Raw genomic sequence first — 140,849 nt, forward strand, 5'->3', positions numbered from 1 at the left:
CCAAACACAGATCCCAGCCGCTGGACGTTTCTGAATGTAGGTATGCCTTTTACCAAATATGGTTCTCTGTCTGTACGTGTGTGGGTGTACATCTGTGTGAAGCTCTGACTGTGTGTGTGTACAGTATATCGCTGTATCGCTGTGCGTATGTGTGTATGTGTGGGTGGCTCTATATTTCCGCTCGATTCTGTGACTATGCGTGCGTGGGTATATATTTTTACGTGTGTGATTATGTGACTGCATGTACGTAAGTGTAAATCACTGCATCCAGCACTGATTGCAAGCTTATGGGTGCATGTATCAGTGTGACTGCATGCGTGGGCATACAGTACATCACGGTGGATCTAACCCCCTGGCTCTGTGAGTGTGAGTGTATTTCTGTATGGCTGAATGTTACTGAGCGTGTGGGAGATAGCGATGTGTCTCTGCATATGAGTGGGTGTCCGGGTCTGTGTGTTTTGTTGAATAACTGCATACATGTGGGAGTGTCCTTTGCTTTGCTGCCTTGGCGTGCATTGCTGGGATTTCTCTGCTAAGAGGTTTTTTTTTTTTTTTTAAACTCTGGGAGTTCTCTGGTTACTGTGGAAACAGACCTTGAAGGCAGGTCTATTTTCATGAGGGGAGGGTAAGAGAGAGCGAAAGAAAGAGAGAGCAAGGTAGGGAGAGAGGGAATGAGGCAACCAGAGACTGTCACCTTTCAGTTACTGTGACAACGCGCCTGCAATTCTTTTTACATCATACTGGTGAGAAAACAAAAAACAAGACAAAGGCACTTTTCCTGAGATGGCCACAGCATTCTGCGTTTGTTCCCTTGCCCCACACTGTTAACTGGACGTGCCCTGGACACGCCCTGGGACAGAGAACCTGTTCCCATCGCTTTAATTCATGGGCAGCAGGATTGTGCTTCGTAGTCAGAAACATCAGGCTGCTGCAGTTGCAACCGGTGCCGTCTGTGCTGTGAAATGAAATCAGGAACATGCTGATGCCACTATTCAGAAGCTGAGCGTGGTACTGAATATCTTATGCTTTCAAAGGTGTGGTAACAAGAGGACAACAACCTCAATGAGAAGTACTATATCTGGCAATCCAGTGGCTATAAGATACATACACTGTAGATGACAATATTTTAGTGAGCCTAGCAAGAACCAAGCAGACCAATTCTATTAATACATGATCGTGCTTGATTATGCTAACATGTGTGTATGCGTCGTATCTGCTTACATGGTATCTGCCTATTATCAACAATATTATTTTACTCTGTCTACCATGTAAGGGCATTGCACAATGCAAAATGTCAGGTTACTGAAAGGTAACATCATCACATTACTCATACAGAACAAAATCTCTCAGTTTGTTTACCCACTTTCTATAACTACAAGAAAGTGTAACAGAGGAAAGGAATTCAGGTTTAGTCTTTTCCCCCCGTCCACAATCCCTAAGCTGATCAGTGGTTGTCGAGTGCTATCAGATCTAGACGGATACTGTAGTACGTGCAGCCTTGCTCCTGACCAATTCCGAAGGCCAGACTGATGAATAACTCCCACCCTATTATCTGCTATTGCACAGTTGAGGCCTCTGAGTTTTCCTTCAGCCCACATTATAGGTGAGAGCAGGCAACATGATGCTTAAAACAAACAGCGTGGACAATTATTATGGCCTAATTAGCTTCCAGCCTAATAAAACGAACCTCCTTCAACACACAAACGCACTTCTATGAGCACACATGCACACATGCGCACACACACACATGCGTGTGCATACAGTACATATGCACGTACAGAAAATCCGCTGACTCTCTTTTCTTTGTGTGGTCCAAATCCAAAGGCATATTTGTTCTCATCATATCACAGTTACTATCAGCTTGGCAATATTTGTCTGTCTTTTGATGGTGAATGTATGTGTGTTTGTTTGAGAGTATGGTTTATGGGACATTTAGAATGTCTAGACATGTGAGACTAAGCTAAATAGCAGGAAATTAAACCATAGACAATATTTCAGCTTGTGATTTTTGTCATGGCACTCAAAAAGTAGCTACAACTCAGATTTGAAACGAGTCAGTTGACACTGTAACCACCACTTCAACTTGACAAATAGCTTACAGAACAGAAATGATGCTATGAAATCCAAGAGGTTTGATGTCTGATGGATTTTTACTTCTACATAGCCACAGGGAGGTCGTATTTATTCCATGGGATACTGTACACAGCATGCCAAGTGTGTCCTCCACAAATGTACAAGCTCTTTTTAATTATGTCTGACTGTGCAGCCAAAAAAAATAGTAACAAGAGTGATAATCTTCCATGGCCTGCATCTACATTGGGGTAAAATGTACCAAAATGTTTCTGATGATCTATTTCCCAAGAATAGAAACATACATACATGTACATACAGGGAAGCACCACACCTCAGTGATCCCAGCAACTCAAGTTGACAGTTCACATCCAACACTGATATAAACAAAACAGTTAAAAATCCCAAGAAAAACTGACCAATGGTGATTGTATTTTGATTCCTATCCAGGGTGCTCTGTAGAATTGTTTGTAGCTACATGGATAATCATTAGTTTTCTCTGTTGGTAGACATAGGAGTCGAGACTTTCTGTCACTCTTGACTCAGAAATCCATTCCTGAAATTCTACCAAAGAGAATGCAGTGCATTTAAATAATATACGATACTGTACCACCATAAAATCTCAAGTAGTTATTTTCTGAAGTACTGACGCATTTAAATTACAAATGAAAACCAGTGATCACACCGGGCAGCCAAGGCCACAAGTTGTACTGTACTGTACTCACTTGGGGGAATCCATGCAATAACAAAATTACTAGATAAGGAGATCCAAAAGAAAAAAACTAATTGTGAATGTGAACCTATGGCAAACATTTCTTTAGCAACTAATGTGCACAAAAAATACAATCAGATACATATTTACTTCTGTGGTACCACTGGCTAATGGTACTCTGCTCTGCTCGGTTTACATGATACATTACGTTGCAGATGAGAAAAATGTTTCTGTTTGAACTGTGCTATTGTCAAAAGACCAAGAACATTGCATCATCATCAACAAACACTACCATTCCTTTTTTTGCTGAGAGACATAGATTTGTGGGAGAGAATATGCATGCAAAACTCATCAGAATGAAATCTGTAACTTCACAAAGAAACAATATCCCCATGTGGAATATAAAACAAACTGACAAAGAAGCTTTTTGCTATAAAAAGACAATCAGTGCGGGTCTGCTGATTACTGTGGATTCTTGCTGTGCAAAATCTAATAAGGTTGCCGGCCAGAAAAAAAGGCAAAGAGCTCCGATGCAATGCAAATACAGCTCTGGAAAAATATAATCGACCAAACCCATATTTTCTGAAGAAGATTTTTGGGGTAATTCACCAATTACTGTTTGGTCAGCCCTTCCTAAGTGAAGACATTGTTATTTTTACTATTTATTTATGCATATAAACTTGCTTATTGTACAGTGTTCATTTTCAGTATTTTCACCAGTTCCCATTTCCTGCAAATAAATGTTCTAAATGACAATATTTTGGCCAATAGTTCATGAAAGAACATAAAAACAGATTTTACACAGACACATGTGAAACTGAAAATTTGACGTGGTCTCTTTTTTTTCCAGTGTCTTATGCTGATTTCAGTTGGTTAAGATTCTTACTTTGCAATTATAAATATTAGCATATAATTAACTGCAACCAATTATTTTTTCCAGAGCTATACAGTATATAAGCTACTCTGTTTAATTCCTACAGAAGGTACCATTGTCTTCTGAACAGGCTCTTAATGTTTGTCTTCTAGCCAGGAACATCTACCTCTCCCTTGTTGACCATTCTCCCAGAATGCTCCACTAGGGGCAGGGTTATGTGTCTCTCATCATCATATGCAGCCTCTTCTGCACTATACCCCCCCAGCGCCCACACCATCTGATACTAAATACTCCCAGCAGGTAACTAAGAAGCGACACAAACACCCCTGTGTGTGAACTCACTAGACTGACTGACTCCCAATTAAAAGCAGCAAGACACATTTTGATAGCTTGTGCTTTGCTCTAGTTAAGCTCTCCAAAAATGTAAATAGCACAACTCCCTCAATATGATCATCCCCTGCTGGATCTTTAGAAGACAGAACAATCTCCTACTGTGCTAGAGAGACAGCTGTTTATTGGTTCCTGCCCACCGCTTTCCGATTGATCATTGATTCTTTTTTTTTAATGATGGAATTACAGTGAGCTGCTCTCTAGTATGGAGAGATGTATGGAGCATCTGCATATTGATTTAGTCTTTCTTCCTACATGCATCTCATTTCTTCATCTTCATTTTATCATGTATCTGACTTATCTCCTTTCTTGCGTACTGGTTAATTCACATAGACGTCATCAACTCTCAAGTACTGCACCATATTCATTCACCGAAGGTCCTTTATTTAGAGATTCAGTCTGAAATTAGTGACTGTGATGCAACTGTGAATCATGAACTCCCACCTGCCTGCATACCCAGCACCAATAAAATTTTGACTTTAAAAACTCCTACAATGGAACATATGCAGTTAAAAGGTAAAATAAAATGCAGATAGTTTTAATGAGACGCAGTTATAGTACCAGTAAAACCAGTAAAAAAAAAAAGCTATGTTTTAAAAAAAATATGTGACTATGCTTAGCCACTGAATAAAGAGGGAAATGTTACACTATATGACACTAACGAGGACTGAACACAAATTCATAAAATGTTGGAGTTCCTCCATTTTCACTGAGATCCTGTGAGGTAACTGGTATGCATAGACCAAACAGATTTCATTGACTTGGCTCCCACACACAGCACCAGCCCAGCTGACATGTGTGGTAATGTTGAGTTATTGACAGTTATTAGACAGCAGAAAGCTGTTAATGATTCTCAAGACACTGGTGTTCAGCCAGCAATAATTGCTCTGGTAATATGCTGGGCTCTTTCCTGTCTAGTGCTGATGGGAGCCACTATTGAATCTTGCTAATAACTCTTTAAGTGCACCTGACCTGCTCATCCTGCCTCCTTCCCATAAATCTTCTCCCAATACAATAAATAAAAATCGGTTTGGTAACTTACAAATTAGCATATGCTACCCAGCAAGTGACAGACATTCTAGATGGATAATGTGGTGGATCAGTCCATTTCAGGATTAAGGTTAACACTGGCCTTTTGCAGTTTCATCCTGTAGTGCTCAAGCAATCACATAGCATTCTGATTGCCTGGGATAAGCCGCAGTACAAAACAATCTGAAAAGAGGCAATATGTCTTGTGTTAATGGACATAGATGCTGGACTGCAATGCACAAATTTGAGCTTGGAAGAAACTATCGTGTTCTTAAACCGCAAAAAGCAGAAATTTACATCTACTGCTGTAAGTGGAGTCAAGCCACAGTAGATATTAAAACCCTCTATTTTGAGTTTTTTTCCCCCACAAGAAAATAAAAAAGCTGGCTTTCTGTTGAAAATCTGATAACGAGAGTGAAGATTCTATAACAGACAGCACAAAGTTCATATACATTACTTCACAAAAGTAGAATATACCCAGGAATATGAGCCAGGAATTCTAATTATCAGTAGGGTTCCCCAGATCTCACATGTCCAGTCAGATCCTGTCTTACAGTGTAATTATGCTCCAGCTTGAAGCTTCAGTTCTGGCCAGCACTTTCTGGCTGCACCAAGGACACTGGGACAAATCCAACACTGGACAATTTCCCTCTAGACAGGGAAGCATAAAAGCACCATTCTGGCAGCACAACTGTATTCCTGCCATATCCTGGCACCCAAAATACCCCCATGCCAGGCCAAAGAGCCCTGACAGGATAGGGAGGAATTATGAGTATAGCAGCTTAGTTGCAGACATTCATGTACTGTGCACTGGTTTGTTAGTCTGCTTTCCCTCTCGAGGGCAATAAGTTTCATAATGCACTTAACACAATAAGAAGTTATTACTGTGAGTCAACATTGCCCTGAAAACAGGCTTCAGTTTCAAAAGCATACTCTACACAAAATATGCATGGATCGATGACAGTATGTATATGACTAATGTGTATGTGCATATGTGTGTGCAGAATAGATCTATTGATATTGCATTGTATGAGTGTATAGAATTAAAATTCATAAATTCTTCATCTGCAAATATACTACATGGTCAAAAGTATGTGGACATCTGACATTCAACATCTCATCCAAAATTATGGGCATTAATATGGATTTGGTCCACCCTTTGCTACTATAACAACCTCCACTCTTCTGGGAAGACTTTATACTAGATGTTGGAGCATTGCTGCAGGGATTTACTTCCATTCAGCCAAAAAAGCATTATTGAGGTCAACCACTGATTGGGCGATCAGGCCTGGCTTGCTGTTTGCTTTCCAACTGATCCCAAAGGTGTTGGATGGGGTTGAAGTCAGGGCTCTGTGCAGGCCAGTCAAGTTCTTTCACACCATTTTCAACACAACCATTTCTATATAAACCTCCCTGTGTGCACTGTCATGCTGAAACAGGAAAGGGCCTTCCCCAATCTGTTGGGGAAGCACAGTATTGTCTAGAATGTGGTTGTATGCTGTAGCATTAAGATTTGCCTTCACTGGAACAAAGGGCCCTTGCCCAAACCCTGAAATACAGCCCCAGACCAAGGGGTGTCCAGATATGGTTGGTCATATAGTGTTTATTACCATAACTGGGTATATCATGTGTCTGGGTGTTCACTGTGATAAACGCATACATTTTTCTTTTCTTACACATAATTCAGGCCACTGACATTATGTGGATGATGTTTTAATTTTCCTGATAAAATACAAAAATCTTATGGGAAATTAATGAGATTAAGCTTTCCAGTTGCAATGATATTTTCCACTGAGTTGATTCTGTTTTAGCCCAGTCTTCTCTAGCACAGATGTTTAACGCAGACTGGATGCAGCTCTTTGGTCTCCAGCTCTTCCTCTTCATCTCTTCCTCCCACTCCTTATTACGTACTTCAAACACAATCTATGGGCTGGACTTAAATGCCACTTTCCAGAACTGGATGCAGTTGTATCATATATGTCAGATTGCCTGAATGTGCTTGTTAATATTTGCTGCCGCTACAGTTGAATAACAGCTGTGGCAACCATGTGAATTGAGTGCTGTTGTAACACACTGTCCTTGCACATGTAGGGTAAAAAGTAATCTAGGGCATGATAAACTATAACAAACAATATTTTTTCTAAGGAAATACTCAATGTCTATTTAGAAATGCATTGTAGTCAATTAAAATACAGTATGCTGTCGTAAAACAAATTTTAAAATACATTTGTAGGATTTTACTGGTAAGAATAATCTTCTATTTTAAAAAAAACTGCATTCAGTGTGTGTATTATATGTAAAAACACATTTCTGTTATTTAGGCTATCTGGCTGTAAAGGGACCACTTAGGGAAACAACGAAGAGACTGAAGTACAGTGGGATGGGTAATAATCAGCACGTGCTCTTTGGCATGTTGGAGCACTGTATGGCACTTGGGACCTAAATTACATTTACAATTACAATTAAAGACTCAATTCATGTTTTTGCACCATACAAATTAAGAATCTCAATTATTACCCTCTAATAGTAAGTACTGCATAAATTAAGTATATTTGCAAGTCTATATTAATGTGCATGTAGCCTACGTGTTCATGTAGGTTATCTGCTGGGCAATAATGAAAACATTATACAACCAAAACGTGGGCATCAGAGGACGTCAAAGTCGCATGGATCGTGACTTCGACTTTTACACCCACATAAACAAAGCAAAGACCACCCTCTACTATAATCACAATTTACTGACTCGCTCTCTGCAACATATCCTGGTTAATCACCGGAATTAACGCAGTTCGTCATTGCCTCCACGGCCCCAATATACTAAATCAAGCCTGTGCTCGTTCATTCCCGGCAAAATTATGCTGAGCATTGCACCCGCATTACAAAGAACGACCTAATTCATAGCTACCCGCACATCCTTTGCGTTGGGATCTGTGTATTGCTGTGGTCAGGTTTATTGTTGACCTAAACAGTGATGGTCCAGACCATCATTTGCAACTTCATGGTATCTTGTCACGATCATAATACCACCCCACAGAATGACACAAACAAGAGGTTATGAAGCCCATTGAAGACGGTGGTGGTTAGTATGAATGCAATAATGCAAGCAGTGACCGAAGTTGCTCAGTGTGAAATGAACTTCTAAGATCACTTATTGAATTAAAGGCTACAACACGAATCACACTTTAATACAATGTCGTCACTCTTGGTTGTCCATCTATCTTCTTTCTCAGAGGCATTTCGCTAAATTTCATTCATAAAGAGCGGGCGAGGGAATGCTACCCTCACCTGTCTTGTTACGATGTTCTTTCATGCATGCCGTTATCCCTCCAACACTGTCACACAAAATAAAGCTTCGCTTTACCTCTTAAACTGTACGATGAGTACATAGCAATTCCAGCATGCTCAAACATAATAGAATAAAATACCGCTATGTACGTGAATGAATGAGCTAATGGATTATTCAATTTAAGTCGAAATGTTTCTTGCCTACCTGAGCTTTAACAATACTTTTCCTTGTCTTGTATTTAGGATTTATATAGGCAAAAAGATCAATTTAAAGAGCAGGAATCCACCTAAAGCATTGTACAGTATTGGTGTTGTGTTGATGTAGTCCTCTCTTCACTGCAGTTTCTCTTTCTTTCTCTCTCCCCTCTCTCTCACTCTTTTTTCTGATTTAAACCCCTTGATACCAGAGATAGGAGGTGCTTTCCTTTTTATTTTTTTCCGTCTCTCAACTAGCTTCCCCCACATCGAGTACTGACGCAAGCAACCGGGCACTTCCAGCAACCAAACGTTGATCACCCCTCCTTTTTGAAACTAAAAATATTCATACAGATTCCCACCATGTAGCCACTGTAACTAAGCCTTTATGATCCGCCTCCGTTCCCCACCCCTTCTTTGTTTCTGCGTGTCTTTCTCAGCATATGTCATCAAACGTAAACTGAATCGCCTTTGCCCATATCTCACTAGGATGAACTCGCACTTGGCATCGCTGTCATAACCTATTTTAAAAACCTATTCACATCCCATGGTGTCTTGATGCATGTATTTAGACACATTATGTGAACAAGATTATTCAGACGCATCGATGTCATAACCATCTGTTATAAAATTCTGCCGTTTTAGATTTTTTATGATAAAACGTTGGTGGGGGTTAACTCTTCTTGTGTGCTGTGGCTAGCCTTAAATTTAGACTTAATGACATTTGCATGATTTCCTTTTTTGAGATAGCCTATCGACGGGAAATGAATTTATAACATGCAGTAAAATACAAAGAAGTTCTAATTTAAACCTACATTGAGTTTACTGTCGATTTGTCTGCATTAGATAGAATAGGATTCCATAGTGGTTACCGCATCTGACAGCTATGTTGACAAAATGATTAATGTTTCAGAATTCCCCGTTCCCATTACCTAAAGGCTTATTACTGTAGAGTCTCTTCTTCCTTCAAAAATGACTTTTGTCTCTTTACTAGGAATTCGAACCGTTTAGAGCATACTGCTACTGTAGGTGTTTTGGAATCTTAAAATGGCTGCTTGGTACAGGGACTGAGGACGATGCGTTAAAAATAGTTATTCGGGAAAAAAACAAAACAAAACAGACAAGTGCTGCATAGCTTGTGCTGTTGAGTTAACGCCAGTTACTGAAGGTGATAGATTACACAAGATTAAAGGTCAAGATTAACGGTGATGCTGCAGTGTATTTACTTTAGATATTTCAGACCGGACCACAAAAAGAGTAGGCCTACTAAATGCGCTCAACTGATACATTTTGCGTGATTTTGTCTCCACCTAGCGACGAAATCTCGCAATAAATAAGAAAGACTACACCCCGAACGCACAGGCGTGGACGCGCGTATTGGTTCCCAAAACATGGGCGAGTGTTGGGAAACTATCGATGGGTTGAGCGCAGCCTAGGTAGACATAAAAATAAGGAAAACAGGATTACATTATGTGTGCTGTTTATTATCGCTTTCGATTAATGTCTAAAGGGATTTTATCCCTGGCTGCGCACATTTATTTAGACTGTCTGTATACAGCATCTATATTAAAATGAGTAACATATTTTTATTGAAACCATCCTGCTTTCTGCGCGCTTGGTATGATCCTCAACGTTTATGGAGCATCAATCTGTCTTGCCAAAGGAGTGTTTTAATATCTATGAGCAAGTCGGTGTGTCAGAACCATAGTCTGTATAAAAATCAGAATATATAGAATTACTCATGAACGTTTAAATATAATTTTTTAAACGGATTCTTACGTCCTTAAAACGTAGGCATCTCGATGGACGTAAAATTTGACATGTTTTAAAACAATAATGAATGGAGTCTTAAACTAAATACAACTCTGGAAAAAATTGAAACCGCCCCATTTGTTTGGAATTACTCCACCAAATACTGAGGAAACCAGGAAGGGGCAAATACTTTTTCACTGCACTGTATATCTTCATACAGGGTCGTGCACAGACATTTTGGGGGGCTGGGGCTCAATTGAAAAAAAGGGCACTCTCCACCCCCCATGCACCATCCCCACTATTTTCATCCTGATATTGCCACACGACACCACGTTCATAATCACACACTATGTTCATAACATGGGCCCTGTTTTGGGTCTTCTGAAACATAATTCCTTAAAGTAATACATCATTCATTTTTGGACCCAATAAACTTATCCAGACATGTTCATGCTCTACAGATAGTATCCCCCACAGCATTACAACAGCATTTCACACAGACATCACATACAGTTTAGTCTTCAATTTTTTTAACCTTTATTCCAGGAACAGGAATAACTAAACACAAAACACTTTACTGACTTGCATAGTAACCTGGAAGCAAACCTGTTTGGCTCAGTAAGAATACAACTTATATTAAAAAGTAGACCAGTGTTGTTTTTTGTCTTTGTTTAGATTTTATAAACTTCTGGTTTTTCAAAATGAAAGCAAGTTCATGAAACTGCACTGTTCTGACCCGGAGCACAAAAAGATTAGGCTAAAATTGAATGGTGACTGAGACATTGCATTGCAAGCCACCTACAGACATTATGCGAACGTGATTCAATATCATTCACTTTGTGCAGTCAAAATTAATTTTATAATATTTTAAGGCAAAAAACTACAAGTGTAACTTTCAATTTTTAGATTAGATAAGCTGTGCCACACTTACTCTGATCAAAACAAGAGATCTCTAAATTATCTTAAATAAGTCTAATTTAAGTCTCCTGAACATGGGACCATGAGATCAGAGAAAGAGCTCAAAGAAAACTCATGGACCTAGGATCTCATGATTCTTCTCAAATATGTCTCAGTTTTCTCATAGTGACCTCATGAGAAACAACCGCATCTCAATTCAATATCCATTCCTCTTACTGAAGTCTCAAATTCATCCTCTCATTATCTCATCTTTTCTCCTAAGGGGGTTTTAGGAGCAACAATTCAGATTGAAGTGATCTCAAAAAGATGTACAATTGAGATCTTACTACTTTCTTAAGAGTTAAAGAAAAGACTATCCTGAGCAAAAGATTTTTCCTCTGGGCCACACAGCATGACCACAAACATGCTCGCACGGCACGCATTCACTCACACACACACACACACACACTGAACAGACTAATTTGTTACATGTGTTAAGTCTATGCTTCGCATATGGCAGATAAATCTCCAATTTCCCAGTGTATTTTGCCTTTCATTTAGGTGTATTTGCCCATAATACCGGTGACGCCAGACCCCATTTCACGTTCTGAGTAATCAATAACAGGCAAAAGCAAGCTACTGCATTTTTTTTTTTTTTTTTGGCATTTTTAAAATTAACAGTGTGCCACTACCACCCATTTGAAACAAATGGACTACTGTCCGTGGAATTACTAAAGAAAAGGGGACACTTACAACATCACTAATCTTAGCGACATGCTTCAAACATTACCTATTTGTAAGTTGTCTTGCTTGACAAAGCGGCTATTGTCATTAATTATCGTTAACCATAATTAGTTAGACTAGCTTGCTTGTCTAGTAACCTATAGGATAACATAACCTAGTCTAAAGTTGGCAAATCCGATATAAACCAGTTTATTCTATTTTGAGCACTGTAAGCGTAATGTGATTTTGTTTCATGACAGTGCAAAAGCGTACACAGTAGGACATTCACAGTATTGTTACCTGTTATGTACGGATGTCAGTACAGCAGCATGCATCCATAACAAGTGGGTAGCTAACTGTGTCGATAGCAGCGCCCGGTACTGCAGCTGAGGCGTCGCGATTTACGCATGACGCCAGAACTGCGGACCCGTGCATATATATATATATATATATATATATATATATATATATATGCACGGGTATATATATATATATATATATATATATATATATATATATATATATATATATATATATTATTAATATAATATACTTATTAATAATATATAATATATTATAATTATATTTTGGTTGGTGGTATTTATAATTTGTATTTTACAAATTATAAATACCACCGACCAAAAGGGCACCCGTCGAGTGAGAGGGCAAAAGGGCAGGGGCTCAGGCCCCCCTTGAGGTCTATCTGTGCACGTGCCTGTCTTCATAGTTCGATATTGGACGACGTGACATTTCATGAATATGTGCCGTAAGAAGTATGCAAAGGATATGACTTCCACTACAAATCATATTAAATATCCAATGCTACAAAAATAAATACGTAAAATATATTGATAGATTTGAAGGAAAAATATACAGTCATGCGGTTTTCATGATTATTATTCTTCCACAGCCATATTTACGTTTACATTGATTTGTTTTTCAGATGCTCTTATCTAGAGAAGCTTACAGCTTACAAATTTGTGCATACATTAAAGTAAAATGAACATCAGGATCATAAAAAATGAGTAACACAATTGAAAAAAAATGTTATCGTATGAAACAATGTTCTACTAAACACAGTGCCCCACATAAGCATCTGAAAGGGATTTAATAATATGAGTCACAAGTAAACATATTCTAACATCAGTCGCATAAATTGCAAGTACTCATGGAGTGGCAATAAATCTGAGTCTTAGCTGTAACTAAAAAAGAGCCAACCACTAAGCATGGAACCAAGATGCTTTTTAAAGAAGTGGGTTTTTAGTCTTTTTTGAAAGAAAGCAAAAGAAAGATCTGACCACTGTTGGCAGTTAGTTCCTTTTCAGGGTTGAAGAACAGGGAGATCTGGGAGGGGTGTAGGCAGAACCAGACAAACCCAATAAGCGACATACTTTATTTATTAACCTTTATTATACAGGGTAGGTTGACTGAGCATGCATGCTCTTTTGCAGCAATGTGCTGTTAATGGCTCCCAAGTAGCCTAACTTGGATGTGTTTGGCTCGCAGAAGGAAACCAGAGCACCCAGAGAAAACACACGCAGGCGCGGGGAGAACATGCACACAGGAAGGCCCTGTCCAGGATATATTTTATTCATAATGCTGGTTTGAGGGTAGGGTGGGACAAATTAAATCCTGCTTTGGGCCCCTCGAAGGCTAAGGCCGAAACTTGGCACAGGGTTTGATAATATCATGTAGGGGCCACTGTTCACAATGGGTAGGCCAGAACCAGAGTCATGTCTGACAAGCAGTGGAGGGAGATGAGCAGAGGTATGGTGTTAATAATTTGCTAGGTTGTAAACAAGTCAAGAAACAGCAATCCAGGTCTTGCAGAAGATCCCTCATGGTACTTGCAGTGAGACCAGGAAGTATAAAGTTACAGGAGTCCAGATTTGTTTCATGCCAACTTCTACATTTTTAATTATGTATTTACGCTGCTCATTCTTTACGCAGGGTCTCAAGAACGAGTTTATTAAGCTTATGTGTGCCATTAGCTTGTCGGAAGGCAGTTGGGACACAAACATCACTCTTGGAGGACTAATTCATGGAAGAGATAGCCTACATGTCGGATGTTTGGGGGAGGTAGTCCTGAAGAGAGAAGGATTTTGAATTTTGAATATTAAGGATGCAAAGCTGGAGGGCGGTGGAGGCAAAGGCTGGGTTGGGAAGTCTTGTGTTTTGCACTGGCAGTGGGAAGCAGCTGTGACAGCTAATGAGAAGGCATCAGCTTTGCTCTGTTAGCATTCAGTCTATCAAACACAACCCAGGATTAGGAGATGCAGGCGTGGAGGTAGGAGGGCAGATGACACCCAGAGATGATGAAAGCATGTAATGGATACTATCAGAAAGAGAGTTACTCATTATACATTGAAGTAGCGTTTTGATGATAGGATACACAAGGAAATCTTTCACATCTTATGGTTTTAATAACACCTGCTTGACAAAAAAAGAACACTTTGCAGAAGGAGACCTCAATACTCTTGGTTTTAAACCATTAGATGAGCCAGCATAAATAAGAAAATTTCTCAAACTGAAATTTAAATGGATAGTCGAGTGCATTTTGTTGTATTTGATTACGTTGTCCCAGGCCGGGACGCTTGTATTTCAAACAACTAAGCGTAACTGATTTACTGGTAATAATGATTTTGGGACTGCCAATAGTCCTTTTGCTATGAGGCTTTTAAAGGTGAAATGGCCTTTAAATTCCAATGTCACGTTGCTTTTCTGAAATATTCTCTGAAATGTAAAAACAGGTTCTCATTATATAACATAAAACTGTATTTTAATCGGGACCGTCATTATATACTGTACAGTGTATACTGGATAGATACCCTTAACAAATGCACGTCCCTCTATTGGCTAGATCGATGTATGACAACTCGTCCTGATAGAGAGGAGGGGGGTGGGGGAGTGTATTCGAACGCTGTGGTTGTGACATCAGGCAGCAGCAGCACCACAGAGCGCAAGAAGCAGTCATTCTAGCATCGCTTGTGCATGGGTTTTCTCAGGCTCCGCGCGCTTTTATAATCTACTCTAGAAATGAGGTAAGCTTCCCAACACTATTTATTGCATGCAAATGTATTGTGTTTGCAAAGTAAAACTAAATGTGCGCTAGTACGCTACTTAGATACACATGGTGCTGAGCTGTCCTTCGATACGACGTGAAAATCACAATGGAGGTTTGGTGTGCTTTCACAATCTCCGCTGAGGTTGGTCCTGATGCGAATATTAAATAGGATGCGAGTGTGACGGAGCCGGTATGAACATGACGAGTTAAAAAAATACTTTTAATATTTTTTTTCTTATTTAATGTAACGCATGTTGTGTTTCTAACGTTGGGTCTTTTTAATTCGGATTCGAATAATCGTCCTAAACAATAAATAGTAAAGGTATGACATTGCACTGCGAGATGTGCAAGGTCGATAGCGAAAACATTGAGCTTTTTATGATATGCTCCTAAAATGGTATGGTTGAATATAATTTAAATTGGAACACTTGAATATCAGTAGTTTTTGCACGTTTGCATTGCTTAGAAATGTTTAAATATAATGGTATCTTTGATGGATGTAGGTTGTAAATTATTGATATGAATTGGAAAATAGAAGAGACTCGGTTATTGTGCTTTCGCCTTAGTCGTTAGCCTATTTGCATTGAATTCAATTCATATGAATTTATACACATAGCCTGCATTTAGTGTGCATTGTATGTCCTCACTGACAAGTTAGAAGTTATACTCTATAGGGATATGATGGAGTACCTTAAAGAGGTGATGGGGTTGTTGGAATGTATGTTATGGGAAAACATTCTGATTGAGACTCAGCAAAACAGTTTGCATACTGTCACTGATTTTCTCAGACACATAATAGCAAGCTGATAAATCAAGATAATGACTGTAACAGGTGAAATTGCCCTGTGCTTTATTTATGATTTTTGATTTATTAATTGCACTCCTCTCTGTTTTGAGTCTGATTTATGGGAGAAAAAAACAATGTGGAACACAGTAAGCATTTGACAGTCATGGACCCATAGCTGTCCTGCTATACTTTCTGGTTTCACAAAGGTACTAATCAAGGTGATCTCAGTGTGGATTATTGAGACCCCACATACACACAGATGCTCACTCAAATCCACCTATAACGAGTCTCTCAGGAACTGACCTCCCATTGGGCTATCAGGCTTTGATGATTATTTGAGTGGCTCATATCGTTGTAGTGGAGGATGGGACTATGGCCTCAATCAGGAAGGCCGTGGACCTCTCTGGGTATGAAATGTCACTGGGACCCCCTGGTACATGATTCAATACTCATTAACCAAGAGTCTTAGCAGGAGTGCAGTCTTTTTTCCAGTTAATGTTTTCCCTGCCCTGCCTATGTATTCTAAAATACCATCAACACTGTCTCACAAAAACTATTAAACTCGGGGCAATCCTGACAGTCAGGTGGGCATCAGGCTTCTGAGGGCTTTTCATAGTCAGTACCATGAGATACTAAGGTCCTACTTTGAGTGTGACATGCTTCTGTGTTGGCAGACCAGGCTCCAGGCTCGGGGCAGTAGAGAGACAAGGCGGGTAAATTATATTGTGTTGTGGATTGATTAGGCTATGGAAAAAAGCCCCTCCGCCCCCCACCCGCCCCACCAAAAAAATTGACAGCATTATCAGCCCACATTTTACATTATGCAATGGGATGTTTTAGCAGGGGTGCGGATGAGTAACAAGACACAGTATCAGATTCTGCAGGGCTTTGGTGAGGGGGAGCCAGTCAAAATGCATCCCATGGTTAGATAGCGATGTGAGGAACTGGCACTCCCTTGTTAGGCAAGGAGACTGAGAAAATTAGCTTCTAACTGATAAAGATTAAGATGCTCTCTTTCAACCTGTTCACTTTGACAATTTCTCCAGGGAGTCGGGTAGAAAGCAACAGACAGATTTGAAGCGCTCGCATCCTGTGAAGAAACGGATCACCAGTCAGGGCCCAACAAAACTCTTGTGTGAAACAGTGTCTCTGCTGAGACCGAGGGAGCTCTGTCTGGCAGTCGGTCAGACTGAATGAAACTACTGTGGAAACACAAAGGCATATTGGCCTGCTACAATACCACAGTTCTCCAGTGTTTGCAGCATGATTTAAAACGAGGAAGCTGTCCGCAGAGGGGATTGTTCTGGTGTCAATACCAAAAGGGCTGAGCAGCAAAAGCCATGCGGACCAACGGCCAATATTTATGACCGGCTTCTGAGCTGAGGTGGTGCCATATATAATTCACTGTGCCCCGTGCTCTTGCAAAAGTGCTGCTCACTAAGACCTCCTGCTCCTGTCATCTCACACGCATAATCCGACCGTCATGTAAAATTGTTTGGTGCATAGTGTATACACTTTCTTTTGGCTGCTCCCTGTGGATTTTGTCTACTTTACATGCTTCACCTCTGCAGCGTGATTCATTCTCAAGCCCTGGAAGAGGCTGAAAAACCTCATGTAAACTGCAAACAAAGGGAAGATATATCCCGCATTTGCTGTCTGAAAGAGTGGAGATTAAGGGCCTTAAAGGACCTCTGAAAACACAGCCCACTCTGTTACCTTGTCTCTGCTTCTGCGGAGGCCGTCTTTCAGGCGCCACTTCTTAGTACCTTGCCAAAGTCACAGACAGAATTACACCGAGCGAATGTGCTCACAGGCACGCTCAAGCCAGAGAATACAATGCAAAGATATACTGTGTTTCAGTGGAAAAGACTTTCCATGCTTGCAGCTGCTGTATGTGGTATTATGATAAGTAAATATAAGAAAGGGGCAAACGTGTGGAGTAGGAGAAATCCAGGTTATGTTTTGGCTTGGTGTTAGTGGGAGCTATCAGGCATTTCTAATAAGTGGGGCTTGGCTGTCCTTTGGGGTTCAAAAAACAAAGAAGGTGTAGAAGACGGGGATGGAGTGGAGTGGAGGAAATGGGAAACAACAACACCACTGAGTTCCAGTAAACACTTTATGTGCACAGAGGGAGAAAAAAAGAATTTTATGTGTTTAAGTTGCTCCTTGGGAAATGTACAAAAACTCCTTTCCCAGCCACAATGTCTGCTTCTACACAAGACAAGCAAGGGATAAATTCCAGCTTCACGTAAGTTGTGAAGGAAGTAATTGTCACAGCATTGGCGATATGGAAGAATGTTGTACTGGTGGGTATCCTTGTCTATTGCTGTGCAGCCTGGATGGGTGCAGCTCTGTACTCAGGCAGGTCTTTATTGGGAATCATGGTTTACATCCAATTTTCACAGCATGGAGGGAAACAATATGATGTGGTCACTTTTGGCTGATGTGCCCCCAGAGACAAAGAGCAGTTGTTGTCGGGGTTATCTGAGAACTGTGGCTGAGAGTTGAAGCTTGTCGCCAGTAGGCTTTCCTGATGAATTCCAATCGGCTCTGATAATAATACTGTATTGATTTCCACTTGATGAGCGTACATGGAAGTGCAAGTCACAGCTGTCCCGGACTGATGAACACACTCCGACTGTCCTCCCCCCAGGGATTGGCCGTCATTCCACCGATTGGTTTTGCCAAAGGGAAAAGTTATGGGCAAGGTCAAAATGCAATGCACAGCAATGCATTAATCACAAAATACATAAAATTATCCTGCTCTACAGAAATGACTGAATTTAATTAATTAATGGTGTTTAAACATCACAAAGATGTTATTACATAAGCAAGAAACTAAAATGTGATAGAATCTTCAGTGGAGGATCTATACTCAGCTTGAAGATTTAATTGATCTACAGTGCCAAAATAATTGTTTTTAAAAGCAGTTGTTCATTGTATTAGTACTCCAGATTGCCTACAGTACAATTAATTAATGGAAGTCCTGTTACTTGAGCATTGACACAATGTCAATGAATCCCACATTTAATTCCTGGGGATAACCTCAGTGATTCCATCTATTTCAAAATAATAAAGTCTGTAGTGATTGATTGGAGATACAGGAAAACTTTAAATAATTAAAACAAAGTGATTTCTGAGTAGACTTACTTACATTTAAGTCCCTAATATATGTTGATGTTTGATATTATGTTAACTAGCCTACATCACGTTAAGGATAACTGTGACTTTAAGCATTCTTACTGTAGGAAGAAGCATTCTTAATGTAGGAGCTTTCAGACAAGAGATAATAAGGATTGCAGGGATGAAACACATACAATGGGCTGACTGTCTTCTTTGTTCCTGTATTTCAATGTCACTCAATCTGCAGCGGTCGGTTAAGTTCCTGCTGGTGCGAAAGGCTTTTATTTGAGCAAATTTTCCTACAAAGGAAATTCCCCCTTTGACCACCTAGCCTTTTTGGCAGGAACACAGGCCAGACAACAGACTAAAATAATTGCATTAAGGTTTAAAAAAAAAAAAAACAATAGAGAACTGCAAGTGCTAACCTAAATATAAATGTAGTGATACACTACACACACAAGGCTGTATTCTGATTTATATTGCCTTTGCCAGTATTTACCTGTACACATGATTCATGATCACTGATTGTGTGTATGTGTTTGTGTGTGTGTGTGCGTGTTCGCTAGCTGGGTGATATAAAGATCCCCTGATTTCCCATCCTTTGCCGGTGCTGTGGCAGGTGCTGTTGCCATAGTAACCAGACTGTCTTGGATTGAATTGGTGGTGAAAAAAAATTCAGAAGGAGAAGGGAGAAAAATCCTGCCCTGCTCGGGTTTCTTTGTTCTGGCTACAGACTCAGCACATCCATTCAGCGGCTGTTTTTGTGGCACAGAGTCTGAGGTGGATGTGGCACCAGCAAGGCTAGTGTCCTCTTTCTATCCATCACATTCCTTTATCAAAAGGAGCCTGTGCATTTTTCAATTGCATTTGGCTTTTGCAGTTTTTTTTGACTGCACATTTCCTAGTTAACACCATCCCTCTGCCTTGAAACAGTGGAAAATGTCTCAGACAAACAATTTTAATTCAGCCAACAGGAAAAAAAGGCGAAAAAACACCTTATGCACCATACAGGGCCCTGGAACTCATCTGGCTTCTCATACAATAGTTCTGAGACAATCACAGTAACAACAAAGAGGAAATACCTGTCCCTTTCCCTCGTGCAATAGAGCTATGAAACATCCATCAGGGATGGTGATCTTGGTTAGCTTCTTTGTTCCACATGACTTGGTTAGCAAGCGATAACTTCATACAGCAGACATGTCACAGGCCTTTGGGCTACAGCTGACCGGAGAGCTACAGCACTGAGCTGGGTTCTGTTGCATCATCAGGCGTGACGACTATGCAGTGACAGGGCAGGGGGCCGCGGACCGAGGAGGCATTGTAATCAAACCCAGCCTCCGCATGTGATACGTTCATGTGCTGTTTTTTTTTTGTTGCATTAAGCCAAAATGGGATGTTGTGTTACATTAATGATGAAAAATAAAGGCCTGATTTGCTCTACTGATCCAAATCCCTTCACAGTACACTGAGTAAATGATAACTAATTTACTGAGCCAGCCAAGGGAATACCATTAGACTCCAGGTCATTGAACTGATGCCTGAGTGGAGAGCCAACCACATCTTCAGGCTTCCTCTCTTTTAAAGAGATTCATATTAAAACTGTGTTTGAAGATCAAAAAGCTTTGACGATAAAGATCTAAAAGCTTTGACTATAAAATACAATGGGGCATACCGATGTGTGAAGGGGTAGAGGCTGAGCCTGTGGGGATTATGCCATTACCTGAGTGTGTTACTCAAGAGACTAACATGATTGACAGGTGTCATTCTGTTTGTGGCAACTAAATCCACGCCTTATTGTCAGGAGAGTTGACAAACCTATTCGCAACCGTTTGGCAATCCCGACGGTTTCCACACCGAACCTAACAGAATGTCATTTCTTTTGTCCTCAATAAAAGGAATTCATCAAAAAGCAATGAAACGAGATTCCCCTCAGTACGCGTAGAAACATGTACTGCTAGAACTGTATATATTGCGACTCCACCCCAGAGCTTCCAACATCAGGGCTATAAGAGAGGAGGTGTGTGTCTCTGTGCCTCGGTGTGATCTAAATTGGCAAGCATGGCTGCTACATAAATCAAAGCTTCTCTCAGCATTTTTCACCAAACCGAGTGAATGGCTTTGAAAAATGACACAATAAAGGCACTGAGATTCAATATCCTTTTTAGTACTTATACTAGTTGTTTTATACCACTATGTCATAAATATATATATAAATTATTTCCTTTTCGGCTGCAGTGTATTTTCACAATTTTTATGATGCAGAAGGATTGGCTATTGCCATGGTAACTGTCTTGAACTGTATTGGTGGGCCACTGACGCTCTTTTGGCTCAGTTTGAATTATTTTCCTCCAGGGAAAGATTTTGAAACAGATTACCCGGCATGCACTGCGGTATCTCCAGAAGCACACAGAACAGAACCGAAAAGGATGAAAAACGCATTAAAAATGAGTCAATAGACAAAGGGGGGGAAAACTGCAGATGCCACCACTGCGTGTACCATAAACGCGTCAATGTGATTAATGCATTTCCACCAGCCAATTAAGAACTGGGGGATGGGAAAAACTATTGACCTGCTCCAGACCACTTATGAATGTATTCCTTTTGATCAGAAAGAAAAAAATACAAATGAGGGAAATAATAACCAGCTGTGTTTGAATCCTTGGGGATCCGCCCACATGCTTCATCCCCATCCAGCATCTCTGAAGCGCCTGTGCCTTGTTCACCAGAAACCATTGCTCCCCCTCTACTTAAACAGCTCTCTGCAATAATAAATGCATCCCAGCTCCTTCTTTGACATGACAAAGGACTCCACATAAGAGCAAGCAGAATTTACATCCATGGGCTTCGATAGATCCTCATATTGACGAAACATGCCTTTTGCATGCTATGCTTACTGTATGTACTGCTTTGCCATTTTAGATATGAATTATTTATTTTAGTGCTTTCCATTTAGCACGCAAATCTGTTCCTGTGAACGATAAGAAAGAAGGATTCGGCCGAAGTATGAAAGGTCCAAATGAACTGTTAACATGTATTTGCAATAAGATTAATCTCATTGGCTGGCAGGTGGTGTTTACATAAGCAGCCCTGATCTAAACTGTACTTTGCTGGGTCAGATTGTCCATTTGCAGAAAGCTCTTTTGGAGAGTGCAGCTTGCTCTGATGGCAAGATGACAGAGTTTAAGGGGACACATAAAACATAATCACATCGCAGCAGGAATTTATATTGAGCAAATCAATGTGCATACTGTACATTTTATTCAGACAAGAAATAATAATATAATAATAATAATAATAATAAGAAGAAGAAGAAGAAGAAGAAGAAAATTATTATTGTAGGCATAATTTATGGAAATATATGTGAATGTAACTGTAAATGTATGCATTGCAAATACTGCTTACAATAACCAGTGGAGATCCTTTATTTCAGAGCTATAAAAATTACAAGTGATAATCCTAAAAGATGCAGCTTTAAATGAAGTTATATGAACCCGCTACCCGAAAGCCACCATCTCCCGAGGTCTGGCCATTTGAAATTGCACTGAGGCTCATAATGCCTAAGTGCAGCGTGTGCTTCGCGGTAACGACATGCACAGCCCAGACTCCCCCGGCTTTGCCGCACTGTCATTGTGTGTCCCTGAAGCGCCATGCTCTGTGAGCTGACCTTTCGAGAGCTGCTGTTCTGTGGAAGCCCTCCTGTAGTAAGACCCTGTACTGCATTGTTCAGGGGTGTGCCTTTGATGTCTGGGTCCCACCTCCCCCACAGCTTGCAGGCACGAGACCTTGCACTGCCGGGCTGAACCATTTCACAAGGTCCCGCAACACGATCGCTGAGGCATGCGATCATTTTGTGCATCAAATTCATTAGAATCAGTGATTGAAATCGATAACAATGGCACAAAGACTGCTGTTCAAATAGCCTTTGTCTTACTGTAGGTGTGTGTATGTGTGTGTGTGTGTGTGTGTGTATGAGAGAGAGAGATAATGTGGAGTGCGAGAGAGAGAACGTGCGAGAGAGACAGAGTGGGGGAGGTTAATTTTCTCAGCTCCCCCTGAGACTTGCAGACGTGCACCATCTCCTGTCTGAGGAAATCCAATGGGCTAGCCCATTGTTTAATGTCAGTGTTATTATATGTTCTTTAGAGGATAATATTAACTATACTATTTATACTATTAGCTTACTAACTATTACGGGATGGATACATCATGTTTTTGTAACAAGGAAGGCATATAATTATATTATTTATATTATTTATATTATTTACCTTCCAGTGGACTGAGGGGTTCATCCACCATAATGATCCTTTAGATAAATCTGCTCATGTCAAGATCCCAGAAGAGTTCACATTTACTCTATTCTGATGTTTGCAGCATGGCATCCTGACCCGCAATTCTGAATTGGGCCAATATTGTCGAATACTTTTACCCCAATCCATTCCAGACACAAAAAAAAATTGACCTGACTGCCAGAACGAGAGTGCTTCAGACTAGAGGGCACGCTGTGCCCATACCGTTCAGCCTCACTGAAGGACGCTGACAGTCCTTTAACTTCTGTATTAATGTTTTTTTTTTCCTAGTCACTAAACTGCCAGCACATAAAGTGAGATTCAGGCTTGGCCAAGCGAACACATTGATCAAAACTGAGATTGATGTGATCCATCTGTTGTAAACACAACAGGGCAGAGGCAGATACGGTTTTGCGTGACGCAGCTTTTCTTTGCTATTAATGACAAGATCTTATTAAAGATCACCATCTCAGATGCAGTAGTATGTTACTGCTTCTGTTTTGCAGCACAGGGCAAAGTCATGCCCCCCCCCCCCCCCCCCCCCCCCCCCTTCCCCCGCTGTTTCCTTTTCTCTAATTCCGATCTCTTTAAAATTAAGATAATAAACATTGTGCTGTGAAAGCACTGCAGGCAAGTACGCGGACAACAGTAAAAACAACAAAATGATAAATGCTTGTACATATTTTATTTATATTTCTCATTAGTTAGCGCGCTGCCTTTCTCTCCCTCTGTCCGTTATTGTCGACTGCGGTCTCTCCCCATTCCTTTCTCTCACTCTGTTTATCAATCCATCTTTTTTATTTTTCCCTCTCTTTTTATCTGCTTCTGTCCCCCTTTCCGTCTGTCTGTTTTCATCCCTCTGTTCTCTTTTTCTCTCACAGGGCCTGAGCGGCGGCGATGTCCAGCTCGGTTTCTTCCTATGACCAGCTGGTCCGCCAGGTGGAGGCTCTCCGAAAGGAGAACACCCATCTGCGCCGGGAGCTGGAGGACAACTCCAACCACCTGTCCAAGCTGGAGAACGAGACCTCTGACATGAAGGTGAGGCGGGGGGGAAGGGTCGGCCTTCTTCTTCTTCTTCTTCTTCTTCTCAAACGCCCGTCATCACAACTTTATTCCTCCCCATGAAATGTTTATTGATATTGTGTGACAAAAACCAAAAATATACACATATATGGTGCAGTATTTTTTGTGATCACAAAGATATGATATTATAATGATATTATATTATAATATAAATACATAAGACATTGTAAGATCCTAATTAAATTTGCAAGACTTCAGGGAGCTCTTGTTTGTACTTAGTTTTCTTTTCTTTTTTTTGGGAGGGTTGATGGTGTTCAGCTTTGGCACGTCAAATGGGACCATGTTTTTTCACAGTACTTCCACTCAGTGTGGCTGTTGGACCCTGGCAACAGAACATCTACATTAGTCTGTGACCCAGTTCTTATAAAATAGCCCGGAACTCTCCTGCTCAGTGGTGGGCATCACTGCCCTGGTTGGCCGAGCGTTGGGCTGTTCAGAGACAGTGGGTAGTCTTTAAGGATCTCCAGATCACTGCCTTTATTTCTGTAATGAAGCCAGCAGGCGGGGAGAGATGCAGTGAAGGGGAATGCATTACCCGATGAAGCCCATAAAAATCTCCAGATACTGTCTCATTGATTTTTTTTGTTTAAAAGTCCTGTAACTCTGACTTGATGTATAGAATTGACATGGAGTCATTTCCATGTGGTCAGGGCCTGGATTCCTGTAAGAAACCGGCTTCAAGTTTCGGTCAATACATTTCTCTCGGTCACGTAATGTTTCTTCTCAGCATTAATGAGGTAAACAGGAACAGCAGAACAAAGTAGAGCAGAGATATCGTTATTAATCATTAGATCAATAAAATTATTTTCATTGCTATCATTAATCTTTTTTAAAGATGCGACTAGATGCTCCATTGTCATATGCAGAACATCAGAGAATACGGTCAAGAGCAATCGTACAATACGACCCTTAACACACACTGGGAAGAGCCGAGAAGAGACATCTGATCTGAATTAAACACAAATGCCCCAGTGTAAGAACTCCTACAATTTTTTTTTAAATGAACAAATTTGTATTTACAAGGAAATGATGTGCTCTCCAAATTTTATGTTCACATTTTATTCACATATATTGTACGTTATATTTGCACATTTTTAATAGTTTAAATTAAATGTATTCTTCAGCCCAATCTCATGAACCTAAGCTGTAGTTTAGACTTGATACAGAGGTGCCTTTATAATTTATCCCTTGCATAACAGACACATATTTTTTTCCATATATGGACATCCAATATACTGGTATTAATTTGACCTTTTTCTGACAAAGGAAATCTGTAATTATGTTTTCAGCATTTACCTAGACATGTCAATGTTTTCGAGACATAACCCATAGTGGGACATATGTGAATATAACCTAGAGAAAGTATTATCAAGCAAAAATTACAATATATTTGCATGCATTGTAAAATATGTTTTGAGTATTTATGACTGATCTGCTGATCAGCTGCAGTGAGAATGTAGAAAATTGCATTCTTTGCTGTCCTGGGGATACCGCGAATAGCCTGCCTTGGTCCCAGAGCAGATGCACAGATCGAACCTGTGTCTCTCACCCGGACTCACACGTGCCCTCCGGTTTAATGCTGTTTGTTCCAGCATCCTTCCCTCACTCACGTGCACAGATGTTGGTACAGCTGGATAATCTCCTAGCTAAGTCTTTTTATCCTGAGGCCAGTCCTCGCCATCATCAGAAAACTGGCACGCGCACTGGACAACACTCACTTGTGCTGAAGGATGGCTCTAGCTCGGCTGGCTGCTGCCCATCAAAGCCAAAATATTAACTAGAAGGAGCCCTGACTACTGGGTCATATGCTGTATGATTTTGGAAGGTCACCCTGACTAGGAGAGTCAAAAATCAGAAGTCTATAATTTTTTTGTTATATAATTTTTGCTTTGGAACTGCACTCCGGGGTCACTTAATCCCTGTGTACACCATGGCGCATTGGAGGGTTTGACGGAGTAATTTATTTGTCCAGAATCAGTCCGTCAGGACTGTGCAGTGGAGACAGACCCTGATCCTGTTTCACTCTCTTAGGAGGTGCTGAAGCAGCTGCAAAGCAAACTGGAGCAAGAGGCATGCTCTCTGGCCTCCTCAGGGAGAAGTGACGTGCTGGATCAGCTCAAAGGTAGGTGTCCAACGCAGAGCACGCCCTGTGCACCAAGAGGATGCTATTTTCTGTTGTCTGTTTTGATCGATGTAGGATGTTATTTGACCTATTACATGTTCAGGCACCGACTTGATAAAAAGACATGGAAAGGAAATTAAATATATTTCAAGTTGTGTGATGCAATATAGTTTACACGGTTGTCTAGCATAGTATGCTGCAATGTAGCTTTAAAAAAACAAAACAAAAAAAAAACATTTGTATTGTTTATTAATGGAAATAAAATTTACCTGGTCAATTTTTAGAGTTGCACATGGATTTGACCAACTATTACGAGCTGAAGTACCAGCCGCACAACCTGCGGGTGCCGCCAGAGAGCCTGGCCATCCAGGCCAGTGAGGGGGAAGATAGGCTGCCTCTTCCCTCCTCTAACATGGGCAGAACCAGGAGTCCCCTACTCATGCCGCCCCATCAGGTCCTCCCTGTCTCTGGAGAGGGCACAGCTGTACACCCAGGACCTCCACACCTCCTGGAGGGGGCTCTGGCTACCGCAGGCATCAGTGGAGAGAGACGGGTCACAAACCAGCATCTGGACGACCTCTGCAAGGAGAGGTGAGGGGTTCGAAATGTCACCCATTCCTTCAGTTCCTTAAACAGACCTTAGCAATTACCTCAAGGTTAGTTAAATAATTACTTTAGCAGAGTACCAACCTGAAAACCAGGGATTTTCAGGAAAGTGCCATAACATCCTCATTTGGGTGATAAATGTATTCAGCTTGTATACCGGACCCACTGACCTGCTGGAGTTTCCCGGTATTGTGAAAACATGTTCAGTTGCGTGTCCATGTTTTAGGACCATGCTGCTGAAAGAGACTGAAAAAGAAGAACAAGAGCGTTGCTGGTACTACTCTCAACTTCAAGGGCTGTCACAGAGACTGGCTGAACTTCCACGCATTGACACTGTAAGTACAGCCGTGATGCAAGCACGCCAGTCTGGACAATGTATCATTACAAACTGTACTCCATATACCTTTGCAAGCCAGTGAGCACAATTACGCATAATAGCTATGTAATGACTGTTAGGTATAGGTTTTCAAGGATGAATACAAAGATGTACTCATAGAACTGCACTGGCATGTATTAATTAGTGCTACATTGTGGATAATTCAATGTATTAATTCAGTTCCATAGAGGGCACAATGAATACTATTTAGAAAAGTAAGGTGTCCAAAAGAAAATATGGAGTTTGGGCTTGGCTCTGGTGCTTGGCTGTAGTGCTTGTGTGTAATCTAAGCTATTTCTATCTTCCTTCCTTCAGTTCTCCATACAGATGGATCTGATTAGACAGCAGCTGGAGTTTGAGGCCCAGCAGCTGCGCTCTGTTATGGAGGAGCGGTTTGGAACCAGCGACGAAATGGTGCAGAGGACACAGGTGCGGGGAGGGCCCATCTGCCAAATTCGTCTCTGTAATGCTGGAATTAGGGACAAAATGGCTTCTTCCGTCACCTAAATCGTTTCTGAGTAGACATATGTAAGCTGCCACTCTGCTCAGCAGTCGAATCATCCAGTAAATGGATTCCAATCACTGGGTACACTTGGGAATAAAATGCCTTGCATTGCTGGACCATTCCTGGAACATTATCCCAGAATACCAGGTGGCTTGATTGTCTAGTTCAGTAAATACTATAAGCTACTTTAAAAAAAAAAAAAGTGGCAGTGTATAGCTGAGATAAATTAAGCTGTAATAGTGTAATGGTGATATATAAAATGAGGGGTTTCAATGCTATTGCTCTGGTAGTTGCAAGACGTGGACAAAGTGTTTGCAGTTTATGTGCCTGCATGGGAGCAGCTTTCTACGGGTTTACCAGTGAAACTGACGAGGCTGAACTGAAGCTGGCCCCAGTTCTGCCTGGTACACAGTCCGTGACCGTCCACCTTACTGCAGATCCGAGTGGCCCGCCTGGAACAGCTGGAGAAGGAGCTGCAGGAGGCGCAGGAGGCAAGAGGTGCTCTGGAGAAGAGCCCTGCAACAGACATCCAGGTGAGGCAAAGGTCCCTAGGGGCTGCTGTGGCATTGGAAGACAGGAAAAGTGAGCTCAACCGATAAATAGCACATAACACAGCAAATGAGGGAATTGGATTGCGATCGATTATTGGTTTTTTAGGTGGTCCTAATGGTTGGAGGATTTTTAATCATGCAGAAGGAGATTTGAAAGTGTCTGCTGTTTTACTCCAAATTTTGTAGTCTTGCTGTTGCTGTGTTTTTCAGCCTGGGACTGTCTTACTGTGCTGGACTACTGAATGTTTTATAGGTACGCTGAAATATTGAGGCCCTGTTCCTACTAGGAGTGTTTCACAGAAGGCCCTGTGGATTGCTGGCCTCGTAGGCTGACAGATACATACCGCAAATGTAACCTGCTAGATTTAAAAAAAATGTTTGAGGCTTATGAAATGTGTAAATTTTAAATGTATGAGGCATTTAAAAGAACAAACAGACATGGCTTATTGCAGCATTAATTTCTATGGACATTTATGGTGTTGCTTGGAAAACTATAAAATCTAACAGCTTATAAATATTTACAAACTTTCACAAAACAAATTGGCCATTTATCTGTCAAACACAGTAATTTTGTTTACTACTTAAATACTTAACAACCTTGGATGAATATTGTGTAGGCTCAGCACACAAAGTTTTAAAAACTACATAAATGAAAATAATGAATGCACTGTAGGAAGTACAACTGATATTTCTCAAGCACTGTGCAGTGGTGTTATGCATTTAAAAAAAAGAAAATGTCAGTTAGCTTAAATAAATTATGATGTTCGTTTTGAATAAATCATTGTGTTCATTTCACCGTAAGCACTCTAGTGAAGTATGAAGATAACACCTAGAACAGAAATTATGAAATTCCAAGAATTACTCTGATTCATCATAACTAAAAGGATATACAATAGACTATATAGTTCAACAAAAGCAGGAAGTATTAATATTAATACACACACAAGTTTTGTATGTATTATTCATAATGAAAATATAATATTTATAATGAAAACCTTAAATGGCTCGTGGAGTTAATTTTGTGATCTACAGCTTCTTCTTATCTGATATGACACTGTGCCATCTGCCAAAATGTGTTCTCCCACCTAACTGTCCCTGGTGCAGCTGTGATAAAGCCTGCAGTTGATTTCAACCTTGAGATGACTGAGCAGTGCTGCTGTAATGTGCAGCCAGCCAGCTCACACCTACCCAGTGCGGCTGTCTGACTGCGCAGGCCGGTTGCTGCATGTTGCTATGCAGAAACTGGGCCGGGCCTCACATCAGCTCAGTTCTGATTGGCTGCGCACGGTGCAGAGATGATGGTGGACCCGAGCACTGCTGGCCTGGCAGAAACAGTGATGCTTCCCTCAAACTGAGTGGATCTCAGGACCTGCCTGTTTTGTACTGATGGTCATTTCCTGGGACCAGGAAGGAAGGTCAGGAAGCTCTGAGAATGTCCAGAAGTGAGAGGATCTCCCTTTGGCTGCTCCTTTAGGTTTGAGGTGCCATTTTAAATGTTTCTTAGTAACTGTTATATTACTAATTTAATGCTTCCCTGTTGGGACTAGTGCCCAGCTTGTAGTAGATACTAGAGAATTGTAGCTCTTTTAGCTATGTAGTTTAACAATTTGTGGCAAAACTACATTGTACAAATTTTGAAAAGAAAAAAAGCTACCTCAGTTAGTATATGAGAAACACAGTGTGAGTTAATCTGCATGCATTTAGCTTTTTATATCTGTAAAATGGACAGATTTTTAACTGCGCCTTTGCCCCGGGCAATTCTGAGCCACTTGTGTATATCATTCGAGACTGATTTCCATCTATGTTAGCCCACCCCTTTGTCTGCGAGGCAGTTTCTGGGATATCACAATCACAGCAAAACCTCCTTTGGTTACCATAGAGATGGAACAGGGGGAGGAAAGGTAGATAAATTAATGTGGTTCTTACTGGATTCGCAACGGTTGGTATTGGTATGTCAAAAAGAAATGTGTGTGTGTGTTTGGGGGGTGGGGGTGAGTGTGTGTGAATTTGCAGCTCATACACTTTGAAAAGGTTGGAAATGAGATATAGTGCCTGCAGGGTTTAGATCAGGCTATTGGTAATATTCCTATTAGCAGAACCAATTGTGATCATGGCCATGGATCTCATTTCATTCACAGCTGGTTGCATACTGTGTGCTCTTTACTACCCAGATAGTGAATATTAGGTCTGCTTTGTCCTAATTCTTCCGCTCACAAGTTGCAATTCTGCATTTGTTTTGATACAATAGGATGATTATGCATTCAGTAGAGGAGAGTGTATTAATAAATATATTTTTTAAATATTCCACAGATTTAGTGTCTTCGTCATGCCTGTTGTTTCATGCAGTTACCTGCCCTATAGTGTATAATTTTGTTTATAATGGAGAACTCTTCTTGTCTGTCAACTGATGCACATATAGAATAAATGAAAATATGGCTGTAAACACTCTGTAGAAAAAGGCTTAGCTCTAGAAGCGGTAAAAGCAAAATTGGTGGGAAAATGTGACTCCATTTATTGCCATTGAGAGTTTCAAACACAATTCATGTTTCTAAATTAAACGCTGCTCAAATTTCATTGTGCCAGAAGGGGAGGAACCTCACACCGACACATCACTGTCTCTCTCATCCCTTTCAGACTAATGGCTGTGAAAACCCTGCTGTTCCGGAACCTGAAAATACGTCAAACGCTTCTGCTTCAGAGGTGGGCGGAGATACAGGAAGCAAGGTAAGGGCAGCGTATACTGCACTTCAGCAATCCTGTTTCTGAGCACCTCAAACAGGCTTTCAGATGAGAACTTTTGCTTTGTATCATAATGTCCATCAGCTACTAATTATATAAGTATCATGATGAATGTAAAAATGTACAAATATTTTGCATGTTCTTCTGGTGCCTCCGGGAGATGCAGGTTATGGTAATTGGGGAGGGGGGGAGGGGGAGCATGAAATGGTGCTGCTGTAAAATGTTTGCGCTCAGTCAACCTACCCTGTATTTATAAAGGTTAATAAATAATACACAATAATACTGTACGCGCCTGTCTCTATCCACAAGGTTGAGATGGTGTTCTGGCTGCTGTCCATGCTAGCCACGAGGGACCGAGAGGAGATGTCCCGCACGCTGCTGGCCATGTCCAGCTCGCAGGACAGCTGCATCGCCATGCGCAAATCAGGCTGCGTCCCCCTGCTGGTGCAGATCCTGCACGACGGCGGGGGTGCGGCGGGGGGGGCCCCTGGGAGCGCCGGGTGCAGTCGCGAGGCTCGGTCCCGCGCCGGCGCCGCCCTGCACAACATGGTGTGCGCGCAGCCGGACAAGGGGCAGGCGCGGCGGGAGATGAGGGTGCTCCACGTGATGGAGCAGATCCGCTCCCACTGCGAGACCGGCTGGGACTGGATCGAGACCCACATGGCGACTCCCAAAACCACGGGTAAAGGGTGTTTGGAGATGAAACTGTGGATAAATAATCATAAATGGGGCCCACCTCACAAAAAGTGTTATTCCTATATGGCTTATACTGTATTTTTAAATCTTTTTTTAATTTTTTTATGTGGGGTCCTCAGGCTTCCCAGAGCCAGTGGAGCCTCAGATCTGTCAGGCCATGTGTGCCATCATGAAGCTCTCCTTTGAGGAAGAGTACCGACGGGCCATGAATGAACTTGGTGAGAACATACCTCAGAGAATGAGCTGTCCCTACAGTGTCCATTTTAGCTGTACTACACATCATTTTATATCCCCCAGCAAAGGCAAACCCTCTGTCAAATGTCTTTTTTTTTGCCGATTCCATAACAATGTTTACGTTTGAATTGTACATGAATGCAATCACAACGTCCTCACATACTCACAAAGTACTGTATGTCAAAAGAAATCCAATTTAAAAACATCTTTACTCTGCGGCAGGTCAGCTAAACAGAGGGGAATTAATGCTTTGTGTGAGTACTTGATATGCAGCCCCGTGTCAGAATGATGCGTGTCTGCCGCATATCCATTAGGGGGCCTGCAAGCAGTGGCAGAGCTACTTCAGCTGGACCAGGAGCTGTACGGCATGCAGAACGACCCTCTCAACATGGCCCTGAGGAGATACGCCGGCATGGCCCTCACAAACCTCACCTTTGGAGACGTAGTCAACAAGGTGGGGTCCGACATCGAAAAGCGTCCAGGGGGAGAGGCGAATAGTGCACACACAGCAGCCACAGCAGCACTGTACTGTCAGCGCCTGAGGAACAATTCACGTGAAGTTCAATTACTGTACCAAAAAAAGTATAGCAGACTTCTTCATTTTAATGTATCACCTATGGTAGAATGTATGATGTGTGCATGAGATTGTGTCAGCAGTTCCCAGCCGGAGGTACATGCACCCCTAGGGGCAAGTGCTTGTATTGCAGGGGCAATTGTGTTACGTTATTCATACAACATACAACAAAGTTATCATAGTTATATTATATTACATTGGTGTTTCATCATTCATTGCTTCCTGATAATTTGTGATTGCAAAAACATTTAATACTGACATGGGTGGCAGCTTCTTAGTTATCTGGGACTTATTTTCACAATATTTTTTGTGAGGATTTTTTTCAGAATACACTCATTTTTTTGCTGGAGAGAAGATTGTACCCTGTGATGGAAAGGGGTCTGCAGATTCATATACTTCATAACCAATATTATGACGGAACAAGACCAGGTTAAAACCTAGTATATGGCTGGACCTAACACGTGATCTGGCCAACCAATGGTGTAACTTCATCACTCACTCAGTCACTCACTCAGTCAGTCACAGACATTTGCGTTTGTAGGGCTGGCCCCGCTGTTGCGGTCCAGCCAAAAATACTTGGTTAAGACACAGTTGTTAAAGTGAGGGGATTATCTGAGTGACTCATTTTAATATCTTTTTTAGGCCACTCTGTGCTCAAAGAAAAGCTGTCTAAAGGCAATCGTAGCACAGCTTGAATCTGATAGTGAGGAACTGCATCAGGTAAGACAGCATTTTTATATTTTCTCGAGGAATTACTGTTATACTCATTATGTGCAATTATAAAAGTCTCACTGTCTTGCCAATTTGAAAACAACTGAAGTACTGGGCTCCACATACAAAACCTTTAAAAGTGTGTAGCCTTTAATTGTTAGTTTCAATTAAAGTGGTAGAATGAAGGTAATGTTTTATGTAAATTTACAACTGTACATGGAAAACCTCCTCATCTTCTGCTGAGGGAGCAAATGGTTTCTATTCCACCTGCACACAGGTAGTGTCCAGTATTCTGAGAAATCTGTCCTGGCGAGCAGATATCAACAGCAAGAAGACCCTAAGGGAAGTGGGAAGTGTGTCAGCTCTTATCACCTGTGCACTTCAGGCCACCAAGGTGAAATTTCAGTTCCCTACTATGGTCATTCTCTGTGTCACCCCATTTTGTATACAGGACAGTAAAAAGAAAAAATGGTCCCAGGTGAAATAAACTCAATATTCAAAATTTACACAGGCTTGTTAATGTTAATGTTAAGGTCAATGTTAATGTAAAATTTGTATTTTCATTTTCTAATTAACTACTACATAAACATAATGAAAGACTGTTGCATAAGGAAACTGCAATAAATTATTCTCATATATTTTAGGAGTCTACTTTGAAGAGTCTGCTGAGTGCACTGTGGAACCTGTCGGCGCACAGCACTGAGAACAAAGTGGCCATCTGCTCTGTGGATGGGGCACTTGGCTTTCTAGTCAGCACACTCACTTACAAGTGCCAGACCAACTCCCTGGCTATCATTGAGAGTGGTGGTGGCATTCTACGCAATGTTTCAAGCCTGGTGGCCACACGTGAAGATTATAGGTACTGTCAACCTTTCATGTGCACACTCAGCCAAGTGCTGCAGCCAAGTACTCTTTTTTTTAACTTCACTTCATTTATGGAAGTCAATTGTTTTTGTCCTCTAATGATTTATTTCCTGTTCCTTTTTCCCCCTGACAGGCAAGTCCTTAGAGACCACAACTGCCTACAAACCCTGCTGCAGCACCTGCGGTCACACAGCCTGACCATTGTGAGCAATGCCTGCGGTACCCTCTGGAACCTGTCAGCCCGTAGCCCCAAAGATCAAGAGCTGCTGTGGGACCTGGGAGCAGTCAGCATGCTGCGCAACCTCATTCACTCCAAGCACAAAATGATAGCAATGGGGAGCGCTGCTGCCCTCAGGAACCTCCTCTCCAATCGCCCCCTGAAATACAAGGATGCTGCTGTTATATCCCCTGGGTCCTGCCTGCCCTCACTATACATGAGGAAGCAGAAAGCCTTGGAGGCTGAGCTGGATGCCAAGAACTTGGCAGAGACCTTCCATTCGATTGAAAAGCAAAGTCCCAAGCATCCAAGCATCAACAAGCCGCTACGGCACATTGAGAGCCTGGCAAAGGATTATGCATCAGACTCTGGCTGTTTTGATGATGACGAAGCCCCCAATATTTCCAGTAGCCTGGACACGGGAAGCATCTCAATGCTTTCTATGTTTCTAAACAACTCCAACTTCCTTCAGGGCCAGCCTCGCAAGAAGGACAGTGAACCCGAGCAAGACATGGACCCAGAGAAGGAGGATGATAAAAAGTCTATACCTCCAGAAGACGAAGTTTCTGTTGCCGCGGAACAACTTGCCACAAAAATCACCAACACAGTGGCTAAGATTGACAAGCTGGTAGAGGACATCACCATGCACACTTCTTCTGAAGACAGTTTCAGCCTTAGCTCTGAAGACCATCTTTTAGATTGGCAGCATGGCTTCGATGAGCCGCATGAAACCAGAGCGAAGTCATGCTCTCCATGTCGCCTTTCAGATACCAGCAGCTTTGCACGTAGAGAGCGTCTGAGTCGAGCCCATGCCATTCTGCGCCTCAAAACAGCACACACAAGCTTGTCTACAGACAGCCTAAACAGCAGCAGCACAAGTGATGGATACTGTGGAAGTAAGGACCAGGTCCATCCCACAGCAAGATCAGCGATGGTACAAAGAAGACCTAATAAACTGGATCTTAAGGTGTCCCAGCAAGGGTATCTAAACAGTGAGTTTCACCCTGTCCTCAATGAGACAAGTCAGAAAGAGTTGCCAGAGAGGGATTCAGAGGACAGCAGAGAGGGAATGCTAGACCCAAGTAGCACAGATACAGAGAAGGGTCAAGAGCCACCTCCACCAACACCAGCTACTACATCCACAAAAGTCTCATCTGAAGATGGAATGCCCGCTATTAAGCTGTCCCCTTCCTATCAACATGTCCCATTAATACAAAGCGTTGCTAATTTTGGTGTTGCTAAGACGACCATAAATGTGCAGGCAGCACAAGCAATGAGAAGGCAAGCCTGGGTCCCAACAATTATGACTGGTGGGAGTATCACAAAATTTTCTCCAATGAGTGCTGCACGGAGCCCAATAATTGGACAGATGGAGACTCTTCAAAAGTATTCAGTGGAGAATACACCAATCTGCTTCTCGCGGTGCAGTTCTTTATCCTCGCTGTCTTCTGGTGATGGAGCTCTAGATGGGCAGAGTCAGAGTGAAAATGAGCTTGAGAGTGACTCATCTCTGGAGATTATTGAAGTGGAGGAATGTGACCTGTTAAGGAGAGAGGAGCAGGATGAAACCTTGGCTGATTTGAGTGATAGCCAGTTGATGATCACAGATTCGAAACCATTTGGAAGCAGCAGTCCCCCATCTGAACCCATTGAAATCCCTTGCTGTGCTAAACGAGAGAAGTTATTCCTCAGAGCAATCTCACCAGGCAGACATGAGGAAAGGACCCTGTCAAGTTCCTCTGAGAATTATACCCATGAGACTCCACTTGTCATGAGCCGCTGTAGCTCTGTAAGCTCACTGGGAAGCTTTGAGTCACGCTCAATAGCCAGCTCCATACAGAGTGACCCTTGCAGCGAGATGATCAGTGGGACCATCAGCCCAAGTGATCTCCCTGACAGCCCAGGACAGACAATGCCACCAAGCCGCAGTAAAACCCCATGTTGTGGTGACACAAGTGGGCAGGAGACACAGTCTACAGGAGGGGGAGGACAGTGGGAAAGCAACTTCCGTAAATTCATGGAGATTGCAGACTTCAAGGAGAGGTTTAATCTGCCTCCAGATTTGGACACAATGATCTACTTCACAGTAGAAAAGCCCACAGAGAACTTCTCATGTGCCTCTAGTCTGAGTGCCCTGCCACTTCATGAGCATTATATCCAGAAAGATGTAGAGCTCAAGCTCAGGCCCTTGCTTCACCAGATGGACAACACCCCAGCATTCACTGTGGCTCATGAACAGCCAGAGGAAGTAGGAGATGAGAATTCTTCCATCGTTGACCAGCAGGAGAGATACAGTGAAGGTAACTCAGACGATGACTTTGAAATTCTCAAAGAGTGCATAAATTCAGCAATGCCTTCAAAATTCAGAAAGGTCAGAACGTCTCTGATGCCTGAACTATCCACTCAAGCTCAAAAGTCTATACAGTTGCCAGTTTACATGATACTTCCTAATTCCAATCAGATGTGTTCTGTGGGAAAACATGGGATACAGCAGGATTTTTATCGTGACGATTCTTCCTTTACTGATTCAGCTGAAGGCACCCCTGTTAACTTCTCAAGCACTACATCCTTAAGTGATGAAACACTTCATTACCCAATAAAAGAGAGGAGGTCAAAACATTGGCGAGCTAAAAGTATGGACAGACAGGAAGTTGTTGATCTAGAAGAAAAGAGAATTGAAGAGCTTCGTGCTTTCTCAAACTTTAATAGACTTGCTAAGATTAGACAGACCGCTACAGCAGGCAACCAAATGAATGGAGCCATCAAGCATGCCATGGCTACACAAAGATTACTTAGGCAAAATAAAGAACATACAATAAAAACCTCTCAACAAAGGAGCAGAGACCAATCACCAAACCATCTAATCAAAAAACAGGCACAGAATCAGTTAAGGAAATTTCCACACTTAGAACTGCCGATCATAGAGCAAAGCACAGAAATGTTGCAGAATCAGAATGCATTCTACAGGAAACAGGGTAACTTAGCATTTCAGTCCATGCGCCACCCAACACCCACTGAGGAATCCATATATTGCTTCTATGATGATCAGATGGATAAGGAAGAGGATGGAATGTCAAGGACAGGTAGACATAAGATGAAAGATGGCAACAATAGTATACTGACTCACAGAGCAAATAACACAGACTGGGTAATGAACTCCCAAACAAGATACAAAGCTATTAACAAGATCAAGCACAATTTGATCATGGATGAAACACCTCCATGCTACTCTCTCAGCTCATCACTTAGCTCGTTGAGTGATGCTGATCTTGAAGAGCATCAAAGTAAAATTCAGCAAGTGTGGGTGAGAAATCGACATCATGTGGCCTCCAATCAGACTCAGAGTGCAGCAAAGCCCCTAAACAACTATGGTCAATATGATGAAAATGGCTCATCAAGCTCAGTCAGTCTGGACTCAGAGGATGATCTTTTGCAGAAATGCATAACATCTGCTATGCCGAAGCAAAGGAGGAAGCATACAACTAGAAAACGGAAAGCAGAGAGGAAACAGAAACTGAAAAACAACACCCAGAAGGTTACAGAAGGCTGGAATTCCGAAAAAGACCAAGAAAGTGATGCTATGGCATCTGACAAAGACTCAGACCTCAATAGTGTTGAGTGGAGAGCAATACAAGAGGGAGCTAATTCAATTGTTACAAGGCTACAGGCAGCATCCAAGTCACAAGAGCCTTCATCTGAGTCTGAATCTGTGCTTTCACTCATGTCTGGCGTATCTGCAAGTACAAACCTTTTCCAAAAACAAGAAAATGATGACAAAAATAAGATTATCAAAGAAGATAACAAAGGTAATAAGGTGTTACAGGGTAGAAACTCATCACAGTTGGATTTTTCCCAACGTAAACCCATTCCAAATTTGCCTGTGGTCTTCCGAGGTAGAACAGTAATCTACATGCCTAAGAAAGAAACCAACATCTCACAAAGGCCAGCTACAAAAAAAGTATCACCCAAGACTGAAACTCCAGTGAAGAATCCAAACCTAGCTCAGCAGAGGTCTAGAAGTTTGCACAGATTAGGAAGACCTAATGATTTCTCTGAATTTTCTTTACCTAAAAGAAGCTCAACACCACCTGCCAGGATATCAAAGAGCACATCATCAGGGTCATCTCAAAACTCTACACCTTCAAAACAACCCCAGAATAAACTGACATCCCCCTCACAAACTAGCAAGACCAGTCAGAAGAAAGACACAAAACCAAAACCAGCAATCAGCCCATGTGAAAAAAAGGGGAAGCCTTCTGCACCGATAAGTCAAAAGCCTGCAAATACAAAATCTCCTGCTCACAAAAAGACACAGAAATCACCTGTCCGAATACCCTTTATGCAGACTTCAACCAGACAGTCCATGGCTTCAAAGACTATATCACCTTTAGTTACTAACCCGCCTTCTGGTATCAGCAGGCAAAACACCCTGTTGTCAGGGAAAAGATCCATACCTCCTAACCGTCTTGAGTTGGTTCGCATGACCTCTACCCATTCAAGCACTGGTGAATCTGACCGTAATGGTTTTCTGAGACAACTGACTTTTATTAAGGAATCATCAAGCATCTCATCACATGAGATTCATTCCTCACGCTCAGTACCTACCTCTCAGAGTGCATCTCCCCGGCGAGCACGACCAGGTGCCCCTGCAGTCTTTCTCTGCTCACCTCGTTGCCAAGAGCTGAAAGCTGCTGCCCAAGGACAGAGACAAGTTCAGGGTCAGGGACAAAGGCAAGGGAAGGAACAAGGACTTCTTAGGCAGAGTCTTTCTAGAGCTAGCTCTAGTGACCGAGACCTCTCGGTGAGACGTCCTACCAGAAGAACCAGTTCTGAAAGCCCCTGCAGGGTACCTCAGAAGACTCAGGTCTCACAAACTTGGCAGCGGGAGAGAGAGACATTCAAGCGACATGCCTCATCACCCAGCATAAACATTCTGAACCGAGTCACCAGCCGATCCTCTGTCCGTTCTTCATCTTCTGACTCAAGTGGACGAACAAAGAGCGAGGAAGACAGAAAGCAGAGGCCCCACCAGCCTGCACCACAAGTCAATGGCAAAATCACCTGGAGGAGAATTCGTGATGAGGACGTACCACATATACTAAAGAGCACTCTACCATCCACTGCTTTGCCCCTGGTGCCAAATTCTGATGAGCAGAAACGAATGGTTCCAACACTTCCAGGTAAACTACCAAATATTTCACTACCGTCTCGAAAAACTAGTGACGCTACTGTTCAAACAGAGGACTTCACTAACAAAACTAACTCAAGCACCTCCCCAACTATCGAGACTGTGCCTGTCATATCTGAGGAAGCTGCTAAAGTTGCTCTCCTAAGAAAGATAAGCATGGCCTCTGGAAATAATGTACAAGATGGAGATTCCGATGGATCCTTCAAAAGTTACAGCACAGCCTCCACTTCCACCTCCCACTCAGTAGATGGGCACACTGGGGGCATTGGGCACTTCCGTCACAGCTCTCCCAGCAAGGCTGTCAGGGTCACTCCTTTCAACTATATCCCCAGTCCTATGACCTGCTGCCTGCAAGATGCACAGCTCAGAACGTCAACACTCAATGAAAAGTCCAGAGAAAAACTTGAAGCATAGCAATCTGCTACAGAGTCCATACATTTTCTTGGTATCTGAGGATCCCAACTGTGCTCCCGATTATGAAACACTCAGGTGGAACTCTCATAGAAGTAAATTACAATGATCCTTTTACCTCTGGGATTAAAACTTTCCTGTCTCATTGCATAAAGTATTCCTTTGTCCTTAAGGGTGCACGCTGTATATATATATATAAACCAGACTTGGCTGACAAATGACTTCTTCCTTTCAAGTTGGATGTATGCATGAAACAATTTTAAGACAACAGTAGAGGTTAACAAGGGGGATCTTTATGAGATATCACTGAAAACCTGAAGTTTTCTCATAACAATTGGATGTGCATTTTGTTACTTTTTATATGTGTATATGAATCATTGCCTGTTAAAAGTGTTGCTGACAGAAGGGACACAACGGACATTGTGTCTTCAGATTTCAGGATACAGTTATTCAGCCTATCACCATCATTTTGGTGGTAAAAACTGCGCAATTAATAATTGACTCACAATATGCAAATCACTGGGTCAGAACCCAGATAAGAGACTTGACAACAATATATTCAAAAAATACAACTGTGGTGTCTGAAGAAAGTGACAAGATAGGACTACTGAACTATGAAACATTTCTAAAGCAACCATTACTAATCGGTCTGAGTACAGCATTTATGATGTATACCACATTAATGCTTTGCCTTTCACCTGACTTCAGACTGTGAAAAGTAGTAGTCAGCCTTCACTTTCACACCAGTTGCAGGAATGACAAAAAACAGTCCACCTCAAACTATCTGCACTGTTGGAATAATGTGTAACCTTTTTTTCTTTAGCAGTATTCCCTTTCCCTGTATCCTACAAGCTTCCCAGCGAGCAAAAATGATTCTCTGTGCCGCTCTTGACCGCATGCCTCTTAACTATCCACCACCTGTGCACACCTCTTGGACTAAGATGTTCACGTCAGTGGCTCTCTTAAAAAAGGGTGAACAACAAATAGCATTTTCAACCACTGCTGCTGGGCAGAATTAATTACTATTTAATCCAACTGTAAATAATTGTGCTTATTGTATGACATTTAACATTAATGCATTTGCCTATAGTATTAGGTAAGCAAAGAGAAACTGATATTTAAGGAAATGGCCAGTGAAGGCAGATTGCAGAATTTGGTAAATATGTTCACATAGTTTTACTCATATAGTTTAAAGTAGCATTGTCAGCTCCCTATAATTTCATATCACATATTTGCATACTGTTTTATAATCCCACTGACTTTCTCCTGTTAAAAGCATACTCTGGTTAAGCACACACAGTCACAACAATCTAGAGTGTATGCAGTTATAAAGAACCTACAGTATTCAATTGCAGGACTCAGCATGGGAGACAGATATGTCCTGTGTGAATGTACATCGGAAATGAGCTTTCCTTAAACATGAATTCCCTGTAATCAACATCGAAATTGTGCCCAACTGCACTTGCCTTTGCATGCCAGGTGCAATACTATGGAGATATTTGTGTTTTGTCACTCATCATGGATGAAGAGCAAAAAGATTTCTGAAAAAGGTCTGCTTGTTCATCGCACATAGTGTTAGCAATCTTAGATCTTCTGCAGACTTCATTTTCAGAAATATTAAATTTGGCCCCATATTATAGACAGAGCATTGTCATACACCAACAACACATGTAACATGAAAATGCACAACTGGAAACAAGGGCATAAATATTGGGAAACTCCACAATTTTGGTCAAGCAACAGATGAGTGACAGAACACAAACATAAACAATTGTTGGTTTGTACTCAGTATGAAAAAGGCAGACCCTAAAACTGAGTCAGGTGATGAACAAAATGTGTTTACAATCTAAAGTTGTATATTTTTTCTGCTCCTTTTATATCTGTATTCAGCACACTTCCATATTTTTCCCTGTAATAAACTGAATTCCTGCATTCCGTTAAATTAATTACAAAAACACATCTTATTTCAGTATTAAAGAAATACACTGAACTTGGATTAAATTGATAAATGGAGGGCATATTACCAACAGAAAACCATTTGAGAGGCAAGTATTGGAAGAAATTACACTTCATTTTGTTCTGTAATAATTTCTGTATTTGGATTAAAATGGAAATTACAGGACATAAAGGCTGTACAGCATTTATAAAGGCAATAGTTAATGTACTTCATGAGAAAGAATCCACACAATAAATGTTTTCATGAAAAGAAGAGTGCATTTTCTTACTCCAATCCTGTATACTGTCAACATTCTATAGTTATTATTCCTCAACCCTAATCCATAACAGCAAATGCCGCATTTCATAAAGCATCAACATTCTCATGGCCACACTGTTATCCAGCACCCAGCTTTTATGAAAAGACCATTAACCAATTTTCAATGAACTAAACCTGCTAAGCAACTGTATCTGTAAAGCAAGATAAATGTACACATTAATAACTATACTAAACTCTGCTCAAAATGTATCTGGATTGCTGAGCAAAGTGAACGGGATTCAGTCAATAATATTTGGACTACCATGACATTCTCAGAAAGGATGCACCAATTATGTCCATTATCATAATTTTAACATGAAGGTAATAATTTAGAGCATAATGTCATTCATGTCATTATGGGGAACAAACCCTGGAAGGGCTGGGGCTTTGTAGGTCAAAACTGTAATGTAAAACCAGAAAATAATGCTGCAGTTAAGACAAAAAAAATGAATGGATAGACATCAAAATGCACATATTTGCTGATGCTACCAATTGCACTAGGCTGATGCTTAGTGCAATTCCATACATTTAACTTTGAGGATGAACAATATAGCAGTGAAGGCATATTTCACAAGATTGTATTTGACAGCAATTATGTATAAATATCTATATTGTTTGTTAAACCTTCTGAATATATGAAAACTGATTTAATCATCTGCACAATAAAAATATGATATGAATACTGGAATGAAAAGTAAATATCAGTTCATAACTGATTAATAAATTTTCAACATGAACACCTTCACAAAAAGAAATGGCTCAAGCAATATGGAGATTCTCATACTAATTTTAAGCCAAAATGTCACTTCAGTGTGAAACAATCAAATCACAGACAGGCCTATATGATGCATGGAAAAGAAAATCAACATTACCTGTATATTTGTCACAAATAGCTAATGTGACCACCGCCTAACTTTCGTTTTTTTTTTTTAACAGAAGGTGCATTGTTAGGGATTTACTTACACACCATCTTTGAATTGCCAATATCCATTAATTAAGGTTCACATGTGGTCTTAATGACAGTGTTTAATCTTCGCATAAGGTCATTTTTCAATCCTTTGGTCTCATAGGTGTTCTATCCTGTCCGCCAGTACCAACTACCTGAACTATTTGTGTGGCACGCATAAATATGTATACAGAATATGTGCACATTTTTGAGGAAGACTTCAGGTACAAGTGAAAAGTCTTCTTGAATAAAGGTGAATAATCTGGAGTGCAGAAAACCCACATTGTCCCCAAGAGGTATTATTCTTCATGAAGCCAGTAAAACTTCACAATGCTCTCCCCTTGACCTCTTCAACGCTGCGTTGCAAATTCTCTCCCACTGCACGAAGCTCCTCCCTCTGGCGAACCAGCTGACCACGCGCCTCCTGTAACCTGTCGTTCAGCTCCAGATACCGTCGGCTCTGCTGATACCGGGTTTCAACCTCACTGTCAGATGACCCTGTACTCACATCTGGTGGGGTGAATCAAGCAGTAAACAAAAATATTTGTATACAATTACATTTGAAGATTTTGATGCATACAGTATTCACAAAACAATGTAATTCTTAGTATAGGTAAAGTATGATTATTTTTCTTCAAGAATTCCTTATCCTACACCGAATGTAGTACCACAAACACAAGTCAATCTTATTTCAAGCAATAGTAACAGGGTAAGAAGCAATGATTTTTTTTCATAAGTTAATGCATAATTTCTTCACTATTAGCTAGCAAGTTAGCAGTGAATTTTAAATATTTCATAATTCAGGGCGAGTATGCAGGCATTGTTTAAATTTGCTTATCAAATATATTTTGAACATACTAGTAGGCCTGATAACATTACGTTAACTAGCTATGTCAAAGGATAACCGGTGGGAAGGAAATACCTTGGATGCCATTCTGCAAAATATTGAAGACTGGATCATTCGGAAATGCTCTGTTGATATCCTCGATGATCTGCTCCACTGATGGTGGGTCTGGTCTGGACGGAAGTACCACTCTCTTCTTGCTTTTGGACCCCATGTTTGTCTTCATCTGTATTTGGTCTGTACCCAGTTACATTATTGTAAAATTTCTTCTTACTGTGAGGGATGCCTGACATGATTACATTCTGGATAGATGGGACTGCAAGCGAAATCTATCACTTTGACCTCTCGCAGCACTTTTGACACAAGGGCAGAAGCGCTGTCCTAAAATTTCTTCTTACCATGAAGAGTGCCTGCCTGACCCACAAGCGTAGAAATGTGTTACCATGGCGGCACAATTATACAGAGAAATACCGTTTTGGAAAAAAGGCTGTATGATGCTCAATATGTTTATAATGCTAGCACAACACTGCACCCCCTTACAAAAAAAGAAAAAAGAAAAGAAAAACGGAAGGCTACACGTGAACTTTAGACCCACTAGTCTGACTTCCACTCCACCTTGAAATTCAGGGGAGAAACTGTAGTTAGTCCATAAGAAAACTTCAGCCATGTTTTTGGGTTAATGAAACTTACTGCACAGGCAAATGTGTTTTTTTGTTGGTATTACAAACAGACTGAGCGTATGAGCGACGGTGCTTTTGTTCATGTTAGGTTTGTCCTAAATGCGGTGACAGCGTGGCCTTTTTCCCCTCAAAGATGGTATTATAATCGATATTGTGTCGTCATGGTAACACTTTTCTACGCTTGCCGGTCAGGCACTCTTCACGGTAAGAAGACATTTTATGTGCCTACTAGTGACTGTCCCAGAATGTAAACAAGTCAGTTATTTTTCACGGTAAGAAGAAATTTTACGACAACGGCAAGAAGAAATTACGACAACGCTCGTAGCTTAACGTCATAAAACCCACAAATTCATAATTTAAACCATACACACGGGTTCTTTTGTTAATCAAAATAGCAAGCTCACTATAACTAAACATCACTAGCTTGCAAGAGACCATTCCACGAATATATATTCTAGCTGATAACCGATTATCAGACCGCTCATGACAAGAAAACAGCTGGCTGCTAGCAAATCATATTCTGCTTGCCAGCCGTCTAGCCAACTGCCTTAATACAATAGTAATGTCAATAATGTTCGTTCAACTTATCGTTATTACCTTGCAAACTATGTTAGTAAAAACAAAGCTATCGTTTTACTTATGCATCTAGAAATAGTGAACAAACTTAAATCATGAAATACCGAATGGTATGTGAAATGGTAAAACCTTACCTTCAGAAAGGCCACGCTACCTAGTCAATAAGCTACTGTCGCACCTGCTTCCACAAGACAAACGCTCAAAGCCACTTCATTCTTCTGCAATTACTAGATAATATGTTCTGTGATGCAACCTACACGAAACCGAACCGATATAAAACCTCTGGCCATGATACCATAGGCATATAGCACCACCTGTTTTACTGAAGATGTCTATGGTCTATGGCAAGTGCGCACAACAACTTTAACGCCACCTGTTGGAGTGGGGAATAATTCCATGTGAGTTGTAGACGTGGGACTTACATGCAAAACTACAAAAAGTTGATTTGGCAGCAATTTAGACTGCTTCTTCATCTTCACCATCCAGCAAAACATCATCCATTCAAAACCCTGTGCAATCACTTCGGTGCATTTAAGGTGCATAAAATTTTCACTATTGCACAAGATATATGTATACTTTTACATTTATTAACAGGAAAATATTTATAAATATAAATCTTTTTTTAATGTAAACTAAGTCACTTCTAAACAGATCTCGATATCTGACCAGGCGTGTTTGTCCTGACCGGTCCTAGCACTGCAAGTTCACTTGTAATTGGCAGCCCACTGACAGGACGTATCAGTAATTGGCTAAAATGCATTCCTTCCACAACAAAATGCAAATCGACGAGTTACTTCACAAGAAACATTGCCTCAAAAGAAGATTATAAAAAATACACCTATAGTCAGAAGATTAAGCACGTTTGTGTTTTCAGAGTAAATATAAATAAATAAAAAACTTGATATGATTAATATTGATTTATTTTGTTCTTTATAACTATTAAAATTATGCTTTGATTACACAGGGTCTTTCAGCCAAGCAGACTTGACAGGCTACTATAATTTTCAGAGGCTTTCAACCCAAATTCATTTTCGAAGCATTCATTTAAATAAACAAAGGTAACATAGGAGCAACTTCTAAAAACTAGCTGCACCCCTGAAATAAGATTAAATCTCTATAGGTGTCCCAGGGTCTTCAAATTAAAAAAAATATTAGCCTGCTATTTCTGAAACTGATTCAGATCATAATTAATAGTGAGAAAGATAATATTGCCCTGTCATTCCCTAATAATTGTACAAATCATTTGTAATATTATGGGAGATATACTAAATACCATCCTATGACTATACATACTACTATCCCATAACTATAATATACAGTGCAGTGTGTATTTGGACAATGAAACATTTTTTGTTGTACTCGAGCACATTGAATTTGAAATGAAAGAATTTATATTAAGGCTAAAGTGCATACTGTCAGCTTTAATTTGAGAGAATTTACATCCATATTGGGTGATCCACGTAGTAATTACAGAAGACTTGCGCCAGCTCCTCTCTCTGAATAAATGTGCTGTAATACATGCACACATGGTAGACCCTTCTGGAAAAAGAGGTAAAGTTAGAACAGCCATTTTCTTATTCACAGTTTTTATTAGTAGAAAAAACATACAAAAGACAATCAAAGTTTTCCTTCCACTACATTATTTCAGTGAAACTCCAAATTAAAACCATGTGCACCGCTCATATAAAATACTTGACACAATCAATTAAAATGTCTGCCATAGTCTTGTCACTGTATTCAAAACACAAACATTGAAAAATCAGCAGCATAATCTATGAAGTGAATTCCGTATTAAGTGTATATCAATTCTTTTAAGCTCAATGCTGCTTGTTTTAGTTACATGATGCAGGATATATTGTGAACAGGGAAATTCAATGATTGTGAAGATGCTTAAATTAGAAATGGCTAAAAAAAGAATAATGCCCTGAAAACCAATTTATTGCTCAGACTGTTTTTTAACCAGTGCATTTGTTAGTTTATTAAATACTTCAAAGCAAGTGATGGTGAACTAAATCTAAGCAGATTAACTCTCGGTGTATGGCTAAAAGACATTCATAAACAACAACAGTACTTATGTGAAGGTAAATATAAAGCTAGCTAAAAACATGTTGATTAAATCAGAGATTTAAAGCTAAGGCCTGGCAAAACAAACAAATACCAAACAGCCCTTTATAGATGTAAAAGCATAAAAATGTGCCTACAGAAGCAGCAAACCACCTCATGGGCCACTGTTGACAAATTTTGCTAATTTTATGTGACCTCCACAGACCTCCAAACTGTTTGCTATACTATTTGTAAACCAAAGATACTAAAGTTTAAAATTCCACGTTAGAATTGGTGCACATGGTCATCTGTGGACACTGCTGAACTGTTGAGAAAGGATTCTCATATAAATGCTTTCCCCTAATCTGAACATTGTTACACAGTAGTTAGGTTTGGTTGGTATCGCAGTCCTACTCGAACTGTTCTCTTCCATTACTGTATGTCAAAGGTTGGTACATCAGTTTGTGCAGGTGGGGAAAAAATCCAAGGGATCAAATCGAGGGCAGGAGATGTGGGTTTCCATAACTGACCAGATCACTGGGACTTCTCATGGCTGGACTCACCGGACTGCTAAAAAATAAAACAAAGGAAATGAATTATTAGAGCCAACGTCACTGTCAAAATGTCAGAGTGAGCTACAGTAAGCCACCAGGTCAGACTGACTGCCTATGGGTACTGCAGTGTGTCTGTGTGGATATACACACTTACCGAGTTAGTCTACACTGAGATCAGGCTACAAAGGAAAAGCAGAGAGTAATAAGAGAGAGAAATAATGCAGGAACATCAGTGGCTTCATTTACACACACACCAATACCCCAATTATTGGGAGCAATCAGTTTATGACAGTATTTAGATTATTGTGTACACATTGATACAAGTAATGCTCCAATAGCTGTGTTTACATGATTCTTTCGGTAATCAGCATATACTCAATAGAAACGGTGTACACGGCAGCCATGCTCGTTTTCATCCGGAATCTTAGACTTCCACCTGAAGTGAAGTTTTGATAAGCCAAGAAAATCAACCAAGATGTGACCTTACACCGATAAAGAGTATTCCCATAACTAGGGTAAGATTGGAGTATTAGTGTGCATGTAAATGCACCCATTGACTAGCCAGGTAATTTCCACACAAGGTGAGAGGAACTGTCAAATGAGCAGCCCAATAGCGGTAAAGCCATTTTGCAGATATACATGTTTGACTGAAAGATGTACTGGAAACAATACTTTCTCAGACATATGAAGAGAGACTTTGTAGCGAAAAGCTGCATGCCATTAATTATCTTTACAAACACCGGTTCAGAAGAATGGCTTTCCTCAGCAGAAAGTGTAATCCCTGTTATGTGGCTGCACTTGTACATTTCTGATCTACATCATGTTTTCTTTCAGAAAAGAGATCAGGGAGAGCATACATTCCAATCCCCTCCACCTGCTGTTCCAAGGGTATTACACTAATCAAATCTGAAAGCTTCTTTAAGTTAGTCCCTGTTCCTCATGTCTGTTTCCCCAAAACTGTCACTGAACAAAAATGGGGGATGGTACAACCTCATGAGAACAACCAATCTGTCACCGCTGAAAACTTTTTATTTCCAGAAAGAAACCTTTCTTTCAGTAAAAACTTGAAACAAAGAAAGGTTTGTTTATTTTCATGATCAAAGTCACTTTTTATGATCTTTACAGTATGTTTTCCTTTGCCCCATTGCACAACAATAAATCAAAGTATTGATGGTATTTTTGCATATTAAGCATGTATTCATGACAAAGAAAATAAACTTCTCTGAAGGAGGTACTCTGGACACTAATGTGAAGCAGTAGCCTTCTGTGGAACAATGGGCTTGACTTTACACCCATTGTTGTAATGTTTGTATTTTCTTAAAACTGGATATAATACTATTCATTTACAAAGCTTTATGATTACATGCTGCTTTAGTCCATCCATTGCATAAACTGAAAATAACCTATTTATTGTGCAAGGGGAGTGTTATACACGCAAACAAGAGAGATAACATTGATTAAGGGATTGATATGTATCCAGCTAAATCTGATTGGTAATTATCAGGGTATTTAAACTCATGTGTGCTGACCAAAGCCTAATGATAATGAGCAAAACTTAATGGTAAATTTTTTTACAAACTAAGACATCCTGCCTGGACAGATATTTTTCATCCAAAAAACAAGAAATGCCCAGGAAAAAAGGAGATATCTGGACATCTATTTAAAAGCCTATACTGTCAAAGGATAGCCTAGCTTTGAATCTGGGTGCGGAGATAATGTGCTGAGGGTGAGTGAGTTTCAGAAGGCAAACACAAATGCTGTGCAGGCAGCGCTCAAGGCCTAATGAAGCTCAAAGCAAACTGCTGGAATCGCCGCACATGAAGAAGGACAAGGCAGAGGAGAAGGAAAAGAACTACGAGTTATTTTACATACAGATGGGCTGGGTAGCTCTTTGGCTGCTGTCTCTGCAGGGAGAATTTTCTTGTTTTTCACCAGTGTGTGTAGGACTGCAGCCAGAAGTGAGAGAAAGTGGGAAAAGGCAGACACAAGCAGTCAGATAGTACCCTCCCACCACTACATGATGATCGGTTAAAGAAGAAAATCAGAAAGACATGAAAGTCTAGAGGGAAGAATACAAGCATTAGTAAAACTGGTGCATGTGACAAACCCTGGTTATTAGCTGTCCATTTTCCATATGCTAAGATGATTCACTGCATACAGATGAATATTGAAGAATAGGAAGATGTATACTGTACTTTTAAAGGCAGTCTACCACAGTTTGACCCTGAAAGCTGACTGTGAAGTGCTCTATTTATATCACACCTGACCTGGTTCTTGCCTTGCTTCTCTCTACCGGATATAAGATGTCTATGACCCCACCATGGAAGATCAATCCCTGCTGCACGAAAGCATACATCTGCTCATTAAATCCAACTGATAAGTAACCAGTCACAACATATGTTTTTTCAGGAAGTTTATTCAGTTTTGTATATACAATATTTTAGCCATTTAAAGTGTTACACTAAATACCGTACTAATAGGATTGGGACAAACCACAAGATTACTTGGATTCAAGGGACTTTGCTGAAACCTTACCATTTTGTCAGAAAATGTATGATGAACACTTGTGTGTGGGATATTGCAATCTGGTACTTCTGTCACACAACCCACAACAGAACCAGCCCTTCTGTGGCCCATTTGTGGGAAGAACATATAAATAATGTCACGACTAATGAAGTGTAGATTCAAGTAAAGGATGGTTCTCATATTGCAGGGAAATAGATCTTTGATATTCTAAAGAATTTCAAATTGTATTCTTGAGGAATATCTAAAGTACATCATAAGGGAGACCTGAAGCACTCAGTAATGCGACTGGCTCATTTGCTTTTTACCTTAGATGAGATATGGCCCTGCATTCAATTCCGAAATTGGACCGTATTTGCTAGAAAAATAAAAGTTTTTGCAGCTACTAGCACTAGGGTGCAACCATCTTGGAAAAAGCAAGGCTGTGATATCACTAGGTTGGTTCTTCTTGGTTCTTTTGAGCAAATACAGGTCATTTTCAGATTTGAATGCAGGGCCATATCTTACCTAAGATAAAAAGCAAATGAACCAGAGTCACATTAGTGAGTACTTCATGCCCCCTTTAATGTTACATGGAGCACTGTGGTTAATCTGCAAGTCATTAGGACACATGGAGGTGTAAAGATACATTTACTGGATGCAAAGTACCTCATTTTGGGTTCATATGTTATCACCATTTTCATTCTTACCACTTTCAGCGAATGCACTTACAACTGTGCAAGACCACATTTCACCTACACAGTCCACCAAGTCAAATATTACTGGGAAAACACTGAGGTTACACAAAGTTCACTCCAGCCTCAGACCAGCCTGAATGCCTGATCAATGTTTCAGAACACCAGTACTGTTCAAATTAAGAGATAAAATGCATGAGTATACAGTTTCCATATAGGTACATTTTACCCATATGATCACAGTACCTTCTCTCGTCACGCTCTCCGCTGCCGTCATGGCCTTCCCACTCAAATCGCTGACTACACTGTCCACCGCGGCCTCGTGTCTGAGGAAGAATGGCCTCACCACACGCGTGTATAACACCTGAGAGCCGTTCCATGCGACGGGCGCCATGCACCACAGCAAAAAGAGACACTGAGCAAGAGATAAAAATGAGGAAGAATGACTAAGCTGTGATACAAATCATACAGTATAACAACATCAATGCAGTTCCCCAAAGCCATTTGGTTAACTCAATCTTGAGTTAAGTAATATTTTTATATATTAAGTACATTTACCTTTCCAACATAGTAGAATGGGAACCAGTACAGGAAGATGTCAGAGAAGAATTCACCCACGCTGAAGATGCCATACACAACCCAGTAGGTCAGCCATTTGGTATCGTCATCCTTGTTGGGACTCTCAATGGCTTTGATGCTTTGCACAGAAATGACAAACAAGTTTTAAATATATGCATTACTGAGTTCCTCCTTTCTTTTTCCAATTGATGTCATAATACATTAAATTAATGAGGGCTTTATGCTTGAGAATGACCTAAGAATGACTTCGTAGAAATTTGGTCTCAGTAGCTACACTAGATCATAAGGAAACCTGGGAATCCTGCACACTTACGAGTAATACGCTGGGTATACAAAGCCAATCAAGTTGCAAAGCAGGGAGGCACCATACCCAAAGATTAAATACAGTCCTGTTACAGACACTGCACCTGCATGCAGACAGGAGACAAAGTGAGTAGTTCAACTGAACTCTTTAAACATACAGATTAGCCAACAAAAGATAAAGCAAATTGAAACAGTCATGCACAAACGGTTGGGAATGAATAGCATACACAGCACATTTATGGCCTGTCTCGGGTAGACCATGCAAATTAGAGACTAAAATATGGATTACATTTGCATCACAAATGCTCATTGAACTATGCTACATGGTAATATTGAAAAAGCTATGGTGATTCCATTTGACACTTACAGAATGTAGTAATTATTTCGCTACATAAAAACATTCATATTTTGCTAAAATATTTTTTTTTTTTGGAAATTCATTTAATCTGTCTCTTCACATTCATGGTGATATTTCAACTTGCAAGAGGTACACACAATTCCTGAAATGAAACCGATTGACAATAATGAATGTCGTTGTGAGTGTTTGTGGCCCAACTCTTGCAACCTCAATGTCGCACTTCCATGAATACACTCTTGTCCCACCAGCAGTCATCATGCCACACAATACTGTGATTCATTCCACATTATCATTTGAAATGACCAATAATTGTGTAAGACATAGCATGGGATACAATTAAAGAATAAAAATGCACTGGAGTGAGGACATGCAAAGTAAAATGAGACAGTTTTTATTGCTCAGGTGTTAGAGCAAATCTTAATTTCATACACTTTAGAGTTTAGACCTCAATTAGTTTCAGAGACATCCATCAGCAATAAAATTTCGTGACGTCACAATTCTCATAAAATCGTGCGAATAACATTAAAGAGAAAAAAAGCACTGCAATTTCCACAATTTCAGGGTTCCTACGCCTCAGGGATATAATGACTTGTTGTAAATGTTAAAAGACAGCTCTGGTAACATTGGTGATATTGTGCAGCTGGCTATACAGTGTATTTCTTAAGCTGGTGCATTGTTAACGACAACAGTGTTGAAACTGCACAGCCATATAACGCTATTGTCGTCAGCGTCATTATCATCATTACTTGGTAAAATTGTTAACTATAATATAAATACTCGTAGCCAGTAAAATATATTTTTTTCAGAGCACATAATGCTGAACTGCTCAAGTTACCACGTGACCATCAAAAACAGGTGGCCGTGACCGTGCTCAAAATGGACAAGAGATTACCAACTGCGAAGTCCACTAAACCATATGGCGGATTGGGCGGAAACAAATGTAATCGCATGGAAAAGTTGTTAATTAATGCACGATTTAACTGTCTAGCCAAAATTTTCTTGTAGGCTATATAACAAGAATAGCTTTATGTTATATAGTCTACAAGAACATTCTTTAACCAAGCTGCTGTCTGCATGGAGATTGTTGGGTGCCTTTTGGTTCTAAGAAAACAGATCGGTCGCAGTATATGACATTCACATTTTGTCATCAGTTCATGTCAAAATAAAGTAGTGATGATTTTAAATATTAAATCATAAAATATTGCTAAGTACAGGCAATAAATTAAGAAAACTAGGTAATGTTCAAGACTGCATTGACAGGACAGAAAGAAAACATTTACCTTGATCATATGACATTACACATTAGGAAACGTACCAATGGCGAGAAATTTTTTTTTAATCCCAGTTTTCTCCTCGATCTTTCCAAGGAAATCCGTTACAAAGTTCTTCTCGTTTAGAAACTTCTCCACACGCTCTTTGAGTTTAGCAAACATTGCCAGATGTCGTTAGATCTCCCTGTTAATAAACAGATTTATTTGCAACTAAAATTGGAAGGATGGAGTATCATCACACAAAATAATCCATAACATTATAACTGATATTCGAAATCTTTAATTTTGCTGACAAACCAGCCCAAGGCTTTCTACCCTTCAATCCGCTTTACTGGCAAGTCTCTGTGCGTCACTTTGCAATGGAGGAGTAAAATAAAAAGCGACTGACAGATTACAGGGACCAATCAGCTGACAAGAGACCGTAGCCTACTAGGCTACTATACAGGTAGGGTACGTTAAACAAAAAGACAAAAATGTGTGCCATCTATCCTCAAAGAAATCTGAACCGATGTACTGAACACACATATGCTGGATATATATAATGTTTGTTCAGCACTCCACTTTTAATGTTTTATTTATTTGTGCATTAACACGTACACCAGGACCATTATAAACCAAATCTGATTTTGGCATGTAACGTCTAATGGCCAGCAGGCAGCAGTGTATGCTTGATTACCCCAAACCTCATAATACTCAAGTTGATGAATGTCTTGGCGGTACAGCCTTCGGTAGTCATCAGGTATTTCCTGGTATTTCCTCTACTCTACTCCAGAAGTATGCATAATATGCCCCCGCACGGACAAGTTTTTACAGGTTGGAGACTGGAGTAGACTGGAGGTTCAGTAAGAAGCAGATACTTCTGATATTAGGTCTCGACATCGTGACATTATGGGTAAACCAAAAAATTGTTGCCAGTGTGTCATCAAATATACTTTGTTCATCTTCTGCTACTTATTCTGGGTAAGCCGTGTTATCAAATCTACGCACTAGGCTACATTATCAATGTGCTAGTGTTATGTCTATGAGATTATCAGGGGTGTAGAGCGTGACCAGTGCATGTATCCCAAATTACTGAAATCACTTTTATGCTGTATAATGTTCTGTTTAAAGCTATATGACAACTTTTGTGTGTGTGTGTGTGTGTGTGTTGGATTTATTAGACAACTTCATTAAGGATCTGAAGGTGATTTGAACCAGCAGTATCAGTGATTAAGTGCAATGATTTACTGTATTTAAATAAAGTGTGTATTTATATTTAGTACTGTCAGACAATCAAAATCGTGCCAGTTTAATTCATTTACAAGTCGTAACTGAATAGTTAAAATGTAACTGTCAGAAAAACATGAGTATCAGATCGTACACCCAGATATGTCCTGTAGCTTTGTGGGACATAAAAACACACATTTAATGTGGCTTGATTTTCCAAAAAAACACTTCCACTATCTTCATCCAGGTAACCAGTGCTGTTTTCATTGCAGTGGGTGTGTATGCCAAAATTGCGAAGGAGGGAGGTAGGTGACAATATTTCTTGACAACAGAACAAAAAATGGTATTGATATATTACAGAATACACAGGGTCTACTCCTTTTAACAAATGTGTACTGGATACATTTATGGGGAAATAAAATGCATATGTACAGTTAAATGCAATTGTATTGGGACAGTTAGACAATTTGTTGTTTTGGCACCGTACTCCAGCATACTGGATTTGAAATAAAACAATGGACATGAGGAAACTGTAGATTGTCAGCTTTAATTTGAGGGTATATTGACATCCATATTGTGTGATCCATGTAGTAATTACAGCCCATTTTAATTGGACAGTTGGCTGCTGAACTGTTTATTGGGCAGCTGTGTCATTGCTTCATTGGTTCATGCTCAAGAAAGTTCTAGAAAAGGTCTAGAGTCAATTCTAGATGCAGAATTTGCATGTGGAGGCTGTTGCTGCTGTCTCGCAACATGAGGGCCAAATAAGTGTCAATTCCAGTAAAGCAGGGCATCATGAGGCTGAAAAATTGGAATGAATCAATAATTCAGCAATAGAGTACAGTCGTCCTATTAGATGTCCTCATAGAAGGTTTTAGAGAATTGTGCACTGTAGCACCTACCAAATGCTAGCACTCAAAATATCTGTGTTGCAGTGCACAGGGAATAAGTATAACATAAAATTTTTCACCAAAATATGAAAGATGTTGCTTTCCATGACAAATATGGCACAGAAATGTGTGTGTGTGTGTGTGTGTGGCAGGTGTAGTGGACTCTCTGACAGCTGACCCTGCCCTTTTGCTCATAAGCATTGGCTCCTTAATGTTCATCATCACCTTCTTTGGGTGTTTCGGTGCACTGCGCAATGCAGTCTTGCTGTTAAAACTGGTGAGTGACACTTTTTCACTAACGGCTTTATCTCCTCAAAGAGGTGGTGTTACATATTGTCATATTGCTATCAATAATATAAGATTATGGCTCATATGAGGGGTTGATATGATGACACAACCTAAACAGCAGAGAGGCTAAATGTTTTATGTGCTGCTGATGCCATAAATTAATTGAAAATGTCATGTTCAAAATTAGGATAATCATAGTCATCTGAAACTGTTTTATTTATTTTTCATTTATCCAGCCAAACTCAAAGCTATCAAAACTCAGTAACTCTATTGAATCATGCTCTCTGCTTAATAATAAAGCAAATTGAAATTTTGTTATGCAAATATAACATTTTTATCAATGACCAAATTGGTTATTGATATTAGCCCCATACTGTAGACACTGGAATGTGTGGAGTAACAAAGCCTATGGAGAAAAAACCCAGAATCTTGAAATATGCCTGTATTTGACTTGAAATGTAAATTCATGTACTGGATATAATATACAACTTTAGGTCTCAAATATTAAATACTTGTATATTTTGCAGCTGTATTAGCAAGAACAGTATAGTAACAACAGTATACCAATTGTGTATTTACTGTACAATTACAAATCAACCATATAATTGCATTTAGAATATTGTAAGCCATGATCCATTCTGTTTTCTGTGCTAAGTACATTGAAAAGGTTGGACAGGAGCAGTACGATTCACACACACACTGCTTTGTTTGTCCAGTTTTTAGGAATTCTGGTGGCAATCCTTCTCCTGCAGGTTGCAGCTGCTGTGCTTGGGTTCCTTTTCTCAGACTTGGTAACAGTATCAACAATGAAATAAACTGCACAAAGACTGTGAAAACATAATATGGCAGCACAAATGTTTTAACCCCAGTCCATTCGTAGTGGTCCAACAATCTTTATTTTTAAATGCTGTTGACATTGTTTGCATGCTGGGTAATGATTGCTGAAGTCCTGCTTTTACAGGTTTTGCACAGGACAGAGCAGCTGATGAGGAAAGGGATTGTTCGCTACCGTGAGGACATGGACCTTGAAAACCTGATAGACTTTGTACAGAAGAAGGTGAGATTTCAACAAGCATACAGTGTTACATGGTCAGCCTGCATTTGAAAGACGTAAATGGACGAAGTAAAAGCAATGAGAGATCTTTAGTATATGGAAGTATATGGAATGAATTGGGAAATGCTCATTTTGTTAAGTGCATTGGGGTTTGCTGTTGATGAATGCTCTTGATGTTTAAATTTTTCCTCCATGCAGTTTCAGTGTTGTGGCGTGGACTCACACAAAGACTGGTCTGGCAATGTGTATTTCCAGTGCCCTGCGAGAAATCACAGTTTGGAGGGTTGTGGGGTGCCCTTCTCTTGCTGTGTACGGCACAAAAATGAGGTCAGGCCACAACAAGGTTACATTTACAAAGAAACCAGATCTAATTATTCACTTCCCTCATGTTCAAGTTCTCACCAAGTGGAAAAATGTACAAACGCTGTCGTCCTGGTCAGTAGAGTTCATGCAGGCTGGTATGCTGTGTGTTCCCAGACAATCTTCAACACCATGTGTGGATATGAAATGCAAACCTTGGATGAAGCCTCTGCAGCAAAAATCATATACACTACGGGCTGTCTAGAAAAGATTGTGTTGTGGGGGAAACAGAACCTTTACTTCATAGGAGGAATGGCAGTTGGACTTCTCGGCCTAGAGGTCAGCCTGAGTTTTCATCCTGGGATGCTATTTTCACATTTTCATCTATTGTTGTAATTCTTTTAAATAGCAACTTCATAGTGCTGCGCTCACAACGCAAATATTGAAAGAATTATATTGAGAAAGTTTCAGCAGAAGGCAACATAATTACAGAGCAGCACAATGTCAAATAAAAATATGTTCAAAGACAAGTATACAGCATTGGATGAAGAAAAAATTGTGTAAAACATGAAATATGACACTGCATTGTAAAGTTTGAGAATGAGCAGTGTAAAGAATGGGGGCATAGTCAGAGAATGAAGCACCAAGGAACACGACAACACAGAAAAAAAGATGATTTTAGACTGTCAAGATGCGAAATGTTCAGTATGCTATGTCAGCAGGGAGTGTTTCAAAATATCCTGTGCTTTTTACTGTTTGTTTTTCTCACCTTCGCTCAGATATCAATGAGTTGTCTAGCTGCTTCCCAGATGTCTCACATCCAGAGGAGAACGGAGAACGGCAGGAATGTTTACTGACGCAATGGAGGATGTGCTGGCTAGCGATTCCCTAGAGTGTAGGACGTCAACGAAAATCTCTGGGGCTTGAAAATAATTGTTTTCATCAGGTTCAATGGGGCATAAATGATTCACTTTATGCTCTGTAATGATGTGCTGCTGTTGAAGCATCGCCAACTTGAAGATAAGACATTGGTATGCCTCTATCTGTGCACATGTGCCAGGAGCTCTGTGACTGATCCCAGCTTTAATATTTGCCATTGTTTCTCCAGTACCTCGTACAAATAATGTTATCCTGTACAAGAGGACAGAAATTAGGTTTAGGGAGACTGGGACTGGATACATCAGCTTGATAAAAAATGTTTATTTTATGTGTAATTCATTTATTGTTGTTAGAAATGTATTTATCAAAGCTGTGACATTGTATTTTTATATATTTTTAACTGTTACATCAAATGAAAGTGTTCAAACTGTTTACAAATAGATATGTATTCTATGTAAAGTTCAATATTTTACCTGCTATTAATGGGCCATTTTATGTTAAGCCATTTCATACTGTCTTGCTACTCTGTGAAACAACATTTTTTTGCAAGTGGATATGGATACAAGCATTTTAACAACATGTATTGTCTAATTTGTAAGCCATATATGTAAAATGTGATTTTACACATTGATATCAATTAACAGTGAAAAATAATATAGAAAAAAAATGAAATGCATAGTCACATCAACCATATCCTCATTATTCCCCTTAATCAAACTTGATTATCCTCAAACTTTGTGGAGCTTTGTGATGAAGGCTTCCTCAGGTACACTCCACAGCCGAGACTGTTCTTAACTGACTGCAAAGTCAATTTGCTGTCATAGCAGGAGGCAAGTGTGTGAAGACTTGGTCTTCTGGACACGAAGATGGATGGGCCTGCTCTCCTCTTTCTCCTTGGTCAGCGCAGGGCTTTCGGGCGAACTTGACCTGGAAATGACTCTGTACTGGCCCCGAATGTTCTGCAGTGGGTTGTACTCCGCACTGATGTGACTTGGACAGCGGAACCGCTCCTTGATGACATGACCCAGCTGAGAGACTGCAACAAACCCGTCCTTGAAGGGTAAAATCTTTGTGACTGAGGCGTAGACATACTGGACGACAAGTAAACGCCCTACAAATGACAGCAATAAAGAAAGGGTTAATCTCTGTTCATTCTTATGCTGGAAATAAAACTAAGCAAAAATGAAAGATGAAAGGGTGTTCATGAGATAATTGATGTTCAGTGTCACAAAAATGTGAATGTGCGTAACATTTCATATTGTCTCCTGGTGATCGTATGCTTGTTTTCAAATAATAAAAATGATTACCATTGGATGCATCCCAGACTTTGATGGTCCTGTCGTGAGACCCAGTATAAATATAGCGGTCATCTTCTGAGAAAGTTGCACAAAGAATCCCTTCAAAGAAGAATCCCTGTGTATTGAAGAGAGGAAGGAGTGGAAGATGAAGGTGCAATGCATGAAGGATATGTCAATAAGTCCCATCGAACAATTACACACTCCCAAACAACACTAACCTTGTAGTCCATTGTGTAGTTCAGCTCCAGAGGTGATAAGCTCCACAGCCTTTGAATGGAATCCTGGGAGCCAATCAAAGCATGCGTTCCACGGTGATTCACTGTGATGCATGTAATCTCAGAAGAGTGGTCATCCAGGGACACTGCTGAGGCAGTCTTGAAATCATACAGCATGACCTCCCCACTCAATGTGCCATTGAGCAACCTGCCGTTAGGCAGCAAAGCCATGGATGAAATGGGGGAATGCAGCAGCGAGAGGGGCAGTTTTTCTAAGGGACCCTCAATGCAAGGGAAACTGTCCCTAACGGTGATCTCAAACAAGGAAATACCACCTTCATAAGCCACGGCCACCCTGTCCTCCAAGTGACTGACAGCCAAGCAGCGGACTGAGGGCAGGGTCTCTGGAGGGGGAATGCACAAGGTTTCGGGAGCGAATGCCAGTGGGTAGATCAGGATGGTGCCGGTTTTCAGCCCGCAAAACAGCAGCTTCTTTTGTGGAGCCAGCTCCAGGCAGCTGACTTCAGCTGAAACTGTAATGGGTTCACTGGACGCACCTGGCATATAAAGTGCACAATGGGCATATAAAGTTTCAAGTTAGAGAGAAAATGCACAACTATAAACATTTTCAATTTAATGTAATTTTGTTGTTTAATGTCATTTAATGTCAACACTGTCATTTTTATGTTAAAAAACTGGGTTCCTTCAATTTATTTATTTGGTTACTTGCTGAATTTATCAATCCTTAGTCCACTGTACCTGTGCGACAATCCCATATGACGACTTCCTTCCTGTCTCCGTGTTTGAGGAAGTACACTGCGTCACCACTGCGGGAGACCGTTACAAGAGGGCTACTGGCTGGGAAACAGTTATTTGTCTTGTGCTTGTGATTGTAGTCCAAGTGCCACAGCTTCAGGTAGTAGGTGCTGCTGGACATGGAGATAACAGTGTCCTTGTAAACCACCAGAGTGGTGACAGGAGCACCCATGCCCGTAAATGTGTCGAGGAGATCTCCAGTGGATAAACACCAAACCTGAGAGAAGTAGTTTAAATGCACACATATTAAACCTCACCTTCTTTGACCTAGATAGAATGTTACAATACTCGTAACAAACAGGAAAATACAAAGTATGAATGTGCTGCTACAATTTCCGCCAATGGTGTCCACTAGCCAAGATCAGTAAGAGCCTGATGCTATTAACTCTTAATCAGTAATTTAAGATGAATTTAAGGGCAGATTAGGTTGTGTATGAAATCTAAACCACCCAGGACACAGGAGCAGATAGTTGCTGACCCTTATAGTCTGGTCCTCGCAGCCAGTGATGAGCACTCTTCGATGGCAGGGGGCTACTGCGGTGAGGACAGTGTATTCATGCCGGAACACCTGATGCAGGCCCTTCTGCACTAAGTCCTGGACATGGAACACAGCTACTTGATTCGCGAAACCTACACAGAAACACATTATTATAGAGGTTATTTATTTGCTGCCATTCAACTTTAGAAAGCAGACAGACAGTAGAAACCTTTACTTTACAATACATTACAATCATTTGTACCATGTCATCTTTTCTTTTTTTTTTTTTTACCAAGGTGTTGCTGCTACTCATTGCACAGAAGCAGATAAAAGAGATGTTGCAATTTAAGTTCTGTTAACTTTGGTCTCATCTAGGTACTACCTGCACACAGAAGCTTTTCATCGTCAGATGTGGTGAGAAAAGAAACTTCAGCCAGAAGCTTGGTAATAGTCTGTTTTCCATGACAGGAAACCTACACAAACAAATAGATCACAACATCAGAGAGAGCTAGAGAATACAGAGATTACCGAGTCACGTTGATGAACATTAGCACACGGTAATAAAATATGTCAGTACCAGATGAAGGAAACCCTCCTTGGAGCCGATGATCAATTTGTCATGCCTGTGCAGGGTCAGCAGACATGTAGGGGTGAAGTTCTCCTGGTCCACCATCAAACAGGTCTCTTTTTGCCCCAAGCCGGTTGACCAGTCATAGAAAGTAAGGAGTCCTCCATCTGTGAGGGATGCAACTGCCCCACTCAGCACACCAAGCATGGAGGACACGCTCCCCTCAGGCAACACAATTTGGAAGAGGAGCTCAGATGTTTCAAGGTGCCATGCATTTAGCTGTTGGAAAAGTATATACCATGAGTCCCACAGAGTCTTATATAAACTGACCAGTATATCCCTATATACAGTAAGTACAGTGCATAAATACATACACATACACAGAGACAAACAATGTAAAATGAGACTTCAAGTGTGCTGAAGCCTCAGTGACTGTCACACCTGGGCTCCTGTGATGCAGTAGATGACAGCCTTCTCCTCAATCACATGGATCTGTGTGGGGGGCTGGGTACCGGGGGGACACTCTATAGAGATGGAGTACAGCTGCCTGCCACTCAGCAGACTCCACAGCCTCAGAGTACCATCGAAGGCCGAGGAGAGGTAGCGGGCTCCCCTGTCAATCACTTTCACACAGGATATCCCCGCTGGAAAAAGCACAATCACGCACATCACACTGGGAAGACCGAACACAAAAATATATAGTACCTGACTTACTAAGACCTTTAGTACATGTAAAAGCATTGAGCACACCCTAAACTAATAACACACCCAATGATTGGTGCAAAACAAATACCATGACTAATCATTGCCTGGTCAAGTTATTGGTTTTGTATGTGTTAAAAGGTATTGCATGCGATGAAGGTCTTAGTAAATTAAGCCTATATTGTGCTAATATTTTACTATAAGTCACATTATAGCTTAACATTTTCATTGCTCTTCCCCTCACCTGTGTGCCCTGTAAAGTTATGGATAACTTCTAATTCATCCAGGTTCCAGGCAATCACTTTCCCATCCTCTGAACCCACCACCAAAAGCCCCTTTTCGACACAAAGATCTACTGCTGTGATTCCTGAGGAAAGAGACATCGAGGCATGACATCAAGTGTCTGAAATGACAAGAATCAGATCTACCATACAAAAATGCAAGCTAAACCTTCAGGGGTTGAATACTGGCACTGCGTGACAAAGTCTCACTCCAGTCATTCACTTTCTCATTTGTGTCATCCAAACACACAAACACACCCCACAAGTTATGAAGTCTAGTTATTTGAAATGTTGAACAAGAAACGGCCTACACAGACCTTTCTGGAAGCCAGTGAGGGTTGTCTTCAGTGCCCCTCCTGGAGGCTGGAAGAAGCTACAACTGGGGACCAGAACAGGGTTGGGACAGGCGCTGAACCAGTCCTGACACTGGGAGCACAGGCGACCAATCAGAGTCGGGTACATCTCAGCAAAGGTGTAGAGCCGAGCGAAGATCTCAGTGTAGAAGAGGCATGGGTCTTCAAGCATTTAAAAATGCAGAATTTAATGAAGGGGATAAGAAAAGTTTAAAAAGGTTTAAAATCTCATAAATACATTGCAGAATGAATCATTGAGAGCTATGATTCAGCTTGGAAAGTGCATTCAGCTCACCCATCCGTCCATCTATGAAATCCAGTGTGGGCTTCATGAGTAACAAAGTGTCTCGTATCAGCCTGATCTCAGGACAGCCACTGGCCTCAGCGCAGAGGGACAAGTCTTCGATAACACTGGCCACACCGCAAGTCAGAGTTTTACAGCACAGCCACTCTGTACTCCCTGGGGGGGACAGATGGCTGTTTAATGCCTACCTCTGTCTCTGTGATCACATTTAGCTGCGTTCACTTTAGAATCATGGGCAACATTTGACTGAATCGTTTTGTATAAGGACAGGCTTGGAATGGGGTGAACTGTATGCCATGGAACTGTGACCTCACCAATAACTTCCTGATGCAGTTCTTCCCATTTGCCTGCATGCACTAGGTGGTAGGGGAGCTCCCTCAGCTTCCTGGTGTTGGCAACACCTTGAGCAAACCATAAGGGCTGAGGGGACACCTGAAGCCAAGGACAGCGGAAAAGAGATAGGTTACTCTGACCTTTTGATTGAGGAAGTGGTACTGTCCTGGATGACTGAGCAGGCACCAATCTATTTGTTTTCATTTGTGAGTTCATTCTTCCTTCTCTCCATTTTTTATCCTTACAACAAAGGTCTTACTTAAAATGTTGCTTATTTCAATTCAGAAATATGTAACTCCAGAGGGAATTCCATTCATTTTTCTAATTTGAAAAGACAGTGTATGTACCTTCCTGTCAGAATTAAGTTTGGTGTTAAATGTCAGCGCAGGTAGAAAGACAGGCTTGAGTTTGCCTTGGCTCCAGAGACCCAGGAAGTAATCAGAAAGGACACTGTGACTCTTTGCCTTGGACTCCGCGGACAAGTACCTCTCCTGCACCATTTCAATAAACTGCCTGGAACACAGAGAGACAAGCATGCTCCTGAGAAATGTAGAAGGAAACCACAAGGCAGAACGAAACAACTAAGTATGCTCCATTCAGTCTGTGTGGAGAAAGCAGAAATTCCATACAGCAGTCATGAGACAAAATGCAGATAATCAGCCCAACTTCACACAATCGTTTAAAAGCACTGACATAGTCAGCACCTGTGGTAGAGTCCCAGCACGGAGACGCCATGGGTCTGCCTCTCCACCAGGTACTCCCCCAGGTCATGCCTGACGCGGCTCCACAGCAGGGGGGGCAGACGGATGAAGGCAAGGGAGGGTGGCAGCCAGTACTGATAGACGTCAGCCAGGACCTCATCATCCAAGGACAGCACATCTCGCAGCTCCGCCTCCGATAGCCCATCCCTGAGGATGCCAATCAGACTTAGCAACCCAATTTGGAATTCCACAAAGGCCTGAGAAACCAAGCGCTAATTAAAAATGTATGAATGTCCGCAGAGAACTCTTTTCATAATGATGTATCATTCAACTGGCTTTTCGGTGGCTCTTCCACATACACTCTGTTCAGCATATTCAAATAACTGAATATGCAAAAACAATGAAAGCCCAGGAAGGTTTTACTCCTGTGATGAGTTTACTATGTAAATTGAACAAATTTGACTGCAAGGAAGCGTAGAAATTAAGAGAAAACAAAGACACAAATGTACGCACATAAGCATAAAACATTCAGATTACCAAGTGAGATCAGTCAAATTTGAATTCCAATAAAAGCATATCATGTGCGACATGACATGTTAAGTGTTACCTTGACGATACGATGTACCCCAGCGCAGCACTGATAAGCTGGCGCCCGTGTTTCTTCTCCAGATGCTGGAAGAGCAGAGAGACCGCTTCCTGCGTAGTGCTGCCAAGCTGGAGCTCAGACACGGGGGTGTAGGAAGCCCAACGTCGTGCTGTGTCCAGGGTGAGCTTCAGCAGCAGGGGGTGGCCGCAGTGCTGGAAGCCACGCAGAACCACGTCGCGCTGATCCGAAGTCAGCCGACGTCCTGCCGCTCTCATGTAGGCATCGATGATTTCTCGGCCTTGATCGACTCCCAGCTGCTCGACAAGGAAGAAATTTTCTGGCGCTGGAATCATACCTCTCAGGGCCTCCAGGAGAGGTGGCCCAGAATCCACAGTGGAGACTACTATTTGGACGTAAGGCGGGATCTCTTTGGGCAGCCAGTGTAGCTTGTGGGCATGGTTGGCTTCAGAAAGCTGGTCCAGGGAGTCCAGGATGATGAGGAGGGAGTCTCTCTGCTGCGACACTTGGGCAAGGAGACCATGGAAGAACCTCACCAAGTCTTCATGGTTGTTGGTGGTTTGGGTGGTGGGTAATGACAGACCGACTGCCCCACATACCTGAAAACAGACGCTCCTCAAAACGGAGTCAATTTCAGAGCTCAAAGGAGATGTTCCCAGCAGCCTCTGCACCACCACTGACTTAGGGCCCAGAACCCCCTGCATTTCCTGTGCCAGCTTGCACATCAGGGCAGTCTTGCCAATCCCTGAGGGCCCATACACAACTAGGGGCCCATGGTAGGTGTTTGTTGATTCCCACATGGTGAGACAAATCTTTCCTAGGAGGCTCTCCCTGCCACAGAAAACTGCACATTTGTTGGAACTCAACAGCAGGTGATGGCTGATCTCCTGCCACAGCCAGCCCCACTCTGCTCCGCCAGTCATGCTGGCAGGTGATGAAGATCCAACAGCCCTGCTTATCTTTGCCTTCATCTGGGAGACAAACTGCTCACACAGGCTCTGGAGGTACTTAGCGTGCACCTTGCAGCCCGGGTCTATACCAACTCTGTTGAGCTCCAGAGAGTGGACGTTGACAAGGCCTGAACACAGAGCATAGATTTGAGTCTTCAGTTTTGACAGAAGCTCCTGAGCTTCCTTATCTACCAGCCCGTCTGCAGTCACATCCACAAACTGGGCGAAGTTCCTATGGCTTTCATGCTTGTGCAAACGTGACAACTCGCGCACAAAGAGCACAGTGTAGGGGTCACTCTTCTGAAATCCCAGAAGACCCTGCTCAATCTCCCACTCAGTCACTGGAAAGGAGAAAATCATAAGAAAGGCAGCATTATTTCACTATGTTCTGTTCAGTAGTGCGTTGCATAAAAAACAGAAATCTATAATTTTTTCAGGTTCTCTGACCAGATTTGAAGAACTTATGATTTTGCTCTGTGGTAATAGCCCCATCTTTCTCTGCCTGGAGGGCGGCGGTACGTAGCAGCCGCAAGATACGCTCTTCTGTGATGCGCCAGGTAACTACGTCATTATCATGCTGCTCGTAACTCTCAGGGCGCGTATCATCATAATGGGGCAAATGAGTGGTGATTGGCTGCAGAACATAGGTGGATGGGACCGAATTATCATCTTTCCAGAACCAGTCAGTGAGGAGCCCCACTCCCTCCTGGTCCTTAGTCAGCTTGGACAGCAGCAGCTCAAACTCATTCTCGGGGATGAGTCGAGGAATTGGCCGGTAGCCATAGCGATTTCCCAGCAGAACCTAGGAGGCAGAGCATAGGATGATAGGCAGGTAAAGGATCAAAGTTATATAAATATATAATCGATAAATGTGACAGATAAGAAATAAATAGCACCTTTATTATATATACAGATGGGTGACAAATTAAAGAATAAAACCTGATTAAATGAGTAGAGAAACAAATGCAGATGCTTTCATACAGGTGTACTGCATTATACAATAAAGCAATTAACATCTTATCATGCTCTGTCGCATGTATAAAAATGCTGAGTAGGCCCCGTTGACCTCGTTTATGGATGGCAAGAGGAAAAGATCTAAGTGACTTTGAAAGAGGGTTCATCATTGGGGCATGGATGGCAGGAGATTCAGTCACAAAGACAGCTCAACTGCCAAGTGTTTCAATAAGAACAGTGACAAAAGTGAGATCTACATTTAGATCTACGGGAAAAGACATCAGTAAAAAGGGGCAGAGATAAATGCACATTCTTTGACTGTGATGCTTGTGTATTAGTGCCATAGGTAAGGAAGAGCAACTCTTACTCAGGTGACTGAGAATGTCAATGCAGGACCTGAACAGACTGTCAGAAAAAAAATGTCTGTTGACAACAACATAGAGGGATATTATAGTAGGGTTGCAGTGCATAAACCCTTCATTACAAAAATAAATGCACATCTGAGAGTCCAGTGGTACGAAAACCATAGGTACTAGTCTATAGAGATGTGGAAAAAAGTGATATGGTCAGATGAGTCACCCTTCACCATATCCTCAACAAGTAGACGAGTGCATGTGTGGCATACACTAAGAGAACAGTACTGGCCTGAATGCTTGACCCTTACAGTGAGGGGTCCGGTGGCTCTGTTATGCTATGGGGGGCATTTTCCTGGCATGGTTTGAGAAGTCAATACAAAGTTATTCTGAGTGATCACCTTTATAATATGATGAAACATTTCTAGCCTGATGGGAGTAGTCTCTTCCAGGATGACAATGCCCCCATTCACAGGGCAGGAGGGGCCATTGAATCATATGCTATGAATCATATGCTATGGCCTTCGCTCTCACCAGATCTCAACCCAATTGAACACCAATGGGAGATCTTGGATCAACGTGTTAGACAACTCTCTCCATCACCACCATCAACAAAATGCCAAATGAGGGAATATCTTTTGGAAGAATGGTGTTCCATCCCTCCAGTAGCATTCCAGAGACTTGTAGAATCAATGCCAAGGTGCATTGAAGCTGTTCTGGCAGTTGGTGGTGGCCCAACACCTTACTAAGACACTTTATGATGTTTCTTCCTTTAATTTGCCACCTGCCTGTGTATGTATATACATATACAATTTGACTCATAACAAAATTTAAAACAGAAAACCAGGTACTGACAAATACGTTTTGCCACTTTAAGTTTTTTTCAGTACACACAGTAGTTTTTAGGACAGAAATCTAAAAAAAAACTCACAGTGAAAGTAGGGCCCACAGACATCCTCTTACAAGACTGAATCTCCTGGAGACACAACTCAGTTGTCATGTGATCCACGGCAATTGTGTCACGGACACCCCATCTCATATCTACAACCTGAAAGGTAAGAACATTAACAAAACAAGCTTTGATGTCTATATGCTCACTGATAAAAAAATATAGGCATGTGACATCAATTGGATTCAAAATGTTTAAAATTACACATTAACAGTACATGAGGGTTTACACAGGCCAAAATTAATCAATATAAATTGGCAAATAATACATTTATATTTTGTATATTCTTCAAAATAAACATGTATAATAAGTATTTAGCATGTAGTAGTGTGCACACATACTGATAAGAAAATGTTTAACAACAGTCATTAGCTTTATTTTTATCAACAAACAGTATTCAGAATTATGAAAGAAAATGAACATGGAGAAAGACTGCAAACTGGACATTGGCATTTCAGTTCTGTGTACACACCTCAAAGACCAGGCCCAGACTCTGACAGAAAGACTGGAGTTCTGGATATGCTTTATCCAGTAACACATCTCTCTCTCTGCCCATATCTACAATCACACAAATACACAGATTTTAAACACGGTCTTAAAACATACCGATAGCCTCATTACTCATTTCTTCGAATAGACATGGAATAAACAAAGCAAACCAAGGAAATGAGGTATGCAAACCTTTACAGTAAAACAATCAAAAAAGAAAAACAGATACTACCCTATGTGGTAGTAATTGGTTCCAAAGTATAAGCATTTTAAGAATGGAAATATTTTCAAAGCCAAGTCCTCACCTGAAAATGTTGAGCTAATGAAGACTCGCACCACATTGGACTTCAGCTCCAGACCCTCCCTGGACTGCCCCCTCAGCAGCTCCAGGCCCAGGGCTTCTCTCATCGACACCGCAGACATTCTAACCCCACAGCTCTAGGTCTCTATTGCCTCATTACATGATTCTGCATCCGAGGTCTCTCCTGGCTCTGAGGCACCATGCAATAACACTTTGTAACAATCTTAATGACAGATATAACTACATATCGCAGCAAACAAAAAGTGCAAGAATGCATTGACATTCATTTAGAAAGAAAAATGTTATACAGCACTTTTCTAATAGCTGCCAAATTAGATGGTTGTCTTTAAGGAAGCAAAAGATTATCTTACCAGTTACATTAAACTACAAAGGGCAGTAGCTTACAGTAGAATTTGAGAAATATTGTATACAATATCAACTACAGATGCAAAAAGTTCCATTTACCTTTTATGAGTTTCTCAGGTGATCAACACGTACTAGCAGCGTCTCTTGTACAGTGCAAGCTTAAGTGGCTTGGGGGAGGCACAGCATATTTTCTTTTTGTCAGGTTATCCTCTGAGATCAAGCACTCCAAGACAACCTTTGTTTACGGCTTCACGGCTGATTCAGATGACGGCCCCACGGGGTGGTATTGTGCAGCTGAGGTTCGCCTATAATTACGTGGAAGGTGTATGACTCAGAAGGACCATTGAAAGTCAACTGTTGCATTTTCAAAAGGAAACTCTGGTCTCCGAGTAACCAACAAATCACTCATCAAAAGACTATTGATGTGCAATTTGAGATTAACATATTTGAAACAAGCTCTTATTTCCCAGCAGCCTTGGGAACTTTTTAATTGTCCAGCTTTGGAACGCAAACTGCATCCATCACGTTGAGCGCTGTTCTTGCTAGCAAATGGTGGATACCATCCTGAAGAGAACACTTCGGTTCTTGCCATTTTGTATGTAGCATCTCCCTGCATAAAACTGCCACTCCCCTTGTTGGACCATGTTAGCCAAGATTCATTACATATTCTGCAAATTCTATGATTTCCACAACCTCCTACAATTACCTTGTTTTTAGTGAATTATACCCTCAAGTTGATTGGAAAGTATCTGACAAATTGCAAAGTGGTGCCACATTTTCCACTTGGATGAATTTTTTAGTCATAAGGGAATAATTTTGCCTCAGGAAAATTTGCAACGCTGGCTGTAAACAAGGCTGGGCCTAAGCCCCAGGCAGAGACAGGTAACCACAGTGAAACAGAGGGGGGAAAAAAACACTTTTGTAAAAACATGCATGTTCATTTCTAAGAAAACACTTCTGGAAAAACATGACTTGCCTACTGCATGTTCATTTCTAAAATGCTACATTTATGCCAGGTTTCTCAAAAGTACATCAGCCAGAACATTTATAAAAGGTCCAATATAGCTAGGAAATGACTAGCTTCTGTTCTTGCATGCAAGAACAGAATCTACGAGTAATAATGTACAAAGAAAAGACACAACACTACCTGCAACACTGTACCTCCCATCCAAGCAGAATGTCAGTGTAATTTGATTTTGACCCGGCGCACAAGAACACAAAAGGCCATTAATCGGGAGAATTTGAACGATTCAGTAGATCTGAAAGTAAAATTCTGCGACTGTAATTTGATTTTGTTTCATTTCATGGGATAAGGTGAACTGTACCAAGTATCAGTTTAGTTGTTGCCTGCTCAGATTTATTGCTTCAATGTCAGTAGGCAGGGATGTCAAAATAAAGTTTCAAAAAACACAGAACTGAGAACACTCAATATGATTTCAATAAATTTTTTGTTCTTTATGGTTTTTCCCGATTTGGGTTTCAATACAATTTTATAGAGTTAAAACAAACCCCCAAACTCCCAAAAACACACAGCACAAGTGAGAGCAGTGAGTGACAGTGAGGTGATCTGTGATAGTTGGGGTACAATCTATTTTTGAGAGGAAATCCAATATTCAGTCTGAGGTGCCCACTGTCCAGAGTGGGGCTTTTGCACATTTTTATCTGCTGTGAGAGAGCGGTCAGCAGGCACACGGTGTCCCCTGCTCCAGCTCCACGGTCAGTCCTTTGCTCAAGAGGAACGCTTCCTGCTTCGGTTCGCGACCCAGGAAGTGTTTCAGCATCTCAGCCGCATCCTCAGATCCACCAGGCTTCAAGATGCAGTTCCGGTAGTCCAAGCCGACCTGGAGAGGACACAAATTCAACATGACCTCATTAAAAACTGCCATTTCTCCCAATCAGGCAGGTATGATGACATTTGTTATTGTGCAGAAAAATCTAATAAATGGAGGCTCCAACCTTGGGGTTCATGATGCCCTCCTGCTTGAAGCGGGCATAGAACATATCCATAGAGAAGACCTCACTCCACAGGTAACCGTAATACTGGGCATCGTAGCCACCGGCCAGGTGGCCAAAAGTAGCAGGCATGTTGGTTCCTATACAAAAAAAGAGCAGAGAACATTAATTTGGGGTCAGTTTTCTACACCAACATAATATTTCTGTAATCCAACAACACGACCAAATGCACCTGCAGAACATTTCCAGACAGGCAAAGTCTGGGTATGAAACTTAATGTTCTGCTTCAAACCTGATAAACCGGAAATATTGCCTAATTATTACAGTACGAAAGTAGTAACTGGCCTAACATAAGGTTCAGCTGTAAACATATTACAAAAACACTCAAAACTCCTCCTGGTGGCTGTTGCAAGCAAATGCAGGTATACAGTCCCTGGTAATGCTTATGCATTTCAAGACCTGAAATTTGGCTCCTTAAAGCGAGATATGGAAATTTAACAGTAACAGTTCAGATGCAAAATTCAATTTGTTTTTCACAGTGTCACGTCATCATAGAGGACCAAGTCCTTTGAGACAGACTATGGCAGTTCTCACCTGGTGACGCTGGCACGCCCAAGATTTCCTGACTCAGTCTGGCATACTCATCAGCCGGGTCCACACCAGTCTTGGTGTGCAGTGCCTGGTCCACCTTGGCCAGTACAATCTGCCTCAGGTTGAAGAGACCTAGGAAGAGGAAAGAATAATGGACCAATGACAGCCAGCAATGACCTACAGCACAACCAGATTTGAGTGTCCAGTTATGACTGCAAGTCAGCGTAAAACCATGCACGATACACAGAACTCATTTGAGGACGATCACTTTCAAAGACCACGGCCTTCAGCTACATATCTACAGTCTGCATTGTGTGGGTGCCTATCTTCCAGGGCAGTGAAGCTGAAGGCAATACCTGTGTTAGCCAGACGGGACTTGATGAGTTTGTCCAGCAGCTCCGCGGGGATGGGGCTGCCCGTCTTGTAATGCTTGGACATGCGCTGCAGTGGCTCCTTCTCCCAAACCCAATTCTCCAGCATCTGAGAGGGAGCCTCCACAAAGTCCCTCTCCACATGAGTTCCACTGAACATGGCAAAGTCAGCCTGCAAACAGAAAGAGAGGAGGGGCTGTAACAGTGGACTTGGTGAAGCAGAAACTCTTCAGGCAGTGATGGCCTCTGGAGACAGTATAACAGAGTCAAGATTTGGACAACCCAGCTATGGATTTCGAAACCCTGGGAGTCCTCGTCCAGAGCGTTGCTTCCGTTCGTGTACCGACCTTAGCGCAGAGCTGGTGCATGACATGGCCGAACTCGTGGAAGTAGGTCTCCACCTCGTCGTGCTGCAACAGTGAAGGCGCGTCTGCGGTTGGTTTGCTGAAGTTGGCCACCATGGCGGCCACCGCCATCTGCCTGGTCCCATCAGACAGCAGACACCCAGGCTGCAGGCCGAAGCAGGCAGCATGGCCGTACTTCCCCTCTCTGAGGGCGAGAGACAAAACATAACAGTAAACTCCTCAGCGTATTAAAACAGCTTGACCTCAGGTGCATTTACATTACATATAGGTTTGAATATGAGTGCAGCAGATACTTTGTGCTTTAATCTACGCAATAATAACAAAAGAAGGAAAAATGGCTACAGCAAAGTGGGAAGTGGGAAGGGGAAAAACAGCAGTCTTCCTCTGTCTTTCCTACAGCTGGTCTTACCTGGGGTAGAGATCCAGGTAAAACTGACCGACCACCTGGCCTGAAGTGCGGTCCTTCACGCAGTACAGGGTGACGTCCTCATGCCACACAGGGGCACCTTCCACCAGCTGAAAGGACAGCCCCAGCAGCTCCTGGTAGATGTCCAGCAGCCCGCGGGTCACCACCTCCATGGGGAAGTACTCCTTCAGCAGGTTCTGGTCCACGGCATACTGGGTCTCCTCCACCTGAGTCATGAAGTAGCGTGTGTCCCAGGCGTGCAGGTCTCCGTTGAAGGGCAGGTTTCTCTTCTTGCACTCTTCCTGCTTCAGCTTGAGGATCACGGCACGCTCTTCCTCGCCCAGGGTCTTCAGCTTGCGAGCCAGGTCCTCTGGTCGGGGAAAGATATCGCTCATTGGTCAACTTTAGCCAGAAGACTTAAAGTTCAGAAAGGAATGCAACTTTCAGTTCTGATCTTCCGCACAAAACCTCAGCTGATAATCTCAGACACAGTTAACATATATACAGGGAATGAGAATGAATGTAACTGGCTCTTTCAAAATAACATAGAATAAGATGGTTGGTAATATAAACGTGGTAAAATTCCATGTACAAGTGGCCATGGCATGTCAATGAATATTTCCAAAAAAGGAAATGTAATATAATCCCAGATGAGATTTTGTGTAAAACCACCAAACGTTCTGGAACGCGTACCTAGGAAAACAGAGACCTTCTTGCCATTCTTGGCCATGTTCATTTCCAGGACAAAGTCAGCATGGTTTCCGAATCCCAGAAGGGCACACTTCTGAGCGCGCAGCTTCACCAGCTCCTTGAGGATTTTCGAGTTCTCCTGTGGGAGAGAGACAGACAAGGGATTAAAAGTTTAAGAAGATCGCGTGCCTCACTAATTATAGAAGGGAACACTTTAACCTAACTGGAACATGCCAACAGCGATTTCTCTGTCACGACACCTTGGTGGCATTACAGGCTATCGTCATATTGTCATATCAGCACTGGCAGGAGAGGTTACATTTAAACCAAGCCCCGAGTTCGTACCTCCTTGCAGCGGGAGTTGAATGCTTGCTCCAGCTTCTTGCGCGTCTCTGGGATGTGACACTTCTTCATGGTGGGGAAGTAGTGCGGGTACTTCAACGTGATCTTCAGCTTTCCCTCATCGTCCTTCTCCAAGGAGCTGAGAAAATCCTCCGGAAGGCCACCTGAAAAGAATTACATTACAAAGATTTGCAGCAATCAGCTAAATATAACCTTACTAACAGCAGACAATTAAAGTGTGACAATTAACCCACATACTCACCCAGCTCCTCTCTAGTAAAAGACAGACTGGTAGTATCCTCATTCAAGTGTTTGTTGAAATCAATACTCAGAGTGCTCAGCTTTTTCTTGATAATTTTGATTTCCTGCTCAAACAAAACTCAGATGAATACAGGTTTACTATGAGATGCAGTCTAACAGTATTACAGTTATGTACATTTTTTTACATCCATATTTGAGGGTGGGGTCTCACTTCCTGTGTGTCTTCAGAGAGGTGCAGGCCATTCCTTTTTCCCAGCTTGATCAGTCTATCCATGTACCTCTTAGCTTCGGGACTAAGAGTGTCAGCATCAATCTTCTCCTACAACACAGATTAAAATTCTATTTCATTTTTTGAAATCCAACTGATTAGGACTAGAACCACAACTACTGGATTCTACAGCCTCTTGCATCACACTAAACAAGAGAAAAGGACATCCAGATCCGAATTACAGAAAAGAATTATAGCCCCCCATCTGCTTTTTTTTATTACAATATTAGACATAGAATGCTGACAGCTTTGAAATATGACACCATTAAAATGCAGCAGATTCACCTCCAGTGCAACGATCCTCTGGTACACATCCTCTCGCATGCTCATCTCCACGTCAAACTCAGAGAGCTTCTTATCCGCGTCAGTGCTGGCAGCGCGCACGTCTTTGGATGACGAGACATGCTGGGGGAAGTCCAGCATGTTGCGCTGAACTGTAAAAGCACAGCAACAGAGCAAAACGTCACACGTGAGTATCTGTGTGTGCGCGTGTTTGTGTACTGATCATGTGTCTGTGCTAATCACGCCCAATAGGAAGGGGCTCAAAAAACAGTTTTTGTACTACTTTTTAATAACGGAGAAAGAAATCAGAGAAACAAGGCATGCTTCTTCATGTCTGCATAGATGTTTTATTTGCATTGTGTGTGTGTGGCTACTGGTCTACAATAGAAGTCAGAACTGCTCACTAAATAAATAAAATGTGCTGTATATTCCCCTACCAAGCCAGTGGCTTTTGACAATACAAGAAACGCGCTTCCACAGGACGGGCTGGTCAGCTAGCCTTTATGTAAAAACTGCTGAACTGTCTATACCATTGCCTCCCGCTTTCCTGCTGCCTCAGGCCTTTTCCACCGCTGACAATGGCAGCGCAGATGTTATATGCGACTGCTATGGATTTATCTGGACCTATCCACTCATTCAACATAGGTTTGTCTTTGCTACCAGAGTAAATAAAATCAATCAAATTAACTGCTCAGCAACCCTTAGTCACCATGTTTTCAAATAACACATTTTATATTGGACATTCTTTTTTTTTGGGGGGGGGGGGGGGGGGGGGGGGGACTAATGACTTGCATACCAACCTCACTCAATCAATCAATCAATCAATCAATCAATCAATATTAGCTTGTTCATTGGTATTAAATACACAAATCTAACAGATTTATTTTACACTCTAAATAAAATAAACGCCAATCATTTCTAGGGAGGTGTGTAGTTTTTCAAAAATTGGGCTCAGCATGAGTAATCAGCATTAACTGCACCCCATATAACATCTTAAGGGCAACTTCATGTTAAACACTACAGCAAGGGTGAAGATGTGAAACCCTGCTTGAATCACACACGGCCACCCCATAGGCCACCGCTAGGAGCTGCATGCTCACCCGTGTACTCCACCTCTACATCTGCCAGGGCCTTCAGGGTGTTATCATATGTGACGCTGGCCAGCTCCAGGGCACCCACAGAATCATACACCAGCTTGGTCTTGGTGATCAGCTCGTCCGCGAGCTGATGGATCTGATCCGGTGTCAGGTCCCAACGCAGGAGGTTCTCTGCACAAACTCGTGCCTCGTTGGCAATCACCACTTCTCCTGGTGGGGTACAACAGAGAGCAGATCTCAACAAAAAAAGCTGGAATGCGACCGCGAGGAACTTCAGCGCATTTTGGCTTGACTTTAGGGAACTTCCACACATCATATATCTGAAGAACCACCCTACCTGCATACAGGCCTAGAAAACGGGCCAAATAATGCTCTGTAGCAGTGTGAACGAATGAAGAATGACAAGACTGGTGAGTCACACATGTAAAAACTCAGAGAAAGAACACATCTTCCTCACTCCCTGCAAACTTCTGTCATTGACATGGTTGGCTAGTTAATTCAATGAGAAGCTGTGTTTCTGGCAGCTGATGTCACAAGAAACATTTGTTTGGTAGTTTTATTCATATACGAGTATGTAGGTTTCTCTGGGTCTAAGACTGTTCAAACCCCTTCTGTTTTTCTAAACGTAAAATATTTAGTGTTGATCTCATTCATGTCCCAAAATTTAGGCACACAGCCGCTGGTGGATTTCTGTAGGGCAACAATTTTCTACATTTTTCCATGTCTCAATCCGTCCTCAGTCCACTGATGTTGTCATTGCATAAACAGGGCCATTGTACACCAGCAGCCAGCAAAAAATAATATTAAAACGTGAAGGTGACTGGAGATATTCTGAATGGTCAGTATCTGGACTTGCATAACTTAGAATATGAGTATAAATATGAAGGGTTCAACTAGAAATCATTGAATGTGACATGGATTATAAATATGCTTTTTAGGTTGATCTGGGGAAAAAAGAACATCTGCATTCATACTTCCATAATTTAAAGAAAAAAACAACCTCAGGGTGTATATTCTGCAATTTATTGCCAATATATAACTGTGCATATGAATACTCAACATTTAGCCTATATATTTTAAGCATGCCTTGAATAACAGTTACATTAATGAGACCCATATAGAAAGAGGATTCGATGTTTTAATTTTCTATAATTATTGTTGTAACAGAGCAAGTGATTGATGCATAAGGGAGGCATTGTTTTCTACAGAATACCAATCCACAAAGGATTGACAGAAAATATAATCTCTATATAGTCACTGTGATTCAATACTAGCAACAAGGTGGAATGACGAATTAATATCCTACTGTCAATAAATACATTAGACGGGAACGTCATTTCCCTCTCTCTGTTCGGTCAATGAGGGATTATTTACCCGGATAAACACCAAAAATGTTAACTAGTCATTTGCTCGAGTTATTATGGAAAGAGAAAAGACTCTTCTTCAGATGTGCAATTCCACGTAAAAATCGCACACGATGTAATGCTAGCCAGCCACCAGCTTGTTGTATAACGTTAGAAATCTTGCTGCTGGCTTACTTGCTACTAATACACTAAGATAGCTGGCTGGTTAGAGGGAGCTCCTGTGTGGACCGGCTGTAAATCACAAAGGGTAAATTCCGAATACTGTATTTTAACAAATGAGAAGTCACATTGCCGAGAAAAAAACCAGTCAGATATTGCTAAACTAACGATACAAAAATCAAGTTCACTGCAAATCAGCCATCATCTAGGCGGCGCTAAGCAAATTAATGAATGGATGATGACGCCCATGTTCAGGTTAACTGTGATCTCATTACTAAATGGTTAGTGTTGGCCTAGGCTCAATTTTTTTGTTCGTGACGCGCTAGTTATCCATATATATATATAATATACAGATACAGCAGTTAGCTAAAGTTAGCTAACGTTAGGTAACTAGAAAATCTTAGGCGATTATTAAGAGCTGTACAGCACCATGCATACAATACCATCAACGTGCGATAGCGAAGTTTATGCAATGAAATAAATCGCGACTACTCTAAAAATGCACAAATACTGATGAAACAGTAGTACTGTGATTTAATAAATATCCAAACCTTCTTACAGAAAAGAACCCCTAAAAACTCACCTGTCGGTGCCATAATAGAAAAAAAACTGAGTCACTTTGTTGCGAGTAGCTGTAAATCCCAGTCAAATGGTTTCCCAAAATCTTTAGTCCGCCCCGGACATGTGAATACTTACCAACACTGATTAGTTGGGCCTCCAGTCAATCACACTGTTGCCCGGAGGCACTTTGAGATTCTATTGGTCGAAATAAACCAACATTAATTTGCAATATTTTAAAATTAAGTGTTTCTGCCAAATATAAGAATGTATGAAATGCGCACAGAAAAATATAGGTAAGTCATTTAATGCCCATGCAACTGATTTTACCTAAGTCACGGCTTTGATGTAGTCGACTAAAGTAAACAGAACGTAACAAGAAATGACGTATTCAACGTGAGACGCAGGGCCGCTAACTACACCACTTGGTTCACCACCGCGTATTTCGCCCAATAGACCCCAAAATAAGAGGTAAGAATGAAGTTCTTATACAGGTTGGAACCGTAAGCTAAGATAAGTAGAATACGAAGAACGATTTACTTTTTAAAAGATAACTTATAATATATGTATGTTATTAAGTTAAGTGTTTGAGTGTTTAATGGGGCTAGCTAGCTAGCTATGTCAACTAATGGAAATCCCAAACACAAGTTATTTGGGTAGTGGTAAGTTAGCTGGCCAATTGTGCTAGTTATTCAGCTTTCTAGCTATGCCGTTTGGTGGCAATGAAGGTAGCAGCCAGAGAAGCCATAGTACTGTCTTAATTAGCAACAGCTGGGGCTAGCGTGTCGCACTGTGTAACAAACCACCGCCTTGCTAAAATATTCTGATCCAGTTAGCCAGCTAGCAAGCTGACTTGACCGGTTAACCTTTGGTGACGGACACGAACATTCGAGTCCACGGCTGGTTATCTAACTAACTGTCTTGTAGTTTTAAAAAAAGAGCTATAGTTTGCAGTCACAAAGTAGTAAACTACGATACCCTTACCTAGGTTCCTCTCCCCAGCTTCCTCTATCGTTAGCTCCATTGGCAAGGTGATTAGCGGAAACTTAACACGTTTTACACCGCATTGTTGGCTTGCTGTTGTACCCAGACGTACAAGGTAGCAGACACCTGGATAAAATTAAGGGGATATTTAATCTGGTTAACTATTATAAGTTTTTGCTAAGTGTTAAACAAATAGCAAATTAACTGCTGTCATGTCTAACATTCACAATAAACCCCCATTTCAAGAAATCCGAACGAAAAGCATCGCTGTTTAGTTGCCAAGCTTGTCTATGTTTGTATGATGATGACCAACCTGCCTTCTATTTTATTAGTGTAGTGTATTGTCTCTAGCTAACCTGCTGGCTGTCTTATAAGGAATCACAGGTAGCTGTTAAAGTAAAAGTGTCTACATATATATGTGACTTATCGCTGTTTGTAGAAAACAACATGGCGTTTATAAGTGTTTCTTATAAAATGTTTTAATATTTCAGGTCCAACAATATCCGTCATCACTGAGGTTAGAACCGCTGACAAAAAATGACAGATACAAAGCGCCTTGCATTCTCCATCATTCAGTTTCTTCACAATCAACTCGACAGTGGAGGCTTATCATCAGATGCGCAGGAAAGCTTAGAAGGTAAAAAAGAAAAAAAAAAGAAATAACTGCTTATTTGATACAGAATTGATATTTTGCATAGTCTGTTCCAGTACATTAATGAAAGGCGCACACACTTTTAAAAGCCAACCCGCTTGCTTTCCAGTTGCTATCCAGTGCTTGGAGACAGCTTTTGATGTCTCCATTGAAGACAAGAGTTTGGCTGTCGCACAAACATTGCCAGAGATTTTTGCAACTGCTTCAGTCACGGTATTGTGTGATAATTCTTCATATGTTTTACTTACCTGTTACAGATGTAATCTAAAGAGTGCAAGTTTTTATAAAATGCATTGTCATGGTCAATGCTATATTTGACTGAACCCAGATATGCTTGAATGTTGTTTTATCATCCACAGACACCCCAGATAAATGTCAACTCTGTCCCATTCACACCAACTGAGGAGGAAGTTGCTGAGGCAGAGAGGCTCAAAACAGAAGGTTTGAGTTGTGCACACACAGCAATTCCACATTCAGTCCTCTTATTGCATTCTTCATAGACATAATGCCAATTTTATGCTGCTATTATGATATGCAGGAAATGACAGAATGAAGGAGGAGAACTTCAGTGAAGCAGTGGAATTCTACTCAAAGGCCATTGAGATAAACCCGCAGAATGCAGTTTACTACTGTAACAGGTGCGGATTGACAGGATTTATTTTTAGTTACTAAGACTTCGTTGTAACCCATTATGATACAGTGTTTGAGCTAAAATGTTATGTTGCCTTCAGGTAGCACATGTACTGGAGTGTGTTTAATGCATGTTTCAGGGCTGCAGCATACAGTAAACTGGGAAACTATGCAGGGGCTGTACAGGACTGTGAACTTGCCATCGGAATTGACCCCAACTACAGCAAGGCATACGGCAGAATGGGGTAGGACAGACAATGGTGTCGGTAGCCTCTAGAGATCTGTTGCCGAAACCCTATTGCACATGGCATCGCATTTTAATTATGAAGTTCACTAACAATCACAATGTGACTGCATGCTAATTTAAATGGTCTCTGTCTTTAGGTTGGCTCTGGCAAGTTTAAACAAACATACAGAAGCTGTAAATTTCTACCAGAAAGCACTGGAGCTGGATCCAGAAAATGACACCTATAAATCTAACCTAAAAATAGCTGAGCAGAAAATGAGGGAAGCACCAAGTCCAGTGAGTTTGTACAATATTAGTTTACATCGTGGCTCTACATATGGTAGTGAATGATATGGGCTGTGCCTTACATACTTTATTTTTTTCAGACTGTTGGAATGGGTGGAGCTGATCTGGCAGGTTTGCTCAGTAATCCAGGGTTCATGAATATGGTAAGAGAACATGGCCAGTCCTCTTCCCTTTTTGACTTTGATGTGATAAGTAACCCATCTGTAATCCACAGAAGTGCTGGTGTGCCAACACTTCAATAGGCACAGACATAAGAAAAAGAAAAAGGGTCGGTGCAATAACTGCAACATTTCACTTGTTTCAGGCTTCTACTCTAATGAGCAACCCACAAGTACAGCAAATGTAAGTAGGACCTATTGAATGATAATGCACACACTGACATTTGCCATTTAGATAAAATGCATGTTGAAACTCTGTATTTGACTCTGAATGGACTGCTATTGTAGCAATTTGTTTGTGACATTATGTAAATTGAAATGTTAATTATGTTCATCCATTTTGGATAAGCTTTAGAGTTTTTTTTTTTTTTTCTTCTGTCACACGTTCTTTTTGAAGGATGTCAGGAATGATGTCGGGGGCTTATGGTTCAACCGCGGCAACAGTTGCTCCAGGGCCTGGTGGTGTGGGCCCCGGTGACCTCTCAGGCCTCATCCATGCGTGAGTTCACTTCTAGAAACGTGCGGCTCAGTCATTTGTGCAACACTATGCTCGGCCCTTAGTCTGGATACAGAGATACAAATATACTTGGAAGGCATGTATAGTGGGTGCAATAATTCCAGTATTTATTTTTATTAAAGGTTGGCCTGTGTGTGGATGGCACATGACATCTTTTTATCTGTCCATTTATGTGTAGGGGCCAGCAGTTTGCACAGCAGATGCAGGAGGAGAATCCAGAGCTGATTGAACAGCTGAGGAACCAGGTTCGCAGTCGGCCACCTAGTTCTAGCAATGAGGAGCAGCATTGACATTTAAAGTGGTGAGGCTTATTTTACCGTCTTGCTTTCTATCACAAGCACAAACACAAAGATTTCCTGTGTACAAAGCACTATGGCTGTATGTGTGAGAAGTCTATTAGCCATAAGCAGGGCCTGGCCTAATTATGTACGGCTTATGTTGCTTAGTTTCTCGTATTTTAGACATTGTGCACAACTGTGAAATCACTGTTTTTTTTATTGTTTTTTTTAAGGTAAACGTTTGTATGAAGAGAACTGAAGACAGACTGTCCTTATATTATGTTAATTACTTTTGGAACTCAAGGTATAAAAATGTGTATCAAGTTAATGCTTGCATGTTTGGCTACATTTTAATGGCCAGTCTTCAAAAGAAATGAATGCTGAACTGCAAGGAAATGTAGATCTAGGATAAGCTGTTTTTACACAGAATGGATTAGATGAGTGTCAACTCAAATATACTGAAATATGTCCCAGCAGTCTAGAACATGGTTTAACTGTTGTATGTAATTAAGTGTAGTAAATCAAGTCATGTAACTCAGCAGTTCTCTGACAATATAAAAGCTGTCAAGCTGTGTATGATTTGATTAAAATACTGGATTTTTTTAAAAACCATGTATTTGTACAGATATTGGAAATGGCAAGGGAATACATTTTCAGTGCTGTGAACACTGAAATGAAATGACAAAATTGCAAATTGTTTTTTTTTTTATGGTTGTCATATTGTCGTTAACGAAGAACATTCTGAAGTTCCATGCAAGTGACGAGTATGCTGCCCCTTTTTACTACAATGTTTTGAAACCTTCCTGTTGGATCAGACAATTTGACTTGGTTATTTTTTTCTCATTTTGTGATTAAAATGATATATAATCTTTAAAATGTCTGACTCCTAGCCTGTGTTAAAATAACTTTGGTTAACAATTAATTTTTAGTGTGAACTACCCACTCAAATACTTGGATACATGGCTGTGAAACCTAAAGTTTCCATTTAGATCTTCAGCTATGGTTTTATTTTAAATATAAAGTCTGAGCTCCTTATTAAAATATCAGAAACCGTGTATGGATCTAGTTTAACAACTGCTTTAGGGTTTTTTTATTTGTTCAGGGTTTGAGTTTATATTGGTAATCCTGATATTCATGTGCCACCCCCTGAATTAATTAGTGATACAGTGTATTGATGTAGTAATTAAAATGTGATAATCAGAAAATTTATTAGCATATATGCGAAATTAAATTTGAAATTACTGGAATAAACACATTTGGGCATTTGCTCAATTTTCTAGTCAATTATTTTAATGTTAAAAATTGATGTACTGTACTGATGTTATTTTCTGTTCAATGGCCATTCAGAGATATTGGGCAGGTAATTGAAAGATAAGTTGGTTGACAAACCAAGCTGGTAGCATGGCCCATTTCATATTTCATGGTTAATGTACCTTTTCTTCGTGATTGTTGTGGTTTCTGGTTATTGGCTGCTTCTGACATTTTGACTTCTATATTACCTTAGCCATATTTATATGAACAAATAATTTGAATTTGAAGGTATAAATGATATTAAGGCATCTCAGTTTCCACTTATGGCAGCTTCTGAGAATGTGGTCAGATGGGCTTAATTAGCTTTAGTTGTATTAAAATCATTGAACTCCAGGAACCTCTAGAACTAGGGCTCCTATTTTGATATATTTGAGAAAATGAACTTGAAATAATGAAATATGGGTTTGATCCATTCACAAACCCTTGATCCCTATAACAACTTCAAGCAGCAATGTGTATGGATTCTCTGGTTTCTGTTCATACTACTGTGAGAGTTTTTTTCAATTGAAGCTGTAGTGTCATCCACACTTTCAAATAAAATGCATGTATATGTTAGTCCTATATATAAGCATTGAAATGTATTCAGCAATACTCTGAAGTTAAAATTGTAATGTTTCGATTTGGTTTAATTTGTTTCATTAAGGAATTGGGTTATAATAATAACAGAAATGCACAGCAACACAGCTCTAATTACGTGTACAAGGACTTCATATTGATAACTAGCTACATTACAGTAGGTCTAATGTGAAAGGTTGATACTTGAAAAGTGTGTGTTATCCAAGGATAAATGACTATGCCTCACAGCTTTAGATACCCAGGACTGATGCAATGGACCTTTGGAATTGTTTTGTTCTGTTCCAAGAAGAAGAATGGTTTACATTAAGTATTTGTCTAGCTGTACTACAAGGAAATCGAGATCCACGAAATTCGGAAACGCTGGGTTTGTCGTACAGTGGTTTGAGCGACCGGTATTGTGACCAATTAGGAATAAGGATGATGTTGTTTACACGGCGGCCAGTACCAACAGGCAATAGAGTTGGAGGAGGGGACTGAAGAGGTGCGTCAGCAGAAGAAGGAAGTGTTTTGAGTGGAAGAAAGGAGGATAAAGGTGATTTTAAAAAAGGCTTTAGCTGCACATCTGTCACAGTTTATATTATAACTAGATGTGTTGGCGAAACTTGTGATTTGAGCTGAATTACCTGAGTTCGGTCGACATGAATATGACTACAAATGCCAGCGAGCTAGCATCGCGAACTTGACTTTAGCCAATAACTATATTGCTGTAGCTAGCTAGCTTGGTACAGCAATATAGTTTTTGAGGTCGAGTGTGTGATCATGTTGTAACTGTCTAGCTAGCTAACGTTCATTGCTAAAACGATTAATCTATTGATTTATCTGCATGCTCACAGGAAACAAACGTTAGCTTTCTTGCTAACTAACATGATGTTCTTGATGCCCAGTGTATTTAGCTCTAGTAAACTCTAACCAAATTAGCTATCTGCTGGCCTGCTCGTTACCAAACGAAAATGTTAATTTGAATTGACTATCATGGCAAGATATTTAGGGACTCTTCTTTCTAGAGAACAATTTAGATGTTGCTTATTAGTTGAGCCTCGACAGTTTTTCAGCTAGCTTTAATGCTTTTTTAATGCTGCATTTTAGCCAGTCGACTGTAAGTTAATGTTTATGAACCAATCCCGTTTTGTCCTGCGGGCTGATACATAATGTGTTTAACCAGGGAAAGGCTTTGTTTTTAGTTAGGGTATTTTTAATGCAGTGCGATGTGGGTAGCGTGAGAGCATGAAACAAAGACTGAAAGTTGGCAACCCCGATCTTAAGTTAACGTTAGATGTTTTGTAAAGTTAGCGTGCATTCAAATCTGTAATCATGTCATTATGAATGGGTTAACTTGCATATGTGTCACTGTTTTGTGCCATGTATGATAATTAAAATATATATATATATATATATTTTTTTTCTTACCCTCAGTTCAAGTCAGTGCTGAGATGTGTCCTGAAGCCCTCCCTGGGAGTACTTGCCATCTTTTCTCTCTGTGACTCAGCAGAGAGAAAGGGAAACTCTTCAGCATCTGGGGTTGTGTGCTGTGGTTCCTACTGCACATCGCTCCCAGTGAATCTTTCAGCTGGACTCATCTGTATCACCATGGAGATCATAGTGGCCAAAGTGCTTTGTCTGCTGGCAGTGTTTGCTCTCATGCTGGCTGGGGTTCTCATTCCAGTGCGGGTCATGCAGGTTGACTATGAGAAAGCCCAAAGATACAGGAAGATTCTTGCCCTCTGCAACTCGTTTGGTGGGGGCGTCTTTCTCGCTACCTGCTTTAATGCCCTTCTGCCTACTGTAAGAGAGAAGGTACGGTGAAGAGACAGCAGTAACATTATTCCTTACTTTTAGCGGCACTTTTGAGCTGCAGTAAAAATTGAGCTTTTGTAGTGGTTCATCTCAGAGTATCTGAATTTAATTTAAAGAACAGTCCAGGATGAAAGTTGTCTTTTCATTCTTTCATGCAGGTGGCGGATGTCCTAAAACTGGCGCGCATTCAGACGGACTACCCCCTGGCAGAGACTATGATGATGATAGGTCTCTTTCTGACGGTGTTTGTGGAGCAGACGGTGCTGACATTTCGCAAGGAGAAGCCATCTTTTATCGACCTTGAGACCTTCAATGCCGGCGGCTCTGAAGCCGGTAGCGACTCCGAGTATGACACGCCGTTCATCGCACCCCCCAGGGGCTCTGCAGGGGGCCACCACCACCACTCGCACCATCACGGACACCTGAGCCCTTCGGATTTGGCACGGGCGGGACCATTACGCCTTGCCAGCTTGGTCCTTGCCCTGTCTGCCCACTCTGTCTTTGAGGGGCTGGCCCTAGGGCTGCAGGAGGATGGGGCCAAGCTAGGAGGCCTCTTTCTCGGGGTGGCCATCCACGAAACCCTGGCAGCTGTGGCACTAGGGGTTAATGTGGTCAAAGCCAGTCTGCCCATGCGGGATGCCATCAAGCTGGGCATCGCAGTGAGTCTCATGATCCCCCTGGGTATGGGTCTGGGTATGGGCATCGAGACCGCCCAGAACCTGGCGGGCAGCATCATCTCCGTGGTGCTCCAAGGACTGGCTGCGGGAACGTTCCTCTTCGTCACCTTCTTTGAGATCCTCTCCCGTGAGCTTGAGGACAAACACGACCGTCTGCTCAAGGTACTGTTCCTCATCTTGGGGTATGGTGTTCTAGCCGGCCTCGTCCTCATCAAATGGTGAAGCCATGGGGGAGATATCATGAAGGGGTCTCAGGTCCTCAAGAATGGGTAGTGTGTTTATCAAAAAAATCCAACAGTACTTACTCAACTTGGCTGTGAGTTCACCAGCATTTCTAAAAGCCAAGGTTTAAACTTTGCTTCTGTGGATCGCATCTCCCCATCATTTACCAAGGGAACACCATGGTACATTCTCCTGCTTGTCAGTTATGAAATGAACAGACACATATGTTATTTTATTTGCTTAATAACAAATTTGTTTCTGTATAGATTAAGACAGATAAGTGAAGGTATTCTTTGACCGTAGGGATAAGGCATTGATGTGCTTATAACAATTAATTGTATATATTTAATCATTAATAGAGGTACGTTTTTAAGTTTTAGATGGTGTTTTCTTTTTTAAAAAAGGCTGTATTTTGTTTGTTTGTGTGTGTGCGCGCGCGCGTGTGTGTAATTAAAAGTGATAGAAGTCATAAGTAATTAGAAAAAAATAAGATGGTTAAAGATAACACAAGTACTGTAAATATACCTCTTATGTATTAATCGTTTGCAGATGGTTACATACATGACCTGCTGCTATACAGTGAGTTATGGCAAGTATGTCCACATTACACTTTAACGTGTTGCAAACACATTTTTTTCCAAATTATTCAGATTTAGTCTCTAATCATTAGTATTCACATAACATATGCCATTGAGATACATTTTTTTAAACTGGACTGGATCCCTTTTAACCTTGTAGAATGTCTATGGGTCACTTGTTGATTATTATTTTTATTTTTTTTAAAAAGCATTGCGATGCAACATTTATGGTTAGGCTGCTCTCCTTATTTAAATACCAATATCCAGAATAGACATGAGGATACTGATTACTTTTATTTATTTTATTATTCTTATTAAAGAATTCCATAGCTTCACCATACACATGTAGAACGCCAACCCACTACATGTCTGTGTAAAATAAAAACAAAAACAGATGGTTTAAATAGAATTAGGCCAGTTTATTTTTTTTATTGAATATTTATTTATGTTTACAGAAGAAGCTGTTGTTCACTATGTTATCTAAATGTCATACTTTTTATTTTGATACATGTGATTGATTGTTATTTATTGATTGATATTTTATCCACACTTGTTACTGTGGTCATCTGTGGTATCAGCCTAATGGTTGGGATAGGTTTTTGTGACACTGTTATATGAAATTGGGGACAGATTTGGGTTTATAACATTTATGTAGACTGTTAATCTTCCTAAGGGGTATGGTACATGCACAGCCTTTATTTGGACTGTATAATACTCATATTTATTCAGAAAAATTAAAATGGACAGTTTCGTGGAATGTTATATAAATGGAGCCATTAGTTATTTTTGTGCACTTGGCTAAATGCACGCTTTTTTACTGACTATTCAAAAAAGCATACATTTACATCACGTTGTTTTCACTTTCATTCATTGTTTTCTGGAAAAGGATGGAGACCGACATGGTGAAATGTGCCCAAATGATGACGTTTGTTTTTTCTGCATTACCAAGTTCATTCACCTATGATCAGAAAATGTGCCAGAAGCAGGTGAAGCACAAAACAGAGGAAACTGAACACTGTCTGCTGTCTGATTGTTGAAACCTACACGAAAAGCTTGAGAAACGATCTTTTGACAAGGATTTGATGGTTCTACAAGTTAAATATTTTTTTACTCCACAAGTGTGAATAGAAAAGTAACCTTTTGTTGTAAAATGTTTGTATTATCTTTGACTTTTTAACCTTTTTTTTAAGGAACTTGGGTCTCATATCCTAAGGTATCCCATCAAAATTGGGGAAGTGCAAAATCAAAAGTAAAATGTACTATTAACATGGCAAATAAAATTAATGTTTACAAACAATTTCGTGAAATTTTCCTTCGGCCCAATCTAATTGTCAATTTTCTCTTTTTGTCTGTTTAGAGAAGGCAACATACTGAAAGGTAAATTCAACCATTATCTGTATATTGCATTGTGCTCAAATGTATCAAACTAATTTGTGTGCTTTCTACACTTATAATAACATGAATTTGGACAGGAAGAATGACCATACATTCATTCAGAGGTTCTAATAGAGCACAATTTTTTGTTGCCATTTTCTCCCCAATTTAGTCGTTATACCAATTCCCCGTGTGTATCACAGTCCTGGTCGATGCGCTATCCTCTGTCGGTCTGGGGAGGGTGTAGACTACCACGTCAGCCTCCGATGCATGTGGAGTCGCCAGCCGCTTCTTTTCACCTGACAGCAAGGAGTTTCACTGGGAGAGCGTGACGCGCGCGGAGGTTCACGCTATCTCCCCAAGATCCCCTCCCTGCTGAACAGGCGCCCCAACCAACCAGTAGGAGTCGCTAATGCAACGATCAGGACTCATACCCTCACCGGCTTCCCACCCGCGAACACTGCCAATTGTATTCATAGGAACATCTGACCAAGCCGGAAGTACCGCGGCCGGGGATTGAACCTGGGTCTTTGAGGTGGTAGGCGAGTGCTTATACCTCTACACTACCCAGACGGCCCCAAAACACAATTTTACACAAATAAATAAATCACCATTAAATTACTAAATGTCATGTTCTCAATGATGGAACCCCAGTCATATGACCCAGACATAACAAGTAAAAGTCAGATTCTAAGTGAGATTTCTTTGTATCCTGATTTGATGAGAATTTTGTTACATATTTTTAAAAATCTTTTGCGGAATGTACCTTTCACCAAATCTACATTCCAGGAGAGTTCTTTCATAGTTAAAACATGCACTGACAGGACTTAAAAGCGCCCTTGCTACTGATCCTGTGTTTAGATAGGATCTTGCCTGCTTTGCGCGTGTGGTTCTGAAAAGAGCACCATTTTCACTGGTATGAGTTTTGGAAGATACCACTTGATTAGATACTAGGTTTAAACATTGATATTTTCTACAGAAGGTTGTATCAGGATGGTATCATGATTCCATGGAACTATGCTGTCTGCTTCTGAATCCAGGTAGTTCTCCAAACATGCTGTACAATATGCTGTTGCAGTTTTATTGTTGAAGTATTAGTAATTCTGAACCTGCAGAATTGCAAAGGTTGATTACTACAACCCAGTATGTAGCAAGTTGGCAGGGTGTGAATCAGTCATGGTTTTCCTGATCAACATTCCAAATCATGAATCACCCTGATCAGTTTAGATGTTTTGACGCGAGACATGCTACAACTAGTTGCCAAGTTTCTTGGATTAAATATGTACGTGTGTGTTTGTGCGTGCGCATGCATGTGTATGTGTTTGTCTTTTTGGGTACCCATGTGCGTGTCCGTGCATGCGTGTGCAGTTCCATGTGTTTGTTCCCAGGTATGTGGTCTGATCAGAAAACCTTGACACACTGCACTATTCGACCTTCATGTTATACCCCTGATTTACATATTGCAAGAGAAGAGGCATTTACCACCCTGACAGCATCTGAACTAAGAGAATCCAGATATTTTGTTTCTATTTTTTGTGAAAATTCCATTTATATATATATATATATATATATATATATATATATATATAGCTGTATTGCAATGAAAAAGAAAGTGCTAATCTTTCTTTGCAAATCTTTTTTTTTCCTCAAAGAAAAACCGTACAAAAAGCAGAGAAGGTGATCTGGTAAAAATCCCTTTAAGTCATGACATGACACCAGGCAAGGGGCAAGCCTCGCGTCTCAAAATAGGAAGTGCACAGCATGTTCTTTCCACAGCTAAATGTTGTTCAAAACTAAATAAATAAAATGTTGCCTTAGTAGCTGCAGAGGCTCATGTGACTGTACTGGTGTGTGAGGGCATGCCCTACACTTATAAAATGCTGCCAGGGTCCCTACCCTTACCGCACTTCCCTCACATGACTGACAAAGCCAGGACATGTGAATGCATTCAACTCAAAAGACTACACAATGAGCAGCTTGCTTTTTATTTGAAAATGAGAACAAAGCTGCCTAGTGTGATCACCCTGCTTTGTCACCTGGATGAGAACAGACAGCTCAGAACAACAATGAATATTGGGATAAAATCCAAACCAATGGCTTTCAGCCACCGACAATGGAGAAGTGCTATATTTTCTTACGCACCTTTAATCCTCTTAGTCTGCACTAAGTCTCTGGCTACACTCTTCGGGAAGCCTGAGCTTGTATGCATTCTTGATGGCTAAGTCCTTGTTAAAGGTTAGCACAAATTGGCCTCTCCATCACTGTCCTGCAAGGTCTAGCAATGGAGGAGTTACTGATTCCCTCAGACGGCGAAGAATCAAATTCAAACCACACTTCTTTTTCTCCCAGAGATTCTGGGATAAGCTTGCTGGAATGGGTGAAAAATTTCCTGAATGGTACCTCATCTGTAAGCTTCAGGCAGTGGCTAAAAGAGTACTGCAAGCGCAACGGGTTGTTGGCGCTCTCTGTCCTTGCAGTGATGACTGGCTGTGTGCTGGGCTTCATGTTAAGGAACCAAAATCTCTCTACTCAGGTAAGTGCTATCTTATTATTTTAGTTGTAAGAGACAAACAAAGGTTATGCCAGCAGTTGCCTGTCTTTTGGGGTTGTAGGGTTGTATGCTCAGGAAAGGTTCTTGTATACATTTTTTGAACCAACAATCAATCAAACTATTTGACTATGTCCAGTGACCTTGAAATGAGTCATTTTAGTGAAGTCTGAGCTTACATTTTTGGTACATTTTCTGGTTTGATCTTGGATAGAAGAAATAGCAAGTAAAAGAAGGAAAACAGATCCCATTGAAACGTTCACAGTTCGCCATAAATATCTAGTACGATGTCTATGAAGCAGTCATTGTCAACTTTACGAACGAATATGTCATCTTGATGTTGTAGCTCTTTATCATATCTCTTGTAATGCTTATGCTTACTGTATGAACTAGACTTAATGTTCATGGCTATGGATAACTGATACTCAATGAAAATTGTGCCTTTTCGGACCGGTGTTTTGTAGTTGTTCCAATTACCTTCTGTATGCACTTATTGTACGTCGCTTTGGATAAAAGCATCTGCCAAATAAAATGTAATGTAGATGTAATTTAATGAACTGGCCGTGCTCTGGTACAACAGGGTTTTTAGCATTCTGCCTTGTGTTGCAGTCGAAAGGGACTGTTATGCCAAGACAACCATTGTATGCTTAGTGATTCTGGAGGAAGTCTGAATTCATGAACTGCATAAGGTTCCACCTCATCTTTGTTTCTGTTCAGTAGGATGAGCAAGAAGTTGTAAAAAACAGCGTGAGAGGATTCAGTTTTCTAGAGTGCTCAGAATAATTATTTTCAACACATTATTGAAGAAATAGAAATTCAGACTCAATTTCTTCCCTAAATTTCATATCAAGAAGATACTGATAATGAGAAGAAATCTTAGGAAACACCTGAAGTCAATCAAAGCTCTGTTGTTTACATAGGCTATCAGAGCAGATTAATTAATCCCAGGCTGAGATTAATCATCCAGAATTTAGTATAAACAACAATCAATAGTGATATAACATTTCAGAGGAAACTACTATAAGTCATTCTGGGATAAGCATCTGTTAAATAAATATAAACATTAATATAACTTCATTAATAATATGTTCTCTTGATTATCAACGCACTGTGTTCACCATGGTATAATATGTATAGCGGTAAACTGGGTTCTGTTAAAAATGATATAAGTGGTATGAGGTGCAATGTGATATGAAGAATTTGAAAAGAAATCCTTAATCATATTGAACACTAAATGTGTCTCTGTGGTGAGTGGAGAATCATTAGCTGCCGATACAGGAAATGCAAGTTGACGTACTGTGAAAGTTATTTGTCCATGGCCACAATATGAAATACTTATGTCAGTGCATGATAAGATCTGAGACATATGTGAAGTGTGTGGCAGATATTAAGCGCTGGATGTTCTGGTACAGGAATGTTTGCCCTATCCATGATAAGAATTATACGAAAGAGCGACCTAGCTTAAAACAACAAAAACATGCTATGAATTGCTTGTTGAATCGATGAAACAAAAAAGAGCACTGATGAAAGTATTTTGCTATTCCTGTTTTTAGGCCAAACTCTATTTCTCCTTCCCTGGTGAACTCCTCATGAGGATATTAAAAATGCTTATCCTTCCTCTCATTACATCAAGGTAAATATCTCTATATATCACTAAAATATCTCTTTCACTAGCAAGTGTTGAATGAGACCAAAACAAAACAAACCTCACAAATTCTCTGAGGTTGATGGACAGTCAATTAAACACCAAGAAGTCTCTCATTCTGTAATGTATTTCACTACGTACTTCAGCATGTAAATGATAAAAAATCATCATACCTATCATACTCATATTTGGTAATGCTTCCTCTTGCAGTCCCCTAAGGACTAGGCATTTTCCAGGTCAAATCTGTGGTAAGAAGAGCACATAATTGGGTAATTACCTCTGGTAGAAAATAGAAAATAGAAACTAAAACTAAAACACTTATAACACTTCCTCAACTGATTATCATTTAGTTATCAAAGGATTAGGTTGGTTATAGCCTGAGTGTAACTGTGTACTTCCTTGTAAATTAGACAGTGCTAACTTTCTGATAGAGGTGTTTCCTTATCCAAATTCCCTGGAAGTATGAAATTAAACTCAGGCTATAACCAACTTAAACCTTTGATGGCTACAAGATAATCACTTGAATTTATAGGTAATATTGGAGGCATTTCTGAGTATTTCAGTTTTAGTTACTTTTCCAGTGGTAATTGCCCAATAATTTGGTAATAATCGCTTTATTATGTATTTTTATTAACATATTTACCTGGAAAATACCTCATACTTAGGGGACTGTAAAATGAAGCATTACCTAGTATTTATATTTATGCACAGATCATTACACATGTATTTAAAAATTTTAAATGTGTTTTACACCACAGGGTTAAAAAGGAGTAAGAATAGTGAACTGAAAGGTTGGCGTTGGGGTCTGTTCAGAAATTGTACTGCAGTTCAATTAATGAATTAATAAATGGCCATAATGTTCTATGTGGATTTTCAACCAATAATTTTCAATTATTTGAAATGATCTTTTATTAATCATTTCAAATGAACTCACTTCATTTCGTGAGTTGATTAAATTCAAATGCAAAAGATGAATAGTGGTAAAGAAAAATGCCACGGAAAGATGCGTAATCAAAGGCATAAAAGTAAAAGCATGCCCTGTGTGCAGTTTAATGTCAGGACTGTCGTCTATGGACTCCAAGGCCTGCGGGCGCATGGGTCTGCTCACAGTCACATACTACCTGTGGACCACGTTCATCGCCGTCGTCGTGGGGATCGTTCTGGTTCTCATCATCCACCCGGGCACTGGCACAGAGATGGAGGGCCACAGATTAGGCGGAGGACCAGTCATGACCTCTGCTGATGCTCTGCTTGATCTCATCAGGTGACGCACATGGCATGCAGGCCTATGGTGACCGCAGTGTCATGGCAGATTCACATTACCGAACCATCACAGTCAAAAGGGGTGCAACTGACCTGCATGGACATCTGGAATTGAGGCGCACATTTATAAACTCACTTCAGTGCAAAAATGGGTGCATTCCTCCCCAGCATGTAGCTTTACACACTCTCCACTTGTGATGTATCGGTTAATACTAAGAAATATTGCTATTTGTTTTAAGATATTCATGTGCTGCTATTGGATGCTATTATGTGAGGTCAGAGGGCAGTGCAACTTTTGCCATTAGATCAGAATGGTACAGACTTGAAGTGTGTGTTGAAATACTTGCCCCCATGTTCTTGTGAAAACGTTCATTAAAAAAGTAATTCAGCTTACCTCCCAGCTCCTTGAACATGACATGTTTCAAGTAGTGTTTCAAATTACAGGCACCAGGTTACAAAGTGTCCTGTCCAATGATTTAGTTCAAGTGGTGGCAAAAAACTGACTCATCCCACCACTGCTGTATGGGTTTAATCCAGTAATGTACCTAGGGTTCACAATAAGGTGAGAGCCATCGGTGAGAGATATGCCCTTCCTCTCACGGACGCTAGTCCTCCTGTAGTGATGTTTGGGCTTGCAGGAAGGCAGGCACAACTGCCAATTCCATACTGAGGAAAACTTTAAGCCGATGATTTAGGATAAGCTGAAAACCAACAGGCCTCTTCATACAACATTTCTGTTGTAAACAACAGCTGTAGTTGAAATCACTGGGTTAAAATGCATGTAATAATTTAGATTTTGATCAATATGATCCCTAGAGAATACTCCCACCCTCAATCAAATAGCACATGCCACTATTATACTGGCCATTTTGGCCATTCAGATGGGTGGGGACTGACTGCTGGACGAATCGCCAAAATGATAATGGATACTGGACATATAGATTTAGTCCACCAAAATTAGCACAAAGGTGTTAATTTGCAAATGAACACCTTTGTGCTTACTAGCTGCCAACATAGTATTTGTATGAAATATTAATGTCTTGTAACTGTCTTGTAAAATCAGCCAAATAAATAATAATAATAATAATAATAACAAGAAGTAGAAAAAGAGGAAAAATAAGAAATAGAAGAAGAATTCACCAGTAAGACAGTAAAACTGAAGCACAGAAGGGTACTGACACGTGGCATGGTCTGTTCCTCTGTTGTGGATTCCAAGAACTTTTGACACTGGCAGGAATGCTTTGTATGGAGGCCAGGTCCAAGTCTAAGTTTCGGTGTCCCTGCCATACAATCCTATTAAAGAGCCAGGGGATTAGAGTATTTTTAGTAATCCGTCCAAAAGGATCACTATGGGGCGGCTAAGCAAGGAGTCCACGAGGTGCATTGGATCTCTCTAGGAGATTTAGCCACCTCCTCCGACAGAGCCACATCCGCAGGACAGGTCTGTGAAATAAACAAGGCTTGTTTGTTGTGTCCATTTGTGGATCCTCCGGTAGTCTTTATGCCTGTTCAAAGGAGTTCTGCCTTTCTGGCCCGCCCACTTTGCTTGGATCTGCATGATGCACCCTGAAGTCTCCTATTGAAATGTTATCGAGAACACACTCTAATTTCTCCTTATATACAGTGAACCTATCTCCTAATCTATGTATGGTAAAATTGAGCTGATAGTACATACTCCATATGCTTAGAGTAGAATTACATATATGTGCTGCTAGTTTGAAAACATCTATAACATTGTTATCATTGATACAATATCTGTGCATCCAATACTGCAGCTCTTACCCAGCACAATTACTAAAATGTGTGTTTGTCCTCTTAACACTCCATGTGTTGGCACTAATACTTTTAATGCTGTATGGCTCTATTTGAAAGGCTATTGTTATTTCAAATACAATTCACAAAAAAGCACTGACCCTACATTAATATACTCTTCCTAAATGACACGGAAATGATTCTCATTTATTTATGTTGGCATGAAATTTATTGATACCATGAGCACATACTAATGAACATCACAAAAGAAAATCTAAGGAACAGACGGGTTACATTTCAAAAAGAGTTATTTCCACTATGTCTTTGTAGGAACATGGTCCCAGCTAATCTGGTTGAAGCAACATTTGAGCAGGTGAGCATACTATTCTTGACTAGGACTAATATCGATATGAGGGAATTCTTAAAGGACTTGATTAAAATGAACTGTTCAAAAGTTTTCGCTTTCCCTTTAAGGTAAATTTGGTGTTTAGTGATAAATGCTTAGAGTTGTGTTCTCTTGACACTCAAGTTCTTGTCACTTGATTGTGTTGATTCCAGTATAGCACAGATTTAGTGCCCATGGTCAAAGCAACTGCCAAGACTATAGAATCCAACTATGTGTACATCATGCCGGATGAGAACAACCCAAAAGGTGGTCGACCTGTGTTCCTGGAACTGACCCCAGCACCACAGGTACTGTACAAGAGCGTCCCAGGCAGCAGCAAGCAGATGAACGTGCTGGGCATCGTCATCTTTTCCGCCACCATGGGTAAGCCACGTCTCTGTTAGACCGCCCCTTTTACGCATCACGCTTTGGTCACAGTGGTGATAAATTCACTTTTGTAATCAAGATGTGAAGGTCACCTGTTCTAGGTGGACTAAAATCTTGGTGACAGAGTGAAATTAATGAACTAATATTAGATTCCTTAACTTCTCAAGTATTTTATTTCTTTTCATCTTGTGCATACTATAGGTACTTTTGCAACACAAATCACAATCTGACTCATCCTCTGGTCCCCAGGTCTACTGCTGGGGAAGATGGGTGAGAGAGGGGCCCCACTGATCAACGTGTGCCAGTGCATCAATGAGTGCGTGATGAAAATTATCAATGCTGCAGTATGGTGAGTGACAGCTGCTCAGTTTCAGGACTAATGTATGTAATTGCATATCATATATAAGAGCATCAGTTCACTAAATACAATTGTATCCAATTTAGTTACGTACTGGTATGTACTGGTTTGTGGATCACAGTTGCTGAAAAAGTCAGTGTGCAAAATTATGAACAGGACGAATGAGAACTTCTAGTAATAAAAGGGGGTAAAGTTTTCATCATAGGGTTGTGCTTACTCCAGTCATAGCCAAAAACGAAACATTGGTTATTCAGCCAGTGGATTAATAAATCATTATCAAGTCCAGATTAAACTAACCATAATGCAGTCTTTCCAATCATTCATTTATAAGTTAGATGTTTTTGTCTTTTATATATTTTTGTCAAGTTCAACACTAGGGAAACATAATGTTGTGTAATATAAATAGATGCATAACACATTGTGGTTAGAATTAATAATATTTTATAAATACATTTCTTGACTCAAGAAAACTAAAATGATTTTATTTATACCTTCTCATATGGTCTGCCATGCTTCCCCACTCTTTAGATTTTGTCAAATGAGTTTGGAGAGCAAAAGCAAAATGCATTTTCAGTGTATCGTACACTTGAGAAATGTTAGCCACTTCATGCCAAACTGCCTCTCTTCGCAACAAAAAAGTATGAAAAAAATGACTCCTTAAAATTGGCACATGCAAGAGCTACTGCGTATTTTTAAAGCAGAGAGACTGATTCGACTATCTGAATTGCAGACTGAGCACGTGTTTGGAACATGAGAGTGTTCAGTCAGTGAGGGAGGACGTGGTAAAGCCACTAGACGACCATGCGGTCATGTGACACGTGGCAGAGGATTAGTGGGGATGTCACTCTGTATTGAGATAATTTGTTTCAACTGCATTTAATCTCTTTGGTCTGGCTTGCTGGAATAGGTTTATACGAGGCTGGCAAGAGGTAGTGATGTTAGCAGAGGTTCTGACAGAACTACAAAGCCTACCGTGTTTCTTGGCTCCAGAGACAGGTCCTTTGAGCCACAGCATAGGTCTGTTGCATGTGAACAGCTCACAGCTGTGGCTCTGTCCCAACTGCTTCCAGGTATTTTCCCTTTGGCATCATATTCCTTGTGGCGGGGAAGATCCTGGACATGCAGGACCCTTCCAGCATCGGGAAGAAACTGGGGATGTACACATTGACGGTCCTGGCGGGGCTTTTTGTCCACGGCCTCATCCTGCTCCCATTGTTCTACTTCCTCTTGACACGAAAGAACCCCTTCACCTTCATCCGAGGTCTGCTACAGGCGCTCGTCATTGCCCTGGCTACCTCATCAAGGTAATCTGATGGTGCCAATCATGGCAGGGTGGTTTTGGGGTGGGAGGCTCTAGGACTTTGGTGGTCCTAAACAAGAATGAACCAGAGGAACCAAGGCCAGACTTGGGGGAGGGGTGGCAGAAGTAATCACAAGTCACGACCTAGAGGGGGTGGGAAGTTGTGTCAGCAGCAATCGCGGACCGGGAAAACTAGCACAAAAATGGACAAAAAAGGACAAAAACGAAAATGGCATTTGCACCCTGTGAATACTGCACAATTAAAATGCCTTTAAAAAATAATAAAAAGAAAAAACATGTACAGCCTGAATTGTGTGGCCCAATGATGGTTGTGGCCCTAGGATGGTTGTGGCCCAAAACAACCACATGGAGCATTTATACCAGCAGCCAGCTCTGGGTTACATTTGCCGTCTGAAATGTGCAAGCTTTTTTAAAACAGGACATCTATCAGGATGGACAGGAGTTGTGGGAGCATGACTTTGGAGGGAGTTGACTCTTGGTCAAATTGACATTCTCACTAACATTCCCTGCCCCTAACTTATGTTTAGAAACCCGGTGGGAAAAATGACGGCGTGTTCCTTCTCTCCATCTGCAGCTCTGCCACCCTGCCAATCACCATGAAGTGCCTGCTGGAGAACTGCCACGTGGACCGCCAGATCGCCCGCTTCGTGCTGCCTGTGGGCGCGACCATCAACATGGACGGCACGGCGCTGTACGAGGCTGTGGCCGCCATCTTCATTGCACAGGTCAATGACTACGAGCTGGACTTCGGGCAGCTGGTCACCATCAGGTCAGGGGACAATTTTTCTCTCCCCAGAAAACACTTGCCCAGATGCCTTTTCTCTGATTTAACCCTGCTCTGGGACTAGAATTAGAATCCGCACACAACAGTCTTTTCTGAACTGCAGAAAATGTCCCCCAGTCTTGGAACGGATATAACCGATATCTCTGACATAGTGAAAATGATAATAATGGTAAATAGCTGCAGCTGTACAAAGAACAGTGATTCCCCACCAAAAAAATGAAGACTACCAAAGGACTACGCAATCTCTAATTTAGCAGAACAACTTTTTCAATTCATTCTAGTCCTTCCTTTCTCCAGTATAACAGCAACAGCTGCCAGCATTGGGGCAGCTGGGATCCCACAGGCTGGCCTTGTAACCATGGTGATTGTGCTGACATCAGTGGGCTTGCCACCAGATGACATCACACTCATTGTGGCAATCGACTGGGTGCTGTAAGTTTGACATGACTGATGTTCCTTTCATGTGTAAAGATTATGCTGAGACAGTTGAGGGATTCAGCCGTCAAATTGATCCATGAAAAGTGAAATGAAGATATGCAATAGGCCCAATACTATAAAGAATGCCAAACTAAGATTTAAGGTGAAAGGTAAGGCAAGGTTTTTCTGAACCTGTAGCTAAGAAGGTTAGCTCCTGTAATAATGGGTGCTTTGGAGTTTAGGACGAGCCTGTAGTTAACCGCTTTTGGTGCTTTCCAGGGATCGTTTCCGGACCATGATAAACGTACTGGGGGATGCCTTGGCTGCTGGGATCATTGCGCACTTGTGTCGAAAAGATTTTCCTACAACTGACGAAACGGTAGTTTATGCCTCTTTCCATTTCAAATCCCATCTTATTAACTGAGTTTGCATTGTGAGAGGTTAGAGCAATACGTATACACATTGTTAGCAGGTTTTTCTGTCTAAAACCAAAGGTCTGAATAGTTATTGAATTTTGAAAATGGGCCTGTTAACAAATACTGCTTTTAGCCTGTCCAAATAAAAATCAGTTCTGATAGACCTGTGACCCAAGCAATAGTTAATCATGAGTATGTGTGTATGTGTGTTTCAGCCAAAAATGTCCCGTGGCATGCAGAATGTGCAAAACATACCCATGACAGAGGTGCCACTTTTGGCCAGCAAGGACTGCATTTTTGAAGTGATCGGGGACACAGTGATTGAGAGACCTACAGTCTACTATAACATCTGCCAAGTATGACCCAGGGGAGAGGCCTGGTCAAGCTGAACTGGAATGCTGAATGACTCTATGGCATTCTTCTCTGATTGTGCCAAGACAAAGTACGCCGTGTCCTGCTCCTATACACAGTCGTTCTGTGACTGTACGTTTATCTCCACTTTGAAAGTGGCTCAGGCAAATGCGTTGGGTGATCTTAAGTTATTTTTTGGAAGCAAAACGCACAACTGGTGGTTCTAGAAGCAGCTATGCAGCCCTGGTCATAGTAAAGCTTAGTGATTGACTGAGCGAAAGAGCAGCTCCCCCAAAGTAACAGCAGTACTTTTATGTTATCACTAGGTGGCAAAAAGGCCGGATAAGGTGATGCGTTAAGCAGTGCTGCCCAACCCTGTTCCTGAAGATCAGCCCAACCCTAACAAAGCGCACCTCGTTCAACAGCTAGAGATCTTATTGAGCTGCTATTTAGTAGAACCCGGTGTGCCAAATTAGGGTTGAAATGGAAAACTACAGGACGGTAGATCTGCAGGAATAGGGTCGGGCAGCCCTGCACTACAGTAATGACTATACCTGTACAGAGCTGTCTTTTTTACACTTCAACATACATTCTTTGCACTACAGCTCTAATGTGTTTGGTGTATAATTCTGCACATGCTCCCTTATCATCGGAGAAAAGCAGACTCTGTCTTGCAATGTTGAATGGCATTTTCCTTATTCTGGGATGAATTAATCATATGTTAATAAGGGACTAATAAATACATGCTGGCATGCATTTAAAAGTTCTGTCGGCTTTAAAAACAACATCTCGTTTGCCTTAAATATTAATGCAGAGAATTTATCAAACATACTCAATGTACTTAAGAAATTCTCTCCACTGTGAAGGAGCAGTTTCTGGAAAATGCTAATGTGATGCCTGATGTATCCTGATAATTTGATTGAATTACACTACAAATAAGCTCATGAAAAACTGTTCTTTTTTACTTTTGGAATACAATTATTTGTTTTATTTTTTTGTAAATCTTGTTTTTTATTTTCTAATAAAAATCTAATTCTGAAACAGCAAATAAGTGTGTCATTTAGAAGTTGTTAAAGAAAGCAGAATCCACCCTGTCAGACAGCACCCACCCCCTGCACCTAGAGTTTCAGACCTTGCCTTCGGGTTTCTGCTTCAAGTACCCATTAGCCAAAACCAACAGATACAAACACTCCTTCATACTGTCAGCCATTTCACTGCTGAACTCCCAATAGAAAAAGGTAATACCAGCTGACCACCCAACCACGCTTTATAATATTATAATATTTGTTTTTACAAAAATGTATTCTATGTTTTTACTTGTATTCTATGTTTTTTTACTGCATTTTATGTTTTTACTTGTATTCTATGTTTTTACTTTTTATTATGTGTTGTATTTAATTGCCTTCGTACCGTTTTCACTGCTGCACAACCAATTGCCCCTCTGGGGGCAAATAAAGTTCTACTTGACTTGACTTGATAAGATTTGGTGAAGAAAACATGAAGTAATATGACAAAATTCTGTAGACTGTAGGAGCAGGTGTCTGTGTTAGCAGTGGATTCTGTCATAATAAATACTCAAGAGTAATAAAACCTTTGACATGATTAGAAGGGGTCTCCAAGTTTCTAAGCTTAACGGCTTAAGGTTCAAGGACACTACCAACTACCCAGCACAGTTAAATACACACTTCAATGTCACTTGTCAGATGTTGAAAATGCTAATCATTATTTTTTCAGAGATATGAATATAATGTGTAAATGAATAGAGTAGATCATTAGGAAGACACAATACTGGCTATGAAATGTCTACGAGGTAAATCAAGTGATTAAATGTCTCATGTTCTTGAAAACATTCAGAATTATAAGATATAATAAGATACAAAATAGCCTGAAAGATTCATGGTATCAACCAATATTCATGCAAACAAGACTTGAAAATATACAAATCTGTAAAAATAGAGGATGGCATATATTGTGCTCCAGACACAACTTACAGATATGGCAGATGTCCTGGACAGGCTACTGGGAAATAGGCTTAATATAAGGCATCACCATGTCCCTGTTTAATAATGAGTATAGTTTGAAATCAAATCAAGAATTTTGCAGTGGAACAAAGGGATACTTACTGTACATCTTACAGCAGTGCAACTAACCTGCTCCCTCTAGTGGATAAGAAGAGCTTTGGCACATGCCAAAGTTGGATTGTGGCAAAACTCGATTAGCAAGAAATGCAGGCAGTTAAAGCAAAATGTGTGATATTTTTGAACTAATCTAGGCAGAGCCCCTGCATTCTCTGCCTTTGTGTATACATTCACAGTGAAATACCAAAAGTGTTAGGACATTAACACAATTTTTGTTGTTTTGGCTGTAATCCAGCAGTAAATGAATAAAAGGATGAACATGAGGTTTAAGTGCAGACTGCCAGCTTTAATTTGAGGGCATTTATAATTTATATCAAATGATCCATGTAGGAATTACTGCACTTTAACCTCACATTCCTTGTTTTTTTTCTTTTCTTTTTGCAGATCCAATTTGCTGGAGTATAGTCAAATTAAATATTGTTATGCAATCCCAATACTTTTGCATTTAACTGTATTGCATGTATAGTACAAAGGCTTATGCTTAATTCAAGACTGATAAGGACCTTAAGGCAGTGTTTATTTAAAACATCACTGAAGAATGCCAACATCTACCAAATGCAAGATTAAATTAGTACAGACCAGATTGTGTTTTTGGCAGCATCTTACTCTTCCCTAAACCAGGTTGTATATTTTCATGTTGGCACTAGAAAGGGACCTCAGCAATAACTGCATTCATTTAATGATACAGAAGAATGTGGAAGGTACAATTTAGCATTTCATATAATTCAATTACTACAATTACCAAGCTTTTAAAAAATATTTTACCCCATTGTGACTATCACAAGGGAGTAATTAGGGACACAGTTCGGTCTCACCAGTTATCACATAGAGAAGTGTGTTCATTGAAAGGAAATATTAAGCGGCTCAGATGGTTAATGACTACAACAGTGAGAAAGTGGCGTTACCACATACGTAGACTGATCTTAGCACAGTACATCTAGGAAAAACTAGAGGTCTGAAGGATTCTTGGCTACTGTCAGAGTACAGACATATGGGTCCAGGTGAAACAGTACGAGTTAGCCCTCCCATCCTGGCTGAATGAAATTAGCATTACTAACAAAGGCAAATGAAGCATTCCTTTCCAAGTCAACACTCCCGTGCCCATCTGTGGTTGGCTGTGAGAGATCTTCGTTATGCGGCATCAGCTGTAAATGGACCATTTAGAACGGTGCTTAAAACTTGGTGCCTGTTCAGTGAGACTAAGTATCAAATAAATCTGTAACTATTCTGGTGCAAGATTAAGAGCCTATACTTCCTTTTAATCACAAAGACAAACCTTACAGAAGAATGGCTGTGGACTTCAGACGAAGAAACAATGATACGATTCTCATCTTTATTTTTCTTCAGCTTTGTAAAACAGTGTCTGACTTATCTAAGATATTGGCATGTTTGACAATACAGCTTTGAACAAAAGTACCTTAAAATAAATATATATTCAAAACCGAAAAGGCAAATTAAAACTGACCAAGTAAAAAAAAAAAAAGTCAACACACTAAAATTTACAAAATGTGTAACCATGTACAATGTGTGAGAGCCTTATGATGCAATCAGCCAAAGCAAAAAATTACCTGATCTCTCACAAATTAAGGCCAAAACAAGGGTGGGACACTGTTAAATACAATTCCTCTCTCCAAAAAGATTCTTTAAAAAACAAGTTAAATAAACTGAAAGTATGGATTAAAAAAAAGTTTGCATTTCACACAAAAAAAACCCCATTGTTCAGACTATACCGCATCCTCAATGTTACTCTTCAGCCAGACCAAATCAAAGTTAATGGATCCACCAATAAAAATCAGTAACGTAGACTAAACATAGATGGAGAAAGAAAACAAACAAAAAAACCACCCCAAATAAATGCGGGGGATTGGAGTAAAAAAAATAAAAAAATAAAAAATATATGATCGCAGCCATTTTTTAAAAGCAAACAGAATTCAGAGCACAGAATAAAAGAAAATTGGAACGGTCTATGTTTCTTTCACTTCCTTTGAGAATGCATATGCACACGTACACAGACTTATAGATAGGATGTGAACTACAAGAAAACTACAATATGTACATTTCTAAATGCGACAACGTACTATACAACCAACAATCAAGAGGGTGTTCGTGTAAACTGGCCTACTTAAGACTAGTGAGATCTGACATTAAACTTTCACCAATATACAGGCCCCGTTAAAAAATTAAGACCATGTTCAGAAATACTAACCTGATATTTCCCTTGGACCTTGCTTACTAAGGCAAAATGAAAAAAAATGTACTCAAATGGTCTCCGAAAACTTAATTTCTTAAATCTACTAAAAATTTTCATTTCCCATTCTCAATCACGGATCAAGAGTTAAAAAAACAGCTGTTTACAAGCAGGTTGTTCATTCCTTTAGGCTTTCTAGAACAAGAGGTATCGTGTATTTGAACACTAATATTTAACCATTGTGTGGTCTTCAAGTTAAGTCTCGACATAATGACAGCGTTTCAAAACAGACCTCTTTAAGAAAGACCAAAACGTCAGCACCTAGCTATTTAAATAACTGGTGTTCCCCAGCTACATCTGTGTGCAAGAAAATATGGCCCAACTGAAGCAACTACAACTTCAGGAGATGAAAATGATCAACGTTCCTCGAAATGGAATTCTGACATGGAAGGAACCCATTATACTAAGGAACTGGGGAAATGAATGAATAGTGGAAGAAATAAAAGGGCAATTTGAACAACAAACTGTAGATTAAAATTGACTGGTTAGACTTTTGGAATAAGGAAACTGGAAGTAATTCTACAGCAACATTTGGTCTATCAGAAAGTATCAAAACTACAATAGTTATGTCCAAAATAAGAGTAAATGCAACGAGACCTAAACCACCACTGCTGGTCACTCAACCAATGGACTTTGCATTTCAAGCAAGCCGAGTGGTAACACTGCTTATCTTTTGAATGCAAGTTTTGACAATTCAGTTTCCCCTCGTTTTTCCTTCACCAGACCCACTGAAACGCCACATGAAAAAGAATCAAACAAATCAAGACCAAAGAAAATGTCATTCAAAAAAGAAAACAAAACAAAATTTCAGCAAAACAAAATCCAATTTAATGGTCATAAATGCCAAGTAAAACAAACAAACCAAAGGAAACAAACAAAAAATGTCAAGGCATCTTCCACAAAATTTTGATTAGTTCCTTAAAATGAATTAAAAGAATGAAACTGCATGGAAAATAGTAATTTCACATTTTCAATGTTTGCAGGAGAATAAACAAAAAGCCCTCTTTAAAAGAAAACAAGATAAGTGATTATTACACAAGGGAAAACAATTTGATGCCTAAATGAAATTCAAAAGCAACAAATTCTCTTTCAGCCTGCGAATTAACAAACAGGGGAGTAGCATTAGCAGTGATGTGCCTAAGAGGGCAAATCAATTGTGGGGTTGGTAATCATACAAATTAAGTTTCCTTCAATCTCTTTGGTCCTTCTTAACATAACCATCTCTATCTTCAAACTAGGTCTTCTCAAAAACAGAAAACAAACTTAAAAAAAAAAAAATACTCCTAGCTGGCTTCGTGCTGCCTCTATACTACCAATACCACACCTTTTATGAAGACTGGTGCTCTTAACTTATAGCCAAGCATGCTGTGCCAAAAACTGATTCATGTTACTATTGGTTTTTACCAATTTTCATAAGGGCAATTTGAGAACTAACAGCATCTAACAAAACCTGAATTATCCAACTGAGGGAAAGGGAGTTGAGGGGAAAGGGGGAATTTAAGGCATTTGTATATTAATCTGGGCTCAATTAGGCAAGCAATCATCATCAACATAAATACAAATCGATTGAATCAGTCCATGACATGGCATGCTTTGCAAAGTCTTTTTTTTTTTTTTTTTTTTTTTTTTGAGAACATGCATATGGCACAATGACATTGCCAAGTCTAGAATACACTTTATACAAAAAATTTAATGTCAGAAGTGAGAATGGGAGGGGAAAAATGTACAACAGGTCAATAAATCTTGAAAGAGATAAAGAAAAAAAAAAAAAAAAAGACATTTGTTCCATCTCAGAATATGAAAAACATTTTACTTCATTAAAGACTAAGACGAGGAAAAAGTTGAAAACTTGCGCAGAACTGCTGTTACACTAACAAAGAAATTAGCCTTTTTAAATATGTAATTTTTCCTTTTTTTCCCCATGTAGAAAATTTGACAGCAAGTACATTTTTACTTTTTTTTATTTTTATTTTTTATTTGTGAGACTTGCTAGTTTTGAATGACACCTGTAAGACCTTGTCACCAAGGCGATAACCGTTGAGGCTGGCAATGGCCATTGCGGCCTCCTCGTAGTTTGTCATGGTCACAAAACCAAACCCTTTGCATTTATTGGTGTTGAAATCGCGGATGACTTTGACGTTGGTGACTGCTCCAAAGGGGCCGAACATTTGCCACAGGATGCCCTCGTCGGCGTCCTGGCCCAGGTTGTAGATGAAAATGCACCAGCCCGAGGTGGAGTTCCCCGGCACGCTGACGCCAGAGATGCCGCCCATGTGGTCAACACTCATTGGAGAGAACCTGGTCGAAGGGAGGAGAAATACTAACTTAGTGGAGAGATGAGGGAAAAACCAGGGTACTAAAGATCAACATACCCCTGAACTCCAGTGGTTACCGTAGACATTGTTATTTAGTAAACCTCTTGTGCTAAAAATCTAATTTCCCCACTGAAGCCAATTCAAAACTACGAATTGACTCAGGCGAAATTATACCACTTTGGACAGTACTTTTAAATTAAAAAATTTCTTCACAAACTAATTACTCTACAGGGACCCCACATAATATTTCATTAATTCCCATCCATCCCTTAATGTTTAGGTAACCAGTGCACATGCGTATCTGGTGCCAAAAGCCCCATAGTCAAACATGGCGTTCCCTCCATGAAATGGCTTCATGACTGGTAAGCAGAAGCGGTCTCCAGTTCTTCTACATCTCGATGGGAAAAACTGATCATCAAGACCTCAAACCCAACACCCACAAAACCCCCGTTTCACTTAGCGAAACTACGAAGGCCTCGCCGCGCGGCACTCACCTGAACCTCTGAGCCTGGTGGTGCACGGGGCCGCCAAAGCGGCGGGACTGCGAGTGGTACAGCTGCGAGAGCAGCTGGGAATTTTTCGCCTGGTTCGGGTTGGCGGCAAACTTTACGGTGATGGGCTCCGAGGCGCCTGGAGGCTTCTGGCCATTCAGATCCTTGATCGCATCTTCTGCCTCGGCCCTTTTGTCAAAGCGAATGAAGGCAACCCCCCTGGACAAACCTGACAACGGAACAAAACGAAAATATCAATGGACGAGTTCCGTAGAGGAGGACATCGCAAGCCCCTCGTCCCTGGTCTTGGCGCTTACCTGAAGCCTGATCGACAAGGACGCGCGAGTTAATGATGCGACCGTAGCGTGCAAACATGTCCTCCACATCTTTCTGTGTCATGGTCTTGGGCAGCCCGCTAATGTACAGGTTAGCATCCTTAATGGTGTCAGAGCTTGGCCGTGCATAGGACACCTGGCAAAAAAGAAGAGGAAAATCAAGTTCAAATTACTTTAGAGAAAATGTATTCCATAGTAAGCTCATTACAAAATAAGGTGGTCTGTATTCATGTAAAGCCATTATACGCTAAAGATTTAAGCAAAAGACTAGTAAAAACTCTTGGCCCTTAAACGACAGTATGATAACCAATTAGCATTTCTCTTCATATAGACAAACCACCTTTTAACATTAACTTGTAAAGCTATAATTTTATACTCAAATCTGTGATACAAATTTTAAAAAAGGTGACATTCACCACAGGCCAGGATTTGCCTAGTTCAAAAAAATATGAAACAAAAATACCCCACGTATTATTCATGTTGCAGACCTGGAAAACTTCAAATAAATGCATAAAAATGAAACGAATAAATAAAAACTACAAAAAAGACATTGAAAATGCATTTGAAGGAGAGGGAAACCCTCAGTAAAAAAAAGAAAAAAGAAACCAAAAAAAACCAAAAGGTTTCAAATTTTGGGGCTTCTGTACAATACAGTGCCATGCCAAAGCAGGCTTTCTCCAGCTCCCCTGAATCAGGAAGATTAATTATGCAGACTTAAATAAAGTTTCTTCCCAACGTGACCGTGTAGACTAACTTGTTTTACAAGAGCTGAAGAAAGACCTGCTGCAGCATGAATCTGTGCCAAAAATAAACTGTGGTAATGACAGGCCTGTGGTTCGGTAAATCTGTAATGCTTAAGGTCTGCATATATATTTGTGTTCAATATCATACTGCCAATTTAAAATGCACAAAAATAAAAAATTTAAAATGAAATAAACAAAACAAAAATAATTTCCCCAACGTCTCCGTGTTCAAATACACAGGCTCTGACGGGCCAGTGACTCCAATCCTTCATCTTCCATTAACACAGTCTGCAGTAACCCAGGGGCTACTTGAAAGACATGTCACATCTATCAGTTGACACATGTATACAAGAACACCTCTTTGCACGTTACCTTGATAGTTTTAGACTGTAGTCTCAGCCCATTGAGTGTATTGATTGCCCTTTCTGCATCACTAGGGTTAACATAGTTAACAAATCCGTACCCTAAACTGTGGCCTAGAGAAAAAAAAAGGAAAACAACAAAATAAAATAAAAAACATTTGTTCCAAATTTTTCAGACTTGACAATCTTTTTTGGTTACAAAACAAATGTATACAATGCATGCTAAATAAGTTAAACAGGTGCAAAATAAAATTGAATACATTCAGGAGAGTGTTGGTAGAAGACAGAACAGACCCACAACTTACGGTTGAAACCGGTGAGCTTGTACACAAAAGTTAAAACTAAGGGAGAAGTGTTAGCCTTTATTCACGTCAGAACAATCCAATCTTTCAAAGGATCAAATATGTTGACGTCTATCAAATATCTTGTTAAAAGCAGTTTATCAATAAATATGAATTTTTGATCGATGAAATGAGTGATTTCTGAATTTTAAGTTTAAAACAATAAATGACAATGCCTTAAATTTTAAATGTACTTCCAGGAAAGAAAAAACACAACAAGACTGGTCAAATGACACTGCACAAGTCATCCAAAACCCACAGAAGTAGACAGTGCTGTGCTAACCAAACCAAAAAACATTTTCTGTACCAAAGACTTTGACCACAGAAAATACTTGATAACATTTTGGGGTAAAATAAATGGATTTTAAACATAACTTGAGGCAACTGCTGTCTTAAAATGGCACTGAAAAAAAGAAACGACTCAAAGGAACAAAGGAATTACAAGAACAAACTCAATTCACAGGATATATACAGACAGTAAAAAAAAGTGCAGAAAAGTACATTAAGTGACAAAATTCAAAAGAAATACTACACTGAGGTCCCCACACTACACAGTAGGGCCTACAGCCTAGTATATAGAAATAAAAGAAAAAGAACAGTCAAGGGATGAAAGTCCATAATCAGAAAGAGCAAACAGACAATGTTTTCACCTGCTGACAATCTAGTCTAAATCAAGCATATCACATCAGCAAGCTTTTAATAAGGGGGAAAAGTAAGTAGTCAAAAATTCAAAATAGCAATGTTAACAATTAGATTTTCACAGTAGTTCTGAAAGTAAATGACAAGGAAGGGAAAGAGGAGGCAATGCTAATTTATGACTGAGGCTTTTAAAATAAAAGGGCAAAAAAAAGATTTCGGACTCACTCTGGTTTCTGTGATATGGATTACCTGCCACTTTATCGCGAATGAGTTTGGCAGACTCCACTTCGCCGATGCTACTGAACAGACTGCGGAGCTCGTCCTGGGTCATGTTCTGAGGGAGGTAATTGACGATCAGGTTTGTTTTGGAAATTGAATCCTTTACATCCTCTGCCATGTGGTCTTCATAACCATTAGACATGTCATAAACCTCCTGGAAAGATGGAAGACAGAAAGAGGCAGGTTAAGTTTACACAAGTATGGTCCTGTGCCTGTAGGAGATTGAGACTTGGGGAGAAATGCACAGTACAAACCTCACAGGTTCCAGCTAGTATGGAGACTAATGTTCCACATCTGAAACTCTACTGGCAATGACTATACTCGGCCAAAAGTAGCCAATTAAGCCTTTTTAAAAATTGTGTATACACACGTCTTTCTACCAATTAAAAAAAAACTTAATTTATGTATTCAAAATCCCAGTATCAAAGTAACACTTCTGAAGGTCTTAGTATTTCAAATGGGAAAATATAATGCATTAAGAACTCAGTTCTACACAGAACATTATAAATCTAACCATCTATGCAACATCTGACAATATTTAAAAAATGAACTCATGAAAAACACGTTCTGTACCTGAAAATACAACGAGAGCACACAAACTGACCAACAAGTAGCACAATGCTAGTGCAAAATGAGGAGAACTGGGCGTTAAAGCTTTAAATACATTCTGACCGATATGGAAGCACCCACATGCATACAAAGCTGGCCTGCAATTAAAAGGAAATTAATACAATTACATGCGTTACATTACTAACTGTTAAGAGCACACAATTACTTTGAACTGTAGCAAACACCAAAGAGAAAAATCTGAAGATTTTTAATAATCAAAATCAAGTCCTCACTTAAACAGAGTTTACCAACCTTCCAACATGTATGCCCAAAATAACATAGGTAAACTGGGTCTTAAGTCAGCACGTCAAAATGTAGTTAAATGTGTGTATTAGACAAAAAGTAGGCAATACCTTCAAAAATAGCATAAATCCATAAAATACATTTTTTGAATTTTGGGACTTGAGCAGCCAGCTCTCAATTAAACATTTAACTAAAAAAAAGATTGTCAGGTCAGATTTGTTTTCCTGAAATGAAATACTCACTTGCAAAAGGAGAGTACCTCTGATTAAAATGTGCAACTGACATTTCAATAAAAACAAACACTAAGTTAAAATTCAAAACTAACCAAGTAATACATAGATTAATAGAGACAGTTACAAGGTATATTGTGCATCATAGATCTACAGAAACAGCCAATATTGAAAAGAATCATCTTACCAAAATTCCATGTACTTCACATGTATAGGCAAAGCCATTCACTGCATAAATAAGGCATCATCCCTCCTTGCATAAACTACTACAACTGCCTGGCTTATATAAAGCAAACATGCTGATTGAAAATGAAACTAAACATAATTTAAAGCACAGGCATAACCATTTACTACAGCAAAAAAAAAGCTGAATTCTCTCAATGTATCCAAATAAAACTGTGGCTTATACCACATTTAAAAAGCAAACTTGCGTTGACTGTAAACTAAAATCCTATTTCTAAACTTAGGTGTGCATTCTCATGGGTGGAATTGGAATCAATGACAAGGATAACACCATGGCTCACGTTGCCCTGTGAACATACCTTTAGTGAACCGGCACCTTTACTGCCGAGCTGCTGTGCTTCCCTGTTTTCATTACCCTGGCAGCTCTGAACCTCGCATACCTGCAATAGCAACACTTGTTTTGCATCATTCATGATTAGCCTGAGAAGCCTGGTGCTTCTTTGTCTTTACTGAGGGCAGTTCCCCATTTCCGTTTGATGAAGCCAAACTGTCATCGCGGAGTAATGAAGGTCGGTCTGGTCAGACAGACGCAAAATAAAGACAACTGCATTTATGAACCACGGATGCGAATGGGGTATTATACGGCAAGGTAACAAACGCACGTGTGCATGAACCTCAAAGGCATTTGCCAAGCGAGTGAGTGGACTTGACAGTGCCATGTTCAAGCGTGGTACCCAATAACTTTTACATGCAAATGAAATAAATAGAAAATGATACATCCAACATGATTTTGTGAAAACTCGTTCTAAGCATTTAAAAAATGTAAGCATTCCCAAAAATCTACTTGGTTACTTAAGTTTTTGCGGTTGGGGGACGCTACTGTGGTCTACATAGTCTATAATTTCAATGCAACAAGTTTGAATTTTGGTTGGCAACATGTTTTGATGTTCCTGGTGTTTTATATAGGGAAAGCCTTCTGACACATAGGCCTACATTACTTTGAAGTGACATAGGATCCTAGTACATTACACAGCCTGCAAAGCACAAGTAGCAAAGGGGCAGCATCATAATGACAATCTTTTTCTTTGGCACTACTGCCTAATGCACACTCCATTTTTTTCCCTCCCCTAACGGGCAGACCAAACTCACCAGTGCTCAATATGTTACATCGGTTATAACATCATTGTGCCGATACTTAAACATCATCCTATTCTGATTTTATTTTACATAATTTCAGGAGAAACCTCAGCATATGCAAAATGTATTTTTGAGAGGTTTAATTGCCAAACGTTTCGCAATGTATCATTCCAATGAGCCTACTCTCCAACAGTATTTACTCAAAATGCCACAGGCAAGACCTTTCAGGTAAATACCTGGGGTCATATTAAATCAAAACTTGCCATTAGGATGCCAAATTTTGTTTTAATACAAGGCTGGTACTATTGCCCGAGTCATGCTACAAGTCATACGGGAAGTGCAGATGTTCTCCAAGAACAACAGCACTAAATGCAATATTAATATGTACCTTAAATGAGCAATGGATTATAAAGCAAACATTCACAGAAACCCAAGAATCCCACTATATTTACAGCTGACACACAAATCTGGTACTCACTTTTAAGTATCGAATGTGTCCCCTTCTGACTGCCATGTAGACACTTCACAGATCCCGAATCTAGAGGTACCAAAAACAAAACAAGGCAATAAAAATACACGCTGAACAAGAAAACAAAGGGAGGCAACACAGAGGGCGAGGTAGAAACAGGTACCGTTTTAAATTAAATCAATTAAAAAAAACAAAATTGGAAAGATGTTCAGCCTTCTTCAGGAAATACCTGTGGAGAGAACAAGATAGCCGTCAACCTCATCGAGGACTGGTTCCCCATCATGGATTTTTAACACTCGACATCAATTCAATGCAAAAATTGTACACCTATGAAATAAACCAAACCCGAGCATCCAGTCTAGAAAGAGTTCAGGAGGGTAATCACGAAGCAGGATTACAGAGTAAATTGGATAATCGCGCCGAGCAAAACCAGGACCAGCTCTTTTTACTTCAGTCCATGTTTCGGATATTGAAGGATTCCGGGTTTTACTCCGTGCAGTTATCCAGCTTCGTGAAACAGGGCCCATGTATGTCAATTACGAGGACTGCTAAAGGTATCAACTATGTATCGAAGCCTTTTTACAGCGTCTCTAAATGAATGAGCTTGGAAGGTCTTCGTTTTTTCCCCGTAACAATGAGGAACAAAGCAACTCTAAAACCAGTAACGCACGATCGAAGTTTTGATGGCGACAATTAGTCTAAACTTTAGGACCTAAAACATCTAGTTCATCCTTGAACAATAACGTGAGCTTGGATTCAGTAAGCTCAGTCAACAAGGAACTGCTCCCTACAGCAGAACAACAAAAACGAAAAGCATGTATTCAGAGATAGCACGCAACTAGCATAGCTAGCAGATCAATTAAAGCAGAAAATAATGTCTTCAGGTTATGGCATTAAAACTTGGATGGTTGGATGTCCTTTCACCACATCAACTTGAATAATGTACCAGCTACCCAATTAGTAGTATCCAACCATCCAAGTTTTAACAGCATAGTAGCATACCAAATGAACGATCGAGCTAGTTAGAACATTCTTCAGAGAACATAGAAATGAACAACCTATTCCAACACACAATTACATTTACGCAATCGAAACCGACGGCCCGTTAGGCGCCCAGAACTCATTGTGTTGCTGGCAAACAATCCATCCTATTCAGCCCAGCTATGATAACCAAGATAGCGACAAGTAGTAAGGTCGATACAAACTGAGCAAGTAATGTTAATTAGCTAATGCTAAACGTTGAACCCAAGAGTCGAATAGTAGCTGGAGTATGCTATCAAAGTTAAAATTAATCTCCCTTTCTACTTTGAATAATCTGTGGGGCTAGGTAATATCCTTTTTAAAGTGGAAAAGCAAACTTGGCCAACAATACAATGGAATGTGCGCTGGCTAACGCAGTTACCTAACCATTGCTAACTAGATGGCCATAGCATACTAGCCAAACAGAAAGTTAGCAAGCAATACGTGAGACGCAAACCGAATAGTAGGCAGTATTTGCTTGTTGCAAACACAACACCGACGCCACAAATCTATGGACAGCTCGTCGATAGCTACAAAACACCAAAGCACGACAACGTTTGCTGTTACTCCTGATATAAACTTTACAATATATTAAGGTTAAATTCGTCAATACGATCTCGTTCTTAACATAGGAAGCATTGTTGTTCTTAAATGACGTAGTAGTAGCTCGATAGATAGTTGAAGTTTGAAGGGGTGTGAAACAGTAATGATAGCTTTCTTAGTAAATCATTACATGCAAAGTGTCTTTTTTTTCCATCTGCAAATGATACAATTCGCTTAACTGTATCTAAACTAACGATGATCTGGTCACGTAACATCCATACAATTCCCTAATGTTCAATAGCAATGCTAACATTTTTTTCATTCACTAGAAACCCCGCGCAGGCGGCGCGATCTCAGTGAGGCCTACCTAGCCTAGGCCTCGTTTTTCACCGCATGGCTGCCACCCTATTTTCCTCCAATACCCCACACAGACAAGCAAACTTGCAGTAAATTGTGCGATATTTAAAGACGTGTTACCTGTTTATCCGTAACTACGGTTCTTTTATTAGTTCGAACAGCGAACCTGCTCCAAGGACACCTAATTCGATGCTGTGAAGCCGCAGATGTGATTTCTCTTGTCACACAATGAACACCGCCAGGATCCTATGACACTCGAAGAGGAAAACGTTCGCGCACAAGCCCGCCTTGCCGCGGTTTATCATTTGATGGTTCCTTGTTATTTACCTGCGTTTTTACCTCCCATTGGTTGGTTCTATTGACATTACTAATTTTCTGAAGACGCCATCGCAATTTCTAACGATCCAATTGGACGTTTTGTCTGTCTGTCACCAGCGACCTACCAACACCAGAGACGTAGATCTACGGCTCTGCCAACACCTACATGCTCTTTTAAACAATATTTCATTTGCAAACTGCACAAAGCTGAAACATATAGCGATATAGTTTTAACAATGCTTGGTTGTAGTAAGTATTATTGCCTCACTGTTTTGCTTATAACAGCGAATTCGTAGTTTCAGTGATGGGGAAAATAGTCTATGTAAGGTATTTAAATATACCCGTGTAAATGGACTCAGCACCGGAACTTTCAGAGTGTAACTTCCCACACTAACTGCAGATTTTCAAGAGCTGTATTTTATGGCCTACCAATCACAACCGAGGCAATATTGTCACCAGGAATCTGACACAAAGTTATTTTTAAAGTATTTTATCATGGAGGAAAAACAAAATCAGTGGACACAATTCCAAGGAGTTTTCTGTGTTTTAATGTGAAGCTATGCAGTAACATTTTAAGACATTTGCAGAGATAAGAAACTGCATCTTAAGACCAAGTAGGAAGGGTTTCAAGAATCTTAGCATGGCAAAATTATGAATTGAAACCACATCTGGCGTAATGGTGAACATTTAGAGCAGTGGTGTCAAACTCGTGCCATGGAGGGCCGTGTGTATGCAGGTTTTCATTCCAACCAATTAATGCTGCCTTAATTGAGTCCAATTACTCATTCAGCCATATGCGTTTAACTGCATTGAAGCACAGAATATAAGAACATTTTTATTTAGACAATGCGGGTCACCATAGACGTCGGGTCACCATTGTGCACAAACCTGCATCCCTAATTCAGCAAATAATTTAACTAATTATATAATCAAGATCTGAGGCTGGAATGAAAACCTGCATACACATGGCCCTCCATGGCACGAGTTTGACACCACTGATTTAGAGGATTTAGAAGTCAACAAAGACATTAGTCAATAAATATATTGTATTAAGCAGTTATTCTCGTGGGTTCTATTAATGAATATAACTTCTAAGGCAGTTTCCATTTTTTGCTTGCTGTTCTTATTGAAACAAATATACCCACTGTAAATTGACAGTTTGTGAGGAGAAAATACAACATTTAGCTCTTAGTACTTATCACAACTTTCTAAACAGTCAGGTAAGTGTTACTTAAGTAATTCTTAATTGAATTTAAACATGTATAATCCACTTAAAACGCAACCCAGAGGGTGAAAATATTTGGCAATAAATATATTCAAATATTCACAGCAACATCTATTATTTTGTATTTGTTGTTTTTTTTTTTTTTTCAGTATGATGATTTGAATATGTAATCCAGATTTTGGAACAGTCACAAGAATGTATATGAGAATGGGACCCAAAGTGATTTGTATCTAAAATCCTGAATGTTTACAAGACTAATACAGTATTTCAGGATTCCTGAAGTGGCTAATACTTATCTAATTTATGGTGTTCCTTTCCAGGATTTGATACCCCTGGAGAGGCTGCTGTCTCATCAGTTGGGCCACACTAACCAGCCCTATAATCTGTGACCAAGGAGAGAACACATTGGTTAGTATGCAACTCATAAATATACCAAACAAACATACAATTGCTTCTATGGCATGATAGTTTTTGTACCATTTCTAAATTGCTTAAACCTGCACTTCTGTGTAGTTAAAAAAGAGCTCTTATCATTAATTCTGTTCTTGTAGACAGGTTATATGAAAAAACACGTGTAATGTTGTGCTTTTGTTCACTGAATAAAAATAGCCCATGTATAGTACATTTTTGCAAACCTTCCTGCACTTTAACACTATGATGACTATTTCATCCTGAATTAACACATTCAAAAAATATTATTTGCCAGAAAAAATGTTGAGCTCATTTATAAAAGGAGGAAAGCGATCTTGCCAAAAAGTCTATGATGCCAGGTAATTGCACAATCCAAAAAAAAAGATCTGTAGTGTGCAAACAGCATCATTCTTTTAAAATGCCATTTGAAAATGCTGCAAAAGTAACACTTGTAGCATTTTTGAACAAATGTAAATGTTTCGTTAGACACCAGCAATATGTATCACCTCCATAATTCCTGATTTTTTTAAAAAACCCACCTGTACCACAGCCACTGCTGCAGTAGAATATATGATAAGATGTAGAATAAAACCAATGGCATCCTCCAGTTTCACCTGACAACCCTACACATGGAAAACACAAGCATATTATGCAACTGGGTATAATATACTGTAGTCAAACGTATAGCTCAAATGAATTGCTGTGCATTTGTTGTTACTCACACTAACTAAAAATGGACATTTAAGAGCTAAGAAATAAAACAAATAGGAAATTCTTTGTGGTTCTCTCACCAATTCTGTGGTAAAGTACAATAAAAATTCAGAATGCATTCTACCATCCCTCTAAATAATGTTATTGCTATGAAATATTTCAATTTATTGCCAATGTTTCACAGAAACAAACATTAACAGTATGTTAAAGTAATAAACATAATCAGAAATAATTACAAACTAAAACACACAGGAATTCCATCAGGGAATCATAGCAAAGATGTTCTATTCAACTTGAAACATAAGAAATAATTCAAGCTTTAACAATGAAACAATAGCTATGGATTTTAAAAAATGCATTTCGTCCTACTGGAATGCCCTCAACAAGTAATGATAAATGGGCACCTGGGGATACAGCATGTATGTTTGATCCAGAGTGCCAGTGCAGGTGTGGAAGGTGGAGTTGCAGCAGCTCTGTGGCACGCTCAGGTTTCCCCTATGATTAAACCAGGGGGTGGTCTGCCAGTCCGTGTAATTCTGTATTCCGCAGCACTGCAACTGCACACCAAATAAATTCATAGTCACAAAAGCAGGGATCCTGGTTTGAAGTTAAATTCAGTAATGGACAAATGTCACCAATTCTTGGTATCTCCAGATGAGTACCACACTTTCTAACATGATTATTTCTGCCTTGGCATCATTGCAGTTGTGTAATATGGTAACACAGCAATCGACAAAACTGTCTGTCCTGAATAATGCAGAATGCATAGTTATTTTCAAATTTTAAATAGTGATATTCCCAAGCCATTCATCTTAAAACTTAACTTGTTCCCATTCAGCGAATATATGATGAATGGAGAAATCACATATAGCAGTGTATAAAATTGAATTGAATACAAGTCTTAAAATTAAGATTATGGAGATAAGATTTCAGACTGTTGGTACACAAAGAACCTACATGAACCCAGTCACAATGGATCATGAAATCTGACAGTTTCAGTCTCCTTCAGAAAATGATATTACATTGAAATAAGACCATGCATTAACAAGAGGTCCATCAAATATATTGAATAATTCACCATTGAATAATGTCCCTGATCAGATGAAAGTTCTGACTTTCTGGTCAAGACAGAATTTTGGCCTGGCTTTCAAATATTCACAGAAAACCAACAATGTGTATCGGCTTTAGCTCAAAGTTAAACCAGACAGTGCAACTAAGGGTTGATGAAACATGATTATACACCGATCAGCCGTACAACATTAAAACCACCTACCTAATATTGTGTAGGTCCCCCTCATGCCGCCAAAACAGCTCTGACCTGTCTTTTAAAATCACGTGGAAATAATTCACCCTCTAACAATATCTTAGCTTTTTATAGCCCTGTAGCAACTAATAATGTAATAAACTACCAATAGTGTAATAACTCCCAATAATGTAATCCATTTCAATTTTTTAATGTAATAAAAACCAATAATGTAGTAGTAAAGTAGGAGTAGTAGTAGTAGTAGTGTACTTTATTGATCCCTGGGGGGAATTTGCACTGTTGCAGCATCAAAGACAACAAAGTAACACAATCATATACAAATTTACAGTAGATACAAAATATTAGATACAAATATACAGTAGATACAAATATATACAGAAATCCAAATATACCAGAGGACACCTTCAGAGGTGGAGTCCATGCCTCGACGGGTCAGAGCTGTTTTGGTGGCACGAGGGGGACCTACACAATATTAGGTAAGTGGTTTTAATGTTGTGCGGCTGATCGGTGTATAGCTGATGGGCAGACGAAAACATACCTCTTCTTGTATGGAATCCACAGCTTTAGAATCAGGATCTTGACTGCTTCCATTGTAATTCTTAAATATATTCTGGAATGGTGCAAGCTCTGAATGTACCTAAAAGTATTGAGAAAATTTTCATGAGCTGAAGAGCATAGACAGCCACTTTATATTACAATAATAATAATAAAAAAATAATAATAATAATAGTAATAATAGTTATATTTAACTATGATTTAAATGGCTATATTTATAATTTCAATATATTTTGATATATTAGTGCATGAAATTGATAACATTTTATATAGGTTCAAAATGTTTAGTATTAACTGAAATCACGCTCAACACAACTCCCATAAAACAAAAATTTGTTTTATTGTGTCACTGTAAATAATTTACATAGTAATTATGCATGTTTGAAAATACTGTTAATTTCAGTGTCACATTACATTTAATAACATTTCATATTACCTTTCCTATGTTTGCATAAGCCAATGCTGCAGCTGTAGCCTCAAGACAAAATATGATGATGAGCAGATACACAAACTGCAAAGGAGACAGTAAACCACAATTTTAGAGCCGCAAAATGATTGCCTCTTCACCTGTCATAGCTTTCTAATCTAGCCTATGCAAATTGTGTGAACTGGACTTGATATTCATGGCTATGGATAACCGTTACATAATGAGTACTGTACCTTATCAGACCTGTGTTTTGCAGTTGTCCAGTAACCTTCAGTATGAACTTATAGTGCATCGCAAAAGTGTGTGTCAAATAAATGTAATGTAATAATAATAGCAAACCATCTGCTGGAATGCCTAACATTGCAATCTATGTGCATTTCATTATTCACCATGATTCAATTTCAGTAAACATGTCTGTGTTTGCATTTCTGAGTTTACTCTAGAACAAAGTCTGTACAAGGTGTATATAACTGTTCTCCAAAAATGTACCCTGTATTCCTATTAATATGTACATTATGTACAATATTTAAGGAATATGTATGGCATTCCATTGTTCTTTATCAAACTGTACCATACTGCTCTGTTCATCCCTTCTTTGATCCCTACCACACCCTGCAGGCAGGTGGAATCTCTGACAGACACCCAGCAGCCGATGCTCCCACTGATGAGAAGGACCACTGCGCTTGCTATGGCCATTACAGCAGGGAGGATGATATAGACGTCACGGAAGAAGAGCCCGTTGTGCCTGTAGTTCAGCAGGAGGTACAAGCCACTAAGGCCCACCACCAGCCCAGCAAGCTGTGGAAGAGTGCAAGATGAATGGCATGAAAAGTGATGAAGCCTGCACATGACTTAAACATGTAACATTAGGGTTTCAGTGGACAGGGTTAACTGGGTGTTAGTTATGGAACAAAAACCTTAAGTCCAGTGAAATGTTTTCTACATGTAATATGCAAATGACGCTTTTGCCACTTTTGTGAGGTTAAGGCAAGCTAAGTTGAAAATGCCTAAGCATTGCCCCTCCTCTGGATGCGGAGAAAGCAATATGCTTTTTTCTTTTCCCAAAAATGAAGAGACCGACAAGAAATGGGTTTTATTTCTGGAGCCTATGGGCACTGCATTATATATATTTAACCTGTAAAGTTAGTATTTTCAGTGCCCATTTTCACCTGGAACTTGTCGCAGAACATGGTGGATCGGTAAGTAGGCATATCATCAGCTAGCTGGTTTAATATTAGTGTGCTGTAGCTCCCTGTTATTACACATTGAATGATCTTCAGGTTTAACTATATGACGGTAAAGCCCATTTTATGTTGCTTTCCTTCATTTTGTCTGGTAGTGTAAGGTTACTGCTCTAACTGGCTCTAACCTGGCTAGCGATGAGGAATGGTTTACAGATGCGTCTTGCAGATATGAATGTTATTGAGCGCAGGATACACGCACACCGTGTCCTTATCTGCTGAACAGGTCACAATAATATAATAGTACAACTTAATGGTTATAATTTGGTTAAAAACTTGAAATAAATATAGAGAAGACAATCAATTATCACTTCTGTGGAATATGACCACAATCTGAATCCAGTTTCCTGGACCTTTAAGTTATTTATATTTCAGGGAAATTCAGTAATAAAGACCAATGGCTTATTGCAGTATGAGGAAAACACAAGCAGTGTTGTATTAGTGCCAAAAGTATTTTGTATTTGTAAGCAATGACTTGTGCTTGAAACTTATGGTTTGTGTTTGTACATTGAGGGTTGAAACTGAAACAAAAGTATTTTGTACTTGTAAGCAATGACTTGTGCTTGCAACTTAGGGTTTGTGTTTGTACTCTGCAAGTTGAACCTGTAAAAAAACGTTTGTGGATATAGATTTTCATGAGGGGGGAGGGTCACGTCTGTAAATTAACATCTACATGTATTTTGTGATCTGAAGTGGTTTATTAACATTTGTGAACAGAAAAAGTACGAATGCAAAACAGTTTTTACGTGCAACATTCCCTCTACATGCAACGCACAGTTTACAAGAAGAAAGCTACAGACAGACTTTTGGCACTGCTTTTACGCTTCCGGTATGGCGAGCCAATCGTTCAAGGCATTTTCAACTATCCAATCAGCGCTCCAGTAGAGACCAGGGTTGCCATGTTGGGTAATTTTCCCCCATTGAGTCTCTAAGAAAGTCGTTATTAAAGGGCGTATCGCAGGTTGGAGACCCCAGTGAATCAACTTGTAGGTAAATGATGTAGGAACTAGATTTTCATAAAAATATACTTATATGTACACTACAGTGACTTCTGGAGTCGTTTTTGTGAGAGAATTTTACTTCCTGCCAAACAGTAAGTGGCGTAACAAAAGGGAGCGCAGTCAATTTTTACAATAAGAATAGTTACCATGTAATTCTACACTCAATATCTGGGAGTAAATATTGAATACATATACAACCTTACCTTTGGTTTTACGCGTAGACATGTATGTCCTTTTTGAGACTGAGTGGTCATATATTGTCTTGGACAATCCGTTTGTGAAATATATATGTGCATTTGTGACGCCTGGGTACCTTGCAAAATAGCTGTGAGTAATACCACGCGTATTGTTTACAGCGTTGTTGCCCTTTTTAGTACAGTCTGCCTTGATTGACACTTTGTTTATTCAGTAGGTGAGAGTATAAGCTTTCTAACGATGTATAACATGTCTAATTTTGCTTTTGCAATAGCGTTTTATAGGTCAGAGTAACCGAAAGTTTTCTCATCATCGCATTCACTTACGCATTCACTCTGTGGTAGCAGGTTGCTGCACCTGACGAAAACGTTGTCAACGATATTTAGTAATTTCTTGGAAAATACTATTATTATTGAGGACTTCTGGGCATAGCTAAGCCATGTTTGCTGATTGACCTAGCTGACATCGTTTTTTGGAGCAAAACAAACAAACAAACAAAAAAACAGAAGCGAATAGAACACTATCATTGATTTACTGCCTCTGTCTCCATCTACTGAACACAGGTAAAATTTCATCATTGCTATGTAAGTATTACTGCTCAAAATATTTCGGTTATATAGCCTACGTTATTTTTTAAATTGAGTGTCTTTTAATAGGTTAGAGGTATTATATAATGTGGATATTTCACACTGTAATGTAAGCGTTAGTTAGTAGTGTAATAATTTTTAAGAAATGTATACCTTGTCTGAACCATTTGAAAAGTTAATGCAGGATTTAACCATAATCAGCGTTTTCTGGTAGAGACTGGACTTCACTGCTGAACACCCCCCCCCCCCCTCTCTCTCCTCCCTCTATTTCCTCTGAATTTGTGCCCTATGTCTTGTAAAAATGATTAAATCCTGCATTAACTTTTCAAATGGTCATTTTCAGACAAGGTTAAGTATACATTTCGTTATCAAAAACAGATGATCAAAAACATAAATATTAAAAACAATTATGTTGCTGTTACAGTATAAACACTTGTTTTTGATGATCATTAGGCTACCATTATCCTAGTGTCAAAAAAAATCTTCGTTTGTGCATGTCCCTCCCTCACGAAGTCAGTTACATCGATCATGTTTAAATCGTTTTATGATTCAACTCAAACGCTTGAACACTGGCTTTATGCTGGGGGCATTACATTTGCCATCCTTTAAGAAATGACGCGCCATATGCTTCAAAAAATCTGAATTACACTAGCTACATATCTCCATATATTAACTGCTGCGTTATTTGGCGTATAAATTACTTTGTGTATAGTTGTATGTGGGTGCAACCTTCGGCGAGGTCTTTAGAATCCCACGATTGATTATATCATGCCCTGATTAAATAGAAAAAAAATTATAACAGGAAATGATCACTTCAAAAGAAACAGGCCAACTTTTCAAAGTCACGTGAAGTCAACAACATGATTCTGATTAACACGACGTCAAAAGCTGATACTTACATGACCATCAAACTCCGTATTTTAGGGTACATAAAATGCTCTCGACTTCATAATGCATGTAATTTATGAATTAGGCTACTCATACTCATTCATTGAGAAGAATATAAAATCGCGGCAAGATCTGGGTTTCTAACAGGTCAAATACATGTAGGCTATAAGAAAAAAACTCACAGAATGGAACATAGAATGTAGCCCTAAGTAAAACCATAGCGATTATAATCAGCCTATATATTGACTGAATGCATTTCTTAAAATTCGCGGTCAGGATTTCAACATAAAAATAGGCCTAATTACAGCCTACCTATCTCCATAAAATGAACAGAATTCACACACTAAAATATAAAACACTTAATTTCTTACCCACAATAACTGACATGTTATCTGGAGAACAACTTTAACAATTCTTCTCATGACGCCGACAGCAACACCTTGAAAAGGAACGACTACTAGATCTGCGTAATGAATAGGCTGTTGTTTTACCTGCTCCCGTGGCGGTATTAATCTAACAAACTGTAGAGCTATAGCACTATTTGTCTTGTTTATTTGCTAGCAAGTTTATTATTAGAAGTAGTTTATTTACTTGCAAGTGCATTAGCTTTACGGATAAAATCCGGAAAAACTGAGAATATGTAGGCTATGTCCTGAACAGTATCGCATGATTACATTTCTTTGCCAAATTCGATTTCTACAATAATCAAAATATCCGTAAAACGCGGAAAGAAAAGTAGACAACACGATCGCAACGTCCTTTGCAGTCTCAAATGCGAGTGAATATAAACGCGGAAGTAACCAAAGAGAAAGCTGTTGACGCTACTTCCAGCGCAGAGTGGTAATGCAGTTCTCTTAACGTTCTCAGCTCGCCAAATTCCATGCCCTGCACTGTAACTACACAAAATAGACTTTCGGAGAGACAGAAAGCCTATAGCCTAGTGTTCCTCATTGCACATGTGCAGGTTATTTTGTACCTAATGCAAAGATAATTTGCAACTGTAAGTCTTTCATTAGGCTATTGAATTTATGTACATTTAAAACCACCAGAGAGCACAAATATTTAATTAAGACCAAAAAAAAAAAAAAAATCTTGGCCCCTCCTAAGGCAAAAGTTTTTAGTTTTAGCTCGGAGGAAGTTTATTTCGGTTGGGGGTAATTGCATTAATTGCATAATTGCAATGCGTTGTAATAGAACACATACGCGCACAAAGATATTGGCCCTACTGCAATGTCATAACTTGGCTATAACCATATTTATTAATCAAAACATGGAACACAGAAACATGGTGCAAATATGTACATTTCTGTATATAATTTAATATTGATAGCCACGAATGACTCTACATGTGCTCCTTTTTGTCTTGTCCCATTATATTTACTCACTGGTATTTCCCCTTGTTTGGCAATGAAATATTTAGAGGAGTGTGGGTGTGTTTCTGTTTTACTATAAAGTAAATGTTTCTGTCCAAAAATGTTATCGGTTCGGACAGAGAACAGAATTCATTCAAACTTGAATGTCCACAGACGACAGCCCTTTGACATTATTAGTGATGGGTGCTGAAATAATAAATTATGTTATAGGGTATATACGTAATTCTTTGTGGTGGCCAAGAACAAAATATTTGTATCATGCTTGAGTGTTATTCTCGTAAAATCTCCTGTCTAGATCTGGAAGCCCCAATGCAGCCAAGAGGTAGAGAGCATGGTTGTGAAGTGTGTGGGAGTGGTGAATAAGACATACATTTGCAGCTGATTACCTTACCACATTATGATACAACCACTGACATCTCTATAGATGCAACAGGCATGTACAAAAGTGGCTTGAGGAACAAACAAGTTTCTTTAACTAGTATCACCAATATGGAGAAAAGAGATTCCAGGAGAGCAATGTCATTAATGTTCATGGGAAACAACTTAATGTGATAGTGCACTTTCTTGGTTTTTTGTTGTTATTTCAGTTTTAAGTAAATGATTTTTGATTGTCCCAGATTGGTTTTATGTGCAGGAAAAGACATTTTAATACTTACATAATTTTTCAAAGACCAGCTCGCTGTATAAATGCCCTCATACCAGACCATTGCAAGAAACTTCAGAAACTATTGAAAATATCCTTCATTGCACACAAACAAATATCTAGGACAAAAACAAAAATATGGAATAATGCAGAAAGTGAACTATCACTTTAATTCTATATTTAAAGTAGCCTACATATGAAAAGTTTTCTTAACAGCTGTGTCAAAAACACATGAACACCTTTACAATATTGATAAGCTCACAAATACAGCACAATACCCTTACTATCGCAAAGCTTTAAATAAGGGAAAGGGATATATGTACAGTATATTTGCATAAAATGTTAACAAATTCCAGTACTTTATAGTGGAAAGGTACAGAGAAGATATAATTAAAACATCCAATTTCATGAGAAAGTAAGGTTTCACTCATTTCAAAAGGATCTTGTCACTTTGAGATTTGGTAGTGGCTTTATACACAATTGGAAAGGAGGTAAAACTTGGGAAAATCAAAACATGGCAAAATGGCTGAATGGTCAAGAAGTCAAACACTTGCCGGCCATTTTCCAAAAGTGTCATTGGTAGTTTCTAGAGTTTGGTCAAAGGCTAATTTTAAACTATGAAGAAAAATAAGGGTCTGAAGTCATTTTCATTCCCCCCTCCAACAAGTTAAGGGAAGCAGAAGCTGAAATAACACCAGTTTTTCCCTCTTTCCTTTTTATCCTCTTTTGTAATATCAGTTCAGGTTTCAGCCCTGTCTATCCAAGGGAGTGGCTCTATGGTGATGGGCAGACATTAGCACTGAGCTGTCTTACTGTTGGACTCCACCCCCACTACAAAGCCATTGCTGAGGCTTTTGGGGCTTGGTGGGGAGGGGAGGAGAGGAGTGGCCTCATGTTTGTCAGTGGGATCTATCATTGAGCAGGTCTTCCTGGGTGGTGTGGCTCGAACAACAGCAGTTTTGGGGATCACAGAAGCTTGTTTCAGGCCATCTGGCTTTAGGGGCGGCCTGGTAGGCAGGGGACTGGTAGGTGTCTCTGGTGACTTAGGTGGAGTGGACAGCTGTTTGGGGCTGTGTGGAGGTGCATGAGAGGGCGAAGTGGACTGGCTCTGGTCAGGCCCTTTCTCAGTGAGCTCTGGAGTGCTGTTAGTCTGCCTCTGCTGGCCCTGGCAATCCTGGGAAAGTTCCTTCTGCATGCTGCTCTGCCGGGAGGTCTTGTGGCTCGCAGTCCCCTCACAGCTGTCTGTGCGGCGGCGTGAGCACTCGTGCATGCGGCTGGTCGCCACAACCGCCTTCATAGCGGCCTACAAAAGGAGAAAATCTATATTTTATTCAACTGTATAATTTATAGGCAAGGTATTTACCTTTTTGCATGTATTTGTGGAGTCACACCAAGCAATATTTCAGGTACCCAGGAATGTAGGATTGGAAAAGGGTTGATTAAAAAGGAGTTTGAACTCTTTAGGATAAGATCAGGCTTAACGAATGATCATACTTTGCTGTCCTCAAGGAGTGCATACTGTTTCACTGTATAACTGGGAAGTTTTACGGAGTGGCTGAAGCCAGTAGTCTTTTCCCTTGTTTTCTGTTTCTGATATAACCCGTGCAATATGTTTATCTTGATACAATATATGTGCAGTATTCTGATGTGAGATGTGCAACACCTGGATGCATTACCTGCAACGTGTCTTTTTAATTTGCGACAATGAACCTCCTAACCCTTCGTAATGATATTAAACAGTAAAAATAAATCCGTTAAAATATCACAGAAAAGAACACGTTCACAAATGTTTTCTTTTTTAATGAGACAATAAAACATTGCATTTGACTGCTATTCATGTCGACTGCAGAGGAATATCTCCCCAATTACAAGCTCGGGGACTGGGAGTCTGCTGACCTTGAGTTTGCGTCGCGCGTTGAACTCCTGTAGCTTCCTCTGGGTGGTGTCCATATGTGAGAAACGGGCAGCCTTGCCCAGTACCCAGGGGTGCTGCAGGGCCTGCTGCACCGTCAGCCGCTTCAGAGGGTCCTGAACAATGAGCTTACTGACCTGTACGCAGAGGGGAGAGGGACAGAGTGCAGTGAATGCACAGGCCCCACAGCATGGTTCCTCACACCAGTTAAATGTCCAGTGTTGGTTCAACTCTGACAGTGTTAATTCAACACTCAACAGATACATTTTTGGTCCCACATTCCAGAGTGGGAACAAATGTCATCTGTTAAGAGTTGAATTAACACTGTCAGAGTTGAACTAACACAGGACATTTTACTGTGCAGTCTGTAAGTTCCTTAGTTTCTACTGATGAGTAACATGTCTGGCCTTCAATAAGAAAATCTAATCTAACAGTGGGTTATATTAAAAGCAGTAATACATTGACTAATTTATCAAATTGCTGAATTGTTTTTCAATGTCTTACAATTGAAATGGCAATTGAATCGTATAATTTTACAAGGGAAAGAACAAATTGTGATAACTGTTTATAGAACACTTTTTGTACAGTATTCTCAGATCACTTTCCAGAGAAGGATAGAGAGAGAGGGAAAAACAATAAAAAAGGCATTTGAATGTACAAATAAAATATAATATAAAGGGAAAAATACAAAAAAAGAAAAAAGTATTACAACAGTTAGTTATATGATTAATACCCGGCCAAAAATACAAGACAACATAAAACAATAAAAATTAAGATTTATTTTTGAAAATAATTCATAGTCTCATAGTTTTAGAACAGAAAACCCGTGGCAATTAAAACTAACTCTCTCTTTTACAGGGAACAACTAATCCTGGTGTTCAAAACTGAGTAAAAGAAGCACTCACCAAATCCTTAGCATTGAGTGAGACCTCGTCCCACCAGGGGGAGACAAACTCATAGTCGCAGTTGAGGATACGGCTGTACATATACTGATCTCCTCTAGGATCAAAGAACGGTTCAAAGCCACAGAGCCTGAGAGGAATGAATTAGGAATGAATGTTAATAAAAAAGAGCTCAGAATCTTAGAATTAAAGGCTTTAAAATCCTGAACAGCATGAACCATCAACCAATCTCCACCAGCCCATCTGCAGAACGAATTCTCAACTCACAATATGTAGAGAATGACTCCCACGGACCACATGTCCACCTCAGGCCCATATGCGTTGCCTCTGAGAATCTCCGGTGCTGAGGGCAAGATGGAGACACAGAGCCAGCTGTCAGCGTTACAGGCAACGTGTGTCATCACTGCAAGAGAGGACTTGGAATTCTCCGTCGACCCGAAAAAATAAAGGTTAAATAAAGGTCAAATAAAAATAACTTTTTTTTCTGCATTCCCACCAGTTGACCCAGTTCTAGTGCGGCCAATTCCAGTGGATCAATACGTCACACTTTTTACGACCGTTGGTCAGGACAGGACATTGTGTGTTCACACATATCACACCAAGAATTTGGTTCAAGGTGTAAGCCATAGGTGTGTTCCCTTAATCATGAATGGTTTAGGCTAATGCATGGCATCTCCACCGATGATTGTTGGGTAGTTTTAAATAAAAAATAGTGATCCTTCAGGAAGAAATTTGTATATCAATAAGGCAACATGTACTAAAACAAATAAACTGACTCAACATGAGATACATTTTTTTTTTATTATGACATCTACACATTACAAATTTAGTCAAAATTGAAACTCTTTAAAATGAAAATTTGATATGATGCTATAATGACATTTTTTGATATGTAGCAATGAGCTACTATGCATGACTGTACAAACCACAATATTACAAAATATTATGTGGTTATACATGTACACACAGCCACGCTCACATACACATACAAAAGCAAACATGAGCGTAAGTGTGTTCAGCCTCCCTCTTATAAAAACTCACCACAGTATCCAGGGGTTCCACACACTGTCTTCATGGTCACTTGCTCATCTATTATTTTGGACAGGCCAAAATCAGCTGTAAACATAAGAAGGGGTGTCAACCACAGAAGAATTTTGGGCCAGCTGTATCTTTCACACATTTCGTCTTCTGGATTAGAGCGAGACCCGTGTCAATTTGTATTTGAATTAATTATTGCATTTCCTTTATTACAAAAAGTCACTGTCAACTGTCAATAGTTACCAATCTTGAGAGGGGCATCCAGTGACAGGTCAGCATAGAGAAGGTTTTCGGGCTTAAGGTCCCGGTGCACCACTCCGTTCTCATGTAAATACTACAGTACAGACAGACAGACAGACAGGTAATGTCATAAAGGTGTCCTTCAAGGGTTTGCCACAGGTGCTGAATCAGAAGGCAGATCTGCAATTCTCTCTGTGGATCAACAACATCCCTATGAGTCATATCTTGTCACATGTAATCCTATACTGCTGGGTTTTGTGTCAGCGTACGTATCGATTATTAATGTGAAAACCGGAAATGTCTTGCAGCAGTTGCAGAGCAACCATAACCGTAAAACATTAAATATGATACAGATAAAAGAATACTGTATCTCTAGTGTGACTCAGTTAAGTCAGGGCATTGCCCAGAAGGATTAATCGTACCTTAAAATGCCTGCCCTCACCACAAAAAAAAGATACAGCAAATGTGCCTTTTCCACAGCTTAAAGGGTCTTTCATTGCACTCACAATCATTTTCCCATTATTCTGAACTGCCTTCATACATAATGTTTTTGTTCTTGTTTGAATAATTCATTCACTTACTTTTGTTGTGTTTGTCTGTCTCAGTATAATGTGAAACAGTGACTAAATAAGCTGCCAGCCAGCACCATGACACTGTGATTGCCAGCACACAGTGGCTCATGACTGCTTAACACACTGGTCTTGCATTAGACTGAGCTATGGGACTCACCCGGATCTAAACACTCTACTGTACAGTGCATCACGTGCAGCCAGCCGGCAGCCAGCGCTTCTCTGTGAAACCCCAGACATCCGTCACAACATTCTCTGTGTTTGTACATCAGCCCCCGCTGGGGCCCTGCTGGGCCACTCCGGCAGGCACTGAAGCCTCTTCCATTAGCGTGCTCTTCCTGGACAGTGTTTCGTTTCATTACGACAAATTAGCGCAGAGAATGTCTGGGAGAGCCTGTGGTTAAGATTGGCTTCCCCCCCCCCCATTAACAGACATCAGTTAAGTGGCTGACTTGACTGCTGTTAGCACTAATGGAAAAATACTCACTGCCAGCCAGGGCTCAAATCAGGCCCTGATCGATGGGCTTGATTTGAGCCCTTTGAACCTATCACTCTTGAAGTTTGCTGGTTTTGAACCAACCAGTCTGACTGGCCTTGACATCACTGAATCTATTGAATTATGCTGTAGCAATTCGGCTTCCCATTCAGGGAACAGAGACTTAGGGGAAAGCAGCAGGTTTCTCTCTCTACCAAAGACCTTTACGTCTTGTGATATTCCAGGTTTAACCAAATTGTTCAGATAAAGACTGAGATACTAGTAAATAACAGCACAAAGGCATAAAAGCTGCATTATTGCACCTCATGAATCATAGACCTGCACTATATTACTGGCAGAGATCTGTCCCAAAAATATTTTACAAAATAAAATAAGCCCTTTGGTCCAAAGTATAATTGTGACTTTCAAGAAAGAATCATATCTATAATTAAGCTTAATGGTCATTTTATGTGCGACTTTGTGCCTTGTGCAGGCAGTGATGCGTGGTGTAGTGTGGCATTAGAGCACAATTGGCTCGGCAGTTCAGAAACTATGCAGCTCAATGTCTTAACACATTTAATACTCATTTATGAACAAATTCAGTCTATTACAGCTGTAATGAACATGATTATTCAAGACTGCTTGGAGCCTGGAGCTCCAGCTTGTATGTTTGACAGTCATACGGTAACTATGTGAAAAGAGGGGTTAAAAGAGTAAAGATTTAGAAAGCAGAAAATGCACACAAGGCAAATTAATATCCTCCCCCATGTACACAAGCAAATACACACATACATACATGTTGTCGCTCACTCTGTCTGTCTGTGTATCTATCTACAGATTAAAATGTTGTACCGTGCATGGATTAAACGTATCCCACACGCAGAGTGTTAGCACGTTAGAAACAACACGCGCAAATGGCCTACATTGCGGAGAGTCACTGTCGCTGACACGCACTCTACAGAGCTATTATGTAACAGCATCACCCACATCCCTGCTGGCACTGTTGGGCAGGAGATTAAAACAGGAAAAAATTGCAGTGGATTTCCAAGAGGATTACTTCTCATTTTCAGCTCTCCACACACATCTGCCCTACCTCTTCCATTTGACCAATGGCAAAGTTAACGCACATTAATTACTGGAATGAACATGAACGCACAAGAGGACATACAAACTTACACTTAGAATCCTTGCGCACACATGGACACAAAACCTCTTATACACTTACAAACACACACAAACACTCACACAATAACTTGCATGTGCATATGCACGCACGTGCATACACACACACACAAGCATCATAACCTCCAATGCATCCATTAAAACTGTCAAATACACATACTGTATACCTATGCATACACAATATGTCATGCACATCATCTAATCTTCAAAAAATGTTTTTTGGGGGTATTTTCCATGTATGTATATCCCAAGATAACTCCCAGTTAAAAGACGCCTGATGGACATACACCCATTATACAAAATTGATCTTGCACTATGCAATCCATAGATTGTTTTAAAAAACAACTAATTTATAATGCCAATGATACTTAATGACCATTATAATACAGTTATGAGAAATGAGATATGGCAACTCCAGTCAGACAGCTCCAACACAGTTTTGCTCTAGCAGGCAGGTCATAATAATAATTAGAATAATAATAACAATCTTACCGCCACCGCCTCCAGGATTTGCTTGATAACATGAGCGGCATCTCTCTCGCTATAGTACCCTCTCTCCACGATCCTACAAGCAGAACAGACACTGTTTTCAACATGAATCTGACAAGAACTGACACAGAACACAGAACTGACAAACCACTGACAATTCCACATGGCTAGACATCAGTCACAACAACATCTTATCAAGGGGATAAATGGGAACACTTACTCTGATAATGTAATGGGCAATTCTACCAATAAAGTACTACAGTACAGTACATTTATATAAAGGTGAACCTGCAAATAGGTGATATTTCAGTCTTAACAGCTAAATTCAAAAACTGGTGATCGGACAACTTGACCTGCTATTTAAAAATGCTCAAAGATTCTGCGATTCTTGAATTATGAATAGGGTCTTGAGGGTCTGTGCTGGCTCAGTAATTATGTGCTCAGGTAGAGGGCAAATCTAGAAAAGCTTTTGCCACTCCATCACTGAGTGCCTGAGAGTATTGATTGGGATTTATGACAACTCCACAAGCACATCAAGACCAAGCTTCAAGCAGCTTCTTGTAATCTGTCTCTGGGCAACACAGGTGGATTCACTGCAAATTTTATTTTCAATCCCTTTTATACTCTGGTCTCAATAGAGCTGTGTCATAAATTGATTGATTTTATTTTTTATTTATTTATATTTTTTAAATAAAAGAACGGAAAATGGAACTGGAATTGAAACCAGGATTGATCCACCACCTGTTCTGCTAGCATAAAAGGGCTGTGACCTTCAGCTTGGATGGATGTGGCATGGCTGTCATATATGTTTAGGGGGAGTAACCTGTCAAAGAGTTCCCCTCCGGTCACAAGCTCCAGGATGAGCGCGATCTCCGTGTCCGTCTCAAAGATTTCCTTCAGTCGGATCTGAGACCCAGCCAGATACAAAGTATCACCCAAAACCGTCCAACCTTACTTTTGTAGTTACAAGCACAAAGGCAAAACATACATAGTGCACTAACTCTTTAAAATGATTTCATATTTAAATTATTGTATCATATGTGTGAGAGACAGGAAGAATGGAAAGAATTCTGGTGTAAACACTGATGACATTTAAAAGACTAGATGGTGAGATAAAGCTCAGCTTACAATATTAGGATGGGAGAGCCGTAGCAGAACTCCAATTTCAGTCCGTACTATTTTCTTGTCAATCTAAAATGGAAACAAAATGTCACCAAGGGCAAAATGCTGCCGTAAAAAAAAGGTTTTCATAAAATGGCGGAACTCCTTACGGTTTTCTTCAAGATCTTTGTAGCATATGGTTTCTGCGTCTGCTTCTCCTCGCAGCGGAACACCACTGACGTGGCCCCCCTTGGAAGAAAGCAGAGTGGTACAATTTAAGCACCGCCATCACTGAACTCGGCATGGAACATGCGCCTTTCTGAGGGGTTAGAAAAATGCATAGACAAGCCTTCAGCATCCATAGATGCAACCTATATGCATGTTTCAATGAACACCCCACTGTGAAAGCTGGATGATCTTTAACAGAAAACAGGCATGACGGTAATGTAATCAAATATGAGTGAAAGGAAGACTTGTGTCCAACCTTCTGCAGACCCATTTCTATAAAAACAAGCCTGGTCTGAAACATAGGCAGACTGGTTGTATCATGTGACCCTAATGCATGCCTGGACCATGTCATGTCCACTGTATTTAAATCTACTTTACAGATAATGCTGCAGCCAGATGTATGTTTTCATTATTCGTGGCCATCCCAGGAAAGAAGCGAAGAGTGAATTTGTGCTCTGAACCGGAAAGCTCAAAGCTCCCAGCTAATGCTCTACTCACTCTTGAGTACACTGAATGTAGTCTCTGCTTCTACACTGGTACTCAATGTTCCATCAGCCAGCTTTATTTGCTTCCTAGATTAATGACTTTGAATGGGTGGAAGCAAGAAGTTACCCGACCACCACACAAACCAGAATACGGGTTAGACTTGATATCCACAATCTTTTCATAATGAGTATTTCATTTTCAAGATTTCTCTGGCGCAAAAAAGCAGATGACACAAATCAGCAGAATGAGCCACATTATACTCTCTGCATTCAATGAAGTGACTCTCAAGCACACATCAGCGGGAGAGAATACTTGTATCAGTCATAAGTGCGACCTGTTCTTCCACCTCCTCTACACCATATCCCCGAAGAAGCACCAACATTTTGTCAGTCCTGTCCTTTTTAATTAATTGCTGTCTCTCCAGCTGTCCTGCTAATTCAATCCTTCCCTCAGCCCACTCCTTTGGACCCTTAAAGCTTTGTGTCACCCTGGCAACCAGGATGCTTCTTCCACAACATAAGCCCCTAATGTCCTTTCCCATCTTTATTCAATTCAATCCAATTTTATTTGTATAGCGCATTTTACAGAGAACTGTCACAAAGACACTTTACAGAGTAGCAAGGCAAGAGACAAAAAGAGAGCAAAAAGAGCAAACAGAGCAAACACCGGGCCTGAACCCCCAAATAGCAGGTACATAAGGTAAATAACTCCCAGTGGGGAGAAAACCCTCAAATGGCGACGAGAAAAAACTTCCCAAATGGAAGAAATATCGAGAGGAACCCGGCTATAAAGGGGGAGCCCATCCTCCACTGGCCAGCCTGGTGTAAAATAGTAGACAGCAAATAAAATGGGTTGAGCAGGTTACAGCTGAGGTGAAAGTTAACAGGAATAATAGAAGACCAAATGGTATAGTTAGAATAGGGCAGTTTCGAGGAGCTGGATGATAGATCTGGAGCTCCAGACGGCATCAATGCATGGGCAGGGGAGGAACAGGGCATCCGTGTTTAAATTCATAGACTCCATGATTAAACATGACCTTATATGGGGAGACAGGAGGGACTGAGGGGAAAAGCGACCACAGCTGGGGATAGAGGAAGAGGGCACATGTGGACAAGTGGCATCATAATTTGTAGATTCTTTTCTTCCTTGAGTAAAAAGAAGCAAAACAAAAATGTGTGCAGTACTCAGAATCATTTAGGTATTTCCTCAAAGAAAAACAACATTTAGCCTAATGTTCACTATGACTTGCATAATCACGATACATACTGAATATGAAGCTCAGATAGAACACAAAACGGAAAACCTGTTGAATTGGCATGCTACTTGGACAAAACCCTGTCCTGTAACCATACATGCTCCATCTGCAGACATGGAATAGAAAGATACTGTCTCTAGAATACAGATAAACTGATGGCCAGACAGTAAATGGCAAACAGAAGAGGGCTGGTGCTTGAGAGAGCATGTGGAAAACCTTATCGCTCCCTCTCAGCTGATGCCTGTCCTCTGAGAGACAGTATACCTGCCACTGTGAACAAACAGCACTGGGCACCAGGCACTGTTTTGTTTTTTTTGTTTTTTTTGGAGCAGAAGGCTGCAGGTGCTCACGTCTGAATGACCTCATGAGATTCCATATACACACAGCAAATCTCAAAAACACCACCTCGCTTGTCATCTCCCTCAGTCAAGAAGAGATACTGGAACTCACAAATAAATAAAGTACTCATCGTTACCTGGATCTAAATGGAAAAAATATGCTTTCCTGTAAACAAAGTGCCATGCCCTTCAATAGTGAACAGAACTTCTGCTCTATGGTTAATTTTTTTCCTATCTAATCCCTGCATATTACACCTTGTGTTAGCTGGTTCAACCAATTTTGTCTTTTTCTCCTTGTGTTCCTTTACGAAATGGAATTTAGGTTGAACAGCAATGAATAAAAATTTTGGGCAGGATTGGTTGGTTTGGATTGGTGTATCTAAAGTTTAACTAGCAGTTCACAGGAAAATGTCCTGTGTTCATTCAACTCTGGCCATAGTGGACTCATATAAACTCTGTAAGAGTTGATATAACACTGAAGATTTTACTGTTTTGGCTTTACAACTTCAAAGATTTGCATAGTACACTGTCACCTAAGAAAACAGCCATAAAATGTATGCAGCCATAAATTGTGTTTCAGTGAGTGTGCAGAGAATTGTTCTTGCAAGCACTTTTAGCCATCAGATAGGCTATTACAGTCACCAACAAACTCCTAGCCCAACAGCAAAATCTCCTCACTGAATTTACAGTCGTAACCTACTTAACCTTACATACAAAGCCAGCTGCTGACATAAACACTCTTGCTTAGGGCCACATCCATCTGTGGGCTGCGCTGAGTAAAACCCGGAACAGTCCATGTTCCTGAGTTGGGAGGGCTCCAGGTTTTACTCAGTGCAGTATTCCAGCTAACTCAATAACCCTGCTTTGTGAAACAGGGCCCAGCTCTGGTTACAGATAGACATCACCCACAAAATGCACACATTGGCAGTACGGGTCTACTCATACACAATAAAATGTCCAGTTTTAATTCAACTGTAACACAGTAGGCTATATGAGCCCAATAGGGACCACATGTACTCTGTCAGAGTTTATTTAACATTGGACATTTTACTGTGTAGTCTACATGTATTACCAACTCGTTAGAAAAGAGAAAATTACAGTTAAATGAATATCAATTGTTTACATCCTATTTGTTGCACCATCCCAAGTACCCACGTGGGTAATTGTGCATAGTTAAAAATGGGTCCCACACCTTCTGTAAGGCGCATCTGCTCGTTTGTCCATAAGACAACGGCCCAAGAAACAAGGGCTTAGCGATTATAGACAATTCCGTTTAAAGAGTAAGGGGACACCTGGAGGGAAATTTATCCAGAATAAAAATTATCATTAATCGTCTACTGTTTCAGCATTAAATTTACATCAGTTAGCCTATGTTCACAGAGGAGAACCTCTATTTGTTTGAATACAGTCCAACCTATAACCAAATAGCACGGATATGATATGCATTTATCAGTGTAATGTTATAGCCTAGATATACTATAGCCTACCTTCCTAATTCCGGGCCCATAGTATAAAACTCCTCAATGGAGACATCTCGCCGCGAGCCGTCGACCCAGTATTCCACTGAGGTGGCGCCGGAGCGTGAGGTGGGCATGCTTGCCAACAGCACAAGACACCGTGGATCCTTTAAGATAGCACACCCCAAAAGCAGACTTTCCTCTCTTGCGTAAAAATAAAACCTATCATCAACAAATCCACGAAATGCACTGTTTTGTGTCCAAATACCCCAGAAATCGTACGATTTTTAAATCATCATCTGTTCAGTTGTAGTTGTCATAGAATATCACCTTTGTTTCCGCTGCCGTCAAAATTGGAGCAATAAAAGTTGTTAGGTCCCGACGTTTTTATTTACAAAAATACTGTTTTAAACGACACTAACTGCAGAGTCTAAAATCATAGAAACGATTTCTGTAAAGCCTAAAAATTCATACCGTGATGATTGAATTCAACACATTTTCTAGGCTACTGATTTTAAATTTCCGCCTACAATTCTTCGTATTCTTCTTTTTTTTTGTTGTTCTTGTCTTTTAACCATGTATTATTAGATAGCCTATAGTTTCTTCAGTATCCACAGGGACGGCCCGTGTAAGGGGCAAGCAATTCCATTTCGCTTTCGTGATTTTCCCCTATAGCTATGTCAAAAACATCTTGCGATTTGGCAGAACTAGGTATGTTTAGGTTATCAACTAACGTAAGATAACGCAGCGAAGCGTTTCAATGATCTTCATTCTAAGCAAATGTTGCAGGTTTCGTTTCATTCGGCATTCCAAGAGGATTAATGATACAAATCGTAGAACGCAAAACCCCCCTTTACAGCATCAAAACGTCACACTCATTTTAAAATAACAATGATAGTAAAAAATTAAGATTAGGCCCATCAGCTCATGATGTTAAGGAACAATGGACTATAATTAGATAGTTACAGCCTAGGTTTACAAGTACTATGTCCTGGTCATCAGAATCCCCATGAACACCAAATACATCCTGCTCCTCCTCCCTATCTGTTCCTGTAACCCTCCATCCCCGCTGGAGGGGGCGTATAATCCCACCACAGATTTCTCCAATCCGTTCCGTTCACTCTACATGCAAACCGGGATGCAATTGGAAACTAAAGAGTCAATCAAAACCATGTTATGTTGTGCAGCGCGTAGCCAGTATTTCACGTACGCCTTGCGTATGTACTGTATCCATCTTCCAGATGTCACATTCAGGCTAAACCCTGGCTACACCTTTGCAATAAAAGGTTGTAAACATTCCGTAAAAATACATGTGAATCTCGTTGCCTATTTACTATTTATAATGCGGCTGGTTCAGACGTATAACTCTCGGTTTTAAAGAATCGGTATACAGTTGTTGGATGCTTGCTTATCTTGTTTTGCCGTTGATTTCAGTACTGCGGACAGCGCCCACAACAAATGTCACGGAACAATATTCTGTCCCTAGGGACTGCATAAAATGATTCTAAAATGAAACAAAATCTATACCCCAATGATGTACTTTGCCATATATAATTCTCTAACTCTAAATGTAAAATAGTAAATGACTCAGACATAGAGCATATGCGAAAGGATACTGGCCCAAGCGAGCACAGCAAACGTTCACCTCACTAAGGCCTCTGTACTATGTATAGGGCCTCTTCCACGTAAATCCAGATGTGCCCGGCATCAAGAGAGGTTAGGCTACTCATATTGTTATGGGCTGAATAAATTGAACAAATGCAGCGACAGCATAAAAGCCAACAGGCCGGGGTATTAAATACATCCTGCGAATTCTGACTTGTGGGGGCGTAAGCGACAAGAGGTGAGCTCGTTGTTCTTGTAATCATATAGGGAAAACGTACTCAGTGAGGAAGTGCGATATAACATAATCAGCGGTTTCCACAAGCAACGAGAGATATTTTACAATGCAAGACGTGAAAAAAGGTTTTTATGTTTTATTTCACGAAGGCCTATTTTATTAAGATTTTATTGCAAATACTACTACTACTACTACTACTACTACTACTAATAATAATAATTTCATTTAAGACGCTAATGTGATAACGTCCACCAATGTTATTATGCACCCTCGACCCCATTCCCTAGCTGTTTTTAAACAGATTGAAAAAGATCAAGGAGATGGATTCCAGATTATTGTCTCATTTCACAAAATGAACATGCCAGATTTGCAAACTATAGTGTTTTCATTTTTTTTTTTTGTAATAATATGAGGGTTAATTTGGTCATGAAATCATTAAAAGAATGGCCTTTTCTGTTTGGTCAAAAACGGGGCTGCTTAAGGTTAATGCACATTCTCAGAATTAGAGATAAATTAGAACAGGCTAGGTGTGTGGGTGATTGTGAAATGATTGGTACAACAAGACCCAATGGGAATGATCAACCACCTAGAGAGGTGCTTTGGCGATAGTGGAAGGAACCATTGTCTTAGAGAGTAAATTATATCTACCATATTTATTGTTTGTTTTGGGAAGTGGCAAGAGATAGATGTGACGATTAAGTGCAAACAGCCTAAGTGCACTGGGTTAATAGGCTCTTACCTAGTGCTTATTTACAGCAGTTATGTTGTTTTCTATCAGTGTCGAGTCCCAAGGGTCTGCTTATCTCTTAGTCATTGGGCGAAGTCCAATAAAAAGCCTGTCACTATGGCTGAATTGCAGTCATGTCTCTCAGGACTTCCTCAGACAAAAACAAGACTCTTATAACAGTACCTCAATGGTACAATATTATGCAAAGATTTAAAAATAAATTAACTGACTGCATACATATGTACACCCTGACTACCGTACATACAATTTACACATTTCATTAGGTCCTTGACATATGAAAGGTTATTCATGTGCTAAACAATGCAGTTAACAGATTTTGGATGGAACAAGGCTGATTAATATTGTTAATCATACTTGTCAATATCAGTTTCATAACAATTAATATTAACAATCATCAATTGAAAGTGAATTGATTATGATTACAATTATTATCATTAGCATCACTAGCAGAAATAGTTGCAAATATGCATTTCAACCAGAAGTTGACCAAAGATTTGAACAGGTGATTTACCTTCCAATCCAAACACTTGTTTCAAATAATAAATCTAATAGCCACTACTGGCATATTGAAAAAAATGTAGAAAATGTTGACAGACAAAAGTCTTGTCTAAAGGTCTAAAGTTGCACAAAATTTGAATGAAGTTCAGTTCTGCATTACAATTACATGAAAACACATGCAGGAAATGTTTGGAATAATAATAATAATAATAATAATAAAAAACAATAATAATAATAATAATAATAATAATAATAATTGCAACTTGGCAATACAGTATGTCAAAACTCATATACAGATACCGATAACAGCAAATCCGGCTGATAACATGATAACATTGTATAAGAATAAGAATGAAAGGTAATTAAAAACCTGGGACTTAAATGTAAGTACTGTAAAAATGTTTGTGCAGCTCTGATGTTCTTTGGCATTCAGTTCTGCAGATTAATAGCCTGCACAGAGAAGGCTTGGTTATATTTTGGCTTTAAATGGCTCCTTGGAACAAAAAGACCTTTATCTGAGGACCAGAGTTTCCAATTAGGCACATAGGGAGTAATTCTGCAGTCTGATCCCAGAAGGTCAGAGCTTCAGCTTGAGAGACCTCCAAGCACTCTCATCTGATTACCTTACTGTTTCCATCCTGCCATTTTTCAT

The 140,849-nt window shown here is 40.2% G+C and overlaps 13 protein-coding genes across 28 annotated transcripts in view; 5 read left to right on the forward strand and 8 right to left on the reverse strand.

Moving 5' to 3' along the window:
- Positions 1-8,944, reverse strand: part of LOC118224607 (GTP-binding protein Di-Ras1) — an 18,185-nt gene extending 9,241 nt beyond the window's left edge. The window contains exon 1 of the mRNA XM_035412156.1: positions 8,566-8,944. The gene's annotated coding sequence lies outside the window, so the exon portion shown is untranslated. The remainder of the gene's footprint in view (positions 1-8,565) is intronic.
- A 5,904-nt stretch (positions 8,945-14,848) lies between these two features.
- On the forward strand, positions 14,849-41,884 carry apc2 (APC regulator of WNT signaling pathway 2). The gene is made up of 15 exons (XM_035414846.1): positions 14,849-14,968; positions 24,069-24,225; positions 26,302-26,392; positions 26,677-26,983; positions 27,225-27,333; positions 27,690-27,803; positions 28,317-28,412; positions 31,065-31,154; positions 31,479-31,851; positions 31,985-32,083; positions 32,414-32,553; positions 33,316-33,393; positions 33,662-33,778; positions 34,029-34,243; positions 34,382-41,884. Exons 2-15 carry the CDS (start codon positions 24,085-24,087, stop codon positions 40,065-40,067), a joined length of 7,656 nt encoding a protein of 2,551 aa, XP_035270737.1. The 5' UTR covers positions 14,849-14,968; positions 24,069-24,084; the 3' UTR covers positions 40,068-41,884.
- Positions 41,885-42,149: 265 nt separating this feature from the next.
- Positions 42,150-45,710, reverse strand: c4h19orf25 (chromosome 4 C19orf25 homolog). The gene is made up of 3 exons (XM_035414847.1): positions 45,499-45,710; positions 44,187-44,345; positions 42,150-43,774 (listed from the first exon to the last, which is right to left on the reverse strand). The coding sequence occupies exons 2-3, from the start codon at positions 44,332-44,334 to the stop codon at positions 43,590-43,592; spliced, it is 333 nt and encodes a 110-aa protein (XP_035270738.1). The 5' UTR covers positions 44,335-44,345; positions 45,499-45,710; the 3' UTR covers positions 42,150-43,589.
- Positions 45,711-46,931: 1,221 nt separating this feature from the next.
- On the reverse strand, positions 46,932-54,035 carry LOC118224791 (receptor expression-enhancing protein 6-like). Of its 4 annotated transcripts, XM_035412502.1 has the most exons (7): positions 53,714-54,035; positions 52,051-52,144; positions 51,717-51,855; positions 51,405-51,573; positions 49,834-49,907; positions 48,116-48,140; positions 46,932-47,977 (listed from the first exon to the last, which is right to left on the reverse strand). In XM_035412502.1, exons 1-6 carry the CDS (start codon positions 53,829-53,831, stop codon positions 48,120-48,122), a joined length of 615 nt encoding a protein of 204 aa, XP_035268393.1. In that variant the 5' UTR covers positions 53,832-54,035; the 3' UTR covers positions 46,932-47,977; positions 48,116-48,119. The 4 variants fall into 4 exon arrangements, with proteins under 4 accessions (XP_035268393.1, XP_035268392.1, XP_035268396.1 ...); XM_035412501.1 differs by lacking the exon at positions 48,116-48,140; XM_035412505.1 differs by lacking the exons at positions 48,116-48,140; positions 49,834-49,907 and having other exon boundaries at positions 46,932-47,974.
- A 394-nt stretch (positions 54,036-54,429) lies between these two features.
- On the forward strand, positions 54,430-59,481 carry zgc:113223 (uncharacterized protein LOC541424 homolog). Of its 4 annotated transcripts, XM_035413023.1 has the most exons (8): positions 54,430-54,629; positions 55,123-55,180; positions 55,918-56,042; positions 56,770-56,844; positions 57,015-57,110; positions 57,306-57,434; positions 57,585-57,746; positions 58,187-59,481. In XM_035413023.1, the coding sequence occupies exons 1-8, from the start codon at positions 54,558-54,560 to the stop codon at positions 58,262-58,264; spliced, it is 795 nt and encodes a 264-aa protein (XP_035268914.1). In that variant the 5' UTR covers positions 54,430-54,557; the 3' UTR covers positions 58,265-59,481. The 4 variants fall into 4 exon arrangements, with proteins under 4 accessions (XP_035268914.1, XP_035268912.1, XP_035268913.1 ...); XM_035413021.1 differs by having other exon boundaries at positions 57,306-57,746; XM_035413024.1 differs by having other exon boundaries at positions 54,432-54,629; positions 55,148-55,180; positions 57,306-57,746.
- On the reverse strand, positions 59,072-69,674 carry nwd1 (NACHT and WD repeat domain containing 1). Its single transcript, XM_035413014.1, has 20 exons — positions 69,401-69,674; positions 68,940-69,125; positions 68,618-68,703; positions 68,128-68,244; positions 66,337-66,691; positions 64,943-66,230; positions 64,339-64,542; positions 63,982-64,147; positions 63,616-63,733; positions 63,293-63,457; positions 62,962-63,159; positions 62,608-62,730; positions 62,103-62,305; positions 61,671-61,940; positions 61,476-61,566; positions 61,094-61,245; positions 60,559-60,832; positions 59,803-60,356; positions 59,594-59,699; positions 59,072-59,397 (listed from the first exon to the last, which is right to left on the reverse strand). The coding sequence occupies exons 2-20, from the start codon at positions 69,055-69,057 to the stop codon at positions 59,105-59,107; spliced, it is 4,881 nt and encodes a 1,626-aa protein (XP_035268905.1). The 5' UTR covers positions 69,058-69,125; positions 69,401-69,674; the 3' UTR covers positions 59,072-59,104.
- Positions 69,675-70,730: 1,056 nt separating this feature from the next.
- On the reverse strand, positions 70,731-79,091 carry thop1 (thimet oligopeptidase 1). 3 transcript variants are annotated; one of them, XM_035413015.1, is made up of 13 exons: positions 78,993-79,091; positions 75,931-76,137; positions 74,834-74,982; positions 74,492-74,599; positions 74,282-74,384; positions 74,023-74,183; positions 73,681-73,816; positions 72,991-73,357; positions 72,564-72,765; positions 72,202-72,388; positions 71,849-71,977; positions 71,258-71,394; positions 70,731-71,142 (listed from the first exon to the last, which is right to left on the reverse strand). In XM_035413015.1, the coding sequence occupies exons 1-13, from the start codon at positions 79,030-79,032 to the stop codon at positions 70,981-70,983; spliced, it is 2,088 nt and encodes a 695-aa protein (XP_035268906.1). In that variant the 5' UTR covers positions 79,033-79,091; the 3' UTR covers positions 70,731-70,980. The 3 variants fall into 3 exon arrangements, with proteins under 3 accessions (XP_035268906.1, XP_035268908.1, XP_035268907.1); XM_035413017.1 differs by lacking the exon at positions 78,993-79,091 and adding an exon at positions 78,147-78,214; XM_035413016.1 differs by lacking the exon at positions 78,993-79,091 and adding an exon at positions 78,034-78,162.
- Positions 78,298-83,002, forward strand: sgta (small glutamine-rich tetratricopeptide repeat (TPR)-containing, alpha). Of its 2 annotated transcripts, none has more exons than XM_035413019.1 (12): positions 78,298-78,479; positions 79,484-79,629; positions 79,754-79,857; positions 80,004-80,085; positions 80,183-80,282; positions 80,415-80,519; positions 80,659-80,797; positions 80,887-80,949; positions 81,111-81,148; positions 81,362-81,463; positions 81,660-81,782; positions 81,993-83,002. In XM_035413019.1, exons 2-11 carry the CDS (start codon positions 79,530-79,532, stop codon positions 81,769-81,771), a joined length of 945 nt encoding a protein of 314 aa, XP_035268910.1. In that variant the 5' UTR covers positions 78,298-78,479; positions 79,484-79,529; the 3' UTR covers positions 81,772-81,782; positions 81,993-83,002. The 2 variants fall into 2 exon arrangements, with proteins under 2 accessions (XP_035268910.1, XP_035268911.1); XM_035413020.1 differs by lacking the exon at positions 78,298-78,479 and adding an exon at positions 78,905-79,039.
- Positions 83,003-83,156: 154 nt separating this feature from the next.
- On the forward strand, positions 83,157-88,214 carry LOC118225035 (zinc transporter ZIP3-like). Its single transcript, XM_035413018.1, has 3 exons — positions 83,157-84,178; positions 85,060-85,440; positions 85,599-88,214. The coding sequence occupies exons 2-3, from the start codon at positions 85,234-85,236 to the stop codon at positions 86,337-86,339; spliced, it is 948 nt and encodes a 315-aa protein (XP_035268909.1). The 5' UTR covers positions 83,157-84,178; positions 85,060-85,233; the 3' UTR covers positions 86,340-88,214.
- Positions 88,215-89,924: 1,710 nt separating this feature from the next.
- Positions 89,925-100,882, forward strand: slc1a8a (solute carrier family 1 member 8a). The gene is made up of 11 exons (XM_035413013.1): positions 89,925-90,824; positions 92,393-92,472; positions 93,533-93,748; positions 95,830-95,872; positions 96,058-96,268; positions 96,521-96,620; positions 97,700-97,933; positions 98,525-98,719; positions 99,032-99,166; positions 99,431-99,530; positions 99,783-100,882. Exons 1-11 carry the CDS (start codon positions 90,573-90,575, stop codon positions 99,927-99,929), a joined length of 1,713 nt encoding a protein of 570 aa, XP_035268904.1. The 5' UTR covers positions 89,925-90,572; the 3' UTR covers positions 99,930-100,882.
- Positions 100,883-103,370: 2,488 nt separating this feature from the next.
- elavl1b (ELAV like RNA binding protein 1b) lies at positions 103,371-115,695 on the reverse strand. 6 transcript variants are annotated; one of them, XM_035413597.1, is made up of 8 exons: positions 114,721-115,694; positions 112,690-112,749; positions 111,434-111,514; positions 109,780-109,963; positions 108,561-108,664; positions 107,428-107,581; positions 107,114-107,339; positions 103,371-106,602 (listed from the first exon to the last, which is right to left on the reverse strand). In XM_035413597.1, exons 2-8 carry the CDS (start codon positions 112,723-112,725, stop codon positions 106,278-106,280), a joined length of 1,110 nt encoding a protein of 369 aa, XP_035269488.1. In that variant the 5' UTR covers positions 112,726-112,749; positions 114,721-115,694; the 3' UTR covers positions 103,371-106,277. The 6 variants fall into 6 exon arrangements, with proteins under 6 accessions (XP_035269488.1, XP_035269486.1, XP_035269490.1 ...); XM_035413595.1 differs by having other exon boundaries at positions 109,756-109,963; XM_035413599.1 differs by lacking the exon at positions 111,434-111,514 and having other exon boundaries at positions 114,721-115,695.
- Positions 115,696-116,209: 514 nt separating this feature from the next.
- tspan37 (tetraspanin 37) lies at positions 116,210-124,307 on the reverse strand. Of its 2 annotated transcripts, none has more exons than XM_035415873.1 (7): positions 123,795-124,307; positions 120,088-120,309; positions 119,521-119,595; positions 119,068-119,166; positions 117,670-117,822; positions 117,094-117,177; positions 116,210-116,526 (listed from the first exon to the last, which is right to left on the reverse strand). In XM_035415873.1, the coding sequence occupies exons 1-7, from the start codon at positions 123,843-123,845 to the stop codon at positions 116,440-116,442; spliced, it is 771 nt and encodes a 256-aa protein (XP_035271764.1). In that variant the 5' UTR covers positions 123,846-124,307; the 3' UTR covers positions 116,210-116,439. The 2 variants fall into 2 exon arrangements, with proteins under 2 accessions (XP_035271764.1, XP_035271765.1); XM_035415874.1 differs by having other exon boundaries at positions 120,118-120,309; positions 123,795-124,299.
- Positions 124,308-124,656: 349 nt separating this feature from the next.
- si:ch73-60h1.1 (calcium/calmodulin-dependent protein kinase type IV) lies at positions 124,657-138,213 on the reverse strand. The gene is made up of 11 exons (XM_035415872.1): positions 137,142-138,213; positions 133,518-133,596; positions 133,375-133,437; positions 133,070-133,152; positions 132,250-132,322; positions 129,535-129,625; positions 129,295-129,369; positions 128,521-128,596; positions 128,257-128,383; positions 127,336-127,488; positions 124,657-126,742 (listed from the first exon to the last, which is right to left on the reverse strand). Exons 1-11 carry the CDS (start codon positions 137,246-137,248, stop codon positions 126,233-126,235), a joined length of 1,437 nt encoding a protein of 478 aa, XP_035271763.1. The 5' UTR covers positions 137,249-138,213; the 3' UTR covers positions 124,657-126,232.
- Between the last annotated feature and the right edge of the window lie 2,636 nt (positions 138,214-140,849).

Source organism: Anguilla anguilla, chromosome 4, assembly GCF_013347855.1.
Source record: "Anguilla anguilla isolate fAngAng1 chromosome 4, fAngAng1.pri, whole genome shotgun sequence".
Classification (NCBI taxonomy): Eukaryota; Metazoa; Chordata; class Actinopteri; order Anguilliformes; family Anguillidae; genus Anguilla; species Anguilla anguilla.

Excerpts from the sequence above, each read along its gene's own strand:
- apc2 (XM_035414846.1), top strand. The coding sequence starts at position 24,085 with ATGTCCAGCTCGGTTTCTTCCTATGACCAGCTGGTCCGCCAGGTGGAG. Across the intron at positions 26,393-26,676 it reads CGTGCTGGATCAGCTCAAAG|AGTTGCACATGGATTTGACC; the intron begins GTAGGTGTCCAA and ends GTCAATTTTTAG. Across the intron at positions 27,334-27,689 it reads AACTTCCACGCATTGACACT|TTCTCCATACAGATGGATCT; the intron begins GTAAGTACAGCC and ends TCCTTCCTTCAG.
- c4h19orf25 (XM_035414847.1), bottom strand. The coding sequence starts at position 44,334 with ATGAAGACAAACATGGGGTCCAAAAGCAAGAAGAGAGTGGTACTTCCG. Across the intron at positions 43,775-44,186 it reads TTTGCAGAATGGCATCCAAG|ATGTGAGTACAGGGTCATCT; the intron begins GTATTTCCTTCC and ends TCACCCCACCAG.
- LOC118224791 (XM_035412501.1), bottom strand. The coding sequence starts at position 53,831 with ATGTTTGCTAAACTCAAAGAGCGTGTGGAGAAGTTTCTAAACGAGAAG. Across the intron at positions 51,856-52,050 it reads GTATACCCAGCGTATTACTC|CATCAAAGCCATTGAGAGTC; the intron begins GTAAGTGTGCAG and ends TTCTGTGCAAAG. Across the intron at positions 49,908-51,404 it reads GGAGAGCGTGACGAGAGAAG|TCCTACACACACTGGTGAAA; the intron begins GTACTGTGATCA and ends TTCTGGCTGCAG.
- zgc:113223 (XM_035413021.1), top strand. The coding sequence starts at position 54,558 with ATGGGTAAACCAAAAAATTGTTGCCAGTGTGTCATCAAATATACTTTG. Across the intron at positions 55,181-55,917 it reads CAAAATTGCGAAGGAGGGAG|GTGTAGTGGACTCTCTGACA; the intron begins GTAGGTGACAAT and ends TGTGTGTGGCAG. Across the intron at positions 56,845-57,014 it reads GGTTCCTTTTCTCAGACTTG|GTTTTGCACAGGACAGAGCA; the intron begins GTAACAGTATCA and ends CTGCTTTTACAG.
- nwd1 (XM_035413014.1), bottom strand. The coding sequence starts at position 69,057 with ATGTCTGCGGTGTCGATGAGAGAAGCCCTGGGCCTGGAGCTGCTGAGG. Across the intron at positions 66,231-66,336 it reads TCATAAGTTCTTCAAATCTG|TGACTGAGTGGGAGATTGAG; the intron begins GTCAGAGAACCT and ends TCTCCTTTCCAG. Across the intron at positions 63,160-63,292 it reads TTTCATAGATGGACGGATGG|ACCCATGCCTCTTCTACACT; the intron begins GTGAGCTGAATG and ends AAATGCTTGAAG.
- thop1 (XM_035413015.1), bottom strand. The coding sequence starts at position 79,032 with ATGGAGCTAACGATAGAGGAAGCTGGGGAGAGGAACCTAG. Across the intron at positions 76,138-78,992 it reads AGCTGGGGAGAGGAACCTAG|GAGAAGTGGTGATTGCCAAC; the intron begins GTAAGGGTATCG and ends GTACCCCACCAG. Across the intron at positions 74,385-74,491 it reads TCTCTGAAGACACACAGGAA|GAAATCAAAATTATCAAGAA; the intron begins GTGAGACCCCAC and ends TTGTTTGAGCAG.
- sgta (XM_035413019.1), top strand. The coding sequence starts at position 79,530 with ATGACAGATACAAAGCGCCTTGCATTCTCCATCATTCAGTTTCTTCAC. Across the intron at positions 80,520-80,658 it reads AAGGCATACGGCAGAATGGG|GTTGGCTCTGGCAAGTTTAA; the intron begins GTAGGACAGACA and ends CTCTGTCTTTAG. Across the intron at positions 81,149-81,361 it reads AACCCACAAGTACAGCAAAT|GATGTCAGGAATGATGTCGG; the intron begins GTAAGTAGGACC and ends TTCTTTTTGAAG.
- LOC118225035 (XM_035413018.1), top strand. The coding sequence starts at position 85,234 with ATGGAGATCATAGTGGCCAAAGTGCTTTGTCTGCTGGCAGTGTTTGCT. Across the intron at positions 85,441-85,598 it reads TGCCTACTGTAAGAGAGAAG|GTGGCGGATGTCCTAAAACT; the intron begins GTACGGTGAAGA and ends TCTTTCATGCAG.
- slc1a8a (XM_035413013.1), top strand. The coding sequence starts at position 90,573 with ATGGAGGAGTTACTGATTCCCTCAGACGGCGAAGAATCAAATTCAAAC. Across the intron at positions 96,269-96,520 it reads CATCTTTTCCGCCACCATGG|GTCTACTGCTGGGGAAGATG; the intron begins GTAAGCCACGTC and ends TCTGGTCCCCAG. Across the intron at positions 99,531-99,782 it reads TTCCTACAACTGACGAAACG|CCAAAAATGTCCCGTGGCAT; the intron begins GTAGTTTATGCC and ends TGTGTGTTTCAG.
- elavl1b (XM_035413595.1), bottom strand. The coding sequence starts at position 112,725 with ATGGCAGTCAGAAGGGGACACATTCGATACTTAAAA. Across the intron at positions 107,582-108,560 it reads TACAGTCTAAAACTATCAAG|GTGTCCTATGCACGGCCAAG; the intron begins GTAACGTGCAAA and ends CTTTTTTGCCAG. Across the intron at positions 107,340-107,427 it reads CCTTGTCGATCAGGCTTCAG|GTTTGTCCAGGGGGGTTGCC; the intron begins GTAAGCGCCAAG and ends TTCCGTTGTCAG.
- tspan37 (XM_035415873.1), bottom strand. The coding sequence starts at position 123,845 with ATGAGAAGAATTGTTAAAGTTGTTCTCCAGATAACATGTCAGTTATTG. Across the intron at positions 120,310-123,794 it reads TAACATGTCAGTTATTGTGG|CTTGCTGGGCTGGTGGTGGG; the intron begins GTAAGAAATTAA and ends ACTCTTCCACAG. Across the intron at positions 117,178-117,669 it reads CATACATGCTGTATCCCCAG|GGTTGTCAGGTGAAACTGGA; the intron begins GTGCCCATTTAT and ends TTCCATGTGTAG.
- si:ch73-60h1.1 (XM_035415872.1), bottom strand. The coding sequence starts at position 137,248 with ATGCCCACCTCACGCTCCGGCGCCACCTCAGTGGAATACTGGGTCGAC. Across the intron at positions 132,323-133,069 it reads GGAGGGGAACTCTTTGACAG|GATCGTGGAGAGAGGGTACT; the intron begins GTTACTCCCCCT and ends TTCTGCTTGTAG. Across the intron at positions 128,384-128,520 it reads GGAGTCATTCTCTACATATT|GCTCTGTGGCTTTGAACCGT; the intron begins GTGAGTTGAGAA and ends CATTCCTCTCAG.